Source organism: Boleophthalmus pectinirostris, unplaced genomic scaffold, assembly GCF_026225935.1.
Source record: "Boleophthalmus pectinirostris isolate CB_2022bp ecotype Guang Dong unplaced genomic scaffold, ASM2622593v1 HiC_scaffold_10, whole genome shotgun sequence".
NCBI classification, from domain to species: Eukaryota; Metazoa; Chordata; class Actinopteri; order Gobiiformes; family Gobiidae; genus Boleophthalmus; species Boleophthalmus pectinirostris.
Window position 1 is genome coordinate 12238975 of NW_026570971.1, and position 103492 is coordinate 12342466.

Genomic DNA, 103492 nt, shown 5'->3' on the forward strand with positions numbered 1-103492 from the left:
TAATTTAAGTAGATCATTACTTTGTTCATTGTAAACTGGAGTATTGAAGAGAAGCTCTACCTATGAAATTTAAACATAGCATGCAGTGAATTGTCATTTACAGTGGTAGGGGTAGATGAAAATAGGAATTTTCTGAGCATTCAAGCAGAACAATACAGATTTAATGTGTGAATAAATGAAAATATAACTTTGAGTAAACTAATAATGGGGGGACATCTAACATAACATTTGATTTTATAATAATAATATTCCCCCTTTAAGAATCCAAGTCAATTAGTCTATGTTTTGCTAACTAAAATGGGATAGGCTAATGTTTAAGCTTTGATACTCTAACCATCTGTTGCATGTTTAATATTTGGATCTGAATTTAGGCGTATGTACGTGTGGCTTAATATAGACAGGTCAACATTTCTTCATTTCTTCATAACTGTCTTGTTGTCTGCTCAAATAGGACTATTGGTGAAATCTTGAATGACAATTTGTCAAAACGCGGATTAGTCCATTTGGAAAGGTACGTCGTGTGGTCGATTACGCACAGTCTCATTAACGCCAAAAACGACCACGCAATATTCCAGGGAGCTCGAAGCTACGTCAATATTAGTATTACGGTTTCGTTTAGCAAAAGATGTGATAAAACAATGTCATTCTCGCGGAGAGTGAGTGTGCAAGCCCCCAGCGCGGAGTGGTACATCCAAGACAACCTCGCGTCGGAAGGGGGGGCATAGTCACTTTTTCACGACCCGGAGAAACACAGCGAACGCCGGTGAAGAAAACAGTCAAACATTTGCTACCGTGGGCTGCATGTTTCCTCAAGAGTCCTCAAAATGTCTACGAAGGCAGAGCAATGTGAGTACCAGCCGATTCAACACACGCGCGCCATCCATTTACGATCGTGCTATTTTGACAAACTGGTGATGAAGATTTGGGTTTGGAAATTAGAAAGCGAAACGAAATGGGAGCTGTCCTTGGTGATGAAAACGGTTACCAAGGCAGGTTGCAACACGTCCTTTCGCTGCAGACGGTGGCTTGAGGGCTCCGTGCACGTTTTCCAACCTGTTAAAAAAATAAAAAATAAAAATCTCCGATATCACACCAGCCGACGTCATGTTTTTTGATTGACGCGCGTAAAAAAGGCGAATGTAAAAATGTAGGCTACGTTGCCGCTCTCAAGGTCGAGCTGACGGGTTCTTTTCTCAACAATATGGTGGCAAAAGATTGATCAGGAGATGTGGTTTGGATACTCGAGCCATTAAACGTTTCCTTTGCGTTTTGTCGATATTTTTTGAACAGGTGGAAGGGCAACCCACAACTCCAGTGCAATGGATACACCTGCTGCTAGTCTCGTCGTTCAATATGACAGAATATAATGTACTACAAAACAAGCCCAAACAAGACCAAAAACTGCCACAATTTGTCGTAATAATTAGTATTTTCATTCAAAACCACCACCAGAAAGCAGTTTTGTAGCTTGGTGAGGTAGCTACACTGTCCAAAATGATCACAAAAGCTGCTCTGATTTTTAACTAGAATACTTATAACATATCCTAACATATTCAGAGTTCATATTTGCATTCATAAGAGTGGCCTGAAGCAATGTCTCACTCTGTAAGCTTAAGGCTGTTTGCTTTAATTGTAGTGGTAGAGTTGAACCGGCAACCTTTAGTTCATAATAATAGGTTACTGCCTCCTCTAGGGCTCATGCATCCTCGCTGAACACTAAGGAGGTCACTTGGTGTAGGCTACAGAGCCAAATAACTAACATTCAAGAAAAAGGAAACAGTTATGACAAGATATACAGTATTTTTAGACTGGGTACTGGATGAATAATAGCTTTATCTAATTGTGTAGTTATAATGTGACAGAATTTTCATCGCACTTGCTATGTTATCGTATTCTAAACTCACTCTGTTGCATAAAAAGTTGCTTATAAATGATTATTAAATTAAATACAACACAAAGGGCTGCACAACTGGTTGTAATTGAATCGAAATAGCAATTTGAATAGTCGCAATTCTCAAACTGCAAAGGCTGCAGTTATATAAGGAATAGAATGTGATCTGCAAACAACACAACATCTTGTTTTTTATACAATACAATATTTACAGCAATGTTTTTATTACCAGTCGTGCAGCCCTACATCATAATAAATCAATATACAATTCATGATGTTTACCACCTGCTTGTCTTGTCTTGTCGTGAAGATGTTATTGCTTTGTCTGGAATGTTCCTCAGTATGGCATTAAAGGGTTCTTATTATGCTGTTTTCTGATCTATGTTATAATGTTTCCTGATCAAAAACACACTTGGAGTTGTATTTTGTTTCATTCACACATATTTAACACACAAACCCTGCATGTTTAGGCTGAGTTCTTCTCTTAAACGGAAAACAGTCTGTTCCACCCTGTGATGTCATGTGGTAATACAGGAAGAGCTCCACTGTGTTTTTAAACTCCATATATCTTCAGTAGAAACATTAGGATAATCTTAGCCCTGGAAATGCCAATCTCTACTGAACAAAAGGTGAAAAGGTAAGCTGCTGACTTGAAAACTACAGCTTCATGACATCACAAGGTGGAACAGAGCATTTTGAGTTTTGGAGATGTTGACAGACAATAATAAAAGGTTACTCAAACATGTGTGAATGAAACAAAACACAACTCCAGGTATGTTTTGAGGAGGTAACAATGTTATAATATACATTTTGCATAATATAGGACCTTAAAGCATATCTGTTGCTTTGTAGATAAACAAATAGTGTCACCAAGCCAAATTAAAGGTCAGGTCTATGGAGAGGCAAGTCATCTCACAGTAAGAATGCCAGTTATTTTTGAGCACTTGAAAGCACCTGAAATGAAATAATTACATAAAGAAGTTTAATGCCATATTGTGGGACAATCCAGGCAAAGCAATAACTCAGAATTTCCTCATGTGTTTTGTTTTTTGCGTTTGTTGATAGTGTGTTTTGTCTGCTCCTTTCAGTTGCCTCTAAGATACGATACTTACAAGAGTATCACAACCGCGTACAGCACAATATTTATCCTGTGCCCTCCGGAACAGACATCGCCAACACTCTGAAATACTTCTCCCAGACTCTGCTCAGGTAAGTACCCTGCACAGGTAACACAAGTAGAGCAACTCTTACTGTATCACACATAGATTACTTCAACACCAGGCTATCTTATTCACGTACAGTAGAAAATCTGCAAAAGCTAAAATGACTTGATTTGCGTAGATTTGAGCAGTAATTATGCCTGGATTATGTAACTTGCTTTTCTCACTGGGTAATGACTTGAAGAAAAAAAAATGCTTTCAATATATTTGACTAAAGTTAAACCAATATAAGCTATTGGCTCTCAAACTTGTTACATCAAGTAGCACAAAACAAAAGATTTGTCGAATATATAACAGAACTATTCCAAGTCTAATATAGGTTCAAATTAGGTCGAAAACTGGACTATATTTCCATTGTAGTTCTAAACAAGACATAACACACAGGAGCATAGAAAAGTGGATCAAATGAATTTTAAATTAGGCAAACTCACAAACTGAAGAGCTGTCAAGGTATGACCTGAAGCAGCTCATGTATTTTTAATCATTTTTACATATGGACAAGAATGGGTTGGTAATCAAAACCTCTTTTCTTAAAACATGCCATGTTGTATAATCAATACAGTCTACAGGCAAACTCTAGCTATACTTTTTTTGTAATTTTGTTATTATTAGTCAAATGAATAGTTGTAGCCTTATCTGTTATAATGTATTGTTATATTTTCAAATGTATGATTCATATTTGACACAAAGAAGATTATCCAATAAAACAAAACTTGTCAAAACAACAAGTTGAATCCATGCTTTGAATTCAAGTCATTCTAACTTATGTGGATACTAGACACATTACAGCACTATAATCAAGTACACACAAGCTCATATTAGTGCATGCAGGCTGCAGGTTAAGCAGGAGCAGAGGTAGGCCGCGAGCTGAGCGCTGAGCATTGATTGAGTGTGGAGGTGATAGATAAAATCGAGCATGTCCTTCCCCGAGGGACGAGCAAGGGCCAACTCCTCTGGATGTGCAGTCACAGGGTCAGTGTGATCCCCAGAGTGCAGAGAGAGCGAGGGAGAGAGGGATAGAGACAGAGGAGAGATGGAGAGAAGGATGGAGAGAGGGAGAGAGATGGAGAGAAGGATGGAGAGAGAGGGAAGGAGGCTAGAAGAGGAAAAGCCTGACATGTTCCACCTCAATTCAGGTCATGTCGGCAGCCATTTTGGTGTCTTGATGTTTTTACCTTTTAGATTCCTGGAATTAGATAAATGCAGTGTCATAGAGATGAACTTTTATGATACCAAACAGTAATATTCATAGTCAAAAAACAAAAAAAACAAACAAACAAATGACAGTATGTTACGTCGATCATAAAACTTCGCTCCATTTCAGTGCAGCAAAAATGAAATAACAATCTCTCTGAAATGACAATAAGGATTTTCACTGTGATGGTCTGACTGTTTTATGAGAAAATGCTGCATTCCTTGTTTCGTCCAACTTTTAAACCTCTAAATTTGATAGCGAGAAACTGACAGATATTTGGGCCGCTAAAAAAGGGGCAATTATTCTGCACTGAATAAAAAAACAGCAACTGTAAGAAAACCCAACAGAAAACACAAGATTTTAAGAAAGTTAATTTTAAAGCATTATATTTTTATGCAGTGAATATTTTAAACTCGATTCTATGTAAAAAAAACAAATCAGTTCTTCAATTCAAATGCAAAAAAATATAATAATGCCATAGATTCAGTGTTAAATAAAAGCTTTGGTAACAAAAGACACAAAATAACCTTCATATGTAACATAAAGAAGACTGAAATATGAACTGATAAACTAATACAAGACTCCCATACATTTCAGAACATGTTTGTAGAGTACAGATATAGATCTTTCTACAAACTCAACTCAAATTTCAATTCAATTTCTCTCTGTCAGCCCCTGTATGCCCCTATTTGTGACCTCTATATCTTCAGCAGAACAGACGGAGCCAGGCCAGAGCTGCCATTCTCGGAGCCTGTGCTAATTTGAGCCAGTCTCCAAGTGGCCTGAATCTGCTCTCAATGATGTCACGAGCCTCAATCTGAACATAATATCTTCTTTTCACGGATTATCTATATTCTTGTGATGCGGATAGAAGAGAATATTAAAAGTGCTTCACGGAAATTGGCACAAGCAAGTCTTAAAAAGTAGAGCGCTGTGTCATGTTCTTTGAGAGAATCGCCAAATGGCCAAAGGTGCTGCTTAGTCACTCATTCATATTCCAGATTTAGTTCTTGCGTGGATGGAGAGCTGAGATGTTTTTGAATCTAATGACCATTCCTTCAAGTCACCATAGCAATATTTATGAAATGTGGGCTAGTGTTTTCACAATACAAAAAATAACTTGATTTCGATACTGAGGAATAGACTGGATACTCAATACTAGAATATAATGTCATTTTCATCATTAAATCGTAGTACTTTCTTTTATATTACCATGTGGCCTTATATTTGTGTAATCTTCATCCAAGTAGGTTCCATAGCGGTCCATGGGTGTATACTAGTCTTTGTGATCTTATACTTAATCTGAAAGGTTAATTTCTGTCCTAAATGTGACTTTTTTAGTATCGATATCTGCTCAAATAAGTATAGTATAGTAGTTTTAGTATTAATTAGCAGGGATGTAACAATAACTGAAATATCGTGATATCGTATCGTCAAAGTTCTCACAATAATATCGTGTACCATCACAATATATCGAATTACAAGTCTCTTTGCTTAAATTAAGAGTTATGGTGCAGCAATAACTAAAAAAAAAACAGAGGGAACTACATAGACCATGATCCTTTGCGCCGTTTCAGTGCAGACTATAGAACAGTTCTAAGCACTTTTAAGTCTGAGTTGTTTGGATTAAGTCTTGTCAAGACATTTTAAGAGGAAAAAGTAGCATATTAACAGTTTTATTAGCCTCCACAAAATATCACAATAAATGTCGTACCCAGAGATTTGGATATCGTTACATCTCTAATCGTGAGCTTTCCCACGATATCACAATAAATATCGTACCGTGAGGTTCATATCATGACAATATCGTATCGTGAGACCTGGATATCATTACACCCCTATTGATTAGTATCTGATTTTCGATACCCTTGTCTAGAAACTGATGTAATATTAGAAATGCAATTAAGAGAAGGGAGAGAATAATGCGTTTTTTGGGCTTGACATTGGTGGTGAAGAGGAGGAGATGGAGAGGATGAGAGGCTGATGGTTTTGCATCAGGGAGGGAGATAGGTGCAGTATAGTCAAAGCAGTGTGAAGAAAGAGGGGAGAGAAAGTGCATTTATTAGAATAGCTTGAATGACACAGGCTGAGTCTTCTTTACACTGACCACATATCAGTTGTTATACACTTAGTAGGCCTACAGCACACTTGTATGGTACAGTAGGCTTGGACAGTAGCTGTGTGTCATGTGTCTGTACAGTGCATTCTACATGTGTTTTGTGTGTCGTACTGTGTTGTGCAGGTGTGTGTGTGCGTGTGTGTACATTTGAGTGTGTCCTTGTGCACCAGTGTACAGTGTGTGAGCGGGTGTGTGTGTCTATGTTCATTGTTCAAACTAATGATGTTGTCTATGATCAAATGACGGCAGTGAAAAAGTCAAACTCTGGGATTCAGTACTTCAAATACAGAATATGTTTACTTTGAAGGTCAAATTGGCTCTTGGTGTGGAATTCCAGGGTATGACTTTGAGGGGATACTAAAGAAAATGTTTAGATGAATATTTCATGTTTTGCAGAAAAAATGTGGTACAAATCCCCTTTCTCACAAGCCAAAATGTGCAGTAACATTTTGAGGGATCCTTCAAAAATATTTGCATTTAAATGATAATATAGGCCAGTATTTTCACTACACAACTAAAGTTGAATAAAAGAGCGACGCTCTCTGGCCCTCCTCCCCTCCCTCTCCCTAGACTCCACACTACCCAACTAGTTTTGCTTTTGTTTTCTATCCCCAAATTGACTAGTCCACCACCTCCCCCAGGGGACAGCAAACACTATTGTCCATCCTACATTAGCTCACAAACATAATGCTACCGACCATCCCTGATACAACCTATTCCTTTGTCATTAGTGCCTCCTCTACCCTAGACTAGTGTGACATTTATTTTAGAAACCTGAATCCATATGCCTGTTGGATCTCATTCTTTCTCCTGATGATACTGAACAGTATCATAATGTATGCATACAGACATTATTTCTCTGGTGCAATAAACATGTGCTGTGACCTAGCTCTTTGGTCTAACTCACACACATGTTTATTACTGGCTCAAGCATGTTTCAAAAGTGTCACCTCTGTATTTTCCCCAACCAATTTGGTGTCACTCCCATCCTTGACAGCCCCACTAAAGACAAGGAAATTTCATTTGTTTTGCAAAATGAAAATTGGCCATTTTTGCATGTTAGCAACTAACCTTTTAATTGGATTATGGCAGCCATGGAGGGACAGTCTTTGACTCTGTCTCTTTTTGGAGAAGTATGGGGTTGCCACTGAAAACATGCCATTTTTTATATTTTTGCTCCTTGTCACCAGATACGCATGAGATGCAGTGATCATTGCAGTTTGTGCTCACACTTTGGTTGTCAAACATAGACAAAATGAGATGAATTCAAGTACAAAGTCACTCAGGGACAAATTGCCCAAGGCTTTAGTGACAAAGTGACCAGTGAGACACTGCATCCTATGTGGGGTTTATCTGGGTTTGTTTTTTTCTATTTACGCTGTCTCTGTAGTGCCATTTCAATGTAATGTGCTGTTTTTTTGTGTCTTTGTTGTCTCTTTTTTTCCCTTGTTCCCCTCCCTCCCCTCCCCTCCCTCCCCTCCCGCCCCGGAGCAGCATTCTGTCCCGCACAGGCAGGAAGGAGAACCAGGAAGCTCCCAATTTGGCCGTGCCCATGACCATGTGTCTTTTTCCTGTGCCATTCCCACTCACCCCATCTCTAAGACCACAAGTCAGTTCCATCAACCCTACAGTTACTCGCTCCCTCCTTTACAGCGTTCTGCGCGATGCCCCGTCCGACCGCGCGGGGCAGCAGAGTCGGGACGCTCAGCTCTCAGAGTACCCCTCTCTGGACTATCAGGGCCTCTATGTGACCCTCGTGACCCTGCTTGACCTGGTGCCCCTGCTGCAGCACGGGCAGCATGGTGAGTCAAGGCCCAGTGCACTCTACTCTATGTCATCCTCATCTGAGCCGCCTGGCCTGCATGAAGCCACCGCTGCTTTTTTGGCCTCGTTTTTTGTAAACTTGGGAAGAGAGACGCCGTGCTGCGGATATGGAAGCATGCATGGGGTGATGGGGAGCACGCTGGATCCTGTCAACCTAAGCGCTCATAAGCCATTGGAAATACAGCAGATATAGGCCTTCTTCTGTGTACCATACCTGACTGCATGTTTGTATTGTAAAGTGGGAGAAATGTTCACTTATGTTGTCATGTGCAAAAATAGATACAGTAGGTTTTATTGCTCATAGGAAAAAAGGTAATGTTTTTTTTTTTTCGTCAAACACACCGCGAGTACATCAGAGAATGACGTTTTTTGCATAATTGCTCTGACCTGCATCATACTCAATGCCGTTCTCATAAATATTTTACCATTGTTATAAAAAGCTTAAAAGCATGAACAGCCATCTCCTCGAGTAAAATGCTTCGCTTTTCCTGAGGGCGATCTGCGCCTCAGTAGCTGTTAAGGAAAGCGCACTGCCCACTTGTTTTGAAATGGTTTTCTCGCTGTTAATATTGAGATGTCATATTGATTTGTCATGTAAGGCTGCATACAGTGTGTGTATACTGTAAGTGCAGCTTATTGAATGAGTGTCTGTGTGTCTCTTGTCTTTTTGCCTCTGCCCTCTCTCATCAGATCTGGGACAGTCCATATTTTACACTACAACTTGCCTCCTGCCCTTTCTCAGTGACGATATTCTCAGCACTTTACCCTATACCATGATCTCCACTTTAGCCACTTTCCCCCCCTTCCTCCACAAAGACATCATTGAGTACTTGAGCACTTCTTTTCTTCCCATGGCCATATGTAAGTATGACTTCTGATACTATAATGAAGGCATGATATTTACAGCTTACATTGTTGCTATATGATAAATTAGGGGTGGGTGATATTGACAAAATTAATATTTCATTATCAGATTCTATTCTTGCAATCAATGAAAATGTCTTGGTTGAGATTCAAGTGTTGCACTAAAGAAGAATGCACCATAACAAATACACTACAAAGTTGTTGAGAAAAACATTTTATACCATTTTCTTTTTGAAAAATGTCTCTGCAAGTGACGCATATGTTCTATTTATTTTCCATAAAGTTTTTTCGTATCTTCTTTTAACAATATTTTTTATATTATAAAAAATATAGCATACTTGTTATTCTAATTTAGCAAATCTTCAGAACAACAATTTCAGTATTATTGATAATTCTGTCTCCCACCTCGAAATAGATACATAACATGGTAAAAAAAAAAGAAAAAAAGAAGGTTTGACCTGCATGAACATGATCAGCATGTTTGCATGTATATATGATAGAAGATATCATGTCGGATGCTAAAAAAGAAAGTGTTTTTCCTTGACTGTCCAGTGGGCTCCACTCGGAGGGAAGGGGGGGTGCCAGCGTACGTGAACCTCTCTGCGTCGTCCATGCTCATGATCGCCATGCAGTACACCTCCAACCCAGGTACCTCCTCTATCCTCTTCCATGTCAGTGTGCTCTGATTCAGAGAGTCAAATGTTCAAATGTTTAAATGTCCTCTTCATGTGTGCAGTGTATCACTGTCAGCTGCTCGAGTGTCTCATGAAGTACAAGCAGGAAGTGTGGAAGGTAACGATACAACCACATCACATACCACACATACTAAACTGAGATACTTTCAGTTCATTATTATTATTATTATTATTACCTAGAATAGTTTTGCATATAAAAGTACAAATATACATTGAATTTTAAGGTTTCTGATTATAAAAAAAATTAAAATAATTGGCTAATTGGCTAACTATTGGCTAACGGCTAATCATAGACTGAATAAAGAAGTGGACTAAGGGAGCATGACGTCACCCATAGCATTAGGAATAGGAATTTATTTATGGACAAAATAGTTAAATAAAAACACTGAACATCTGACAAAAATGACAGGCTCAGTACTGCTCTTACAGAGAGATGAGTGACAGTTTTTCAGTGTAACATCAGATGCTCACTTCCTAACGCGGCGGTTAGCGGGGTTAGCTATGTCCATTTATATATACAGTACAGTCTATGGTTTGAAATAGTCTACATTCATTTAAACAGCAGGTCTTTACTTATTTTAGCTACTAACCATCATCAATGATAGAAGAATTTGACACATCTCAGCATTAACCTTCTACTAACATTTTTAAAGATAGCCATTGCCAGAATTTGCATAACAGAATTACAATGAGTAGTACTTGTGTCGTAATACACCATGTTATTTTCCCTCCAGGATCTGCTGTACGTGATATCGTACGGTCCGTCCCAGGTCAAGCCTCCAGCCGTGCAGATGCTGTTTCATTACTGGCCTAATCTGAAACCTCCTGGGGCCATCAGTGAATACAGGGGTCTGCAGTACACCGGTCAGCCCATTATCAGCACTAATACTCCTCTCTGTGGTCATCCTGCTCTGACCAAGCCTAACGAAGTCTGTTTTATTCTCCTGTCCCCTCCTCCGCACGTCCTGCCTTACCCAATGGATCAGCCTGGAATCCCATTCACTGTCAACACATAGAGTGCCACAACGCCATCAATAAGCCTGCTGTTAAGGTGACATCTGCTTGCACTTTGTATAATCAGTGTTATCTTACTTCTAGCTATATCAGAATTAGTAATATTAATACAGTGAAAATTGGTATGTGAATGCAAATTACTTGAAAATGTGAAAATGCAAAAAAGTCGTGAGATGACTTTAAAAAAAGTATAATTATTATTTTTTTAAATCAATAACAGTAGGCCAATAATCGAGGAACATATGACACAATAGATAAATACAATTAAACCTGACATGAAAGAGGTTCTGATTGCTAGAGCACACTATCACAACACTAAGAGGGTGGCTCAGCACCACATCTTAGGCTGTAAACAACAAAAACAAACGACAAAAGAACTATCTTGTCCCTAACAATGTGTAAAAGTGTTGAGATAACAGATTTACTCTACCAAACAACTGAAATGTATCTACTACAGAGAAAACAAGTCTATTTCGAAACAGGAAATAATATGGTAGTGCGCCTCTGCTTGGCTTTACAACGAAATATGCTTAAAACTTTGTAGTCTGAGAGGGGGTATTATGCAAAATTGACTTATTGGAGCTTTCTACCATTTTATAATGTTATTCCCTCATCAAAAATATGTCTGAAGAGGTTTTATTTGTCATCCATGCATATTTGAGTAATCAATCAATTTCTCTCCTTACGGGTAGCAGTATGATTTTATCCAAGACAGTATGATTCGAGTGGATTATTCGCTCTCAGCATAAAAACATCATTGGTTGAGCAATCAAATCCACTGACCCACAGGTTGCCTGCTGTGATTCCAGCTCCCACAGATGAATGCTATTGTTGTGTACTTGGGCAAGACGCTTAACCCACCTAACCCCCAGTGTCTGTGTACACTGGTGAATGAATGTGTGTGTGAATGGGTGAGTGGTTCCTTGTTGTAAAGCGCTTTGAGTGCCTTGAAGGTGGAAAAGCGCTATATAAAAATGTGACCATTTACCATTCTACGTCATCCATGTTCCCACATGACAATTCTCTAGGGGTGTAACGATATCCAAGTCTCACGATACGATATCATCACGGTATGAACCTCACAGTGCGATATCGTGGGAAAGCTCACGATATGGTGGGGAGGCTCACAATTAGGGATGTAACAATATCCAAATCTCTCGGTATGATTTTTTCATGATATACATCTCACGGTACGATATTTATTGCGATATTTTGTGGAGGTTAACAAAATTGTGAATATGCGACTTTTTCCTCTTAAAATGCCTTGATAAGAATCCAAAGAACTAAGACTTTAAAGTGCTTAGAACTGTTATTTCTTCTTGTAGTCTGCACTGAATTGGAGCAAAGGATCATGGTCTGGATCATGTAGTTCTCTCTGTCTTTTTTTCAGCTGTTTCTGCACCATAACTCTTAATTTAAGCAAAGAGACTTGTAATTTGATATATTGTGATGATCCACGATATTATTATGAGAACTCTGACGATACAATCACAATATTTCGGTTATTGTTACACCCCTACAATTCTCCATAATTATAGTATTCAGAAGCATGATACAAAACAATACGCTACAACTTCACAAACCTGATGCGATGTGCTGAGTCTTCAAATTATTACAGACATTAATTTTGCTGTGTTTATGGTTATTTTGGTGGTCTCAGCCTGTATACAACCTTGCTAACCCATAGTTAAAATACTCTGAAATGGTCATTCTTGTGTCACTGTAACATCTAGAAATTCACTTCATCACGCATGGACTAAAACTTAAAATATCAAAAATTAAAATCTAATTGCAGTCACTTTCAATTATTTCACGTTAAGTATGAAAAATCTATCCAATATTTTTCAGCTTACCTTCTTCTAACATCCTTAAAACTGTTATTTGTTGAGAAAACCTTCACCATCTGCTGTTCAGTGAGGCTGTAGGCTTTTGTGCTCTCTCTGGCAGGGCCCATAGTAAATAAATCAGCGAGTACCCGGGCAGCCGCTTGAGTGTGGCAATGATATCAGCTTACTTTAAACACGCCAGGCCTGTCTTTTTGTTTTATGCGCTCTGCTGCCTTGACTTAACGCTGGAACAGGACCACAAATTGAGAAAGGGGAACGCGGACAAGAGGCACATTTCAATTATCAGGATGGCGAGGTGGTAAAGGGGGAGGAGGGGGAGGAGGGATGGGTGTCTTAATTGGATGCGGTGACCCCTTCATGGCCCATGAGCAAAGGGTGGCATCCAACGAGCTTTGTAAATTACAGTGCGCCATCTGAACGGTGAGGAGAAGAGGGGTTTTAAACAGAGCCGGGCATGGGGTGTAAGGGAGCAGAGTGGAGCATATGTAGCTGGTCACTCATCCGTTCAGAGTCACAGGGAGAGCTTAAGGTTCATGTGATGTCATAGCATTTTAAAGGGCACATGTTTGTTATTTTTTCGATCTATGTTAAAATTTGCTTATCACAGACATAACTGGAGTTGTGATGAAGAAAAGATGTAGAGTGCTTCACTGGGTCATAAAAAAGTTAAAAATAGCAGTACAGGTGCTCTACGAGGGTTAAACCTGTAATCTTAACAGAATGTAGCCCTTACTGAAACATATAAAAGTGGACAAGATACAAACCCGAGGCACTCCGACTGAGTATATTAAAAGTCCTTCATTACATGGAGGGACGCTGATGTGTTACGACCAGCAAGATGGTCTTTGTCAGGGCATCATGATACCTGGAATTGTGTTTTATTTACACATATTTAAAACACAAACCCTGCATATTTAGGGTTAGTTCTTCTCTCAAACAGAAAATACTCTAGACTGATCCACCATGTCATTTGGCAATGCATTTCAACCCTGGAATTTCCAATCTCTATGGAATTAAAGGTAAAAAGAGCTGTTAACTTGAAAACTACCGCTTCATGACATCACAAGGTGAAGCAGAGCCTTTGGAGCTTTGGAAATGTAGGCAGACTAATAATAAAGGATTACTCAAACAACAAAACGCAACTACAGGTATGTTTTTGATGAGGTAACAAATACTAATATGGTTTAGAGCTCACAAGAGTCAGTTTTGCATAATTTTGCATAATACACATCTGCTTCTCCGCACGGAGATGTTTCAGTCTGGAATGTTCAGCAGTATGGCATTAAACTGATCTTTCCACAGAGACAAGCAGGTGACAGCAAGCGGCAAAGCTGATGCTACTCAAAAAAAAACAACAACTTGTGTGGAACATTCCTGCAAGCATAAGGCAGACCCTTCATTAGAAAATTAACATAATGCTCCTTTAATTAAAGTAAGAAAAAGCCTTACTAAGCCATAAATTAGTTTGTGTGTAATCACATAAAGAAGATAAATAGATGCACTCACAAGTAGGGGTGTAATGATATCCTAGTCTCACGATATGATATGATCACGGTATGAACCTCACAGTACGATATTTATTGCGATATCGGGGGAAAGTTCACGATATGGTGGGGAGGCTCGCGATCAGTGATGTAATAATATCCAAATCTCCCTGTATGATATTTTCACGATATACATTTCACGGTACGATATTTATTGTGATATTTTGTGGAGGCTAATATGCTACTTATTCCTCTTAAAATAACTTGACAAGATTTCATCCAAAGAACTAAGACTTAAAAGTGCTTAGAACTATTATTTCTTCTTGTAGTCTGCACTGAAATGGAGCGAAGGATCACTGTCTATGTAGTTCCCTCTGTCTTTTTTGAGCTATTGCTGCACCATAACTCTTAATTTAAGCAAAGAGACTTGTAATTCGATATATTGCGATGGTCCACGATATTATTGTGAGAACTCTGACAATACGATATCACGAAGACTACAACTGTACGGGAGTCGATGCAAAAACAATATTTATATAAAGACATATAAAACCTGGGAATCATGAGTTTAATCTGTCTTTTTACATACAGTATAAATAACAAAAAATACCAAAGCTTCAGCTAACTCACTCACCATTTTTCTTTTGTTGACCTATATACATCCTTATAATCTAAATAAAATGATTAGACAACAAATAAAATTTTTGGTTCACTAAAGCTTCATCAACCGATTCTCAGTCAACTGTCAAATACAAATACAGTAATATGATACTTTGAGGTTACTACCAGAAAAAAACACTGGACTGTGAAATGTCAATGTTACATCTCTTATACAAAAACTCCATAGTGTGTAACGCTGCTTCTTTGCCTGCACTGCACATCACTGTCTAATCTCTCTTGTCTCCGTTGCAGATGTGTATAGATCCGACCCTCTCCGTTGCCCTGGGAGATAAGCCCCCGCCCCTGTACATATGTGAGGAGTGTAGCCAGAGGATCGCAGGGTACGTGTCACACCCCCGTCTTTACAGTCAAACCATTACCCTCTGCCCACTACATTATTTCTCCATTTAACGTTGCCATAGTTACACAAGCCACTGGGCTCTATAATGAGATCATCATTACACAACCAGGCATCATTTGTTTCGCTATTTCTATACAGTTCATGCTCCGCAGATGAGTATTTCAGAGAGGGAAAAAGATAATTGACAGTTAACATGCTACTATCGCTTACACTTATAAATAAACCTAAAGATGTGATCCTTGTTCTTGTAGTGATCATGCGGAATGGCTTGTGGATGTTCTTCTACCACAAGGTAAGCCAACACAAGTGGATCTATTAGCGGTGTTGCTGATCAAAAATCAAATGCTAATCTAAATTAAAACTACTATCAAAATTAGATTCTCATTTGAGCAGGTATCGATACTAAAAACATCACATTCACAGGACAGATAAGAGCCTTTCCTGAATTAGAATGACCTTGAGCTGTATCAGAACAAGCATACATATGTAACAGACCTGAACAACCGAGGGATTACACAAATATAAGACCACATGGTAATATAAAAGAGTATACTGTGATTTAATGTTGAAAATGACACATTATTGTTGTCGAAATTGTAATTTTTGTACTGTAATGACACTAGTATCTGTTATTCTTATGAAATACCATTTTACTGTAGGATATATGCAGTGTGTAATATTATGTAATCATCCAGTTTTATAATAAGTCTTGTTTCTTGCAGCAGAGATATCGGCAATTTGTCAAAAGAAGGTAAGATACATTACATACATGGGTTGTTTTCAGTTTAACAATCTCCAAGTCTCAGATGGTTGGGCACTGAAGCCAGTATTCTAGTATAATTTATATAAGATAAGATTCAGCTTTATTTGTTGCACAATGGGGAAATTACAGTGTTGTTCAAGAACAGCAGGACAATCAGAACATACAATACAAGAACAAGACAAGAATAAATAGCATGGACTTCAATATGTTATAATATGCGTACAATAAGTGCAATAAGTGTACAGTGCAGGATATGGACAGATTAAAACACATATATAGTAGTACTTAGAATAATACAAAAGGGAAATCATTATTGCACTGTTTAAAGGTGCTCTATGTAGCTTTTCTTCCACTTGCTTATGTAAGTACAGTTTTGCCTGTCATGTTCCAAACTATGGCATTAAACAAAGCTATCTTGCATTTATTCCATTTAAGAAGCTATAGGTAAAAACATACTTGAAAACATGGATTCTAGCTGTGAGCAGGCGTTGCCTCCACAGATCTGACATGTAACTTAACCTCAGCGACCTGCTTTTCTTTATAGAGATAGATAATTATAATGGAACGCTAACATAACAGCAATAATAAAGCCGCAACCAGAAACAGTAACATAATTCATCTTTAACCACCAACCAAAACATTTTATCTACGGGTGTGCAAAAATATTGAAATATCGATATATCATATCATATAATGTGATGATACAGTATCAATATCATGGGCTGCTGTATCGATATATCGCCAAGAGTATTTTTTGGTATACTTTGTTGCTTGTTTAGTGGGAGGAAACATGTTTATGCGACACATTTGACATTTTCACTGTTTTGATTATTAAAATTGGTGTTTTTCATATTCACTTTGCACAACCAGTGGTTTAGCAAAGATTTTTAGTATCAAAGCCATGATTTAGCCTTTATTTTTTACTAAACCGTATCGAATCGATTAGAAATATATCATGTCGAATTGAAAGTATACTGTATCGAGATATGTATCGTATTGTGGCCTGTGTATCAAGGTATGTATCGTCAACTTCTTAATGATACCCAGCCCTAATTTTAGCAGAAGACATTATACCTGCATGTTTCAAAACACTATGTTCCTTTACTTTTTAAGTAGAGTATAGTTTGTGTTTTATAATGAAACCTAGCAAATCACTGTAACCGAGTTTTTCTATTAAGCGTCACCATTATCTTACCCTGAGATCTTAATCCCATGTCATTTTAGCATGCTCTCAATTTCACGCCGATTTATTAATGCATCACACGTTACAAAATCCATGCACTATAAAAAAAACGAAACACCAGTGCAAACATTACCTCCCCTTTCACTGTTAATCTTTTATGCCATTAATCACGATATTGTATCTATCCACAAGGTCATGTATATTCGGAGCGGTTTGTGTGAAGCCGCTGGGGCGTGATGTTTGTGAGCTTGTGGTGAATCTGTGGCTGAGGGCAAAAAATAGGTTTGCAGATTAAAGCCTACAAAGACTCAGGTGTGAGGCGGTCTACGGCAACAGAAGAATATTTAAAATTTCTTGGATTACAGTTATGATCATTTAGAAATAAAACAGGAATATATCGTTTTTATTTTTATGCTTGTATATACATTTAGATATGGAGAGTAGAGTCAAATAGACCCTTTAAAGCTGCCATCTCTAATTAAATTGGTCGATTCCCCTGGTGTATTCTCACATATCACCACTAGATGCTATCTTTGTTACTGCTGTCTGATGGTGTTGAATAGATTAGATTTGCCCGGACAGAAGAAAACCAGAGAGAGAGGGGTTTCATATTTGTTATATATCTACTGGAGAAAGAAAAAAACAAAAAACTTGCAGATGATAGTTTTAAAATGCTTCCTCATCAAAGTGTTCAAAATTCAATAATCACGGAAACTGGAGGCAAAATGAAGACTGAAATATATTTCTTATTATCTGATGTTAGTTTTAGATGCTAATGGTTTAAAATCTGAATTAATCCCGCTCCCGCCTGCACCCACAAAGAATTGTAATTTTCATTCCCGCTCCTGCCCTCATTCCGATATTTTGTCCCACTCCCTCCCACAAATCCCGCAAGATGGGAATGTTCGCTTTCTTAAGATCTATCAAACACAGAGAAGCGGAAAGGACTTGTCTAAAATATGCGCAAGATTAACCCACGTCTGTAAGTTTAGACTGCTTAAAATGTTTTTATTGAGGCCAAATAAAATATCCAGCACAAATTATGTATGAAAGGCATACATTAATCATTTGTATATTTTACTTTACACACAATATTTAGTTTGCAGGGCTGCAGTTTATCATCCCACGCACCCACTTCCGCATTGTGCAGTCCCACTCCCCCCCGCGCCCGCAATGAACTTTCAAAACGTGTCTGAATAACAAAAATAAGCAACAATTTCAAATTTCCGGAGTGGAAATGTCAGTGGGTTTGCTCCTGAAAAACATGAAAACTGTACTCAAAATTTCATTTCATTTACATAAAAAGAATAATTTGTAGTATGTAAAAGCATGTATATGTCTAAGTAAGTAAGTAATATTTTGAATAATTCAGATGCATTTTTTTTTTATCAACTTGTAACATATTTTATTGTTATTTTCAACATTCAACATTACTTTGTACTCAGTAGTCTCCCACAACTCGTATTTTTCCATCTATTTTGTCCAGCAGTTCGAGCCCTAAGCCTACTTTTATTAAATAGCATGTCCCAATTTTGCTGAAAGCCTTTGAACTCACCATTTGAGTTTTCCGTGACCTAACAGAGAGTTTTAGTTGTTGCGGGCCAGACCACCTGAGGGGAGCGAGGGGGGAGTCTGTTCATTTGATAAAGAGCAGCGCATCTCTCTAATGGCACAAGATTAGTGGCTGATCAGATTAGGGGGGGTCCTCTGGTGGGATCCTTTTTATTTTTAGAAATATGAGACTGTCTGGGGATAGTGGAAGCATCATTATATGGGCACCAGTGTAATTTGATAAGAAACAAAGGAGCATTTTAAATATATTCAAATGACTTAACAAATCATAGAAAATGAATGATTAATGTGAAATTAAAACATCGCAAGTTGACAATCTGGCCAACATGAATCAAAATAAGTCCAACGTTTTACTCAGTTTCTTTAAAAATGATAGAGAACATATACCAGTACTGTCATTTTGCCGTTGAGCAAGATTTAAAATTGATAATGTAACTACAGAAAGAGTACTTGAACACACATTTCTTGGTGTTACTCTTGATCACAAAGTTTGTTGGAAACCCCACATTAATAAAATTAAAACCAAAATTGCAAAAGTTATAGCCTTGATGAACAAATCAAATTTTTTCCTAAATAAAAAAGCCCTGTATACAGTCTACTGTACTCTTTTCTTACCCCATTTAAGTTACTGTGTAGAGGTCTGGGGAAATTCCTATAAAAGTAACACAGACATATTGTTTAAGTTACAAAAAAAGCAATACGAATAGCTCACTTACTCTGACTTTTTTGCCAATCAAAGATACTGAAATTTGGGGACCTGGTAAAATTTAAAACATGCCAAATCTTATTTAAAGCGAAACTCAACCATGCTACTCTTTTTGAGCACCAGGTCCCAAATATGTACATCTACATATCCTTGTTTTGTTTTTTTGTTAATATTGTTGATTTTGTTTTACCTTACTCAAACAAATAAATAGAATGGAAAAAATGAATGCATATCCTGGTAAATCATCACATATGTTGCTCACTTTGGTGATCTTTGATGACTATAGGAATATACAATGACTTTCTATACAGGGTCAGCTTAATTAAATCAAAATTTCTGTTAAAAAAATGAAATGAAAATAAATCAGCGTATATGATTTCTTGATTCAACATTGTTATTACTTTATTTAATCCTTCTGTAATTCATTTATAATCACAAATCATTCTAAAATAGATAAATGTTGACATATCCTTACTCTTCTCTCTGTGCTTTTCCTCGCCCTTGCAGAACTGTAGCTCTCACGTCAGGCGCGCCGTGGTCACCTGCTTCTCGGCCGGCTGCTGCGGGCGCCATGGCAACCGGCCGGTCCGCTACTGCAAGCGTTGCCATGTCAACCATCACAGCGAGGTGGGGGCTGCGGCGGAGACCCATCTGTACCAGACCTCGCCGCCTCCCATCAACACCCGGGAGTGCGGAGCGGAGGAGCTGGTGTGCACCGTGGAGGCTGTCATAAGGTGCACGCGGCGTCTATAGTGGCTTATGTTGTGGCATATGCTGTTAGTCTGGGGATGTAAATGAGAGAATGGAAGGTTTAGCTGGATTTATTCACATTCAAGTGGTGCGTGACATTGGCAATTAGGAATACATTATTTGGATTCTCTTATCAAATCATGTTTTTGCAATTTATCTGACTTTGTGAACCTTCTAAACAACAACATAACATTTGCAGGGTTCCCACGGACATGGAAATCCTGGACGTTTTGGGAAAGTCATGGAATTTTAGTATCTCTTTCACGCAACTACAGCGTTTTGTTAAGTTATCATTAGGCTATTATGATTATTTCCAAACATATGCGCCTTTTGTTTTAAAGAGACAACAATAAATGCACTGACAGTATTTTGAATGTTAATAAAAAAAAAAAAAACAATAAACAATGTAACAATAACCAAAATATCGTGATATTGTATCGTCAAAAGTCTCACAATAATATCTCTCAATATATCAAATTACAAGTTCCTTTGCTTAAATGCATGGTTTTATAGTAGCAACAGCTTATAAACATCGGGAACTACATATCCCATGATTCATTTCAGTGCAGACAACATGAAGAGATATGTTCTTTACTTGAATTCTTGGGATTATGACAGAAATAATTCACACCAAAATTTTGTCAAGGTATTTTAAAAGCAAAAAAGTTTCCTGTCTCCAACATATTGCCATAAATATCGTACCATAAGATGCATATCATGATAATATCGTACCAAGAGATTTGGATATCGTTACATCCATATTAAAAAAAATATAATACCAAACCATAAGGTGAGTGGAAAGGGTTAACATTTCATATTTAGCCCTAAAAGTATGATCAATTTTACACATGTAGGGTGCCGTAAAGTCATGGAAAATTCACTTTAGGTCATGAAAAAGTCATGGAAAAGTTTTGAAATTTTGTCAGTGAAAAATAGTGGGAACCCTGCAGTTTGTAGACAATATATGACCCAGCTCTAGATTATTCCATTATAAATCAATGGATGGGCACTATTTTTTTTATCAAGAAATTGAACTTTGTGTCCATTCTTGTTTTATAGACCTTGTTACTACCAAAATGTTACACATAAACCATGTCAAAACCATAGACTGTATGAAGAAGTGGACTAAAGGAGCCATAGTCACTTCCTATTTGGAGCACGGTTCGCTATGTCCATTTATATAAACAGGCTATGGTAAAAACATGAGGTGTTCACTTTTTTTGCAGCATATTCTATCATAGATGAGTCCTTGATCTATAATCTATATCTATATTGTTGTTTTTTTCTTCAGAATATTTTGAACACACATGAACGCACCCAGTTTATTACAATGCATTCTCCATCATTTCTGTCTGTCCCCAGTCTACTCAAAGAGGCAGAGATCCATGCTGAGCAGCGAGAGTTTGAGCTGAACCGACGCAGACAAATGGGCCTGTCCTCGTCCCATCACTCCCTTGACAACATCGAGTACGACAACAAGGAGGACGACCAGCACGACCAGCGCCTCCTCAGTCAGTTTGGCATTTGGTTCCTGGTATGTGATCTGCCCATCCATTGTCGATGTGATATTTTTGCTGATGAAAACTAGTAACTGAGAACAACAGCTCAGAGTCCTGCATTTTTGGAGACCCGTACCTGCCTGCACCTGCACAGTAGAGCATCACATCCGCCGTTAACTCATGATTATATCAAAGTTAAATCCGCACCCACCCGGATCCATTAACATTCCACCTGTTACCCACCAGTGCCCGTGATGAATTGGGGTCAGCCCATTAGTTCGGGCGTAAACCAGGTCTAAACCAGGACTGAACCTACGCAGATTTATTAATACGTGGACATTAGCATGCAAACCGCAGAGCCGGTCACCAGGACTAGACCAGGACTACACCAGGACTACACCAGGCCCGTTTCAGCAACTATTCATGGGTAACCAACCCAGTGCAGGACTGCAGGAACTACAGATTTTCCTATTGATAGCATTGTAATCTGTAATAGTTTTGATACCAGTTTTAGTATTTATTAGTATCTCTTTTTGATGTTTTTGACTTTTTTGTAAAGTCTACACTAAAATTACATATTGCACTAGTTAAAAGGCAAATACAAAAACTAAAAACTAAATTGAAAAGAGAAGTATCTATGTTCTCTTTCCCAGGTGAGCTTGTGCACGCCCAATGAGAACACCCCGACAGAGAGCCTGGCGCGCCTGGTCAGTATGGTGTTCCAGTGGTTCCACTCCACAGCCTACATGATGGATGACGAGGTGGGCAGTCTGGTGGAGAAGCTCAAGCCCCAGTTTGTCACCAAGTGGCTGAAGACCGTGTGTGAAGTGCGCTTTGACGTCATGGTCATGTGCCTGCTGCCCAAACCAGCTGAGTTCGCCAGGGTAAGGATGGTTCTGTACAGTTGGTCGATTGTGTTCATGTCATTCAACAATATTATTATCGTAGTTTCAGATGGAGGGCTATATTGAACATGTTTGGTTAGAAATTGGGTCCACTAATTTGCCATATTGCCCTTTCAGCTGACAACAGAGGTGGATAAAGTAGCCAAAAATTGTACTCAAGTAAAAGTAGCGTTACTTCAAAATAATATTACACAAGTAGAAGTAGAAAGCAGTGGTCAAGTACAAGTAAAAAAATGTTTGAGAGCACTACTATTTAAATAAGGATAACTTAAATAGTAACTGTTGGGACATAACAATTTATAGTTGTATTTGTAGTTGTTAATGTAAATGGAAAGACAAAACATTCAATAATGCACAAAATCTGGATTAAATAATCACCATTAAATTCAAAAATCAAAATTCATAAGATAGATACAAGGGCTCTGACCTGCTTTCCAAGAATGTTGTTGTGTGAATTAGGCAGATCTCATAATGAAAGATTTTGACATTTTGTGTGCAGTATGTTTTAAATACTGGATCGGTTTACCATCTTAAACTTGTGTCCAGGTGGGAGGATACTGGGACAAGTCCTGCAGTGCGGTGACTCAGCTGAAGGAGGGACTGAACAGGATCCTGTGTCTGATTCCTTATAATGTTATTAGCCAACCGCTGTGGGAGTGCTTTATGCCCGAGTGGCTGGAGGCCATCCGAACAGAGGTGCCAGACAACCAACTCAAAGAGTTTCGAGAAGTGCTCAGGTACTTTCTCCTGTACAATAATAAAAGTAGGATTAAAATGGGACAATTCAACAATACACTTTTCACAGCAGAGTAATCGAGATGTTGTCACGCCTTAAAGTGAAACTAAAGACTAGATCCACTTTTTTGGTTATGAAGCTGGTATATGGTATTTAAAAGCATGGATATTATGCATAATCAACTTTTTAGAGCTTTTAACCACGTAATAGTTTTTCTCTTACTCATTTACTCTCTCAAAGTTGTATTTGGAGTGATTTGTGCATGTTTGAGCAATTTTTAATCGCTTATTTCAAGACACCATATTGCCACTCAGCCTCAATTTTCACTGCAACCGGCATACACCCACTGTTTGTGTAATAATAAAGTGGAAATTGAAACATTTTTATAAAATGCTGGAGTTGGTGCTCAATCAAATTTAAACTGACTCTACAGTGTGTTGGATGTTTTCAGCAGTGCAGCAATGGTGCAGAAAGGACTTTATCCAAGCCTCTTCTATTTACTCTTTACAAATAGTTTTGGCTAATGTAGTTTTTTTTAGCTCAGTGGAGGAGCATAGCTTATAACCACTACTGGCTCTGACTGCTCTGGGTGATTTGCAATCTGAATAAGGCTGGTTGTAGCATTTTTTTCTTGAATAAACTGCTGCGGATGCATTTTTGTTTCTTTATTACCTCCGCCAAGGAGGTTATGTTTTTGCCGGCGTTTGTCTGTTTGTTTGTCTGTTTGTCTGTTTGTTTGTTTGTCTGTTAGCAACATAACTCAAAAAGTTATGGACCGATTTTGATTAAATTTTCAGGATTTGTTGGAAATGTGAAAAGGAACTGATTTCATTTTGGGAGTGATCCAGAAGAAATCCTGGATTCTGGATCACTTTGAAATTTTAATTAACATTGTGGTAAATGGGGCCAAAAATTTTGTTTCTCAATATCTCGGTTATTGACCAAACCCCATGAAATTTGACTCAGGGATGGACAATGGGATCCTCTTTCATATTCCAAAGGCTGATCCGGATCTGATCCAGAAGACTGATTTTATCGCAATTTATATAAAAAATGGGGGTAGTCCTTGGCGGAGGTCTGCGCTTTCTGAGTGCTTTTCTAGTCTGTTAATTAGTTACTTTCATCATAATGCAATTACTAACTTTTTGGGAGAAGGAACAAGTGACTATAACTAATAACTTTTTTGAAGGAACTTGCCCAACACTGTGTAATTCTATGGAGTAATTCTTATGCTATAGCATTGTACCTCATTGTCAGTCTGCTGCAAACCAATTAAAATACTCTAATTAAATCAATAACAGTAATTATTTGGAAATTGATCAATATGTTTTGTTTTTCTATATAATTTTCTATACTTCTTTCTTGCAGTAAAATGTTTGACATTGAGCTGTGCCCGCTGCCTTTCTCCATGGAGGAGATGTTTGGCTTCATCAGCTGCAGATTCTCTGGGTACCCGGCGTCAGTGCAGGAGCAGGCTCTTCTGTGGCTGCATGTAAGCGCTACACTACCATCCACACACACATGTCCTTGTCTGTCCCTGCCTGTGCCTGTCTGTCCCTGTCTGTACCTGTATGCCCCTGTCTGCCCCTGTATATTCCTGTCTGTCCCTGTTTTCCCCATACATGACTGTAGACGGGAGGTTAAAGGGGTCTGTTGTCCCGAACCCCAGAATTGGACCCTCTTCATTAGGAGTGTGCAAAAATATCGAAATATTGATATATCATATAGTTTAATGTGATGATACAGTATCGATATCGATATTTGGTATATTTTACTAAATTATTTTGTTACAGCTCTACAGTTTTGTTGCTTGTTTACAGGAAAGAAAGTTGTTTATGCAACACATTTGACATTTTCACTGTTTTGAGGATTAAAAATGGGTGTGTTTCATTTAACAAAGAGTTTTAGTATCACAGCCTTGATTTAAACTTTGTTTTTTATTGAACCGTATTGAATCGAATTGAAATATATCGTACTAAATTGAAAGTTGACTGTATTGAGATATGTATCGTATCATGGTCCTTGTATTGAGGTAACTTCTTAATGATACCCAGCCCTACTCTTCATTTGAGGCCTCTTGCCCCCAAATTTCTGTTGATAGGCTTGTTTCTATATATTCCTGTCTGTCCCTGTTTGTCCCTGTCTGTCCCTGTCTGTCCCTGCCTGCCCCTGCCTGCCCCTGTTTGTTCCTGTCTTTCCCTGTTTGTGGCCCCATGGTTTTGTCCACAGGGCCTGTATGAAACAGCTTGTCTCAGGTGTGAATATGGATCTGGGTCAGTGACAAAGACAGGGAGGCTTTCAGCTCATTTACACTCACAGTCTGGCTAATCTCAAATTATCAGAAGTGTGGCACATGGAATTCCCAGCGGTCTCCCATCCAAGCACTAACCAGGCCTCGTTTAGCTTCTGTGATCTGACAAGATCAGGGTTTGACAAGCCTGTATGGCCACATACATTCAAACACATATTCAACACCATATTCAAAACAAACTAAACTATACGCACCCATAGCATAAAAGGAAGTAGGAAGGAGAAAAACTTCTACATACAATATATAGTCCCATCCCATGTAAAAACTTAAAATAAATGTATCTCTTCTCTGCAGGTTTTGTCAGAGCTGGATATTGTGGTCCCTCTTCAGCTTCTTATCGGGATGTTCTCAGATGGTGTCAACTCTTTGAAGGAGCTGGCCAATCAGAGGAAGGCACGTGCTGATCTGTCTGGCAACACTGGGGCTCGCCGGGTGAGCCAGAGTTACTGTCCTAAAAGGGCAATGTCAGTTACATTTTAGTATCTGTCTCCCAGCAGACACAGCCCGGGTGACTTGGGTATGTCAATATAAGCATAGTCAATTAAGATTCTTTTAGAGTATTTCTGTTATATGGTGCCATTTTGAGCACAGCTCAGAATATTAAAATAATCTTACCTGCCCCCATCACAACTAAGCACTGCACTTGTGTAATGTTGTCATGCCATCAGAAACCCGGCCTAATTTCTCTCTTCGACTTTGCTTCTATTTTGACAATTCGCTGAGATGTACTGTAAGTTGCTATGGTAACTGGCAGGGTCTAAAAATAACTCTTTTAAGGGGATTAATTGAAGTTGACTGCGATGTAGCTTTATCACTGAAAACAAAGTGACCGCATATATGTCTTTGTTAAAATGGGATAGCTGCCAAAGCACTAAAAACGGGACATGCTCTTGATAGGTCTTGTTCATTTGATGTCATGACATTGTAACGTGCATATGGTTGGAAACTGAGGTTCAAGGCAACTAGGAATTCTACAGTTTTGGACTAGTTTTAAGGATAATATCAGATGGAGGGGCCAGTGTTACTAATTATCAGTCACACTTCCGCCCCCAAGGCAGCTGTTGCTTCCGCTTCAACAAAATTAACCGGAACCAGCGTAGACGTAGAGACGCATAGATTGAGAAGCAGAGGTCATGAAAAATATGACACACATGATTAACTTAATTCATACAAGCAGCCTGACCCGGGAGTTTACCTGCGTTTTGCCAGAACGGGATCATGTGTGAACAAAGCCACAGCTGATTTCACTGCATTTTTGAACTGGTAATTTCCCAGATAAATAACTGGGAATATACAAGGAAGGCTTATGCGTGAATAAAGCCAAACATTTGCCAGTGCCACTGCTTGGTTTTCTTGGTCACAAGCTTGATTTCCTAGCCAGGCTGGTGCCACCTAGTGCCTCCGCTCGATTTCATTTCTTTCCAGCGACTAGGTCAGGAATCAGAATAGGCTAGACGGTTTGTAAGAATCCCGTAAGTGCGAGTTCGGGCACCAGCCAATCAGCGAAGAGCCATACATTCTGTGTTGACAACGATTCCCGAGATCGAGGATTTAAAGGCGGAACAAAGAGAATGTTTGTTAAATTTTATCTTTCTACGGGATTTGGGAAAAGCTTAATATACCAGACATAAGTCATGACCAAATAGCAGCGATTGGTTAAATAAAAAAAATATCTGCCTACCGTCGAGTGAACGAATTCTAATGCTGTGAAGTCAGACGGTTTCCACGAAGTGAAACCTGCTGATGAATCTGGCTATTGATTTCCTGGTTGCACTATGTGATTAAAATCCAGTGCCACTGAAACTAAAAATGCAGAGAGCCAGTTGCCAGGTTATGTGTGAACAGCGCAGACCTGGCAATGTTCTGTGACTGGTGCATATATGAATTGGGGCCACAGCTGAGTTTTGGCATTTTATACTCAGCAATTTACTGGGAACTAAGTGTGAATGGGGCTGTAGATAGAGGGATTGTATTATTTCCTGTCATTTTCAACTTTTCTGTCTTGGATCTCTCCTCACAAACTGCTGTAAAACCAAGCATTATCCCACCAAACAAAGTAATTATTAGAAAAACTTAAAAACTTGGTATATGCAGTTTAACCCTGGTCCTCCCTGAGAGATTTTCTAGAGCATAGTTTTATATTTTTTTGCAGGTGAGTGTCGTGTCTGATCCAGGTCGCCGCGGGCAGCACAACACGCTGAGCCCGTTCCCCAGTCCATTTAGAAGCCCGTTCAGGAGCCCCCTGCGCTGTAGCCCCTTCAAAAACCTGGGTCACGCCACTGCCAACTGCGCCCTGGATCTGGACTGTGATGATGACGACATGAACCTGGGCTGCTTCATCCTCATGTTTGACCTAATTTTGAAGCAGGTGGGTACTGGCATCATGTACTCTTTAACAGGAATACCATATATCTTTACTTCCACTTGAGTTTTGTTTGAAGTAACACTCTCAAGGTAAATTTTGGTGACAACATCTTGATCATACTAAAAAATACAATAGCATTTCCACTTCTTACACCTTCAGATATGATTTGTATTCTGTCTATTCTTTGGAAACACCAGATTCTCTACTTTATTGTCCGACTGAATTAACTTATAACTCACGAATCAGATTTTAGATACATTTTAGTAGTAGTTTCTCAAAATATTTTTAATCTTACTTGAGCAATTCTTTGGGTACTTAATACTTCTACCTAAGTAAATATATTTTAAAGTAATGTTACTCTTACTTGCTACTCTACCCACCTCTGCCCTTTATTGGTTATGATGTTATATATTGCTGTATTTTTGGAAATATCTTAGTGGCACAATTAAAACAAAAATGTTCTTAGAAACATAACTCAGGTGTCCATGCCAAATGTAACACATGGAAAAAATATCACAAGAGAATTTTCCATGTGTGTGCACGATCTTGTGGCAATTGTATCTTGTTCGAACTTCACAGTCTTGTCCCATCCAGAGTTATTTCACAATATTTAGTTTCTTGAATGGAGATATTGGCCAACTATAATTATACTTTTGGTGCTTGACGTAAGGGAAACTGTTTTACATAATCCTCTGGCCTGACATTCTTGTAGCCTGCGCAGAGGTGGGATTTGGAGCTTTGCATGCTGTGTTCTATTTTGTGTGCCCCCGCTTGTTATGCCCATGTCCCCTGCTGTCCCAGATGGAGCTCCAGGACGACGGTGTGATGCTGGGTCTAGACAGCAGCCTGGGGAAGGATATCGTGGGCATCATCAACAACGTCTTTCAGGCCCCGTGGGGTGGCTCCCACACCTGCCAGAAGGATGAGAAGGCCCTGGAGTGCAGCCTGTGCCAATCCAGCATCCTGTGTTACCAGCTGGGCTGTGAGCTCCTGGAGAGGCTGACCCCCCGGGAGGAGATACGCCTGGTGGTGAGGCACAGCACGGTGTATACTGCATTCACAGCGCGTTAGCCAGGGAAATTTAGAGTGTGTTTTTCTCCCCAAAGGAAAAGTCACTTCTCTAATTTAGAGTGTAAACATGAATCACAAAACATTACTAATACATATATATATATAACTTGGTACTTCCTTTCATTGTTTTATAATACATGCCTAAGAAGAGGTGTTACACTTCTGTTGGATATTAAAAACAAAGTTAGATTGCCATGTTTCTGTTTTGGTTTGTAAATTAGTTTCAGTTTCATTTTTGAAGCTTTGTCACTCTGTCATTCGCCGTTTTGTGAGGGAAAGGCTGAGCAGGCTGGGGCCGTGTGGTGAGAGCATGGAGAGTGCAGCAGAGAGTTTCTTGGTTATGTGGGCTGAGGCTTACACAGGAGGCGTGGTCTTATACACCTAACCAAAAAGAAGGTTTGAATAGTGCCTGTGAGAGACCGCAAGATCACTCAAACATGCACAAATGATTCAGAAAACCACTTCAGGCATATTTTTGATGAGGGAACAACATTATAACATGGTAGAAAGAAAAAAATGATTTAGCATAACATCCCCTTTTTAATAAGTGCTATAAAGGTCTAGCATCAGTTTCTGCCCCATTATAAAGTCTCTTAAAGGTAGAAGGGGGTTAGGGTTAGGGTTAGGATTAGGGTTAGGCAAGGTAGCTACATCAGGTTCTTAATACACTGGGGGCCTTAAAGAGCCATTAAACACCCTCCCGAAGTTTTACTCTGCCTGCATCTGACTCATTGGCTCAAAATTCAAATGTCCTTGCTGTACTTGGTCCTAAAGAGGCCGTTACAAACACGGCTTTGACCCAAAAGTCAGATTTTTAACAAATATGCACTAAAATGCCAAAATAAGGCCAGGGATAGGGTATACATTTCTATTTTAGACCCATTTACAGAGCTTATCAGTAGAAAAAAAGTGATTTTGGTGTTTAATGGCCCTTTAAGTGACATGAAATACGCAAGATAAATTTTGTTTTGACAATATTCCATTAATAAAACCACCTTGTTAATCCTTAATTCTGTTTATTTCTGTAATTGAGAAAACATATTCCTGTCTTCTTTGTAAATAATATCCAAAAACCATGTCACTGTGTAAAATAAACACAGGAATGGTTCTTGTTTGTTTTCCTCCAGGAGCCCACAGACAGCCTGGAGGAGACCTTGATCCTGCCTCAGCCTCCAGACTTCTCCCTGGGGACAGAGACGGAAGAGAGCGAGGAGGGAGACAACCCCAGTGGCACCAACGCTGACAACCCCAGCAACCAGTCTCCTGACAATCCACGTATGAATGACTCCCACTGCTGTAAATACTTGTATCATAAAATTTTAAGTATCTTTAATATGCTGTTTTTTCTTTCGTTTTTTAGCATTGAGAAACAATTCAGACGTGAAGTTCTCTTACCAACAACTCCCAGTGTCCCTGAAGCTTATTTACACAGTCCTGCAGGTATTTCATTTGACTAGACATATGTACAGCAGTTTTACAAGAACAGTGTATTGGTGCTTGATTAACCTACACCTATTAGTGTTGTTGATTGTCAATTTCCATATAAGGAATAGTCCTGATACTCAATACTGATTCTGATACCACAATGATAATCTAAAACATTCTTTCTTTAGACAATAGAGTGTGATTTTCAGTATTAAATTGCAGTAATTTACATTTTATATTACCATGTGGTCTTATGTGGTCAGCATGTAATATGATTTGTTGTAGTTTTAAAGTCCATGTGAAGCTTGTCAAGTCCATTTAACTTAATATATAGGTATTAGTGTTGTCAAAAGTATTGAAAATCAGATACTAATCTAATCTGAAGATACTATTAAAACTACATACTTATTTGCGCAGGTATTGATACTAAAGAGTCTGTAATCTGTCCTCACTCTTTAGTATCAATACCTGTGCAAATAAGTATGCAGTTTTAATACTAGTTTAAGATTAGATTAGTATCTGATACTCGATACTTTTGACAACACAAAAACCTATATATTGAGTTAAATGGACTTGAAAAGCTATACATGCACTTTAAAACTACAACAAATCATCTTATATGCCAAATAAATACATTTTGTAATTATTATTAAGTGAAAAGTTAATTTGTTGAGATAGATTTAAGATATGGACATTGGCAAATATCAGTTATGGACCCCAACAGCAAAACAAGTATCCAATATCATGTTTAAGTTTCTTGTTATTGGCAACACACTGAGACTTTTTCCCATTCAAAGATATAATATTGTGTTTCACTATGGCAGCAGTGTTAATTTCTCATGGATTACCTGAAAATAAATACATATTGTAAATACAACATTTATCATTTATGCTGTTTTGTTAATGTGCTTAGGAAATGTCCAAATTTGAAGAACCGGACATTCTGTTTAACATGCTGAACTGCCTGAAGATCTTGTGTCTGCATGGAGAGTGCCTGTATCTGGCTCGGAAGGATCACCCACAGTTCTTAGCTTATATCCAGGAGAAGATGCTCATCCCCTGGTCTGTATCAACAACCTGATCTCCCACTATGACATCAAGTATGTTGTTTATGCAAAAATATGCTACTCTTTCTTTTTTTTAGCCTGTGGTCCATGTTGAAGTCAGAGTTTTGCCAGCTGGCTTCTCTAGCAGTTCCTCAGCTCCTGCATGCCCTGTCTCTGTCCCACGGGGCGGACATTTTCTGGAAGCTCATCAACACCAACTTCAACCACCAAGACTGGAAGATCAGATTTGAAGCAGGTGAAGAAATGCAAAATACACACATATCTGATAGCATAAATTTTTGTCAGCTTTTGTCATACTTTTTCTTGTACAGTATGATTTATTTTCTAAATGACTGACATCCATATTTCCTAATTTGTTGCCAACATGTGATGATGTGATTCTCCCAAATGAGGGGCAAGAGCCAGTTGTAATTATTGATCACATTGCACTTTCATTACAAATATCCAAAAGATAACTTCCCAAATTCTGATCCTGATCATTTCTATTTATGAATAGACCGAAGAACTTGCTGAAATCTAAAATTAATTTTACCTAACCCTCCATCTGTATTAAATATTACTGAATTATATGTTGGAATCATGTGTCATCTGAAACTAGTTTTATGATACAAACATTTCTTTATACTGATACAGCTCAAGATCATTATAAATCTATTCAGGAAAGTTTAATTTCTTTCCTGAGAATGTGAGAATTTGTTAGTTTTGATACCTGCTCAAATTAGTATCTAGTTTGGTACTTTAGTATTGATTAGTATCCAATTTCTGATACTTTTGATAGCCCTTTCTGAAATCCAGCAGTATTTTTTATTTTTTAATGCATTTATTTTGGGCAAGTAAAGATTTACATTTATATACAATGGAACATATGACATAAGTGAAATCATAATAGAAATGAAAATAACAACAACTACTAATAACTATTATTATTACTATTACTAATAAATATAGCAAGCATTGCCTCAGAAAATATGTATTTATAAAATCTTGACTTAAAGCTATAAGTATTATTATTGTTATTGTTATTATTATTTATTTATTATTGTTATTATATTTATTATTATTTTCATTTTATTTAGGGCAGAAAATGTTGGGAAAGCTTTGATTTTCTAACCTAACTAAAGAACTAAACTCTTAGACTGACACCTAGTGGCCAACACAGGAGATACTTTACATCCCATTTACAAAACCGTCAATATTCAAAAATGGAGACTTTATAATTAGATATAAAGGACTCTTGACTTCTATTTTTACATATGTCATTATGCTATTTCAAGTCCAAACATATACTATTTAAAGAACCAAGAAAGATGACAATAAAATAAGCTTTGGAATTCTGTATAAAGAAGACCGTTTGTGCTTGTGTTGGCTATTTAATTTTAATCTATGACACCCGTGGATCATTATGTTATAATTTGTACATTTTAAATCGCAATACTGATCTAAAACAACTTCATAAAATACGCCTGTGCCAATGGGACCTGTTGTCGCCGCAAAAGTAATCACAACAAAAAGCCATGCAGCTGTCGGCCCCTCCTACACATAGCTGCACATCATACTAATGAGAAGCAGATTCAATTAGTAGGAAAATGATTGCACGATACAGCCAAATTCTACATGTATCACAGACTAAGAAAATAAAATTAGAGGAGGAAGTAGTATGTGGGCATGTCGTGTACCGATGTCGCTGAAAACGTGGGTTGATCAGAGCGTCTTGAATATAAGAGAACATGTATGAATCACTCTAAATACAACTTTAAGAGGATAAATGAGAAGGAAAACAACTTTAACAAATTTAAAAACTCTGAAAAGTAAATTTTGCATAATAGGCCCACTTTAACGGTTTTATTTGACTGTTCATTTCTAAATCTGGCTGCAGCAATTCCTCTAACAAATATTTATCTAGGTACTTTCTGTGGTGTTGACGTTATTGCTCATAATTGCTTTGCCTGTCCTTTCCTCTTCCAGTGGAGAAGGTGGCAGTGCTGTGTCGCTTCCTGGACATTGGTGCCGTCACAAAGAACCATCTGCTCAAGTATTCCCTGGCTCACGCCTTCTGCTGTTTCCTGGCATCAGTGGAGGACGTCAACCCCTCTGTAGCCACGCGAGCTCGCCTCCTCCTGGATACCATTAAGAGGCCAGCTCTACAGGTCAAAATTCTAAAAATACACTTTAAAATAGCAAGTAATAAGAAGATTTTAATATTTATATAGGTTAGAGCAGTTGTTCTCAAACTTTCAGAGAAAGATAGTATTTGGTTTTCCTGGTATCACCAGATCTAAGCCCGCTCTTTATCAGGTTTAAATTAGGGCTTAACATGGTCTAAAACTTTACTAATTTAAAAGGAGGGCAGGTGAAATACTATAAATATGATAATATACTTTATAATAGAAGGGAATGGTAGACTTTTTAACAAAAATATCTCCAAAGAGTCAAGGCAAAAGTCGATGGTCGAGAAGGTGAATGTTAGCCAGGTTGGCACCACCTAGTGCCTCCACTCAATTTCATTTCTCTCCAGCGACAAGGTCAGGAATCGGAATACACTAGACAGTTTGCAAGAACCCCGGAAGTTGTGGATTGCATACCGGCCAGTCAGTGAAGAGTTGTGAAGCCATGACGTCAAACTCAAGCGCCTGTCTGGGTTCCTTTTGTGGTACAGCACAACAGTAAACTAAGCGGTCAAGATGGATGTAGATAAATCCGTACATTCTGTGTTGGCAATGATTCCTGAGATGTAGGATTTAAAGCCAGAACAAAGAGAATGTTTGGTGAATTTTATCAAGGGGAAAGACATTAATGCCCTTCTTCCTATGGGATTTTGGAAAAGTTTAATATACCACTTATCCCTATTAGCAGCAATTGGTTAAATAAAAAAGTATCTGCCTACCATCGAGCAAACGAATCTTAATGCTGCAAGGTCAGATGGTTTGCACAAAGTGAAACCTGCTGATGAATCAAGCTAGGTGATCACTGAAAATAGCAAAAGAAGGAGAAGAGAGAATGAGCGCATGTATATAAACAGCTTGAGGTGATTGGAAAAGAAAACTAGGACTAAACATAGACTATAGCAGAAAAAAAACAGAACTACCGGGTGCAAAACAGGATCAAATCAGGACAAGTCTTAATCGCATCCTGTTCTATAACTGTATTGATTCACAAGAGAAACCACTTTGTTACAACAGCTCAATATTACAAGAAAAATCACTCGTAAAAATCATGAAGAAATGTAATTTAGCTCAGTGGTATAGCATAGTCCTTCTGATTTAATTCTTAATTTCATTCTACTATGTCTGTATTTCTTCAGGGCTTGTGCCTGTGCATGGATTTTCAGTTTGACACAGTTGTGAGAGATCGGCCCATTATCCTGAGCAAGTTGCTGCTGCTACACTTCCTGAAAAAAGACATTCCCGCTCTGAGCTGGGAGTTCTTTGTCAACCGCTTCGAAACCCTGTCTCTGGAGGCACAGTTACACTTGGACTGCAACAAGGAGTTCCCATTTCCCACCAGTAAGTCTGTACCTGCTTTAGACTGTCAATGTATTCAGAACAATTGGTTGGGTTCAGACTATGTCATAACTTTCTCAACTTACCATAGTTTGAAAACTGAGTTGGATAGAAGTGGTTGAGAATTACAAGGTAGACTTACTTAGACTTAGACTGAGACAAACTTTATTGATCCACAAGAGAAATGACTTGGACACAGTAGCTCAAATATCACAATATATTATAATAACAGAAGAGAAAAATATAGCAATAAGCAAGCAATAAGTAAAATAAGTAGAATTTATCTATTAACTGTCAAATGCAGATGCTTTGACCTAGTTCATGGTTGAGATTTTTGTAGTTACTGGACCATATAATCATATAGTCCAACATCTTCTCTATCTCAACAGTAGTGATCTTTTTTTTTTTTTAATTACAGTTTTATAAAGTGGTGAATTCCATAGATCCAATCCAAAGTATTAAATAAACCTCAACATATGTGCAGAAAGAGTGAATATCCCACATAATTATATTGGCCCCTACACTCCATTAGTGTTGTCACGTTACAAAAATTATACACTAAATTAACAATAAGTTGTAATAAACAATAAGATGCAATAAATAAATGTCAGAAAAACACTTTAGTACTTAGTTTGCATCAGTAATGAGTCGTAGAAGTTATTAATTCCACCATCTACAGCTCAAATCTTATCATAAAATCTATCATTAAAAATTAACCAACAATTTCCCAGTTGTGCCAAGAAAAAGCACTTATGATAAACATTGACCCCCAAAATTATTGTTCCATCTGTCATGTATTGAATTATAAGTCGATAAAGTCATTTTTGTGACCTAATACTAAGGAATAAACTCGATACTCAATACCGATTGCGATATGACGATGATAATTAAAAAATATTCTTTATTCACACAATAAAATGTGATTTTGAACGTTAACTCTTATTACGGTCTTTTATATTGCCATGTGGTCTTACGTCTGTATAATCCCAGGTGGTGTAAGAGCATATACTAGTGTATGTGCTCTCATACCTGTTCTGATACAGATCAAAGATTATTCTAAAGCTATTCAGGAAAGGCTCATTTCTGTCCTGTGAATGGGACTTTTTTAGTATCAATACCTGTTCAAATAAGTGTCTAGTTTCAATACTAGTTTTAGTTTCGATTAGTATCTGATTTTCGATACTTTTGACAACCCAACACTTCATCTAAAATTGTTACATCAAACTCTAAAATGTTTTGAATACAGCTTACTCTTTACATTTCTTGCTTTCAATAGCCATCACAGCTGTGCGTACCAATGTGGCCAACCTGAGCGATGCAGCCATGTGGAAGATCAAGAGAGCCCGCTTTGCCCGCAATCGCCAGGAGGGGGTGCGCTCACTGCGGGACAGTGTGAAAGGGACTCAACAGACTGACACAGCAGAATCCAAACGCGCCTTTTCTTTGCCTGAGTGTCTGAGCAACAGCTGCGTGAGTACACGTACATATATTTGTGCATTTGTTCCTATATCCTATCCTGTATACTCACTCTTGTAGCTTTTAGTTATGTTAAAATGTTATTACCTCATCAAAAACATACCCAAAGTTGTGTTTTGTTTCATTCACACATGTTTGAGTAATCCTGCATTATTAAACTGTCTACATCTCCAAGGCTCAAAATGCTTTTTAATCTCAATTGAACTGATTTAATCTAGAATAACCATAAATTGTTGCCTTTACAAAAACAAAACAATAGTTGTAACTTCACACTTTGGCAATTTCAGGGGCTGAAAATTAGTCACATGATTGTAGTGAACGTGTATGGATTTTAAAAACACAGTGGAGCACTTCCTGTATTACCATTTAATGACATCACAAGGTGGAACAAAGTGTTTTCAGATTTGGAGAAGAACACACCAGATTTATTTCTGAAAAGGACACAACATTATAAAATCAGATCAAATATTTGGATAATAAGCTCTTTAAACAGTGACACTGTTATTCATTTGTTAATTCATACTTTGGATTAATTTCTCCATTAAAATAATTTTAGTTCGTGCAAGATGCCACTTTTTAGCCTGCAACATCAATTGATTCGTTTTCAAGGACACATTTGTAATTTCAGTTTTAAAGTTGTATTATATGATTTGTTCAAACTAACCAACATCAGCATGTAGACATATCATTACCACTCCATTCCAACATTATTCTAAATGTGACTCTTCATATGGTTTTAGCTCTAGGACTTACGAGGCAAGAACTCTCTGCTCCAACACTGGGAGATATGATAGATGTCCTGCCAGGTAAATAAAACACAGGTATATTAGATGTACTATAAACACAAAGATTAGTTTAACAAAAATCTTGGGCGTCCAGGACATCATTGCATGTAGTCCAAGTTACAGTTTGGGACAAAGAAGAAAAAAGAACGTTACTGATTCTTTATGCGTTGTATAAATCTATACACAAATCTGTCTCTGTCAGACAGGTCCAGGTGATTTTCAAGCACTTTTTTTTTTTTTACCAATTACAATTATAAAACAAGATGCAATTGGTTCTTTCCTATCTATGTTTCCTAAAATATTCCTTTAATATTAAGAAGCTCTGCTCTATGGCTCCCTCTTCTGCCTATGCTCAGTACTCACCCTAGCATTGTTAAATGTGCACTCAAAATCTGATTATCAGATTTTTTTAGTTATAAGACTATTAAAATGAAGTGCAAACAACAAAATCATCTCATTTGTTTCTGATCATAGTCCCTCTGATGACTAACATCAAATTGTGTGGTTTACATGTCATTTAAATTATTTTAAATGTCCTGAAATCAGATCATAATCAGATGTTGTTTTGCATGTGAATATAGTAGTCTTGACACATGAGCTGTATTTCCAGGCCAAAGCCCCTCTCCTGAAGATGACAGCATCATCAAAGACCTGCTCCCTGAGGATGCAGGCATCGATCACCAGACAGTGCACCAGCTCATCATGGTGCTCATGAAGTTCATGGCCAAGGACCAGAGCAGTGCTGAGGCCGACCTGGGTAGTGCCAAAGCCTTCAACACAGTCAAGCGCCACCTATATGTGCTCCTGGGGTATGACCAGCAGGAGGGCTGCTTCATGATTGCCCCTCAGAAGATGCGCACGTCTACCTGCTTCAATGCTTTCATCGCAGGCATTGCACAGGTACTGTCCATGTCAATAAGATATTTATCAGGGAGGTCAAGATTCAGCCATTTTACCACAAATTAATTATTGTAGGTGCCATGTGTTTTCAAGAATTATTTACTTATAAGTAAGTAAATTTTACATCACACTTTAAATAAAAAAAACATTAAACGTTTCTTTAATACAAGGCGATCACACAAAAAAGCCAAGGTAAGGAAATATATTAAACTGTAAATGCAAGTGAAAGATTTCACACATTATGTTATATCACAAAAAAGTTTGACAATGTGACATTTTTTATTTCTTGATCACAAATATTTGATGAAAGATAAGTAAAGGGCTGACTTTTCCCTCAGGTGTTGGACTACAACATCAGCCTGGGGAAGCAGCTGCTCCCTCTGGTGGTGCAGGTGTTGAAGTACTGCACATGTCCTCAGCTCAGACATTATTTCCAGCAACCTCCACGCTGTTCTCTGTGGGCTCTGAAGCCTCACATCAGGCAGATGTGGCTCAAAGCTCTGCTCGTCATACTTTACAAGGTACTGCATTTTCATCAAGTCAAACTGGTACTCAAATGTGTCAAATGTGATTAGAACTGAGGTCTTCACATAGGGCTCTAAATGAATATATATTGCGAAAATATATTGTGAAAATAAAATCTTCAATATCAATATTTTTCCCCCAAATTGCTCAGTACTAACTTAAACTCCAAATTCAACCTTGATGTTACATATATTGTCAACAAGAATGACATATTATATAATTTTGATGACAAAATGTAATACTTACAGTTTTTAAAGTGCATATATTGTTCTCCAGTATCCTTACCGAGACATGGACGGCAATAAAGTGGTGCTCCATCTCATTCACATCACCATCAACACCTTGAACGCCCAGTACCACAGCTGCCGGCCCCATGCCACCGCCGGGCCCCTGTACAGCGACAACTCCAACATGAGCCGCTACAGCGAGAAGGAGAAGGGTAAGACTCTGCAACTTTATGTGAGCACAGTTTTACACACGCTGATGACTTTTTTTTTCTCAGAGGAGGACAGTGTTTTCGATGAGTCAGATGTCCATGACACGCCGACTGGTGCTGCTAACAAGGAGTCACAGACCTTCTTCGCTCGCCTCAAGAGGATCGGGGGCAGCAAGTCTGTGAAGTACCAGCCAGTGGAGCTCAATGCCAAGAGAAGTAAGGAACAGACTGGCAACTTTGAGTGTTATTAAGGGTTAGAAATGGTCCGACACTAAGGGGCTAGTTATTAAAGTGGGGTTATTATGCAAAATAGACTTTTTGGTGCTTTCTGCTATGTTATAACATGGGTCCCTTATCAAAAACATTCCTGAACAGGTTTTATATGTCATCCATGCATGTTTCAGTAATTTAGCTATCTCTTCCGGGATCTGATCAAACCCTCCTTATGTTTAGCTGTAAAATTCTGTCTAATGCTCCACCCACAAGCCATGTCACCCATACTCACGACAATTCTCCATAAATATAGTAAAGCATGACACAAAACTGTACACAACAGCTTGACAAACCGGATGTGATGTTCAGTAGTTTTCGTTAGCGGGATGTACACTGATTGTGTTGTAATAACGATTTGAAGGGGAAGTGACTTAGCTAGGAGAGGACAGGGAGGTGAATCAAACATGTTTTCTGCAAATATAGACTTTTCAAAACAATAAAAGGAAACATGATGATCTTAAAGTGTTATATTTACAGTTAATACCCCATAGAAGTAAAATAGTAGCCTGATTCATCAGCCGGCTTCACTTCGTGGAAAGTCTAACCTCGCAGCATTAGAATTAGTTTGCTTGACGGTAAGCGGGTACTTTTTAAATTTTACCAATCACTATTTGGTTGTGACGTATGCAATGCTCTGCTAACATGGCTAATTGATATATTAAGCTATTCCCAAATACCATAGGAAGGAGGGCAATAACGTCTTTCCCCTTGATAAAATTCACCAAACATTCTCTTTGTTCTTTGTGCTTTAAACTCTCGATCTTGGGAATCGTTGCCAACACAGAATGTATGGCTCTTTGCTGATTGGCTGGTGCCCGGACTCACTCTTTCAGGGTTTTTGCAAACCATCTTGTGTATTCCGATTCATGACCTAGTTGCTGGAAGAAATTAAATTAAGTGAAGGCACTAGGTGACGCCAACCTAGCTAGTAAAATAGTTTAGTTTGTCTAAAATGTGTGTTTTCACATGTCAGTTCACATGATGTATGCCACGTATTTTTCAGACATCATGAGTTTAAAAATAGCAAAGGACCAACCCTTGTGACATTATTGCACATTGATTATTTCTCCAGCCTGCATGTTTTGATTTTGAGACCTTGTTGTTTTCCTTCCAGGTGAAATCGAGCTGTCCGAGTATCGCGAGGCCAGCGCCCTCCAGGACAGCATTCTGCACTGCGTCCGTGAGGAGAGCACTCGCAAGAAGCGCCTCCAGGCCATGCACAAGCAGAAGTCCCTGGACATCTCCAACACCGACTCCCTCCTCTTCAACCTGGACGAGCACCGACGCAAATCCTGCATAGACCGCTGCGACCTCCAGGCGCCCCCCGCTCTCCTACCCCCTTCTTCCTCCTCCTTCCAGGGCAGACATCACGGCAAGGGATCTTCGGATGGCTCCTCCGTGCGGGCGGTCGACCTGGCGGACAGGAGGGGCTCGCGGGGGGGCCATTCCGACATTTCCAAACCGGTGATCCCAGAGGTGCGTCTCAGTTGCATGGAGACGTTCGAGGACAAGCAGGATCAGGATTCCCCAGCTGACTCTGCGCAAGAGAAAGAAGATCAGGACCTTATTGATCTCTCATCAGATTGCACTTCCATCCCAGAAAAGCACTCACTGCTCTCCATGTCTGACACAGATTCTCTGGTGTTTGAACCTCTACCCCCTTTGAGAATTGTAGAAAGCGATGAGGAATTTGATCTCAACACCATCATAGCATCCAAACTGATAGGAAGCCCCAAAATTTCAACCTCACCCGCTAGTAGCAACACGTTAAGACTATCCCCGGTGGTGCAAGTGAGCTTCGAAGATGGCTCCTTTGATAAAAACGTAGAAGAACAAACGGAGAAAAAGGATGTTGAAAAGAAACCAGACCAAATGACGCCAAGCACCTCCATAGACTTACCTGAAAAGTCCGAAAATGTCTCCCACGAAAGCCAGTTGACGCTAAAGCAAAAACGGGATTTGCTTAGGAAAACGCCACATATTCCAGACAATTCTTTAGACGATGCTTATGAAGGATCAGGTAGGACCGTTTTCTTGGACATTCCTGAAGATAAAACGGAATCGCCCTCCTCACCAGAAAAGAGTAAAAGTAACAGTAATGAAGAGGAAGAGGATGGAGATGATGAAGAGGATGAAGACATGGGGGATGAAGCAGACAGCGATCCCAAACCAGAAAACACGGAAGAGTCAGAGGAGTCAGAGTTTAAAATCCAAATTGTTCCCAGGCAGCGTAAACAGAGAAAGATTGCAGTTAGTGCCATTCAGAGAGAGTATTTGGACATTTCTTTCAACACATTTGACAAACTGGGAACTGAGACTATAGTTGAAGCGGGTAAGTTAAGTTGAGCTTGTAAATTATTATTTTTTAAATCTATTTTTAAATCAAATTTTCTGGGATTTCAGATCACAAAGTTCTGTCTACATTGGAAAAACCCAGAGAATCAGCGTCAGCACCAACCCTGGAAGCTGCTTTACCTGAAACTAGTCATCGATCTTCAGTATCAAGTAAGAGACAAATACTTTTACTATCACTATTATGAGGTTGGTAGTACTCAGTTACATTTACAGTTATTCTGTAAGTTACTCTTATTTGAGTATTTTTCGGACTATAAGTCGCTGTGGAGTACAAGTTGCACCAGCCAAAAAATGTGTAATGAAGAAGAAAAAAATTATATAAGTCACATCGGACTATAAGTTGCACTTTTTGGGGGAAATTTATTTTATAAAATCAGAGACCAGGAACCGACATTTCATCTTTAAAGTCAAGTTATAGTAATAACAATAGAACAGAGAACAACAGGCTGTTAACGTCACATATGAACAGTTCTTCAGATAACTATAGCATAAACAACAGAACAGAACAAGTTTACCAAACTCTCCATCTCACTCCAAATCACTAAATCCACTGAAGTCTTCATCCTCGGTGTCACTTCTGAGCAACTCTGCAACCTCCTGGAGGTAAACAGAGCTCCGTATCCTCTTCACTGTAGCTGTCGTCAGACTCAGCATCAGTTCCAGTTAGAATTATTCCGACCTTTCTGAATCCTGACAGGATGGTTTTGATTGTCACTGCAGTCCAAGCTTTGTCGATCCATCCAATGACTTCCAGGAAAGTTGCATGGTGCACATTCCCAGTTGCCATGAAGCTTTGTTCTCCATCCCCGCTTTCCGCCAGTCCCTCACAAGCTTCTCATTCACTCCTTCACTTCACTCCACAAACTTTCTTTCTACTGCTCAATTACTGTTTTTGGCTGCAAAATTCACTACTTGCAGCAGGACAGCGGCTTTTTGTGCAGGAGACATGCACAGTAGAGCGAAGTGACAGTGGTGCAGGAGTAAAAGGAGATACTGACACACAAGCCTAGAGCGCCCTATTGTGGCTGTCAGTGTGAAAATTTTAATATAAAAGTTGCATCGGAGTATAAGTCACAGGAAACACCCAACCCATGAAAAAAAGTGCGACTTATAGTCCGAGAAATACGGTTGTAGCTTTCACAAATACCTTTTTACTGTTACTCTTATTACAAATTTCTTGGACTATTTTATACTTCTACTTGAGTAATATTATTTTGAACTAACAGTACTCGTACCTGAGAAAAAGTTTTAGTTATTCTACCCACCTCTATTATTATGTGTACTCTTACCGACATGCCTAATTCTTATTCAATTTCAGTTTTGCTCTGATACAGCACAATACAATGATGTCAGTGATTAATGTGAGAATAACATACAAAGCAGTCCCATTGATTTTCATAGCCAGTGTAAATTGAAGTGGGCGGAGAGTAATAGATTTTCCTGGAACTGAATGTATTGTGCAATCAATAAGAAGTTAAGGATCAGTAGTCCAGAGAAATAAGTACAACAAACCCATGAGGCAAAGTCAAGTACAATTAGCATATTTTAGCAAATCAGGACATGGCCTAAACCGTACAGGATAAAAACAGAGCTATAGAAAGACTATAACCAGGACCGTACCAGGACTAAACCATATGTGTGTACTAGAAATATTACTAGAACTAAACGAGGTCTAAACCAGGACTAAACTGTGTCTTAATTTGGACTAAACCAGGTCTAAATTAGGACTGAACCATGCCTAAACCTCTAAAACATGACTAAACCCGGTCTTAACAAGGGCTAATCCAGAACTAAACCAGATCCAAACTAGGACTAAAATGCTACTAACCTGATATTAAACCCAGACCAAACTAGGACTACCCCAGGACTAAATAAGATCTAAACCAGGCATAAACAAGGTCAAACAAGGACTGAACTAAGACTAAACCAGGACTAAATCTGGTCTAAACAAGGTCTAAACCAGAACTAAACTGTGTCTTAATTTGGACTAAACCAGGTCTAAATTAGGACTGAACCTTTTCAAAAACACAACTAAACCTGGTCCAACAACAAGGGCCTATTCAGAACTAAACAAGGTCCAAACCATGACAAAACTAGGACTACACCAGATCCAAACTAGGACTAAAACAAGACTAACCTAAGATTAAACCAAGACCAAACTAGGACTAAACCAGGACTAAATGAGATCTAAACCAGGCATAAAAAAGGTCAAACAAGGACTAAAATAGGACTAAAATAGGTCTACACCAGGACTAAATAAGATCTAAACCAGGCATAAACAAGGTCAAACAAGGACTCAACTAGAACTAAACCAGGACTAAACCAGGACTAAATCTGGTCTGAACGAGGACTAAACCAGGATTAAACCAGGTCTAAACTAGGACTAAACCAAACCTAAACTAAATCAGGTCTAAACCAGGCATAAACAAGGTCAAACAAGGACTCAACTAGAACTAAACCAGGACTTAGCCAAGACAAAATCAAGCCTAAACCTGATATAAACTAGGACTAAACCAGGTCTAAAGGAGGACTAAACCATGATAATAAAAAATACCACGTAAAACACAACGAAAACAAGCACGAATGCTCTAAACTTCAATGAGCCCCACTTGACATTAATAAAAAGTATAATTAACACCCATGCATTCACGTTACATAAATTTATTCACACAGTATACATCACAAGGACGTCTTTTCCACTGTCCTTCCTACACCCATACGGCCTGTACATTCTCTGTTGGTGCACTTTGCTTTAATGGCAGCTGCTCTATTGTCTGTGTCTGTGTGTGTGACCTCCAGCTCAGTACCGCGCAGTGAAGAGGGGCTCTCTGGGAGCTCTGACCATGAGCCAGCTGATGAAGAGGCAGCTAGAGCACCAGTCCAGTGCCCCACACAACATCAGCACGTGGGATACAGGTGCGTCAAAGGGCCCTGGGTACTGCACTAGAAAAAGAAAACGTCCACACAGTTCAGAACATTTGTCTTTAGAGGTGGAGAATTGGTTGGTTTCGACTTATTCACTTATTTAGTTATTTGTTTGTGGAGAAGTGCGGCTTTTAATTTACTACACACATTGCAGATCATCGCAAATCTATTTCACTGCTAATAAAATAGTTCATTCTTACTCTATTGTTTTTGTTTTTAGATCTTGATAATTTTTTGACCTTCTTGTAGCGTTGTCAAGATACCAAAATTTCAAACCCAATTTTGAAACTGAATACTGATTCTGATTCCATGATGATAATAATAAACACGCTTTATTTAGACAACATAATGTCATTTTCAACATTAAATCTAGTACCCTCTAGTCTTATAGCTGTGTAATCCCTCAGTGGTCCAGGTACTGTAGTTTCCATAGTAGTCCATTTTATGTGTATACTTGTTTAGCCTGATTCATCAGCTGGTTTTACTTCGTGGAAACCATCTGACCGCACAGCATTAGGATTCGTTTGCTTGACAATAGGTGGGTACTTTTTTTATAACCAATCGCTGCTATTTGGTCGTGACCGTATGTAATGCGCCAAATCTCATAGGAAGAAGGGCAATAACGTCGTTCCCCTTCATAAAATTTACCAAACATTATCTTTGTTCCGTCTTTAGATCTCAGGAATCGTTGCCAACACAGAATGGCTTTGTCTACATCCATCTCGACCGTGTTGTTTACTGTTGTGCTGTACCACAAAACGGACCTAGACAGGTGCTTGAGGTTGATGTCATGTCTTCACAGCTCTTCACTGACTGCCTGGTGCACGTTCTACAACTTCTGGAGTTCTTGCAAATCATCTAGTGTATTCCGATTCCTGACCATCTAATCTAGTCTAATCCATACATTAGTCTAGATTAGATAATTTCTGTGAACAAATTGTCCTCTGTTAGCCTCTGTTAGATTCTTCAGCCGGTTTCACTTCATGGAAACCGTCTGACCTTGCAGCATTAGGATTCGGGTACCTTTTTTTATTTAACCAATCTCTGATATTTGGTCGTGACGTATGTATGCTAACTGGTATATTAAGATTTTCCCAAATTCCATAGGAAGAAGGGCAATAACGTCTTTCCCCTTGATAACATTCACCAAACATTCTCTTTGTTCCAACTTTAAATCCTCGATCTCTCAGGAATCGTTGCTGACACAGAATATATGGCTCTTTGCTGATTGGCTGATGCCCGAACTCGCACTTCCGGGGTTCTTGCAAACTGTCTAGTGTATTCTGATTTCTGAGCTAGTCGCTGAAGAGAAATGAAATTGAGCAGAGGCACTAGGTGGCGCCAGCCTGGCTAGTACTTGTTCTGATACAGCTCCAGATCATTCTAAAGCCATTCAGGAAAGGTGAATTTCTGTCCTGTGAATGTGACCTTTTTAGTTTCGATACTTGCTCAAATAAGTATCTAGTTTCAATATTAGTTTTATTATCTTTTAATATCTGAATTTTCATTGTTTAATTTAACAACAGCAATTTTATTTTTTTCATATTTCATCTGCAATTTTATGTCACGTATGAAGATATTTTTGCAGTGCACGACTCATCGAACACCAGCGAGCGTGCTTAACATCTCATGCATTTTCATTTCGCCGCAGGCCCTACCAAAACCAGCCTGCTCTCCGCCCCCAGCACCGTCAGCATGTTCGTACCCGCGCCCGAGGAGTTCATCGACGAGCAGCCCACCACCATGTCTGACAAGTGAGCCAATCACACGAGACCTCACTGCCCCTCAATCCCTGACAGAAAAAAATGTTCCTGATTGTGTCTTTTATTTTCTTACAGGTGTCGTGACTGTGCTGCTGTGTTGGAGGAGTACGATGAAGAGACTTTAGGCTTGGCTGTGGTGGTGCTGTCCATGTTCATCCACCTAAGTCCAGATCTGGCTGCTCCCATGCTCCTGGACATTATGCAGTCCGTGGGCAGGTACGCGTCTATTTCTCTGCTCTCCCGCTCGCAAAAGCAGCAGCAGCCTACATTTTCACAGTACTTGAGTGTGAATGAACTCTCATAACTCACTCTCCGACTCATGAATTATTCAGGCTCAAATGTAACTTGCTATTGTTCGTTTCAGGTTAGCTTCCAGCGCCAATTTTTCAGGACAAGCGGAAAGGTATGAAAGAAAGTAGTGTGCTTGGTAGTAGTTTTGCATGCAAAAGTGTGAGGTGAGTGGTGAAACTTGATACTAGTACACCAAAATGTGTGTTTTGTGGAGGGACAATTTTTGGTTTTCAATTAAAGCTACACAATTAATAGAGATCTAGATTCAGTCATTACTAATTGTCTGTGATCAATGATGAATGATAGTCTTTGATAGTGAGGTCTACAATCCCCAAGTAGAACCATGTGGAGTAAAAGAATAGACTTTTTGCGCTCAATGGCAATGATTAAAAGTCTGTACTGACTGTTTTTAAGAAATAAATAGGGAAAGTTTGTTGTTTTTTATAAAGGCCCATATTGCACATGTTTCTGATCTATGTTCTAATACCTGGAGTTGTTTTTTTGTTTCATTTGCTCATGTTTAACACACAAATCCTGCATATTTAGTTTGAGTTCTCTCAAAATGAGATCCACCTCGTGATGTTACGTGATAATATACGCTCCACTGTGTTTTTAACCCTTACTCTAGTGGTGCCAATCTCAAACTCACAGAGAGCCAAAATTAAAAACTGGGACTAAGTCATGGGCCAAACTAAATATTTATTGAAAAATTTCAACAACATCTTCATGTTTTCTCTTTTTTCGAGATACGTAATTTTAAACCTTTTCTTATCAAGATAAATGTTTAATAATAGTTTTGCTTAAACACAAAACAAATACAAACGAAACATAACAAAATATTAAATAAATAATGTCTCTATAGTCTATCTGGAGCCGGCGGTCCAGCTCTAATACATATTTGATATGATTTCGTGGGCCAAATATAATCATATCATGGACCAAATTTGGCCCCCGGGCCTGAGTTTGACATGACTGATTTACACCATCACTAGATTCATTTGGATGATTTCAGCCCTGGAATTGCCCATTTCTATTGGACTAAAAGTAAAAGGTAGCTTTTAACTTGAAAACTACCACTACATGACATCACAAGGTGGAACAGAGCATTTTCAGCTTTGGAGATGTAGAGAGATTAATAATAAAGAGTTACTCAAACACGTGTGAATGAAACAAAACACAACTCCAGGTCTGTTTTTTGACATTCTAACCTGGTGTAAACCTCACAGGAGTCTTAAATTATAAAATTCAATCATAAATCATGACACTCTTTTTGTCGCATTGCCCATTGTTAGTTAGTATAGGTTTATATAACAATGTACTATATAATATATAGTCAGTTGAGAAAACTGGCTCTTGCCTTTTTTCTGAGAGCAACATCACATTCTAGATATATACCACCAGTATTTTTTGTCATTGCAAGACAGGCCATTCATCTAATTTTATATTAATTGGCCTTGGGGGTAATTAGGCATGCATAAACAACATTTATATTTCAGCATAACAATTATTTATTAATACAGTATGTTTATTAATTGTGTTCCCATGAAGTGCTAGCAATTTAAATGAGCGTCTGCCTCTGTATCTGTCTTTAAGAAATATGCGGTGTGTTTTTCTCTTCCAGTATGTTGATCCCAGGAAATGTAGCAGGCGTGGCCAAGCAGTTTCTACGCTGCATGTTCCACCAGCTGGCCCCCAATGGCATCTTACCTCAACTTTTCCAAAGCAACATCAAAGGTTGGACTATCAGATATCTCCCATTATTTGTACATTATTTTAGTTCATATATTTTTGGGTGTTTTCGCAGATGGAAGTTTCCTCAGAACCCTTGCGTCTTCGCTCATCGATTTCAACGAGCTGAGTTCCGTGGCTGCTCTCAACATGCTCCTCGAGGTGGGTTTTCAAGTCTGTTACCAGCAGGTGGAGCTGTCGTCAAGGCCGAATCTGCATCGGCGCCTTCAAGTAGACCATGTACTAACAACAAACCAGTACTAGGCTGAGAAAAACCTGCCCATCTCTGTACTACTGTGCTAAATTACGGCTAATGCTAATCAAATCACTGACACAGTTACCAGCCCACTGATCCGCGAGTCTTAACAATGATGCGGTCTACTGCTTTGCTCATGAGCTAAGTGATTGATTGGTGTTGAATGATCAGTTATATGGAAATGCCTTGTATACAGTCGCCTTATATAACTCCGCATCTATGCCCTCCAGGGTTTGAACAATAAGAAGAGTCTACCAGCAGGGAGCACTATGCTGCACTGTCTGGAAAACATCGCTACTTTCATGGAGGCGCTCCCCATGGATTCCCCTAGCAACCTGTGGACCACCATTTGCAACCAGTTCCAGACGTTTCTCACCAAACTGCCCTCCGTGCTTCCTCTCAAGGTACACGCCAAGTAGCCGTGCGCTTAGTCATGCTCCGATATGCCTTAATGTGATTAGAACGGCCGGGGAAGGCATCCAGAAGTGCCCTTGTCAAGCCTGATGCAAAACAGACCGAAAATTGTAATTGATTTGAGTTTCGCTTTTTTGTACTTTTTGTATTTTAGAACAAACAGAACAAACAGTAATAACAAACAAAGTGAAAAATAAAGAAATTACCACAGAGACGCTAACATATTTTGACATTTGGACATGCCCATTATCCTTTCTTTTCGTATTTTAAGGGTAGAAGTATTACATTCCATGTTTTCAGTATTAACCGGTAGTCTTATTACTATTAAAGTCATTCTGCAAAATTTGGGAAAAACATGAAATTGCAATTTTTTTTTTTAACAATTATTGCTATTTCAATTAGATTTGTGATTTATGTTTTGATAATAGGATTTGGTTAAAGTCCAGAAGAATTGACAAAAAGACTGAAATACTGACTAATACAAGAATATTTTAGAACATGTTTGTACAGATCTAAACTCCAGGTTTATGCAGAATAAGACAGGAGAATTTGCAGTAATTGAACTTTGTTTACTGCATCCCTTTAAACTGCAATTTCTATTTGATTGCGATTAATATATCATTTCTGCTAATACTCATTTTATAGAGGCTTGACTGGGATCTATACTTCACAATGACATTTTTTGACCTTGGTTATGTTTCTGTTCTAATCCATTTACTGCAGATTCACAACACTTAAATGGCTGTCCAGTGCGCAATCATCTTTTATCATTGCATTTCTGTTTTTCCCAGTGCCCCATGGACTCCAGTTTGCGGATTCATTTGTCTTCTGAAAATCCCCACCACGAATGCGACCCGGGTACGTGGAGAATTAATTTTAAATATTGATCGATCCAACTCCCAGCTGCTGCGAGCGTCTGACTGTTGTTTTGTGTCCACACACAGAGCCTCCTGGAGCCCTTCTCCAAGCTGCTGAGCTTTGTGATCCAGTATGGCACGTTCAGCCTCTCCTACCTGGTGGAGCTGTGCGGCCTGTGCTACAAAGCCTTCAATAAGGTATTAAAGTCACGTAGTGTTGGCACGATACTAACATTTCAAACTTGATTTCGTTATGACAGAAAAGGCTCGATACTCAAAAAAAAAAAAAAGAGAATAGATTGTAATTTTCATGCACAAAATAATAGTGGTTTCTTTAAATTATCACCATAACTATCGAAATTACTCTAAAACTCTTATTAAAACTATTATTATTAAGAAAAAAGGTGATGTTTTTTGTCATGTTTATGGGATTTGTTCAGTATCAATTTATCTTTAGTACTGGTTTTAGTATCAATTAGTGATCAGACTTGTGATACTTTTGACAAAACTAAAGTCTTGTATTCAATCGCATGATACATTTATATTATTTAAAAGGCCCATATTATGCTTTTCAGGTTTATGTTATGATGTTGTAGCCTGATTCATCAGCCCGTTTCACTTTGTGGAAACCATCTGACCTCTCAGCGTTAGGATTCGTTCGCTCAACGGCAGATGGGTACTTTTTAAATTTAATCAATCGCTGCTATTTGGTCGTGACATATGTAATGTGCCAAATCCCATAGGAAGGAGGGCAGTAACGTCTTTCCACTTGATAAAATTCATCAAACATTCTCTTTGTTCCAACTTTAAATCCTCGATCTCGGGAATTGTTGCCAACACAGAATGTATGGCTCTTCGCTGACTGGTCTACAACTCCCGGGATTTTTGCGAACTGTCTAGTGCATTCCGATTCCTGACCTAGTTGCTGGAGAGAAATGAAATTCAGCGGAGGCACTAGGTGGCACCAGCCTGGCTAATAATGTTGTTTCCTCAGCAAAAACATGCCCAGAGTTGTGTTTTGTTTCATTCATAAACTCCATACACCTTCAAAAGAATCATTTGGATAATTTCAGCCCTGAAATTTCCAGTCTTTATTAAACAAAAAGTAAAAGGTTGCTGTTAGCTTGAAAACCACCCCTACATGACATCACAAAGTGGAACAGAGCATTTTGAGCTTTGGAGGTGTTGTCAGACTAATAGTAAAGTGTTACTCAACATGTGTGAATGAAACAAAACACCACTCCAAGTCTGTTTTTCAGGCTTAAAGATAACAAGAGTAAATTTTTTATCTTTTCAGTGTGTTTCATATTAAAATAATTTAGTTAAAATAGTTTCCTCATCAAAAAAATACCAGGAGTTGCTTATCTTTCATTCACACATTCTGCATATTTTGCAGTCCTTTCACCTTCACCAGACTCATTTTGATTGCTACGCTCAAATTGTATTCAGTACAATGTTAAATCCCACTTTGAAGCTTGCAGCTATTGTTTAAGCCTTATCACTCGGCTACATCACTCCCCAATGTACCAGTCCTTGTCTTCTCTGCTGGTGGTTTTGAATGCATGGAAATCACAGCTGGATTCTTTTATTTGTTGGCCGTACATAATATTTTAAAACACACAATATGAAAATAAATGTGTTTCCTTATCTCAGAGGCATATTTTGATTTATTCATGCCTGTTTGAGCAATTTGTCCTGTATTTGAGGCTTGAGTGCTTATAACATTTCAGTTTCCACATTCCCCCTGTACCCCGCCTACAGCTTTTATCCACTTGATAAAGTTCAGAAACAGCTAGAAGCTATGGATCTGTTTTTTTAAAGTATAGCAGTGTACAATGAACAAAATGTTAAATAATGATCGAGATATGTGATTTTTGATGAGTTTTTCATTAAAGGTCCTATATTCTTTGAAATTGACTTGTTTCATTCACACATGTTTCAGTAATCCTTTATTATTAGTCTGTCTTGTGATGTTATGAAGCAGTAGTTTTCAAATTATCAACTACCTTTTACCTTTTGTTCAGTACAGATTGGCAATTCCTAAAATGAAATGAAATTATCCAAATGATTCTAGTGAAGGTGTCCGGAGAACTTCGATTGTGTGTTAAGCATGTGTGAATGAAACAAAACAACATTCTGCATTTATTTTTGATGAGGAAAAAATATTACAATAGCGTATAGAGCAATCTGGGCCCTTAAAATATTTTCTAATAAAAACACCAATGCTAAAGTGTCCAAAAGTAGTTTATAAACCCTTAACGATGCCCTTTAAACATCTTAATAGCTTCATTACTGCGTCATTTAAAGTGATATATAGAGAGCTTAAAATGCTGAGGTCCCAGTCCCTAGCCATTATGTCATCGCTCTTTTAGTGTCCAACTGGTGCCACGGCGCTCCTCCTCCCCAGATATGTGGCCCATGATTCAGGAAGCAATCAGGCTCTATTGATTAACATGACTAGTTGGTGAGCTCAGGTCCAGAATGTATGGTGTATTCTGGGACAAAGATGGAGCCGGACCTGTCTGCGCCGCTGGGCCAGATGGATACTGGGTCCTCTAGCACTGTCAACGCACCATGTTTTATGTCTCCTGCACTATTGATTTTCTACACTTAATTTCGCACAGTTTAATATCCGCTTTTCTGAGCCCAGGCCACTGTGAGCAATTGCGTTAGAGGCTTCATCGTTGTGATAAGTTTTATGTGGAATTGGTTCATGAGATATCAGAATATTATTTTTAGTGGAAGGGTGCGTCTAATTTGCCTTTTAAATCTAAGATTGAAGAGATTTGCTCTTGGTTTATGGTTAATATCTTCATAATTACTCCCCAGTTCATATTAAACAAAAATTGTTCCAAATCCTTTCAGTATAAACCAGGAGTCTGCACAGAGCTGCATGGGCCCATTATAAACCAAAGTCAGAAAAAGCCACAAGTATTAAGAAACAAGACAAACTGATTAATACTATGAATTTAAAAGAGCAACTTTGCCTCTAAACATCAAAATAAATAACATTTACATTTTATTCTTGTCAGCTTTGTAGAGAGGGTGTGGGGGTTCTCCCCAAGGAGTCTTATCCCACATTCTAACACATTTTATATTTTATACAACCAATAAAATAATGTATTTTTATTTATTCATACCAATCTTCGACAGGGTAGAACACCAGAGTAAGAAAGTCAAGAAACATTTGAAATTACTTTAAATTCTGGACACTGCTTGTTGGACACCCCAAACGCTGAAAAATGAACTTAATAAATAACTGCTAGCATATTTTATCATAAAATATGCTTTTTTGAAAAGAGCCACACCAGAGGCTTTAAAGAGCCGTGTGTGGCTTGCAGACCCCTGATATATAAACAAAATGAATTTTTTTCACTAAGCTTCAAGTTATGAGGCTCACAGCCTCATAACATTCAGCCAAAAATAGACAAAAAGTATTTATTTCTCTTTTTAATTCCTTTAAAAAACCTTGAACTACATGCCTTTTTTCTGTGAGTGGGCTTGCCTCTCCACAAACCTGACTAGTGACTTAACTTGGTGGTGGGTGGTTGCTCTTCTGTAATTTACAAGCCATTCACAAAGTTTTTTTTATTTTTATTTTTGAAAGACTATTTATCACAGACGTTAACCACTAGCCAGGGGCGCTGGTGTCCTGCATCTTAATAGGTCATGATTTTCTATTTACTAAAGCGCTATGCTCCATTAAGTTTTAATTATGAAGTGGTACGCACAGGTATGTACACAAACCGCACAGCCAGAAATGTCAGTGTGATCTGCAGACTGTCGGTGCAGGTACACTAAACCCAACTAGAGTACAACATATTTTTGCAAGAATACTGAAGTGTAATGATGACTGTAATGATAAACAAATAAATAAAAATAGAAAAGTTACAAAGTGTGCATCTAAGTGAATATTTTTAATGTGCCAGTTATTATTGGACATAACACCATTCACCTTATTTATGATCTATTTATAGATCTAAAATATCTTAAATACGTCACATTGTCCTGGAAGATGACAGTCTTGTAAACAGGCACTTTTATGTGGATGGCATGAGCAAAGAGTGCAGCATGTCCTGGGGGAGAGAGGGAGAGAGGGAGGAGGAGGCAGTCTGACAGCCCGGGACTCGCCTGGGACTCTGGGAGCTGAGACGTGGACTGGCCTAAATCTACTTGTCCGTCCGCCGGGCTCTTCTCCCCCTGCCCAGCCCTCCCCCCTCTGTCCTCCCCCCTCTGTTCAGACGACTGAGTTTGAGCGTGATATGAGAGAGGCGCAGTGGAAATGGAGAAGCAGCATCAGTAACTTTGTTTCTGTCTCGTCCCGTCCAGGAGAGAGATAAGTTCTACATGTCCCGTATTGTGGTCCTGGAGCTCCTGCAGGCACTGAAGTTCAAGTCCCCCCTGCCTGATACTAATCTGCTGCTGCTGGTCCAGGTAACAGCCCTTTCATCCATACACATTATGTAAATGAGCTTGTTGGGCTAAGTTTTGTTTTGTTTTCTTCAATATATTACCAAAAAACAAACATATATTATATTGTATTCATATATATGATTTTTTCTTAATTGATCAGCACCATAAATGTGATACAACAGTCCAAATTACAGTTGCATAATTTGATGGGTCCACTTCTTTTGAACGGTGAAGATCCGGCTAATTGCGTCCCACCCACTTGTACTTCTGCATTACATCACCTCAATAAAAAAAGAAAAAGATACAGAGATTTAGGATATAGTGAAGACCTAATTCTAAAAAGCTGTTAAGTTGGATTTCCTTCTACATTTGACCAGGCTTGAGTTCAGCACTTTTAACTTTTCCCATGACTTTAAATTTCATATTTATAGGTGCCATTTTGCAGATTTTTGACCATTTTAATAATTTTGTTTTAATTGCTATGGCAATGATCCTAAGTATTCGTCATTCTGAATATGAAACCCATGCATAGTACTTTTGGTGCAATTTGTATTATTTACTTTGCACGTATAACATAACAATTAAAAAAACACACTAGATAAAAAAGTAGGTGCTGGAAGAGGTTAAAAAAAACAAAAAAAACAAACAAAAGGACTTATATTAAAGCCTCTACTTTATGAATATATTAAAAATTGACCATTATCACTGTGCATAAAAAAAAATTTAAATTACATTTAAACACCTTGGATTAAATTTAATTGATTCAACCATGGATTAAAATACAACGAAACATCTACAACTGAATGATTATCAAACATTATCATGAAATATCAAACATTTCCTCAAACTTTTTTTAAACAAGCGCAATCAGAGATAGTAACCTGGTCCCCCATGAGGCATCGGTGGGGGCAGTTTATCACCACGGAAGCAGCTTATGAGGAGCCCAGCTCATACCCCAGTTATGTGTGTGCCAACTTGTGTGATGATTGGGTGAATATTTTAGCCCACAGATGGTCAACCCTTTGGGGACCAGGTAACAACTCCTCTGATTTGCTGTCACTAACCAGATGTGAAAACTGGCTCCAGAATTTACAGTCTCTGTGTTGTAACAAAACTCTTGAGCTCTTGATGTGACACATTTTAAAACATGGAAAATACGATTTTGACAAGTATTGTATCTGTGAATCTCCGTATTGGTTTTAAAGTAAAATGTGAAATGTTTGGGGATCGTTGTTGACTTATAAAGAATTTTGGTAACACTTTAGTTTAGGTTGCACTTATTAACATGTAACTTAGCACTAATTAGTGTAGCTGTAAATGGTTAATTTGTCATTATTTAGTATTTATTCAGCCCTTATTAATGTCCAATTCCCTATTAGCTTATTCTGCTGTTAGTTAGACATTTACAGACACTTTCCTATTAATACACTCCTTATTATGGGTTAGGGTTTTCCATGAATTATGATTCTAGTAGGTTTTTGGCACAAATAAGTTAAAAAACTACATTTCTTGTGCTACTAGTCCTTAACAACACCCTTATTACAGGGTAGCCGCGGGCTTTTAAAAGTCTTAAAAAGGTCCTAAATTTCATGTTCCTAAATTAAGGCCTTAAAAAGTCTTAAATTATGTTGTCCAAGTCTTATTTTTTTCACTAAGGTCTTACAGTAAATTAAATTTGCCTATTTTTTTATATACTCAATCGGGCTGCAGTGCAGTGTTAAATGGAGGGAGGAAAACAACAACGTGAAATCATGTAACGTGAATCAAATCAAATCAAACTTTATTTATAGAGCACTTTTCATACAAAAAGCAACACAAAGCACTTGAATGAACGTCTAATTTGGAGTATGCACAAACTATACTTAGTTTGTCTTGTTAGAATGTTATAAATTGTTTTTTGGCCTTTTTACAAGCAATACATACTACAGTACTATAAAAGAGCTCTGAATGAGATATATATATTTATAATAAAGATATTTTTTGTTATTTAAAGCAGTGAGTAATGGTCATTATTAGAATTGGGTGCGATGTTGGTCTTATAAAGGTCGTAAAAAAGTCTTAAATGTGGGGTAGTCGGACCTGGCTATACCCTATATTACCAGAAGCTTATTAGAATCATAATTCATATACATAAATGATCTAGTCTCATATAAATACACAGTAATAAGGAGTGTATTAATAGGAAAGTGTTTGTAAATGTCTAACTAATAGTAGAATAAGATTATTGAGAATTAGACATTAATAAGGGCTGAATAAATACTAATGAATGACAAATAAACCATTGTACAACATTTACACTAATTATCAGATAGTTAGATGTTAATAAGTGTACCCTAAAATAAAGTGTTACCAGAATTTTATACATAAAAATAAAATATTAATGTCATAAATATTAAGAACTTTAAGTTTGATGAATAAATTAGCAGACGAGACATGTATTTTGTCCAGAGTAGTAGAGAAAGTGCTTGCCCAGACTATATTACAGTATGACAGATAGCCTCATAGTTAAGCCCTATTTCCTACATTCATTGCTCTTGTATCTGATAATCCCAGCTGCTTCTCCCGGCTTTTTTGCTCAGACACAGTTACCTCACTTACCCTGCGCTCGTGGCTGTTGTCAGTTTGTTTGTGCAGATATCGGGACACGACTGGCAGAATCCACCATCATCCAGAAGCACATGATCTCCACTCTGCCGGGGGTAAGGCTCTAGTGTTTACGTCTTATTATCATCCGCCTCATAAAACAGCAGGGGAACCAAGATGCCCCCATCCCTGCCCCATCCCCTCCCGAGTCCTGCCCGTGAGCCAAAGGAACTGTTTGTGTCTCTCCTCCAGTGCACCACCGCGGCCATGGAGTGTATGAGGCAATACATCAGTGAGCTGCTGGACTTCATTGCTGATATGCACACGCTGACCAAGCTCAAGGTAATGTCGCATCACAGGTTTGTTTTTTTTACTAGTGTAGACTTTAAAGATACGTGAAGATATTGTTTAATTAATTTTTCCACTTAGGTTATCTGCCAAAATAAAAGTACTTAATACATTTGTATTTTGACCACTGCATTTCTTTAAAGGTCCTACATTACACAAAATGGATAGTTGTGACTATGTGTCGCTACTTTCTCAAGAACATCACTGGAGTTAAGTTTTGTTTCATTCTCCAAAGCCCAAAATGCGCCCTTCCAACTTGTGATGTCATGTAGTGGTAGTTTTGAAGTTAACAGCCACCTTTTACCTTGTAAGTTCAGTAGAGACTGGCAATTAATAAGCTGAAATCAACCAAATGAGGTAGTGAAGGAGTATGGAGTTTTAAAAAAGTGGTGGACTTCCTGTTTTACTACATGACATCACAAGGTGGAACAGAGTGTTTTCTATTTGAGAGAAGAACTCAGCCTAAATATGCATGGTTTGGGTGTTAAACATATGTGAATGAAACAAAACACAACTCCAGATATGTTTTTGATGAGGAAACAACATTATAATATAGATCAGAAAATATCATAATATAGACCCTTTAAGACAAAAATAAAATATCTTTATTTGTATCAGTTACTTATTCCTCAAATAACTACAACTAACACTTTTGTATGAAGAAAAATTCAAACATTATGAAACTTTCTAGGCAAACATCAGTAAATAATCTTTACATCAAAACATTACTTCAAGTTATCCAACCAGTATATCAGCTGAATCAATATTTTCTGGATATTTGATACCAGGTGCAACCCTTCTTCATAGGTACCTGCTTAATTGATTTTATTTAATTCTGTCCTACTAAAACAAAAATTAATTACTTTGATTACAGTACAGATTTTATCATTAAAACTTTGCACCAGAATGTGACTTTTTTTTAGTATTGACACCTGCTGAAATGAGTATCTTAGTAGTTTTGAGTATCGATAAGTAGGCTTTTGATTTCTGATACTTCTGAAACCCAAATCTCAATTCAGTGTCATCCTTCAATGACACCAATCAGAATTATACTAAAACTAGTAAAGTAATTAGTTTATGGAGTTATCAAATTTAAACTTATTACAGATCTATTCAAGCAAGAATTAATATTTTTTAAAAATCTTGTAATAAAGTTTATAATTTGTGCTTTAACATCACCCTCTCTGTTCCGTGACCCAGAGCCACATGAAGGCCTGCTGTCAGCCGCTGCACGAGGACACCTTTGGGGGAAATCTAAAGGTGGGATTGGCTCAAGTGGCTGCCATGGAAATCAGCAAGGGCAATCACCGTGACAACAAGGCCGTGCTACGCTACCTGCCCTGGCTGTACCACCCTCCCTCCACCATGCAGCAGGGGTGAGCTCATGCCACTACGAATGATGTTTTGTTTAAAAGGCCTATATTGCCTTATTTTATGATCTATGTTATAAGGTTGTTTCCTCATCAAAAACATACTGGAGTTGTGTTTTGTTTTATTAGGCTGAGCTCTTCTTTTACTTACTCACATCCTTGACTTACTTTCTCTGGTGTCCTGTCTCTTAATGTTACCAATGGACTGGTTGGTCTCGCGTTGAATAGTGTTCGTTTTGGCTTGTAGGCTGTTGAGTTATGTTTTGTTTGTGATCCCTGCTTCGCGTACACTCGAGGATTTAAACACTGACACACGAGGGGAAACACACAACCCCAGTCTGTAGATCAGACCCACAGCGAGTGAAGTGACTGCCAGTGCCACGAGAGAGCGAGAGGAGCAACTGACACTAAGCACTGATTCTAACCGCGAGTCAGTTTAAGATCGGGGAGAATTCAGGTACGCACAATTAGCAATGAAAGGGTTACACCTCACTCAGGCTCTGGAAAGTTACGTATCTTTGAGCAGCTGTAGCAAAAAGGATCCTCCACACAGAGACTTGTAGCCCACATATTCTGACAGAGAACACTTTACACTCTGTTCCAGTTTTCATTTTATAGTGATAAGACCAATATTGTTGCACATGATCAGTGCTAAAGTTTGATCGCAAAAGATTTTAATCAAATATACACGTGTTTTCCTTCATTTGGTAAAGATCCACAAAGAGATATTTAGGCCTTCTTGTCCATAACTTTATTTCTTGTAAGAGAGAAGAGAGAGAAGTGCTCTATCTGTGTCCCTCTGCACAGTGCACATGTAGAGCAGCAGCAGTGGAGGAGAGAGGAGAGGACAGCAGGTCCAGTTTTAGTCTAATCATTTAAATAATAAATATAAAGTGTAATAGACATATTATGGAGTGTATTGCAATAATCAGTAATGATGCATGTGAAAATTATTTAATTTTGTAATTTTTATAACTCGTCTCAACCCATTAAACACATTAACAACACAATATATACAAAAATAAACAAATACAAAAAAATAATTATGTGAGCAGAAATTGTGAAATGGTCTGATGGTTTGTTCAGAACCTCGTCTCATTCTCGTAAACCCTCTCTTGTGGTAACACTGTGCTTCACTGTGGTTTTTAACTCCATACTCCTTCACAAGAATCATTTGGATGATTTCAGCCCTGGAATTCACTATTTTTACTGAACTTAAGGGAACTGTAGCTTGAAAACAATGACGACATGACATCACAAGGTGGAACAGGAGATGCAGAGATGGAGATGTAGACAGAAAAATAAACCAGGAATAATCCAACCTGTGCCAGTGAAACAAAATACAAATCCATGTATGTTTTTGATGACAATTATAATATGGTTTAAAGCTCACAAGAATCTCTTTTGTGTAAATGTAGCAGCTGAAAGACACATAGGAGCATATATAACTCACTGGGAAAGTGTATGTCAATGAACGTGGTGTAGTTTGTATCATATGTACAGTTACAAAATCATAGCTATTATAATTATAGAATTGGTGTGGAGTTTTATTGAAAGTAATTATAGCAGAACTCATTCATTCATCTAAAACAGCACAAGCTTAGTACAATTCAGTGTTTGTATTATTGATTTGTGTGTGCAGATAAACAGCAAGAGAATATTTCCAACTGATTTTGTTGGCAAGATAAATGGGAAAAGATGAGGCTAAAATCAATACAGAAGACTTGTACACGCACACGAACTAACTCATAATGTGGCTCCACTCCAGTAACCTACACATTGAAAAATTGTAGTTTTTGCAAAATAATGGATTACCTAGTCTATTTACATGAGATTTTAGCCTGTAATTGTGTTTTGTTTTATTCATAACTTTATAATCCAACTTGTTAAAGGGGGATCTTATGCAAAATTGATTTTTTTGTTAGTTTATACCATGTTATTATTTTCCCTCCTCAAAAAACATGCTTGAAGAGGTTTTAGTTCTGCTTTAGCGATCACTCCCGGGCTCTATTCAATGGTTAGCTTTAAGATTCTGCCCAATGCTCAATCTACTAGCCTACATTTATAAATATACAAAAGCATGATACAGAACTATACACAACAACTTTACAAACCTGGTGCGATGTGGAGTAGTATGAAAGCTATTGTTGTGATAACGCTCTAAAGGGAGAGTGACAATATGAAAAATGTTAATGCATCATTTTCGGCCAATATCGCATTGTCAAAACAAAGGTGATCTGAAAATGTTGTGTGTTAACAGTTAATACTCCATAAAAGTAAAATACTATCTCCTTAAGGATGCAAAACTCTTCAGGTCTGAAATTAGTTCATCATCATCATAGAAAGTTTAGTTTTTACAATCCATACATTCGACTAGATTAGATTATTTCTGTGAACAAATTGTCTTCTATTAGCCTGATTCATCAGCTGGTTTCACTTCGTGGAAACCATCTGACCTCGCAGCATTAGGATTCATTCACTCAACGGTAGGCGGGTACTTTTTTAATTTAACCAATCGTTGCTATTTGATCGTGACATATGTAATGTGCCGCTAACGGGGCTAACTGGTATATTAAGCTTTTCCCAAATCCCGTAGGAAGAAGGACAATAACGTCTTTCCCCTTGATAAAATTCACCAAATATTGTCTTTGTTCTGGCTTTAAATCCTCGATCTCGGGAATCGTTGCCAACAGAGAATGTGTGTCTCTTCGCTGATTAGCTGGTGCCCAGACTCGCACTTCCGTGGTTCTTGCAAACCGTTTAGTGTTTTCCAATTCCTGACCTAGTCACTGAAGAGAAATAAAATTGAGCGGAGGCACTAGGTGGCGTCAGCCTGGCTACTCTTCTGTTAGATGTAACTCAGATTTGAAGCTATTATTTTTAGCCTCATTTTCATAGATGCCTCCTTATACTGGGAATCATTGTAAGCCCAGAAATAGAACAAATTTACCTTGATCGTTATACATGTAATGCATAATTTTAACTATAAAATGTCTGAATAATACCTCATAGGACACCTTTAAGTACTACTCCTTCTGAGAGTTCACTTCTCTAATTGGTTAATTCCACCTGTCACTCACTCAGACCCTTACAGAGACTAGACAATAGGAGGAGAAACACTGAACCACAATATGATGATTTCTCAAAAATATCATATCATCACAAGAATGAGATCACAATACGATTTTTATCACTATCTCGCCCAAGCCTGGATCTTTGTGTGGCCATAGTTTGATGCTGAGACAGCGATCACAGAAGCATAACTGAAGTGTTTTTGTGTTTACAGGCCAAAAGAATTCATTGAGTGCGTGTCCCACATCCGTCAGCTGTCCTGGCTGCTCCTGGGCGCGCTCACCCACTGTGCCCTGCATCAGGGCTCCACCTCCTGCATGCCCATCCCCCTGGACGCAGGCTCCCACATCGCAGACCATCTAATCGTCATCCTCATCGGCTTTCCAGAACAGTCCAAGGTCTGCCAACTGCTCCGCTCGCTGCTTTAGAGGCTCTGAGGGAGGGATACTCCAAATGAAAACACAGCATTCAGCAAAAAACTATGTGCAATATTGACAAGGACGTGGAAGTGTTTTTCAAATATATTATACTGTTATATGAAAGAACTCACTCGATACTCAATACCCATACCACGATGATAACAAAAACACTTTTTATTTAGACAATATAATGTAATTTTCAACATTAAATCATAGTACTTTTACTACATTTATATTACCATGCAGTTTTATATCTAGTCTGTGTGGTCTGTCTTATTCTTGTTCTGATACAGTTCAAGACATTTTACTATTACTACTAGTTTCAGTATCTATTGGTACCTGATTTTTGATACTTTTGACAACCCTAAATATATATATTTTACAAATCCATACTTAAATGGTAATATACCTGATAATATAAAAGAAAATACTACAATTGAATGCTGAAAATCACATGCTTTTGTCCAGTGGTGTAGTGTGATTTTTGAAGCGGGGGTACGCAATTCCTGAGTGAGCCAGGAGGACTTAACCAAAACTAAACCAGGACTGAACCAGATCTAAACCAGGACTAAACCAGGACTACACAAGGACTAAACCAGGACTACACCAGGACTAAATCAGGTCTAAATCAGGACTAAACCAGGACTAATTTTGGACTTGAAAGACAGAGAGAGGGAGAATCCCAATCCGTGAGGCGAGGAGCTCTGCAGTCTCCTTTCCCCTGCAGTCACCTGAGGTCTAAGCTGGCCCACCTCCGACCCAGGCGTGGCACTCAGTCCTGGTTTAGTTCTGGTTTAGTCCTGGTTTAGACCTTGTTTGGACCTGTTTTAGTCCTGTTTTAGTCCTGGTTTAGTCATGGTTCAGTTCTGGTTCAGTCCTGGTTCAGTCCTGGTCCCTCACATTGCAGGTCACTATAGGACAGTAGCAATAACACATTACATTATTTTGCACATTTATTATGATATGAATATTATGTTACATTAGTTAAAACTTCAATACATTTACGATTCTCCCTTAAATCCTCCTATAACTAACTTTCCCTGTGTGTCCGTAGACGTCAGTGCTCCACATGTGCTCGCTCTTCCACGCCTTCATGTTCGCTCAGCTCTGGACCATCTACTGTGAGCAGGCGGCCGCGGCCCCGTCCCTGCAGAACCAGAACCAGACCGAGTTCTCCTCCACGGCCATCCTCACGGGCCTGGAATTTTGGAGCCGTGTCACCCCCAGCATCCTGCAGCTCATGGCCCATAACAAAGTGGTGAGCGTGGCCTCTTCTCCATCTGCTTATAGGCCCTGTAAAATGCAAAAATGTGGGAATTCTGTGGGACCTGGTGAAGCAGGAGACAAAAGTGAAATGGAATATAATGTGGTTTCACTGCGGAACCTGGGATTTACCACAGAAAACCATGAAAAATGTATGAAAAATCCAGGGATATCCACTCACATGTCAGCAATATAAGATCTTCGTTTAAAAGAGTATTATTCAGAATCGTCTTTTTTGGAGTCATTGTTCCCTCATCAGAAACATACAGGAAGAGGTTTTAGACGTCATTTATGCATGTTTGAGTAATTTAGCGATCTCTCCCAGGCCCTATTCAGACCCTCTTTAGTGCTACAATTTGTCGCCCATGCTCTTAGTCTGCAATGTTCCTTGAATTTTACAGAAGCAGGATACAAAACTGTATGGCTCTACTTGAAAAACTGATGTGATGTGCAATTGTGCGCCAATTGTGTTGTGATAACGCTTCGAAGGGGGAGTGACTTAGCCGTGAAGAGCAAAGGGAACGGGGCACTAGACATAAAATAAACTTGTTAACATGTTAATATATTGTTTTAGGTTAATATAACGTTTTCAAAACAATAAAAGGTAACATGGAGCTCTAAATATGTGTTAGAAGTGTACCCTATTCTTTAAACACATTTACAATTGTGTTACATTATTTGTTTATATTTAACAAGACATTATGAGACACTAATCATTTGGAATTTACTTTGTCTACAGATGTCAGAGAAGCTCACATATAATTTTTGTGGTCGATTGTGTTTCTATCCTTAAAATAGATGAACACTAACTTAAAGTCTGTACCCGCTGAATTTAAAGGGACACTCCAGAATTTTGGACATAGTTCCTCATTTCGTTGTGAGCCAGAGTGTTGGAGACGTGTGGAGAAACTTTTTAAAATATTCCACCCAGTCCTTGTATTTGCAGAGGTCGCTGGTGCTAGACTAGTGCATGTCAATGGCCATAGCAAAACTATTATTACACCAAACTGTCAATAAAATAATGTTTGAAATAAAACAAACTTTGCATCGCATTAATCGCCGCATGTTGAGGGATTATTTTCTCCAAGCTTTCTATCAGGAAGTACAACTCACTGCCTCTGCTCAGACATAAATCCTTCAAATGCAAGGTTGGTTTCACTTCTAAAATTATTCTATCAACACAAGGACAATTGACACAAGGACTGGATGGAATATTTAAAAGAGTATCTCCACACGTCTCCAACACTCACTAGGAAATGAGGTCCTATGTCCAAAATTCCGGCCTATCCCTTCATAAACATGTTTCGATCTGTTAATGTTAAATGTGTTACGTCTGCTCCATTTTGCCTCCCTTAAAGAATTCCCAACATTCCGATGACACAGGATTTAAAGTGTCTATAGGGCCGGAGTTGTGCGTGTGAAATATGAGGAGGAGAGGAGGATGTATTTACACAGGGGAGATGATGCAACGGCCTGATGTGTTCTGTTTCTGTTCAGATGGTGGAGATGGTGTGTCTTCATGTGATTAGTTTGATGGAAGCCTTACAGGAATGCAACTCAACTATTTTTGTCAAGGTTGGCTATTTTCACTTTTACCTGCTTAGTCAATACTTACGCAATACTTCAACTTACTTGCCAATACTTTTTTTTTGTGTGTGTTGCGTTTCATTATCTGTTCATTATCTGTTCACAGCTTATCCCCATGTGGCTGCCAATGATTCAATCCAATCTTAAGGTGAATTTTTGTAAGAATATCTTGGCTTTTGTTGTAGTTTTGTGCAGTTTATTCAGTTTTAATTGTGATTATTGTTATTGTTTAAATAAGTTACTAAAAAAACAGATGTACCAGTCCAGCTGAGGCTACAAACAACATTGATTTTCCTAATACAGTAAGTACTAAAAAGATTAAACCAGACCAGAGATCAGTTACATTTCATAGGCACAAAAGGGATATTATCCGATACCCCATGAGTAGTACCATAACAGGGCATCACTACAAAAATAGTAGAACATAAAAAATCAAAACAGATTAGTGAAAATCTGTTCTCACATATGTCACGCTCTATTCTGCCTCAAAAAACCTGGAGCAAAATAAATCTACCATGGCTTTTAAAAGATCGTGATGAAGATGATGATAATTAGCATGTTTAAAGATTTTATTCTAAATTGCATAAACCTATTGATCTATATATAACCTACAGTATGTGTCCCCAGATACAAGGTTAACATCTTCAAATCAAATATAATTTTACCGATAACAATCGTAATCTGACTTAATTACAAAAACAGACGCGATGGCCAAGTTGTTTATAGCATAATTTGGTGTTCTGGTTCTCAAGGTGATTATCATAAAGCAGAATGAGCCTCACATGTGTTTCTCATTTGGGTTGCTAGTTTCAAAGCTGAGATCCAGTTGGTTTAAACCTAAATTGTCTCTCTCTCATCTGAATGGTCACTACCTAAACCTCAGCATCTGCAGCCAGTTATGAACCAGTGCTAGTGCAGCCTCTGCAGCTCAGGGAGGGAATTCTGGAGGTTCTGAACTTTCACATGAGGCCTGTCCATAAACTGAGAACAAGACAAACTTGGATGTGTCTCTGTCTCCAGGTTAAGGCTCTGACAACCTGCAGGTTTAGTTGTGATTGTTATAGCTTTTTTTAAACAGTAAGAGTGAAGGTTACTAGTCAGGCTGGTGCTACCTAGTGCCTCCGCTCAATTTCATTTCTCTCCAGTGACTAGGTCAGAAATCAGAATACACTAGACGGTTTGCAAGACCCCCGGACGTTGTAGACCACACACCAGCCAATTAGCTGTGAGCTGTGAAGCCATGGCGTCAAACTCAAGACCCTGTCTGGGTCCCTTTTGTGGTGCAACACAACAGTAAACAAAGCGGTCGAGATGGATGTGGATGAAGACATACATTCTGTGTTGGCAACAATTCCCAAGATCAAGGATTTAAAGCCAGAACAAGAGAATATTTGGTCAATTTTATCAGTGGGAGAGACGTTATTGCCCTTCTTCCTACGGGATTTGGCGCATTACATACATCATGAGCAAATAGCAGCAATTATTTAAACAAAAAAAGTACCATCGAGCAAACAAATCCTAATGCTGCAAGATGAATCAGGCTAGCAGGTTACATACATCCCCTTTAACCTGTGCTGGTAAATTACTGTCAATTACTGTCAATTACTGTCAATACCTAAATTACAGTTAAAAATATGATTTCAATTATGCCCCATGTAACAGAATATTGCTGCTGAATTCCTCTTAACACATGTCTCTGTCTGTAGCACCTGTCTGCGGGGCTGCGTCTGCGACTCCAGGCCATCCAGAACCGGGTGAACCACCAGTGCCTCCAGGGCCAGGCGACAGGTGCCCCTCCTGTCGCTCTGCGCAAATGGCTGCAGTGCACGCAGTTCAAAATGGCGCAGATAGAGATCCAGTCGTCAGAGGCCGCCTCACAGTTCTACCCCATGTGACCTGCTGCTTTGTCCAGAGCAGAGCGGGTCAGACCACGGCTCTGCATCCACTCAGACCAAAAAGGACTTATGAAAAGGTTTTTATGTACACTGAGCTATTTTAAAATCTTAAAGTGGTATTATCATGTTTATAAAGTATATGAGAAGAGAGCTTGTAATATAAAATACTCATTATAACATTTAAATTCTATGACTTTATAAGATGCTTGGCTGCAGCTGAATAATAAAAGAAAAATTTTTGATAAACGTTTAGTCATGCTGTCATTTCACAAAAATAGATCCCTGGTTCAGAATTGTAATGTGACATTTAGGGCACTTTGGAATGCCCGCTGATAAGGGAAATGGCCAATTTACCATAATGTAGATGGTGGAGTGATACGATTGGCCGCCTTGTTTACTGTTATTGAGTGGAACCCGGAGCTCAGGTGTCTCTCCGGGAAAATGACAGGACATGCATTAGCCCGCGCTCGTCCGTGATCTTTGTCGGCCTGTCAGTTAAGCTGCCTCTCGCCATCACAGCGCGCATCCATCACTGGACCATCCCAGCAGCTTTGTAACTAGATAAGGTGGAGCCAGACATTGGAGGTAAACAAGACTATTTCGGCGGTACCCCCCTCCCTCCTCTTCCTCCTTCCCTCCCTCCTCTTCCTCCTCTCTCAAAGTGGCAAAAGCCCCCGCTCTCCCCGTCCGTCCATCATTGGCAGTGAGAGGAACAGATTGGCCCGTGCATACACCACGCAAAAACAATTACCTAAGGCCTAATGCAGTTAGTGGTGATTAAGCATTGTTGTAAGGTCTAACCGCATTACCACAGGCTCTCCTCTCAGAATAACAGATGACATGACAGCAGGGCTCCAAAGACACACTGCACATTAATCTTTGTTCTGATCTGCAAAAATCATATTATCAAACTATAATATGCAATCATGCTTATAGGAGGGAATTGGCCTAATGGGAGGGGTGGAGACGCACTAATTAACAACATTACTGTAAATGAGTCGATTTTTGTCCTAATTATATATTATAATAATCATGCATTAGTCTTATATAGCACTTTTCCAGACACTTGAGTTGTTTTACAATTCTGTGCAGTATTCATTCACGCCACACCTGATGGGGGACTATTGTAGCCAGAGCTGCCCTGGGGCAGACTGGCAGAAGCAAGGCTGCCGATCTGTGCCATCAGCCCCATCACCATCACTTATTTTTACTAGGCAAGGACGAGTGAAGTGTCTTGCCTATGGACACAATTGCAGTTTTGCCACCTGCGCCTCACTGCACCTGGAATTCCCGTTTGTCTCCAAGTACTAACCAGGGCCGGTCTTGCTTCTGAAATGTGATCAGGCTTTGACAGGGACGTTTTTCCACAATTGCTCTTCAACATGCTATTATAACTATGTATGATTCCAGATATGTAATTGTAATGAGCTACATTTAAAATCATAGGATCATAGGTGGGACAGTTCCTGAGTATGTCCCAGTACACAGTTGTTACGCTGTTATGCCACTAAACACACAAAATGGCATAACTGCATCTTCTTCATCAGGTTCAAAGAATGTTTGATGTTTAAGAAACAGCTTTAAACCTTGTAATTATTCAAGTTTTGTTTAAAAGACTGAGATAAAATTCCACTAAAATATTAAACATAGCTTTTGAGTAGTTAGTATTTTCCATGCACATTTTATGCTTTCACTTGACAGCACTATGCCTACTTGTAACTGTACATTTTTAGGAAGTAACTGTACTTTTACTTGAGTAAGCAACTATCCACCACTGCCTGATGTTCGACCAGGACTTCTGCATGTAGCTTTTTGGCACTGCATGCATATGAGGGCCCATGATGAGACTTGGGTGACGCGTGACTCACTAGTTTGGTAATATCGCACAATGTGACTAATAACTCCACACAGACTAAAGCCACGCTCTCACGACTGACCCGGACACGCAAGAGCCGATTCAGGAAGCAGCGGACCCCTCTCCAGTCCCGCTCATCAAAGCTCCCCCTCCCCCCGCTGCGCACCTCTCCTGCCGGCGTCTACGTGGATAGGTGAGTGCGCGTCTAATCAAGTCCCCCTCGGCCTCGGGTTGCATCTGTCAGCCGCCACTGTTGCTAGCGTTTGAACTCTTCTTTTTTTCTTTTTTTTTTCCTCGCCAAAGAAGCCCTCTCTCATTAGCAGCAGCTTATGTAATCACAGTCCCACAGGTACCCCGGCCTGGCCCCGCCCCGCCCGGCTCTCCCCCATCCTCTGCGCGGCCTTGGAGGAGCATATGCGCGCGCTGACCTGATGAGGAGGCAGCTGGAGGTATGGGGGTAATTAGCGCTGACCAAAGGGCTCTCAGGCGAAGGGAGAGAGGGAGGAGAGGACGGAGAGGAGAGGAGGATAGAGAGAGGGAGAGAGGAGTGAGGAAGGGAGAGAGGCTCCTCAAACGTAGTGAAGGTCAGCTTTGAAACGGACTGTGGATAAACTAGAATCATCCCTGGATTATAGATAAGGCAGCAGGACCACAGAAAGAAAGTTATACTATATGCTAGAGGCTTATTCTCTTATTTTCATCTTAGTTTAAAAGCGTAACAACACTAATTTGGCGTTGTGTGTTGGAGAAGTATCCTATTTTTCTTAAAGGGCTCATATTATGCTATTTTCTGATCTGTTATCATGTTGTTTCCTCATCAAAAACACACCCAGAGTTTAACAGAGTGTAGTCTTTACTGAAAAATGTAAAAGTGGGCAAGGTACTATGCCCTGATGAAGACCATCTTGCTGGTCACAGTGGCGTCCCTCCATGAAATAAAGGACTTTTAATATATTCAGTCAGAGTGCCTTGGGTTTGTACTGCGATAGAAATTTATAATGTGGAAAGATTTCTCTCAATTTGACTTTGTGTAAATGAATATGATTTCTACCGGAGACCAGACCCCACCAGGAAAATATTGACTATGATGATTACATTAAAATAGTGATTAGTTTAGAAACACATTTGGTCTTGTAACTAAAACTCGTTTGATTTGGTCCGTTAAAGACAGTGTTAGGAAGACCCTTCAATATAAACACTATGGATGCAAATCAGATCAAGCACATCTGGCCACACCGCAAAAGGAGTCGTCACCTTCTTAGTTTGAAATGTATATGTCCTCTGGTCATCCCAGGCTATATAAACTTAGTGCTTTGTAACATTCGGGGTCAAATGGAGTAGGAACATACTGCTGGCGAGAGGAGGCTGTCCAGATCTGCTGTAACAAGAATAAACCTTTGTCTGTACTCCAAAAACTCATCAGGCTTTGCAAATAGATTAATTATTTATCATCAAGAGATATATATTTTTTTTTTCACAACAGTACCTTGCCCACTTATAATTTTTTAGTAAGAGCTACATTCTGTTAAGATTACCTACAAGTCCCTTCATAACCTGGCCCCTCCCTGTCTCACCGAGCTCCTCTGTCTGCACTGTCCCACGCGCCGCCTCAGATCAGCCCACACCAGCCTCCTCACTCCCCTCATCAGGACAAAGCACCGGATCTTGGGGGACCGAGCCTTCGCCGCCGCCGCCGCCCCCTCCCTTTGGAACTCACTCCCACAATCCATCAGGAACTCACTGCAGCACTTCAAATCACGACTAAAAGCTCACCTGTTCAATCTGGCATTCCCTCCATGATTTCCCCGTTTTCTACAGTGTCACTTTTTATTTGTTTGTAAAGCGTCTTTGAGTGCCCAAAAAAAGCGCTATGTAAGTCCGATGTATTATTATTTATTATTATTACTAGTTTAAAACCTGTACTGCTGTTTTTGACTTTTGTATGACCCAGTGAAGCGCTCTACCTCTTTTCTTCACCTGACACCCAGAGCTGTGTTTTGTTTCATTCACACATTTAACTCACAAATCATACATATTTAAGCAGAGAGAATACTCCATTGTGTTTTTAAACTCCATACACTCACAAGAATTACTTGGATAATTTCAGCCTTGGAGTTTTCGATTCCCAGCTTGAAAACTGTCACCACATGACAAAATAAAAATTCAGTTCTACCTGGGTGACTGACAAGGAGGAACAGAGCATTTTGAGCTTTGGAGATGTACACAGACTAATAATGCAGGATCACTCAAACATGTGAATGAAAAAACACAACTCCAGGTTTGTTTTTGAGGAGGTAACAACATTATAACATGGCTTAAAGCTCACAAGAGTCAATTTTGTAGTCTGTAGGACCTTTAAATGTATTCTGGCTTATTAAAAATAAAAACAGCTGAATCACAAGCTTGTCTACGTGAAGATAGACGATTTTAATGCCACACGGTAGAACGTTCTAAGCAAAAGACTGGCAGATTCCAGATTTCACAGAGTCTATAGGCCTGCAGTTATGTGGTCTGTATCAACCTGGGTCCACTCTATGGAAACCCTCTTCTAAGAGCAGTGGTGGAGGGTAACAAAGTATACTTAAGTACTGTGCTCAAGTAAAAATGTTTAGGTATATCTTTACTTACGTATATTTTAAAGTGGATACTCTTTACTTTTACTTCACTACACTTAAGAACAAGCATCTGTACTTTCTACTCCACCACATTTTTCAACAGGACTAAAAAGTAAAAGTATTTTTTAAGAGTATATGAGACCTGCAGGAAGTTTAGGTTTTGTTTTTAAACACACTTGTAGTCTGAGCAAACAAAAATATAAAAATAGTCAGAAAAAAAAACAGTTGTTTTTACTGAACAAAATTCCTCATAAATCTTTATCAAAATCACAATATTTGAAGCTTTAATAGACCTCAAAACCTGCCCGAAACAGGTACTTTAATACTTTTACTTATGTTGATTTTTTTAAAATGATACTTGTACTATTTTGCTCCAGTATCTGTATTTTTACTTAAAGGTGCACTGTGTACCATTTTGGTTGGAGGTCCGTCACTTGTTTGTTTCTATAGATAGGTTAATGTATGGATTTCTCTGCCTGGAATGTTCCACAGTACGACATTAAACAACTCTAACTTACATTTGCTCAATTACGGGTGGTTTTACAGCTTGAAAACACCTAGAAAAAAGATATTCTGACTGTGAGTGGGGTTGCCTCTCCACAGATCTGACCTGTGACTTAAAGATAAAAAGGTTTAATAGGCCACTGTACTGTGAAACATTCCAGACAGCATTTGCCAGACCCTCCATTAGAAAAGTTACACAATACAACAAGCTGATTTTTTCATGTGATACTTTTACTTTTACTTGAGTATCTTTCTGCTCTAGTATCTGTACTTTCACTTAACAAAATTAAGTTCTTCTTCCACGATCCAAGAAGAGGCACAGAGAGCTTATCCAAACATCATTGGTCCCCTCGTCCCCTGGTCCAGCGCTGTCACTTTGCTTTTATAACAGCGGGCTCCACAGCGCTCCGGCCGGACAGTAGGCTACATGAATGTTTAAATTGCTCCGAGTGTCCGTTTGCGTTAGCGTCGAGTGGCACGTCCAGAGCCGAGTGCCGTGGGATCCATTCACTTTCCTCTCCAGTGCGCCTCGGCTCCACCGGCTCCAGGCCCGTCCCTGCGTTTGTTTCACACCATTAGGTAAATGCACACCGCGGGAATTAACGAGTGTCTGTAACGCTTAGTGGTGAAAGCTTGTAGCCCACTTTATTGGCTTATTTTGATGTTATGGTTTTGTTTTGGGTTTGAAAACTAGGCCTGGTGTAACTGGTGTAATATTAATTAACCTTAAAGGGCCCATATTACTTTTTTTTTTTTTTTTTCTGATCTATGCGATAATATTGTTTCTTGTGTTTTGTTTCATTTACACGTTTAACACACAAATCCTGCATATTTAGGCTGAGTTCTTTCCTCAAACAGAAAACACTCCTTTTGACGTCATGCAGTAATACAGGAAGTGCTCCACTGTGTTTTTAAACTCCACACACCTTCACTAGAATCACTTGGATCATTTCTGCCCTGAAATAGCCAATCTCAGCTGATTGAAAAGTCAAAGGTAGCTTTTAAAGGGACAGTCCGGAAAGTTGGACATAGGACCTCATTTTCCAGTGAACCAGTGTGTTGGAGACGTGTGGAGACACTTTTAAAATTTTCCATCCAGTCCTTGTGTCAATGGCCATAGTTTTCCTGCCACTAAAAACAGTCTTACCCACACCACAAAGCACCCAAAGTAAATTTATTATTACACCAGACTGTCGATGTGAATGTCTGTGTTGATAGAATAATGTTTGAAATAAAACTAACCTTTCATCACATCAGTTGTCGCATGCTGAGGGACTATTTTCTCAGCAGCAGCAAAATTTTACTTTGCTGGTAGGATAGGTGTTAGGTGATATCAGTCCGCTGCTGCCAAGCTTTCTATCAGGAATTACAACTCACTGCTGCTGTGCAGACATAAAACCTTCAAATGTAAGGTTGCTTTTACAGCTAAAATTATTTTATCAACACAGACATTTAGATCAACAGTCTGGTGTAATAATAGTTTTGCTTCAGGTGTTTTGTGGAGTGGGTAAGACTGTTTTTAGTGGCAGGATAACTATGGCCATTGACATGCACTAGTCTAGCACCAGTGACCTCTGCAAATACAAGGACTGGATGGAATATTTAAAAAAGTGTCTCCACACGTCTCCAACACTCTGGCTCAGTAGGAAATGAGGTCCTATGTCCAAAATTCCAGACTGTCCCTTTAACTTGAAAACCACAGCTCCGTGACATCACAAGGTAGAACAAAGCATTTTGAGCCTTTAGATGTAGACAGACAATAATAATAAAATATTATTCAAACATGTGTGAATGAAGCAAAACACAACTCCAGGTCTGTTTTTGAGGAGGTAACAACATTCTAATATGGCTCAGTGCTCACAAAAATGCATGTTGTAATATAGGACCTTTAAAGATGCATTGTACAACTTTTCTGGTGGAGAATCCGCTACCTCTTTGTCTCCATGGAGATGTTATTGCTTTCCCTTCAATGTTCCATGGTATGACATTAAACACATCAATCTAGCATTTGTTCATTATGGATGTTTCTACTGCTCAAAAATACATTAATTCCTTCTGTGAATAGGGGAGACTCTCCAGAGATCTGAGCTGTAATCTAATGCTGAGCACTGTAACCTGCTTGCCTTCATCATGATACATTCTAGACAAAGCAAGAACATTTCCATGGACACAAGTAAGTAGCGGACCCCCTACTAGAAAAGTTGTGCTGTGCATTTTTAACAAAGCATCAAGAAACTGTCATGAACAATGTTTATTAAGACTGAGATGGTATTGATTCAGTAGTCTACAGTTATTAAGCTTGAATCTTTTTTAAAGAGGAGGTATTAAGCAAAACTGATTTATTTTCAGCTTTTTACCATGTTATGTTATCCTCTTATCAAAAACATGCCTGAAGAGGTTTTAGACGTCATCAGTGCATGTTTGCGTGTTTAAGCAATCTCTCCCAGGTCCATTTCGAGCCCTCCTTATGGTGAGCTGTAAGATTCTGTGCAATGCTCAGCCCACAAGCCGATGTCATCCATGCTCCCACACGACAATTCTCCATAAATATACAACAACAAAATACAAAACTGTACACAACAACTTCACAAACCTGTTGTGATGTGCAGTAGCAGGACGCACGCTGACTGTGTTGTGACCAGGCTCTGACGGGAGAGTGACTTAAAGGAACAGTCCGGAATTTTGGACATAGGACCTCTTTACCTAGTGAGCCAGAGTGTTGGAGACGTGTGGAGACACTTTTTAAAATATTCCATCCAGTCCTTGTATTTGTAGAGGTCGCTGGTGCTAGGCTAGTGCATGTCAATGGCCATAGTTATCCTGCCACTAAAAACAGTCTTACCCACTCCACAAAACACCCGAAGTAAATCTATTATTACGCCAGACTGTCGATGTAAATGTCTGTGTCAAAAGAATAATTTTAGAAGTAAAACCAACCTTGCATTTTAAGGATGATCTAAGCAGCAGCAGTGAGTTGTACTTCCTGATAGACAGCTCGGCAGCGGCGGACTGATATCACCTAGCACCTGTCTTACCAGCAAAGTAAAATTCCACTGCTGCTGAGAAAATAGTCCCTCAACATGCGACGATTCATGCGACGCAAGGTTAGTTTTATTTCAAACATTATTCTATCAACACAGATATTTACATCGACAGTCTGATGTAATAATAGATTTACTTCAGGTGTTTTGTGGAGTGTGGGTTTTTAGTGGCAGGAATAACTATGGCCATTGACATGCACTAGCCTGGCACCAGCGACCTCTGCAAACACAAGGACTGGATGGAATATTTAGAAAAGTGTCTCCACACGTGTCAGACACTCTGGCTCACTAGGAAATGAGGTCCTATGTCCAAAATTCCGGACTGTCCCTTTAATGTAGAGAGCAAAGAGAGTGAAGATTCAGTGTCAAAAACGAAACTGAAACTTATAAAACATGTTAATACATTGTTCTCAGCATATATAGCATTTGTTAAAAGGTAACATGGTGATCTAAATATGTTCTGTTTTAGCAGTTAATGCCCCATAGAGGTGGAATAGCCCCACTTTAATAAATTATTAATTAAATATTTTTTCATGCTTTATTTAGGCTAATTAAAGGAGCTCTATGCAACTTTTCAGGTAGAGGGTCGACCATCTGCTCGTCTCAATGGGGATGTTATTGCTTTAACAGTATGGCATTAAACATATTTATCTTATTCTTATCTTAAATATCTTATTTATTCATTAGCGGATGTTTGTATTCCTCAAACACTTGTACACGTTCACCTGGTATCATGTCTTGATTGCCCCCGTGTGGATAGATCACTTTTATGCCATGCTACAGAACACCCCAGGCAAAGCAACATCTTCAGAGACAATAGCAAACCCTCTATCAGAAAAGTTACATAGTGCCCCTTTAAGGTGTAGTTATTATATATTCAGAGATACCAAATACGTTTTTGTGTGAAATTAATGATTAATAATATAATCTCACCGGTTAAAAACAGTCTTTTTGGCAGATTTGGGCAAAGTTGGAGCAAAAACTACTGAGTCCATTTTCTGTACAGCTTTATTTACAACTGAAAACTCAGCCACAAAATCAACTTATGCACGTTGTTTCCACAGCTGTTTGGTATAATGCATAAATTGAGTGTGTACTATTGATTGCCATATATACATTAATGGCTTGCTCCAACAACATGACAACATTGACTTAATTCTAAATGGTTGCACATTGTTTCAGCGTTACTATGTAGAAACATACTGTATGTTGTTACACTGTACATGAATAACAGTCCAGAAGGCAGAGATTTAAATAGCAGTATTTACATTCATGCATCCATTTTCTCTCTCTCTCAGGGCGGGTGTACTGTGGCTAAGACCTGTGCATGTTTCAATGCAAGCACGACGTCACTTATTTAGACTAAACCTCTACTCACAGCCAGAGTTACCCCACTCCTCAGCATGCACCCACAGACAACAGGACAGACAGACTCACGGGAGGAGAGGAACAGGAGGAGAGACAGACAAGGAGGACAGAGGTGGGAGGAGAGAGAGAGACAAGGAGGACAGAGACAGGAGGAGAGAGTAAGAGAGAAAGTCAAAGAGGACAGAGATGGGAGGAGAGAGAGAGGCAGGGAGACAGATAGAGGTAGAGAGAGACAGACAGACAGAGAGAGTGAGAGAGAGATAGGTAGAGAGAGAAGGAGGGAGACCAATAAAGGGAGAGAGAGAATAAAGAGAGACAGGAGAGACAGAGAGAGGAAGGGAGACAGATCACACACAGCAGTCTGGTGGCTCTGTGGGACAGGCCGGTGACAGCCCGCCGGGGCCTCGCTCACAGTAACCTGAGCTCCGACTATTGGATCAAACTCACAAGGTCAAGCCCTGGCTCATGTCCCCTGTTTCTATAGCGATGGGCTAAGCCCTTGTGACACAGAAAAGAAAGATTGTCACATCCAAACAAAAGATGGCTGAAGGCATCTAGCTGACCTCAAGACAACAAACAACGCGATGGAGCACACAGCTGGAGATGACCATTCACACACACAGGGACAGGAGACCGCGTCTGCAGCCTTAAAGCGTATATCACACATGGACTACACTGTAGAAATGACTCACTTAAAAAACATAGAGATCCAGTGATAAAATAACCTCACCAAGTTCTTTTCAAGTGTGGAGAATGTACAAGACAGTACAAAAATAAAGGTGGATACGTAAAGAAAAGCATGACTGACTGGAGTATATTACACAGAGTCCTCATGGAGTCCAGGCCATGCACATAAGCACGCTCGCTCCTCTTGATTCCACTTTAGATTGCATAGTCCAATGAGTCCGTGTGAAGGAGCAGAGCTGTCAGATGGAGAACAGAAGGTGGAGGCTCTAGAAAAGGTTGCATTGTGTGTCAAAGTGCATGCATGTTTTGTTGTTTGTCTGTCCTGAGGCCCAGGGGACTGCACTGTGGTCTATGGGCTGCACATATCACCAGGCCTGGATCTGCAGCAGACTGGCAGACAGTCCTCTCCAGTCAGCAGCCAACCAGGCTGTCAGCTCCACGCGCTCTTACTGAGAGCATAATGTGCAGCCTGCTGGGCCTCTCCACATACTCCACCATCTTTCTTTCATTCACTTGATTTCTCCTGCCGTCTGCCGCAGCTTCCCTTAATGCTGAATGCTGTCGTTTCTGGGCAACATGCCAAGCAGAGAGGAGAGGGTGGAGCCCTGGTGAGGGGGCTGAGGCAGGACTGAGGCAGGCCTGTGTGAGGGGGAGTGGGGGTGGTGGGTCAGTTTATACCACAGTGTTGTTGGGGCTCATGGCCTTCATGTTGCGGATGCTCATGGCGTACTCCCCTCGACTTGTGCCGTTCTCTTCTATTCGAAGTGGTTTTCTGCAGAGACAGTAGGACACAGTGAGAGGGAGTGACAGACTTTTGACATCATATTTGCCCTCAGCTAAAGGCCAAGCCATTAACTAGACTTTGGGACTGGTAACCTTTAGGCTGATTCAATTTCTCTCCGCTCACCATTCCTTTCTAATAAGCCACGTGTTCAAAGGTCATTTTGCACAGAAAACATGAAGGACGATACAGGAAAAAGTAGGGATACTTAGTTTTCATATAAGCATTTGTATGTGTAATGTGGTGTAGCCGGCTCCCTGACTACTGCTCTGCTGAGTAAAAGCCAGCTGCCACACCATTCTCTTGGCCGATGGTGGTGAGGAGCAGTGTGAGTGAAAGAGCTTCTTTATGCACTCTTTATATTTGTCCAGTGTACTGTGGTAGTGCAGCGACCCCCTCAGAGCCTCAGCCTTATGTAACGCACAGACAGACCTCAATACAGTGTGGACACTCATTGTCCACGGGGCCCGTACAGTGCTTCAGCCGAGCACGAGCCCTGAGCCACATCTTAGCTCCGTGTCTCTGAAAGCTCCTGACCGCTCCAGCCCTCACCACTCCAGGTCAGGGACCAAGCTTTTTTTTTTTGCTTTTTTTTAAAATAAACCAATCTGCATCATGTCAGACAGACATCAACACAACAACTGAAATAACGAACATGAATATAAACAATAATAATATTTAACAAAAAAATTCAACTAAAGAAGAAACCTTGAAGATTTTCTTTATTGCATCAGAAAATATACTGGGATTCCATTAAGTCCACCATCAAGACCAAGCTTTTTGTAACATCACGAAAGGAGCACAGAGGGAACCACTTAAACTAAAGCCAATCTTCTTTGGGTCATATCACAGCACAAATGGAATTGTGATCTGATCTGTGAGACAATGCTATTTTAGTCATTTGGTTTCAGTGCCTCTGCGAGCCTGGTGAGCCCCTCTTATGTTCTGTTCGAGTGTATGAGGGTCTGAGACCAGGTGCAATGCAAATCTCGTCTTCAGCTATTTTTTCCCCTCTACAATCACACACGTTTATTTGTTCTATATGTCCAATAACATCAAGTCTATAAGTTGTCCGTCGTCAGTGGTAGGAGTTTAGATCTTTACAAACTGATTCTGCAGAGACTCAATGTGTACTTGTTAGATAGACCTATCCATTCATATGACACTTCTTGACTCAGTCCTGACAGACTACACAGTCCTAGTCTGGGCTCATGTAGAGCTTTTCTTGTGCATTTTTCTCATGCAGTTCTGACAGCTCAAGTGCTCAGATGTGCACTGCTGTTTGTTCAACACCTGTAAAACAATGGGCTCCCTGCTGTCACACTTTAAAATGGCTGCCTCTACGACATTACTAGGACACCACCACCTGCTTCAACTGAGCTCTTCTGAAATCAAGCCCATTCTAACTTTTATCCACCAGCAAAGCTGTGTTGCTACTTTTTACAATAACTTCACCGCTAGCTCAGATATACTTTGCCTTCATCAACAAAATCGGACTTGTTTCTATTTCCTTGTTTGTTTTTGTATATGTTGTGGCCACTGCAATAGCAGTATGTTTGTTAGACAGTGTGCACACCAGCGGCACAGTGTGATGAGTAATATGTCTGTGTTTAATTGCCTGAGGTTGCTCAGGTGATGTGAGCTAATGGCCTGAGTCCATGGCTAAAGCGTCCCTTAGGAGCTGAGGGGCTGAGGCCCTTAGAGGAGCCCAGCACTGGGCAACTGGGTCCATCTGCTGCAAGGCATTCTGGGATACAGCCTTTTCTCTTGGGGTACAGTTAGATAGTCCTGTCAGTGAAGTGTTTGAAAAGTGCGTGTGTTGATGTGTGGTTGCATAATGGATGTGAAGGGTCAGTGTGATTGTCATTGGGAGCAGGCATCTCCCTGACACTTGTCACTGTGCTGCTTGAAGGTGCTGTTTGTTTGTATCTGTGGGTGATCCCAGCTCAGACAGAGTGCCCGCTCCGGGCCAGCACACAGGCCAGTGGCACGGGCCCGCCGCGCCGACCTCTACCCAGGCCCTTCAATAATAGATGGCATGCTGTTGACACATGGCAGGTGGCAACACAACACTTCACAGGTTGGATGAATATTTCATAAGAAAGCTGTGCAATCACAGCGCACATTCCTGTTTGAAGTTTGGGAATGGATCATGCTGAAATTGGGACATGTGTTGAGCTGTTTACAATTACTCCAGCCATCTGGAAATCTGTGTAGCATGATATGGTTCAAAGAGGAAGATTTTAAAACATTGACTTGAAAACGGTGCCAGATTAGCTTTCAAAATGAAATGAACAAAAACGAGCAACACATTAGTGGTAAATGTTCACTGTGCTGACCGTTCTGTGTGCCTGGTGGCTCTTGGTCAGCTCCAGCTGTGAAGCATTCTCTGGACAGTGTTTGTGGACAGTGTCTGTGGACAGTGGGCAAAGCACTGCTAAAGAGCAGGGAGCTTGATCAGTGACTTGGTTGGAGTTGTTTGTTTTGGCTTTTGCTTTAGATGGCACAGCACCACAGACTGGAAGCGTGTGCCAATACTCTGCTTCCCCACACGCCTCCCTGGTGATCTGCACTTTGAATACAATAGAATGGACGTGTTTTTTTTCTCCTGACAGATGAGTGGCAGACTCCGATTATAAAAAACAGCAAAGGGCCAGGAGGGCTGGAGCCCGCAGAGCGAGGTCCTCAGCTGTCTGCGGCTCAGGCTTTGGCGTGCTGCCAGCTCATTTTCATTGGGAAAGCCCAGAGCATGAGGGGCTGGAGCCTATATATAACCAGTGCACTTTTCTCACTGACAAACCCTCTCTTTCATTGTTATTGACTCTGCCGCTCAATTACCGCCTGTGCTTGCTTTGCAGGACATTTTATGTTCTTTTCTGCTGCGCTGTGTATCCTGCTCTTCCGCTGCGTAGCCGTGGATCATTAGAGGATCCATGACAAATTGAAAAGAGTGACATTTTTCCTGCCCTGCTGCTATTGGCTGGTGCCTAATGGAGACCTAATGAGAGAGTGTGGCCAGAGCTCCTCATTCACAGAGAAGGGCAGAGCGGGCAGCAGGCGGCCACAGTCTGCTGTCTCCTGCTTCAGCTTCAGGACACGACCCACTAGCATGTAGAAAAGATGTGGACCACTGAATGACTCTGCAAATTAATTCATAAATAATGACTTGGGTTTGGGGCTAGAGCCCGAATTGCAACAACACTTTGTTACCACAGCTGCATTAAAAAAGTGCCCCTTGGCTACACAGAGGCTGGAGAATCACCATAATGAATTCCTGAGCCAACCACCCATTACTTCCGCAGCCTGACTTTGCCTATTTGTAGTTTACAGAAAGGAGAGAGTCCTGCTGAGGAAAGCCATATCTGGCAGACTCAACATACTGTTGTAAATATAATAAGGTATCATACTAAAGCTATTGAATGGCCATAAATAAAGCATGGAAGTAGCCCGGTTAAACAGTGGCGGCTCTGCACTGGCTCCACACGGCTGACTGAGTGCTTATGTTTATGCCATATTTTCTCAGGTGTGTAAATATGCCAGCATGATGTATGTATGCGAGTGCCTGAGCATTCTCTCTCTCTCTCTCTCTGCCTCAGTGCAGTGCTCCTCACTACTGTGTGTTTGATAAACAGCAGCGGCCATTATTAACACATGTGTCACTGTGCATGTGTGTCGTAGTGCCAACTCAATGTCACACTCAAAACTGGGTCTAGGTTGTGCTGTAGGCTACACAATCTCACAGCTTTTTCAAATGCCCTTTTACTTCTACAAGATGGACACTAATGTAAATTAGATGTCACAATTCAAGCACCACTCAGTATATTCATCTAAGCATATTGTGGTGTTGTGGTTCTTCTTGTTAGACATGTATTGCCTATTAGTTGACCTTTGACCTCATAGTGACCTAATCGGGTGAGCACACGGTCACAGCAGCCTTCTAGACCCTAGTCCCAGTGCAGTGTCCCACAGGCCGGATTACACATGACATGGTAGACAGGCTGTCCCTAAGGGCTCCTGTTTCAAATCCTCTTCACTTGGTCATGTTTCAGGCACACACGGAGCACCCCGGTGCAGTGGAGAGCACACTATGTGCTAACAGTACAAGTGGAGATGATAAAGCCATTGTGACACCCACCTCTTGATGGCCTTGTAGCAGATGATGACGGCTGACAGGAGGAAGAGCAGTGAGGCACAGCCCACCGTTCCCAGCACTATAAAGTCCATCTCTAACCACCAGGGCCGGACTAAGGGCACCATGGGCTCCACCACTACAACACACAACACGGCAACATTAACACATGTGCTTGGGTTTTAATTTTACATTTATCCACAATAGTGAGATGGAAAGGTAGAGAAAGGTTAGTCACACATTAGTAACGATGTCACATTTCTGATTGAGAACAATGAAGAGGACAGTGTTTCATACAAAGGGAGTGTAACGAATGGAGACAGATTAAACTTCCAATTGGATTGTCAATCCAATTGCACTGAGTGCATAGAAAGGAATCTGCACTGGCCAAACATTAAGAAGCTCCAACATGGACACACTGGAATGCACATGTGAAAGTAAATCTCCAGGGAGGCTGTACATTTTAAACTAAATTCAAATAAACATTTATGTGTGATCCAAAGTGAAAAGGTGACTGGAATGAAGTCTCAGGCTTATGTTGTTTTGCAAAGCAAGGAAAGACAGTCACAGAAAATCATACTAATCCATTATGATTACAAACACAGAAAGAGCACAAAGAACTAAGTCTTAAGCGATTATCCACTTGTGCCTTGTTACATGCTGAAGAGTTTACTCAGCCAGAACCATTTTTCTGTTAACCAAATGGAGTGGGTTTGTTACCGTATTCACTTCAATTGATTTCCACACAATCAATTCAATCAATGACAACATTTATCCAAATTGGATTAGGATTTATGCTTTACACTTCACTGGAGTGTGTACTTTTAAATTAGGATGGAAGGCAATTTCTTGTAGCGTATCAGCACTAGGAATGGGATAAGAGCTCATCCTGCTCTCCTCACAAGATCAAAATGTCACTTCTGGTTTAAAATGTGAGAATACAAGGCTAACGTTTACATTAGACAGCTGAAGAATCATGCAATAATCACATTAATCATTTGGCCTGGAACCAGTGTCCAATGCACAAGTAACATTATGATATTAAAATGCAAGAAATAAAACTATCACAAATAAAATCTATATATGTCTTGTATCATCCCGTGGGATAATTCTCATCCCATCCCTCATTAGCACCCATTAAATTGTGTTTGGATAAGGTAGTATGAGGTAATGCAAGGCGACCTGAGGGTGATTTGAGCTTGGCTCCATTTTAAGACCTAATTTCAAAGCATATCCTGCGATTTGTGCTTCCCTGTAAAACCTCACTATCCATTTGTCCATTACATCAGCAGAGAAAGTGTGGCAGGTAAAAAAGTGTCTGTGCTCCCTGAAGTGGGAAGTGTCCTTGCCTGTTCAGTAGGTCTTAGGTTCAAAGATATCCAAGCCGACTACATGAATCATTTAGGGTCCCGTCAGCATTCCTTAAACCAGCACTCTTGTCCACACCAATTACTCTGGGAAGGAAAAACCTGCTGCTCTTTCCACATTAGATCTGTAGAGTAAGACCACTCACCAGGAATCTTGTATAACATTAAGTGCATCTGCACCCTTGTGTCTGTAATGCACAACCAGCTCTCTCCTCCAAGCATCGCTCAGTGATCTGTGCATTTGAATATTGTCTCCCACTTTGCATGCTTTGCTATGAATGACTTACTGGGATTACACACTGGCAACAAATCAGTCTAGCAAACGCTCTTTTACAACCCAGCCAAAACGCAGGCATGGTTCTTACGGTACAGCAATACACATCATAAGACAGGCCCTTCTGAAATCTGAAAGGTTCCATTTTATTCCACATCCTGTGACTGTTGGAGGGTTTAATTTGGCTGGTGTAAGGAAGGACTTGGTTATGATAAAGCCCGCTCCTTTGAAGGCACTGGGGAGCGTTTGCAGCCGCTTTACTGACAGTTTTTCAGACCTTTAGCTCTTAGATATGGTCTCTGCCATTGTCCCACTTTCTCTTTTACATTTGCATATTCATTGCATTTAAAAGACTGTTTAAGGAAGTGAAAGAGAAAGTGGTGATTAGAATAAATGGCAATTATGTCCCTTATGAGGGAATTATGCATGATGTCTGCACCCTGTGCAAACACGCTGTGGTGCATTAGAAGGGCTAAAATAGGACTGTTATTTATCCTAATACACTGGCAGATATAATCAAGAGCACTTTTATATCAAGGGAGCAGTTGGTGGCTAAACTCAATGAAACACTGAGCCAGATCAGCTGATCTGCCCTCAGCAAAAACAACTGCTAACTATACCAGGCTCAGTGGGTCTTCTCTATCAGGCATAGTTAGATCTGTCAGTGGTCCATAAACAAATCATGTGATATTGTAAAGGACATGCTCTGCATCATGCGCCAATACACACAACACACAAAGTTCACTGTCCCTGTCAGGCTAAAACATCTATGAAATAATGCATGGCATCTCTGCTATTTTATCTCTGCTGCTGATAATTCATGTGCAAACACATACTGCCAAAATGTACAGTGTGCACTGTACGCAGAGTTTTCTATCTTGAAAACAAACTCAGAAATTATTTACTTTTTTGTTTCTGCTGCTTCCAATATCTCTAAAATGAGATTTAAGGACAGACTCTAATCATCTCACATTTATAAGCAGAATGTTCTGACTGTGGACTGATTGAGATTTGCCATTATAGTGTGTCCAATGTGTCCTACAGTGCTGCTCACACAGGTGGCTGCTGACGTGCCCTCATTCATGTGCGAGCCTTAATTAGCCGGTTAAACCCCCACCTCTCCTCAGTCAGATGGCCCTGGCAGCTCCATCCACTGACCTTGACAGCAAACAGGGAAAGGTCTATAACTCGGCGCTTAGAGGTAGTGGCATGGTGAGTCAGGGGAAAAAGGTCCAGCTAAATTGACCAGACAGAAAAAAATCATTGGAACTGATTGATTAAAACCTTTCCACTGCTGTCTGTGAGAAGGTGATGATGAACTACTCTTCCCTCCTCATAATATTAAGGGCTTGGGGTGAGCCCATCTTAAGAGTCACAGTAATAGCTCAAAATGGCTGCATCATCAGCAACCCCTGTCCCATATATCAGACCACTGTTCATTAAGGTGCTTGGGACTACATACAAATCATATTAACTTTCAGCAAGCGGCAAGTGAAATATGTTTGTTTATCATCAGTGCAGTCACACAGAGGAGGGAGGGATACTGCAACAGGCATTTCATTTGAAAGAATTACATTTTGTTTTCTTTATGTACAATTACGTTTGCAGTAGCATAACTCCTTTAGTGTGTGTACTTTTGATTAGCTAATGCACATACCTTCATGTGGTGTGCAGTGTTGTCCACTTATTTGGCACCACAAAGCATCTGCAACCTATGCCAACACACACTAGTTCTAAGGTGTAATAAACATCTCTCTCCTCTGGCAGGAAAAATAGATACACTTAAAGTTCCTCACTTACAGAGGCAAGCTGATTCTGGGGCAGCTCTGAGGCAGACTGACCAAAGAACACTGAAGCAGAGATCACACTGACACACTTACACATCCAAAATGCATATATAGACAGTTAAACTGGACAAATGTTTAAAACTGAGAGGTATTTGAAGGTAGGACCAGGTAGATGTAATGTAAGGTTATTTAAAGGAACTCTGTTTTTAAAAAGGTATTACAACAATTTATAGGCCGGCTATGCCTCATGTGAAATCTCAGAACCTCCAGAATTCCCTCCCTGAGCTGCAAAGGCTGCACTAGCACTGGTTCATGACTGGATTCAGGTGCTGGAGTTTAAGTAGAGACCATTGAGATCAGGGAGAGGTATTTTAGATTTAAACCAACCAATTTCAGCACTGAAACTGGCAACCCAGACTTATGCGAAGCTCATGTTGCTTTTTGACTGGATAATCATTTTGAAAACCAAAACACCAAATTGTAAACAACTTGACCATCATATGCAATGTTTCTATAATTAAGACTAAATCAGCATTACAATTGTTATTAGTAAAAGTTATATTTGATTTGAACCTGTTTTTTCACTTCGATGCTCGGGAAATTAAAATAAAAATTTTAAATACTGTTCCTTTAACACTGGCTAAAATATATGGTCTATTTTGAAGAAAAAGCTGATTTATGCAGTGCAAACTGAAAGTAGTATCAAGGATAGTGCTTTAAAAGTAAATGCTTGTAGTACAACAAATAACAACAGAGTCTCACTGCCTCCAGCTCAACTTCAAAACCAAGTGGTGGGTTCGGTTCATTAGCCTCTTATCTCTATCAAATTAAAGCTAATTAAATTAAGTCATCTGTGTTTTAATCAGGGGTCCTCCGGGGGGAAACCCTAGCACACTGATCCACTGAGCCTGGCAGCCCAGCAGGCGAGAGTTTCACAGGCAGCTGGGTACTCCCCAAGGGCAGAGCCGGCATAAATTAGGCCTACGTTGAACTGTCACATCCTGCTGGCTCTATCAACACACGCCACAAAGAGATGGAGGTGTGGTGGAGATCTCCCAGAACAGACTTGTTCACAGCCTCTCTTGGAATAAGAACGCCGTACGTTTACATGCACAGCTCAGTCGGAGCAGGCAGACAGCTCCAGTATGACGCTGTTGGTCTCACACTTTGTCTGAGTTTACATGAAAAGAATCAGCTATGCACTGATGGCAAATGAGCACTAAAGTATTAGTATTTACAAGAAACAGCAACAAAACCGTGTGCTTAGTCTCCTGATATTTGATCATTTATGGTGAAAACTTCCAACTGAATGCATATGTATCCATAACTGACTGAAAATGCCATTCCTCTACACCTGCTCCTCGTGAAGAGTTAATACGCCATAAGCTAAGTGAAGCTGGACTGGAGTGAAACAATGACTTGTGCTAATAACTTGACAAGGGCACTTTCATGTGTTGTCTGTCACTGGCAGCAGGGGCCAGACCAGCCCTGGTGTGGAGCAGACAGGTGTGAGCACAGGGTGTGAGTTACCTGGGGGGGCCAATAGCCGCGGCGGGGGAGGAGGAGGCGGAGGTGGAGGGAGAGGAGGATATCTTCTACATTGGCATGCCAGCTGGCACTGGTCACTAACTTTCTCCGCCACAGTCTGTGAGCATGACCTCTGGAGTTCTCCCTGATGAAACAGCACAGGACATTGTAAAGCACAGCAAACGTAGAAAACCAACATCTCCCTGCAGCACTCCAGATCCTGTCTTCCGAGCTGAGGCGCTGCCAGGACTGCTGCTGATGTTGTTTTTATAATACATGCAGAATAGTAGCACGTCTGTGGCTCCCTGCAAGAAACCACCCACCAACAGAGTGGGCAGCAGGCCGCCCCGAGGAGAGTGTGCGTGGGCGGACTTGGAAACTCAGGCAGATCACATTACACATGAACCCTGGCAACACTGTGCGCGTGTGAACAACAGCTCACCACTATCTGTAGGCAGGCAGCAGCGCAGGCCAAAGGTTAGAATACTCATCAGTGGCATATGCTGCTACAGGGATCCGGATGGGAATGGTGTTCTGATGAAAACACTCCAGGTTCCCACTACAAAAGACATGAGTGCTTGTCTGCCTTGCTCATGCATACATATCAGACTGGCTTTTCTTTCAAACAGGTGCCAGTGCTGCTGCTGACTCAATCTGCACACAAACAAAGCATCAATGTTTACTGCTACATGACTGACATCTCCCTGCAAGCTCTATTTAGTTTTTAGTTTCTAACTTTTTCCACGCTTCAGTGCTTGCTTGTGATGTGGGAATAGCAACATGTCATATCGTACATGACATGATTAGGTTAGGTTTTGTTGTGCCTCTTTTTTATCTGCAAAACATCAACAACATCAGCAAGCATCCTTCCCCGGCTCCTGGTGCAGAAGTGAGTGATCAAAGTACTTTGAAGATGGCATTGCTTTCTGCCTACTCCAGCTTGAATTGAAGATGCTGGAGGGGCACGGTGCTTACCTGGCATGAGAGTAAAAGCAGTGAGAGGAGGCAATGACCGAAGAAAAAAGGCCAAAAACTTAAAGTAAATGGCATTAGATCTTGGACCAGCATTCCTCTTGCGCTGTTCTTGAAGACACTACTAGGCAGCGTTTCCAGCAAATGAATGCAGTAGACATAGGCTTGAAGTGTGTCGGAAATCACCATCCACTCCAGCAGCGGTCTTCTCTGTGACAGGCGTCTCCACAAATACTTTATGCCACAACCATTTTCCTCTTGCAATCCCGTTGTGGCTAGCATAGGACAGGTAAGAGAGAAAGAGAGAGAGTGGGGGAACGCCAGCGAATCTCACATCTCGAAAAGTAGTTGGGACTTGGGAGTCTTGCTGGCACTCAGAGAGACGGAAGCGACCGGAATCACGCCGCTAAACGCACTCCTCCGATGTGCAAAGTGAGGGCGGTAGATGGCCCGTACCTTACGTGCTCCTGCGCTGCGAGCATGAGTGCAAATGGGCCGGCCAAGTTGAAGAGAACCCGCGGAGAGAGGGAGATCCGTGGGAGTATAGCGCGGAATGAGCTCGCATCCCTTTCTACAACTTATCTTTTAGGCTGAGCGCTGGATGGGCGAGTCCGGAGGGCAGAGGCGAGGGTTAAACTGGTGCATCCCCCTGTGTGCCAAATTACAGCGCGCTGTTCTGTACCGGAGCATCACCCTCAGCTCATCCTGACAGCATCCAACCTTCCGCTCAGAGGAAAAAAAAAGTCCCAAAACACACGGGAGGGGTGGTGCTGCTGCTCTATCTTTCTATCTCATACTGTGTGGTCCGACGCTGTCAAGTGTAGCCTACAATGCGTGGAGGCGAGTGCGTAAGGATGACGCGTACTAGAGCGAATTTAAGTCAAGTGCGGTAAGGGAAGAAGAGGGAGAAGAGGGAGAGAGAGTCCAGGCAAAGACGCCTACCGAGTGCACACACTGCCTGCCACTGCCGCGCACCCGTGCGTCAGGATTGGATGTGTGCTAGAACACTCGCCGCGGTCCAGCGTCCCAAAGTAGACTCGCACTAACAATGCTGATGCAAGCTGGCATTTAGCGCTCACGTTCAACAACAAAGACACTTATAAGATATTTATAAGGCCGTTTATTTTTAACCACAGCCGTATTTAGCTAAGTTTTTCACCTTTTAAAGAGTAGACGTAGAGCTCATTGACCAATGGCCCAAAACAAACATGGGTAGAGGATTGCATAAGATTGTTTTGGTGGTCTTCTTTACACTAGACTGGGCACAGTTATGAAATGACTTAGTAGATGGATTCCAACGTGACATACCCAGTGTATTGGAAAACACAGGAGGGATCTGAACTGGGGGTAGAGCTTATACATAAGAGGATCTGAACTACACATCTAGTGGGATAAGCATGTTTAATATCACCAATAGACAGCATATCTTGTAGGTGTTGTGTGCAGAAATACTCTTCTTTCCCAACAAAGTGACAGCTCCTTTTCGAAAAACTTTAAATCCCACCTAAGCCAGCTATTAACTCCAGATATCGATCAATGATTAGGATTTGTGCCAGCCTTCTCCATCACATGCCTTCACGAAGTGTAATAGGGTGCATGAACTACTTTAAGAGAGGAAATAGTGCAATCACACACGCGATTCAGACTTTCCAAGCTACTTTTTGGCTTACGTTAAGTTTACAATTTAAGCTTATCCATCCACTCCTTATACAGCCCTGTCCCACTATTGATTATCTGACAAGAGGAGAGGCACTACATCCTCCTAGTTCCTTCCTGCTGCCTCAACTCATTCCATCAACCAGCAATCTCCCACAACATACATCACGGCCCTTTTAAGGCAGATAAGGCAACCTCTTAATAAGATTGCTAGGGTCTTTCAGCAATATTAATGTGGCCAACATACCTAATCAGCGCTGGCGTCGCTAACAACAAACAGAAGCACGCTAGAACAACTTAAATCAAAGCCAAAGTTAATCAGGGAGTATTCAGAAGTCTTGAATGTAGCTGTACTATGCATTTCTGGGTGGGTGCATGTATAGCTGAGGTGGGGGAAAGGCATGGTGGAGGTTGATTGCCACCTAGTGGTGCAATTAGACAGCACAGAAGTTTCAATTAGGCAAATGACACTTGAGCATAAATCAACTTATGGATTTGTTCATCAGGTTAAAGCCGAACTAAGTAAAATCGGGTAGAAGTCAGTGGGACTCAGTGGAACACTTGGATGAAATAGTTTCCATTAGAGTGATTATTTGATTTTTATGCTTTTAAAGTATAATATTAGTCTGTGTGGTGGAGATGATAAAAGGCAGTCAAACCTCCTTGTCAAAGTCTGATCTTGTCAGATCTCAGAGGCTAAACAGGGCTGGGCCTGGTTAGTACTTGGGCCGGAGACTGCTGGGAATATCAGGTGCCACAGTAGGGCACCAGTGGCAAAATTGTGTCTTTGGGCAAAACACACATTGCCTGGTATGAATGTGGTTTGTCTGTGACTGTTGGTCGGAGGGGCTGATGGTGCAAACTCGCATCCTCACTTCTGTCACTTTGCCCCAGGGCAGCTGTGGCTTCAATAACTGTTTACTACCACCAACTGAATGAATAGTGCATGAAAGTTTTAAGTGACTTTGCGTGTCTGGAAAAGTGCTGTATAAGAGTAATGTTTTGTTACTGGTTCATTATTATATGCTAGAGATTGCATTTTTTTAAAATCCAAAGTTAAAACATAATTATAAGGCCACTGATAATATAATTTATGTGTATGGATTTGAAAATAAGTGTTTTTGGCAGTGTACTTTGTTCCTCATTCCTCAATTGAAAAAACATTCTGTGCCAGATGGCATAAAAATAAAGCACTATTGGGAAGTACCAGCACTAAGAAGTCCAACAAGATAGACGTACAGATTCCAATGTGTATTACCTTAATTGACAGTTACAGTAGGCTATAAATAGGAACTAGCACACAGCAGAATTTTTGACTCCCTAAAATAAAATGTAGCTTTCTTTGCTGACAGTGCAACCTATTTTTGACAAATAAACAAAACACATTGTAACCGATAGGACGCTAACACAAACACAGAGCCAAAATGTGTCAATCACTGTAAAGAAATAACTCAATTCCATTTGTTATGTATTGGCTCCAGAGCAGGGGCATATGGAGGAATGCTTACCAATCTCCCTAGTGGTGCAAAATGATTTAAAGAGTGCCCAGGGCAGCACTTTTATTCTTTTGTTGATATCCCTGCACAGTAACAGTATGTCAAGCTATACATCAAATTGCCAAAGTAATCACTTAAAGTTCTGTTTATTATATTTTATGAATTGCACATATGAATTGATATATAGGAATGTGTGTTGGAGTCCTTATGTCTTTGCGTGTGGTACTGTTGTCTCCAGAATGTCCACAAACATGCTGGTTCTTGTCCAGGATTGTGCTTGGCTACTGTTCATAGTTGTATGGAGATTTCATCAAGCCTAAAGAAAATAGGAGAAAGAAAATGAATAGAATTGAGGCCAAATGGCACACTATGTGACACAACAATAAAACACATGCTCGAGGAACTTCAAATCTTAAAATGCTCCTCCATATGATGATCTAATGGTAGTTTTCAAATGAACAGCTACCTTTTACCTTTAGTTCAGTTGAGATCAGCATTATGGAGTTTAAAAACATAGGATTACCACATGACATCACAAGGTGGAACAATGTTTTCTGTTTGAAAGAAGAAAGAACTCCGCTTAAGTATGCAGGATTTGTGTGTTAAACATTTGTGAATGAAACAACAACTCCAGGTCTGTAATGGGCCTTTTAAGCAAAGCATCCTTCACAAACCACAGTGCAAAGACAGTGTAGATACCTGACCACTCCTTTCGTTCAGCAATGAGATGTTATGAATGACCAGGTTATCACATCAATGCGTTTTCAATGGATTAAACTGACCACTTTTATTTATTTTTTTTTTATATTGCTGAACCTGCAGTAATCGGGAAATGGGAGTTTGCCTGGTTAAATCCACATTTTTTGAAGTTGAGGTTGTTGTAGATGTTTTCAGCTTGTCCAAAAAAGGGTGGAAGTAAAAGGCTGGAGAGCAACTGGACGTCTTAAGCAGGAGAAGTTTATTTACCATCAATAATACGGGCCTGAGGGGATTTGAAAAGTCAACATATGATTTCAAAAGTGAACATAGAGTGAACTTTGAGTATTCAAGCCCCTTTGACTCTGCTTCCAAAGGAGGAGGTTTATAAAGCAAATGTGGTGAGACTATGAAGGCCAGTAGACACCGGTTTAGACAGCAATATGCCACAATTTAGATAATGGTGTGCCAATGGTATGCCAAGTGAAGATCATGGTGTAAATATAGCGTTTTGTGAGTAAATGTTAAACTGAGATGTACGTGGAAGATAAATTACTTAAATTCTCTTACAAGGTGCTGGGTATGGATGCTAAGTTTCAGACTGTGCTAAGAAATGTGCAAAATACAAATTTGACCTATAACAGGAAAAAGTGATCAACAATGACACATACTTTTTGACATTTAGTTTGTTACAAAATATACAACATTCAGCATTTACTTTTATTGTGTTAAAGGGTCCACATTACGTGATTTTCTGATCTATGTTCTAAAGTTGTTGTGTTTCCTCGTCAAAAACACACCTGGAGTTGTGTTTTGTTTCATATTCACACATGTTTAACACACAAACAAAAAAGAAAACACTCAACTTGTGATGTCATGTGGTAATACAAGAAGTGCTTCACTGTGTTTTTAAACTTTTATACACCTTTCCTGGACTTGTTTGGATGATTTCAGCACTGGAATTGCCAATCTATATTAAACTTAAGGCAAAAGTTACCTGTTAACTTGAAAACTACCACCACATGACATCACAAGGTGGTATGGAGCATTTTGAGCTTTGGAGATGTAGACAGACTAATAATAAAAGGTTTCTCAAACTTGTGTGAATGAAACAAAACACAACTGTCTTTGGTGAGGTCTTTTTTTGCATAAAATAGGACCTTTATTATTACAATTCAAACACAAGACAATGTAATGTGAACATAAGTATGATTTGATGAATAACTGACCACATTTGATCACAAAACAAGCAGTGCTGTATCCATAGACTGACCGTATCCCAAAAGGCCAAGAGAATCCCATTCCACCTGTCTAGGCTCAAGAGATGGACCTTATTGTTGTGAGTTGAATGAAGTGTTCCTTCTCATTCCCGTTCACTTCAAAGGGCTGCGTTGACAGACCAGGGGATGGGACCCTTTGTTAATTGGTCCTTTGAGTCGAACACAGAGAGGTTAAGGGAAAAAGAGAAGGGGACAATGGGGTCTGGCTGGCTGCGCGCACCGAAAAGGATCCACTGCACATATAGACTTGCGGGGGCTATCCTCACACAACCTCAAATTGACTGAACAAGGCCATCAATCACGAAGCCCGCAGTCCCATCTTGATAAATGGTCCAGTGCCTTACTCTGCAATTTTTTGGGGAAAATCCATATAGCCTGTATTTTTGAGGGGGCTGCCTTGACAGCAGCTTGAAGCGCAAGTATGAGGTGTTTTACGCACAAGACAAATGGTGCCTCACATCTCATTCCACCGCCTCAATGAAACGATAGGTACTCCTCTTTTTCTGCCTCCACTTCAATGAGGGGATGAAGCGCAATTAGCATTTCACAAGTCCCCCTTTTCCTGCTCTATTGCAACCTTCCCGCAGAGCCCATGCTTTCTCTCCGGGGATTGTCCTGTTTTGGGCCCTTGTTGCCGTTGGCAGGGTGACAGTATTCGAGTGTGCAAACTTGTGCTATTGTCCCCGGGCCAGAGGGAGCCATGGAGACCCTATAATATGACACAGGAAAATGTTTGCTGATGGCAATTCTATGGGCTTTGTGCGACTCTTTCTCCTTCATGACGACTCGATTTAAGTCTCTAAATGTTTGACTACAAATGCAGGAGTGCTATCCAGCTTCTTTGCTTTTGTCCCGCGAGGTTTGAATGAGTAATTCAGCCTTTGTGTCGCTCGATTGAGGGGGCAAACAGAAAGACAAGATTCTTGAGCGTTCAAGCCCCTTTCCATGGTTATGCACTCTTAAGAGCCCCCCTCTTTCGCACCGGACTCTAGCTGACATCACTCATTGAGAGAATATCGCTGTGTGCAAATGAACTTAAACTACACGACTTCAAAGGGGAAAAATATGTATTTCTTAATAATTCGGGTTGTAGGCCTCTGTTTGTGCACTCACAGTTTTGGCCTAAATAGACAAATATGGCACCTTTGGTGTCTGCGCCTTTTTACGCATCTCCATGACAACAATTTGCGGTGGTGAAGAATTCCGATAGCAGGGGGCGTCGAGGCTGATCGGGGAGCATTGTGAGGGACCTGGGGTCGCTGATTGGTTCAAGGGAAGCACCATCACTACAAGGAGTTTATATTCATTCAACTTGTTGAGATGCTCCATTGCTGGGCGTAGAAAGTTTGGATGCGGTGGCGACGGTGAGTTATTTTTTGTTCCTCAATAACTCAGTCAAGTGAGAATTTGATAGCTGGGTTGTTCATCAATATCTTGTGTTTTCTCTAGATTTGAGTGGTGGAAACATACGTGCTATGGACTGAATTTATCAAGTTAAACATGGCAGACAGTGAGGTCAAAACTTTGCTGAATTTCGTGAATCTGGCGTCCAGTGACATCAAAGCGGCCTTGGATAAGTCAGCTCCGTGCAGGCGCTCTGTGGATCACAGGAAGTACCTTCAGAAACAGCTCAAGCGTTTCTCCCAGAAGTACTCCCGAGTGCCTAAGTGTCACGCGCACAGGCCCGCCGAGCACGGCAAACCCGGAGGCTCTGCTCATGAGAGTGTGAAGGGCAGAGCGCAGGACGCGGAGAACGTGGGGAATGCAGTAGAGCAGGTGCCGATGAGAAAACGCCAGCTACCTGCGTCTTTTTGGGAGGAACCCAAGTTATCCCAGGATAGGAAGGAGAATTCTATCTCAGGATTCAAAAAGTCGGATTGGGCAGATAAGAGGACAAGGGCTTGTGAAGATGTGGCGAAGGCCAGTGCGTCTTCGTCCACACGTCGCGATAAAGATGCGCTCCTTTTGGACCTGACCTCGCATCACTGCGTGAGCGTCTGTGGCTGCTGTCCGCTCCAGTACCACGGTCAACAGGTCCTGCACAGTCACATTGTGGTCCCCCATCCTCCTCTGGGACTGTGGAGCAAAGCAGCGCGCACTGACGCAGAGATGTCCGAGCATCCATATGGACACAAGATCCACACGCACGTTGTGGTCAAACCTATCCCCACCAAGCCTACGATCCAGTCTCCAATATTCAGCGTTTTTGGCTTCATTTGACTGACCCAAGGAGGGGCTGCACGTGTAAATAGGACTTATCCTGGTGTTTCAGTAGCCTTTGATAAAAGCACTTATTTGTAACGCTCATGTTTGTTCTTCATGTGACAAGGACTATAAGTTGCACTTGCCGAGTTCTTCCATCAGCTTAATGTTGATGAGGATAATGATGTCACTGAGTGTTTGATCACTGACAGTAAGGTTAAAAGTTTAAATTTCATTTCTCTATTTTTTACTGTTCCCTTTTTAGCCATGCAAATGACGGTGTGCTGTTTTAGTTTCCTCTTTGCTGCAAAAATAGAATATGTGACAGATTTTCTTTTTGTCAAAGCAAGATTTGATAGAGGCTTTTATTTTTAAATAAATTACATAATTCCCATAAGAATTCATTTTAGCGCAACATTATTTTCACAGGTTACAAATATTCACATACATTCTTCAAAAAACTACAACCACACTATTTATAAATAGCCTAGATAAAAAAGTGACAAATTGCTTTGGAGGAGTAATTATCTTTGTCCTTCTGGATCTAAACAAAAAGAAACAACAAGAAATACAAGTGGTGGACCAGGTTCAGTCAGTCACATCATATCTCAGATATGAGAGCATCCTGTCTGGCAGAGGTAGACCCGCTACTGAACGCACAGTCTGTCCTCCCAACTGAGTCCGGATCTTCACTCGGCAAAGGTGCATCAGTGGACGAGGTGACACTGCAAAGGCACAAATGGCATGTTATTGCATATTGTTCATGGATGTCATGACAAGTTTAAACTTGACCTTACATGACTTTCTCCTGACGGCTCTCCATTCTTCTGTGCTGTCCAAGACCTCTGTGAGCTTGCTGCACAGCTGAACCTGACCCACATACTCCAGCAGCAGGTCTACTATGGGTCCTGCCCATTTACACATAACGGATGAAGACAGCCACTCACAGAACTGAGGAGAAGCACAAACACTTCCATCACTCACACAACTTCCTCACTCTCAATCATTTTCAGCACTTTCTTCTTACCTGCATTGGCCCTCCGTGTGGTTCATTGCAGGTGACACTGAGCACACTGCTATTCTGAAAGATGCATCTAGACATGTTTGTAGTGTCTGGATGTGGTTTTGCTCCATATATACAAGTAAAACATGAAAGCACATCGCAACCATTGTCCAGAAGGCACTTGAGTAGAGGCAGATTATTCACACAGAGGGCTATAGCAGTGGGGAACGTTGTAGCGTAACATGGGATTTTAGCATTGACATCAGCCCCTTGATGCAGCAGCAAGTTCACAGTGCGAACGCAGCCCTGCTTCACAGCCACCAGAAGAGGACTGACCGGGTCTTGAGTAACACTGGCACCCGCTTTCAGTAATACCTCTGCTGTCTCTGTGCTACCATGGGCCACAGCAAAGTAGAGAGCAGTGACTCGGTGGTCTGCAAACCGAGCTGAGTGCATGAGGGGGAGAGGCGCATTGACTTCTGCACCTGTCTGGAGCAGGACAGCTGCTACCGAGGGTCTGTTGTGCTGAGCTGCCAGGTGCAGGGGGCTGATCCAACTGTGCCGCAGCCTGGCTCTACTCGTCACCGGCACGAGCAGGGACACAATCCTGAATGCATAACAAAGACAAGGGCAGAGTGAGATCCAAAAATATACATTAAAATGTTTTAACACAGAAACGCTTTTGTACCAACCACTTACAAAACCTGACAATATCATACATTAATCTATATATGAGTTAATTGGCAAAAACAGATCAATTCTAATCTAAAGAAATTGTCTAGGTCTTACAAGTTACTCTTTGTTTGGCAGCTTTTTGAAAAATTTAATTTAGTGCAATAAAAAATTCCATCCCTTCATGAGCAAATCCCTTCAATCTAATTAATATGTCATTAATATGTGTAGATATATAAGATAGAATCAAAGAAAAAAATATAGCGACACATTTTCTAAACTTCCTGAACATTTTCTAGTCATCTTACTTACTCATGGTGTCCATATTGTGCAGCAACATGGAGAGGAAGCAGACCTGAGTTACAACACTTGTTTGCGTCTGCATTTTTACTCAACAGTGTTGCCACAATTTCCCTAAAGCCATTTTTACTGGCCTCATGCAATGCAGTAAGTCCGTCACAAGTCTGCATGTTGACGTCAGCACCTAAACAAAAACAATACTGCATTTAAGTTTTTAAGGGTCTTCGTTTAATAGCATCAACCTGACTAGTGATTTATACCTTTAGCAATGAGGAAGCACAGTGCCCTCAGGTGTCCCTTCTGGGCCGCTACATTGAGCGGTGATATGCTGTAAGTGTTAGGAGGATTGATGAAGGCACCAGCGTTAAGCAGCATCTCACAGATTTCTATGTGGTTCCTGGCCACAGCCTCCAGAAGAGCGGTCCATGCCTGACTACAGCGCTGGTTCACTGTGGCCCCATAGGACAGAAGAAGACTGACCATGTCCACACTCTGTAGCTCACATGCTTTAACACACATCAATGTTCATTTTTTAACACCTGGCATCAAGCACCAGCCCACAAATGTTCAGAGTGCTTTAACTGTTGTACCTTTGAACAATGGGGTCTCTTTGTATTTGTTGCTAATGTCGGGGTCAGCTCCACACTGCAGAAGGCAATGTGCACATGACAAATGCTCACGAGACACAGCGAGGAGCAGGGCTGTCTGTTCCTGCAATGTTCGCTTGTCCACAGAATCTGGGTGGACTGTAGCAGAGAGAGTAGTTACACACCAACACAGATTTATGATATTATATATTGAAGCTGACAGTGGGTCTGTATTGTCATACCCTTTAATAGTGTCTTCAAACATTCTCTCTCTCCACAAAATGCAGCATAGTGCAAAGGTATCCATCCATCTTTGTTCTCATTGAGCAGACTCAGAGGACAGGAAGCAGCCAATTCATTTACTGTGTGCACATCTCCTTTCTTTATGGTGGCCACCAATGGATCCACATCCCTTGAAGAGAAAAAGAAAGAAAGAAAGAATAAGGCTATTCATCTGCAAATGCTAAACATAAAGTTAAATGTTTTGGATAATCCAGCCTATTTAATAGAGGAGGAAAGCATTTATGATCAAATAACACACACTATTAACCCTGCTACACTGGTATATAGGCCTACAGTCTGAGTCCCATTGACGTGTCAGCAATATTTCTATAGGCTGACTGGCATGTTTTATGTTACAGCCTATTAATAATATTTACTCACTAGCCCCAACAATAGCCCCAACAATAGCCCCGACCCCCCCCCAATAACAAAAACCTTACGTCTCCTGCTCTGACGTTACGTCGCTGTGATTGTCCCGTCTGCTCCTCTCCCCTTGCGTCGCACGAGCCCTACAATTACCGCTCGCGTTCCGAAATTGCGATAAATACTCATTATAGCGGAATTTGGTCATTACTGGCGTTGTTTCTGTAGCGTTGTTTGCCCCATACAGACAAACCAAAATACACGGCTGTGGAGGAGGCGGAGCAGCGTGGAGCGAGCCGGGCTCAGCTGTGCACGCTCATTATTTTGAGACTGTAATTGTCAGTCATTGGGCATGGCGGAGTCACATCCATATATGTCAGGAGGCCCGCGTAGTGACACAGATAAGAGGAAGTGCAGCGAGATAATACAACGGTCTGCTCACATGGAGGCAAATTAGGAAGAGAACAGAGATAAAAACTCCAGGCAAAGCGCATTCAGACTAATATTAGAGCACACTCACATACTGACATGGCCAAAGAGGTCAACTGGTCACGTGACATGACAGGGCAACATACATGATGCATCCATATAGCCTTCTACAAAACAACAATATAGAGAGGCGGCAAATGACTGACAATAAAAACAAAAACTAAGAAAGAATTTGTGAAACACTTGAGCAAAACATAAGATAGGCTACTTTCAGTGAAATATACCTGCACTGGCTACAATTGATCTGAGACATCATTGTGACAATATTTACCATTTAAAATACACTGAATTCTAAACCCTAAACTCTTAACCTACAGGGGAGATGTTTATGGTCATCATATCTAGAGATCTAAAGCCAAGAGAAATGTACAGTATAGCCTTCCCTGTGCACACTGGTAAGGCAGGTTCAGTTTATATTTTAAATACTAGTATCAAGTTAATTAACTAAAAACAGCCTACAGAGTATTATCTTACCTGAATAGTTCTGGTGTAGGCCTAATGGCTGCAGTCCTTAATGGGCAGCAGGCCGAATAGTCTCTGAAATCACTGTTTAGTAGAGTAGCCACAGGGTCAGCAGACTGCCAGCACTGGTGCAGTTCCCAAGGCTTCAGACAGGAAGAGCAATTAGAACTAACCTAAAATGACATACAAAGTCTATAAAATGTGTCTAAAATCAGACAATAGCTTATGTGGTGAAGCCTACATCCTAATGAAGTAGGGAATATGCAGGAGCTGAACAGTGCACTGGCAGACATCAGAGAGCAGCTCAGACCCCATAAAGCTGCCTTTTAAGGGCATACTCATGGTGGAGGGTTCCACTTGATTCTGCTTTTCCTGATCTGAGGTGATGGCTAGTGTTAACAGTGAGGCACACAGTAAGGAATGGACCTGGACCATAAATCGTTATTGCTATGAAAACTACCCATAAACATACTGGTAAGCCTATGTACAATATTTATAAAAACAATGCAACTACAAAAGCATTCTGAAAGTTTATAGTAATTTTCTAAACATAATAATCTAATGAAAGAAAACATAAATATGAAACTTACTGGCTGGGTTAGAATCACTATCTTCAGAGCTGAATGAGGTCCCAGTTTAACCACCACTGTCCTGTGTTGCAGCCTCAAAAAAAACAACAATGATGTAAGAGTATTTCTTCTTCTTTTTAAAGAATTTCCTTCATGCACTGTCAGCCTCTAAACTGAAATTAGGCATTTAAAATGATTCTACAAACATGCCTTTCAACATATTTTTACAGACAAGCTGTTTTTCAAGTCGAACTTAAAAATTTTGAAGCACACTCACAGCCCAATAAAGGCACCTGTCTATACCTACTAAAAAACCTTGGAAAATGTATGCATGAGTTTTTAATATAATTATTTTAATAGACTGAAAGGTATAGGCACCAACACTAATCTACTTAAATACTACTAGCCTAATAATAGACATGTGCCTAGGCCATAGACTGTATAGGCTATATAAATGATTCTATTATACAGAGTAGATAAATACTTATTATTAAATTAACTTTAATCGTATGATGGCAAAGGAGACTGGGCACGGGCTTACTCCAGAGTGGGAGATCCAGAGATTGTGATAGTTGTACTGGACAGAGCAGAGTGTGTGCTCTGTGCTCTTCCCCATCTCTGGCTTTCATTAAGGAGCTCATTTCCATGCCTCATGTCCATGCCTCATTTCCATGCCTCATTTCCATGCCTCTCATTCACTCCATTAAACAGAACCGCCCCCAGGCTGGTTGCCGTGACAACGACGTAGCGATCCCGTCGCATTCCCCGCGGCTGCGCTTGTTGTTTCCCCGGCAACAGCCACACAACTTCGGGACAACATCCGGAAGGACCTTGTTGTCCTTGTCCTAACGTGGATTGAAATACTGCTGCAAGTGTTGGGATTTTTAGGAAACTAGAAACGCAGCGCTATGGCGACTAGCCTGCCTTTTCTGGACAGCAGCGACCCACGTCTGAAATTCACCGTTGAAAACAGAACGAAAAACGTGTTTGTGACTCAGCCTGAGGACAGGTAAGCAAGCGCCATCTACTGTTGGCCAGAAACTCCGTTTGATCAGGTGCATCAGACTCAATGACACGTTTATTCTAGGCCCAAAGAAGAAAATGTCAACCACATACCTGTTGTGACAGAGGTAAAGTAACTCCAAAAATCTATTTAGACTTTGTATTTAGGAGCTTACAAAAAGCATATTAGGACAATTAATCACATTTAAGTTCTGTTTAACAACAACAACAACAACAAAACTAAATTAACAAATCAAAAATATTTAACTTCTGTTTCATTAAAACAACCTTAAGTTATATGACTTGATTATTTAGCTGAAGTACTACTTTGCATTTGTGTAGACACCTTGTCGTCTCCTTGAAGCTGGGCTGAACACTTTGCAAAAGACACTAGTTTTGCAGAAACAAGCGGAGCTGGAAGAAGTGAGTCGGCTGCTGGCTCTTAAGCAGAAGGACTTTCGAAGCCGTGTGGAAGGTTTAGCTCAGAGACGCTCAGAACTGCAGCTCAAACAACAGCAGGTACAGAGCAAAGCAGCCACTCGCTACTCAATAAGAATAAATGATTTATGCCTGACAAATTATTCAAATTCTACCTAACACAGGCATTTTGCTTTTCGTCATTTATTTATTTCCCCAGAATAAAGAAAGAGTGAGCAAGTTTGAGAAGTTTGTGGCTGAAAATGAAGTGAAGCAGCACCAAGCATATAAGAAGTATAAAGATGCACAGGAGCAAAATATGATCAAACAGAGAGATATAGAAAGGTTGACAAACAAGCTCATACAACTTCGAGCCAGGTAAGAATTTCAACTACACATCTGGTTAGCCATATTTGATTTATGTTTACTTTGAGTCTTGATGGGTTTGATGCGTGCAATAAACTAATATTAATAATGATCTTATAATACTAATAATAATCCAGCCTTAAAATAAAATCCCTTTGGGTTGATGCAGCTGAAACAGTCGAAGAAATACTGTCTTAATTGAAAATTGTATATGGTTATTTTTAGTATATTCAGACTAATAAAAGCTTAGAGCAGATATGTCAAACTCAGGCCCGGGGGCCAAATTTGGCCCACGATATAATTATATTTCGCTCGTGAGATCATATCAAATATATATTAGAGCTGGCCCACCGGATACAGATAGGCTATAGAGACATTATTTGTATAAAATTTTGTTATTACTTATCTTCTTCTGGATTTCATGTTTAAGCAAAACTATTAGTAAACATTTATTTTAATAAAAAAAAGGTTTAACATTACATATCTCGAAAGAAGAGAAAACATGCAGATATTGTTGAAATTTTTCACTAAATATTTAGTTTGGCCCATGACTTAGTCCCAGTTTTTAATTTTGGCCCTCTGTGAATTTGGGTTTGACACCCCTGGCTTAGAGGTTCCATACCTTGACTAGAATCATCTGGAAAATTTCAGACTTGAATTATCAATCTCTACTGAACTAAAGGTAAACGTAGCTATTTGAGCTTTTAGATGTAGACAGACTAATAATAAAGGTTTACTCAAACATGTGTGTATGAAACAACACACAACTCCAGGTCTGTTTTTGATGATTTAACAACATTTTACAAGAGTCAATTTGGCATAATATGGACCTTTAAAATAATAATAATGCATTTAAAAATGCAAATAAAATAATAATAACTACTATACTTACTATATCCACAGACAGCATGTTTTAAAAGACAGAATGACCAAATACAAAATCTATGAAGACTATTTGGTGAAAACAATCAACTTCCTCCCGAGCAGTAAGCGTCCACTTTCCATAAACAACTTTGTTATAACCATGTTGACATGCTCGATGCATTACATGATTGTGTTTACAGGTTACCTTGAAAATGACTCAGAATCCTTAGTTTTGCCAATCATCCGACGACACGAGACCCTCTCCATCACTCACCAGGAGCTTCTGCAGCGCCTGGAAAAAATGGAGGATGAAGTGGAGGAGAACCAGCAACAACTTCAGATCATGAATCAGGAACATGGCATTAAAAAACTGGTGAGATGAAGAAGTATGTGTATGCATTGTTTTAAGACGTGAAGATTCTAACTATGCCATATGATGATTGCAGATGACCAATAAGGAGCTATCAGAACTACAGAATGAGTTAGAGGCTCTCAAAGATATGAACAAGCAGGCTGAGATTTCACTGCTAATGGAACAAGGCCAGTCCAGAGAAAAGGTACAGACATGGAAGGATTTCATTAATTGTAAATAGTATAGTATAGTATGTAGGTAGTCTAATTAAAATGAGAAATTGAAATCTGCTTTATACATTTTTAAGGTGGAGGAAGTGGGAAGTATCCTCATGTCCATTAACAATTTGGCAGAGCGGTGTTATCTTCCCACATATGGAGCACTCCAAGACATAAATGTTGTAAAAATGATGGACATGGTGGAGGTGATATCATTGTTTGTTTTTTGTTGTTGTTTTTTTTGCAAAGATGTTTTATTTACATCTTAAGTTACTGAATTGTTATGTTGAAGGAGTACATTCTGGACAAGGCAGACACAGAGCGGAGGGCCAGGAGGCTGATGGAGTC

The 103492-nt window shown here is 39.9% G+C and overlaps 5 protein-coding genes across 6 annotated transcripts in view; 3 read left to right on the top strand and 2 right to left on the bottom strand.

Annotated features, from left to right (window-relative positions):
* Nucleotides 1–824: 824 nt before the first annotated feature.
* LOC110155614 (unc-79 homolog, NALCN channel complex subunit) lies at nucleotides 825–67103 on the top strand. Its single transcript, XM_055157582.1, is given in 53 exon segments — nucleotides 825–846; nucleotides 2980–3100; nucleotides 7920–8227; nucleotides 8940–9110; nucleotides 9666–9761; nucleotides 9850–9905; nucleotides 10543–10672; nucleotides 10795–10859; nucleotides 15066–15154; nucleotides 15426–15466; nucleotides 15897–15925; nucleotides 19906–20132; nucleotides 21511–21682; nucleotides 22301–22531; nucleotides 23099–23289; nucleotides 24657–24780; nucleotides 25894–26031; nucleotides 27752–27967; nucleotides 28766–28993; nucleotides 30163–30310; nucleotides 30396–30475; nucleotides 31374–31522; nucleotides 31605–31762; nucleotides 33493–33674; nucleotides 34829–35030; nucleotides 36304–36507; nucleotides 37250–37309; nucleotides 37899–38188; nucleotides 38527–38709; nucleotides 38990–39152; nucleotides 39216–39365; nucleotides 40537–41573; nucleotides 41616–41754; nucleotides 41826–41927; nucleotides 44577–44693; nucleotides 46354–46456; nucleotides 46541–46681; nucleotides 46830–46868; nucleotides 48378–48490; nucleotides 48561–48646; nucleotides 48971–49144; nucleotides 49946–49971; nucleotides 49973–50012; nucleotides 50099–50209; nucleotides 54341–54445; nucleotides 57046–57123; nucleotides 57260–57349; nucleotides 58556–58731; nucleotides 62012–62195; nucleotides 63271–63474; nucleotides 64977–65054; nucleotides 65173–65214; nucleotides 66773–67103. Coding segments are annotated over 53 exon segments (7998 nt in total). The 3' UTR covers nucleotides 66962–67103.
* Nucleotides 67104–76253: 9150 nt separating this feature from the next.
* On the bottom strand, nucleotides 76254–88605 carry prima1 (proline rich membrane anchor 1). The gene is made up of 4 exons (XM_055159468.1): nucleotides 87872–88605; nucleotides 86900–87041; nucleotides 81948–82080; nucleotides 76254–77803 (listed from the first exon to the last, which is right to left on the bottom strand). Exons 1-4 carry the CDS (start codon nucleotides 88148–88150, stop codon nucleotides 77704–77706), a joined length of 654 nt encoding a protein of 217 aa, XP_055015443.1. The 5' UTR covers nucleotides 88151–88605; the 3' UTR covers nucleotides 76254–77703.
* A 5733-nt stretch (nucleotides 88606–94338) lies between these two features.
* Nucleotides 94339–95553, top strand: LOC110155467 (protein FAM181A). The gene is made up of 2 exons (XM_055156512.1): nucleotides 94339–94360; nucleotides 94446–95553. The coding sequence occupies exon 2, from the start codon at nucleotides 94497–94499 to the stop codon at nucleotides 95214–95216; it is 720 nt and encodes a 239-aa protein (XP_055012487.1). The 5' UTR covers nucleotides 94339–94360; nucleotides 94446–94496; the 3' UTR covers nucleotides 95217–95553.
* Nucleotides 95528–102973, bottom strand: LOC110155466 (ankyrin repeat and SOCS box protein 2). 2 transcript variants are annotated; one of them, XM_055156496.1, is made up of 10 exons: nucleotides 102780–102973; nucleotides 99947–100019; nucleotides 99369–99499; nucleotides 98003–98172; nucleotides 97764–97919; nucleotides 97434–97679; nucleotides 97186–97357; nucleotides 96226–96808; nucleotides 95996–96149; nucleotides 95528–95923 (listed from the first exon to the last, which is right to left on the bottom strand). In XM_055156496.1, the coding sequence occupies exons 1-10, from the start codon at nucleotides 102839–102841 to the stop codon at nucleotides 95787–95789; spliced, it is 1884 nt and encodes a 627-aa protein (XP_055012471.1). In that variant the 5' UTR covers nucleotides 102842–102973; the 3' UTR covers nucleotides 95528–95786. The 2 variants fall into 2 exon arrangements, with proteins under 2 accessions (XP_055012471.1, XP_055012476.1); XM_055156501.1 differs by lacking the exons at nucleotides 99369–99499; nucleotides 99947–100019; nucleotides 102780–102973 and adding an exon at nucleotides 98483–98915.
* ubr1 (ubiquitin protein ligase E3 component n-recognin 1) overlaps nucleotides 102876–103492 on the top strand; it is a 12709-nt gene continuing 12092 nt past the window's right edge. The window contains exons 1-3 of the mRNA XM_055160816.1: nucleotides 102876–102947; nucleotides 103021–103131; nucleotides 103234–103350. Coding sequence (XP_055016791.1) covers nucleotides 102876–102947; nucleotides 103021–103131; nucleotides 103234–103350 — 300 coding nt within the window. The remainder of the gene's footprint in view (nucleotides 102948–103020; nucleotides 103132–103233; nucleotides 103351–103492) is intronic.

What these genes read in the sequence shown, in the direction of transcription:
- prima1 (XM_055159468.1), bottom strand. Translation starts at nt 88,150, where the DNA reads ATGCTAGCCACAACGGGATTGCAAGAGGAAAATGGTTGTGGCATAAAG. An exon ending in TGCTTTTACTCTCATGCCAG is followed by an intron (nt 87,042 to 87,871) that starts GTAAGCACCGTG and finishes CTGTTTCATCAG; the next exon opens with GGAGAACTCCAGAGGTCATG. An exon ending in GCGGCTATTGGCCCCCCCAG is followed by an intron (nt 82,081 to 86,899) that starts GTAACTCACACC and finishes TGTGTGTTGTAG; the next exon opens with TGGTGGAGCCCATGGTGCCC.
- LOC110155467 (XM_055156512.1), top strand. Translation starts at nt 94,497, where the DNA reads ATGGCAGACAGTGAGGTCAAAACTTTGCTGAATTTCGTGAATCTGGCG.
- LOC110155466 (XM_055156496.1), bottom strand. Translation starts at nt 102,841, where the DNA reads ATGGAGAGGGTCTCGTGTCGTCGGATGATTGGCAAAACTAAGGATTCT. An exon ending in TAGTGATTCTAACCCAGCCA is followed by an intron (nt 99,500 to 99,946) that starts GTAAGTTTCATA and finishes TCCTGTCTGAAG; the next exon opens with CCTTGGGAACTGCACCAGTG. An exon ending in GTGCTTCCTCATTGCTAAAG is followed by an intron (nt 97,358 to 97,433) that starts GTATAAATCACT and finishes GTTTTTGTTTAG; the next exon opens with GTGCTGACGTCAACATGCAG.